General features: G+C 64.1%; 12 protein-coding genes across 23 annotated transcripts; 5 read left to right on the forward strand and 7 right to left on the reverse strand.

The window, feature by feature from the left end:
• The first annotated feature begins 7,363 nt into the window (after positions 1–7,363).
• On the forward strand, positions 7,364–9,336 carry TMUB1 (transmembrane and ubiquitin like domain containing 1). Its single transcript, XM_064162674.1, has 2 exons — positions 7,364–7,913; positions 8,241–9,336. Exons 1-2 carry the CDS (start codon positions 7,495–7,497, stop codon positions 8,593–8,595), a joined length of 774 nt encoding a protein of 257 aa, XP_064018744.1. The 5' UTR covers positions 7,364–7,494; the 3' UTR covers positions 8,596–9,336.
• Positions 9,047–21,211, forward strand: FASTK (Fas activated serine/threonine kinase). Its single transcript, XM_064162282.1, has 11 exons — positions 9,047–9,380; positions 9,463–9,680; positions 10,633–11,245; positions 13,737–14,207; positions 14,946–15,094; positions 15,488–15,704; positions 15,868–16,027; positions 16,824–16,915; positions 17,413–18,064; positions 18,371–18,485; positions 21,084–21,211. Exons 1-11 carry the CDS (start codon positions 9,047–9,049, stop codon positions 21,168–21,170), a joined length of 3,108 nt encoding a protein of 1,035 aa, XP_064018352.1. The 3' UTR covers positions 21,171–21,211.
• Positions 21,212–21,748: 537 nt separating this feature from the next.
• On the reverse strand, positions 21,749–40,498 carry SLC4A2 (solute carrier family 4 member 2). Of its 5 annotated transcripts, XM_064162675.1 has the most exons (24): positions 40,243–40,498; positions 39,482–39,544; positions 34,221–34,371; positions 31,065–31,233; positions 30,760–30,989; positions 30,519–30,634; positions 30,187–30,419; positions 29,397–29,533; positions 28,913–29,093; positions 28,685–28,820; positions 28,390–28,573; positions 28,177–28,291; positions 27,884–28,068; positions 27,568–27,781; positions 26,494–26,712; positions 26,117–26,265; positions 25,217–25,411; positions 24,926–25,135; positions 24,718–24,807; positions 24,316–24,482; positions 23,490–23,743; positions 23,139–23,308; positions 22,697–22,870; positions 21,749–22,334 (listed from the first exon to the last, which is right to left on the reverse strand). In XM_064162675.1, the coding sequence occupies exons 3-24, from the start codon at positions 34,278–34,280 to the stop codon at positions 22,254–22,256; spliced, it is 3,669 nt and encodes a 1,222-aa protein (XP_064018745.1). In that variant the 5' UTR covers positions 34,281–34,371; positions 39,482–39,544; positions 40,243–40,498; the 3' UTR covers positions 21,749–22,253. The 5 variants fall into 5 exon arrangements, with proteins under 5 accessions (XP_064018745.1, XP_064018748.1, XP_064018746.1 ...); XM_064162678.1 differs by lacking the exon at positions 39,482–39,544; XM_064162676.1 differs by lacking the exon at positions 40,243–40,498 and having other exon boundaries at positions 39,482–39,592.
• A 103-nt stretch (positions 40,499–40,601) lies between these two features.
• Positions 40,602–43,794, forward strand: CDK5 (cyclin dependent kinase 5). 2 transcript variants are annotated; one of them, XM_064162699.1, is made up of 12 exons: positions 40,602–40,711; positions 40,809–40,897; positions 40,988–41,055; positions 41,169–41,229; positions 41,326–41,382; positions 41,485–41,580; positions 41,997–42,071; positions 42,165–42,261; positions 42,693–42,762; positions 42,882–42,942; positions 43,044–43,124; positions 43,217–43,794. In XM_064162699.1, the coding sequence occupies exons 1-12, from the start codon at positions 40,675–40,677 to the stop codon at positions 43,301–43,303; spliced, it is 879 nt and encodes a 292-aa protein (XP_064018769.1). In that variant the 5' UTR covers positions 40,602–40,674; the 3' UTR covers positions 43,304–43,794. The 2 variants fall into 2 exon arrangements, with proteins under 2 accessions (XP_064018769.1, XP_064018770.1); XM_064162700.1 differs by lacking the exon at positions 41,485–41,580.
• A 62-nt stretch (positions 43,795–43,856) lies between these two features.
• On the reverse strand, positions 43,857–52,391 carry ASIC3 (acid sensing ion channel subunit 3). Of its 2 annotated transcripts, XM_064162697.1 has the most exons (11): positions 51,463–52,391; positions 48,341–48,491; positions 48,133–48,260; positions 47,249–47,399; positions 47,101–47,157; positions 46,405–46,558; positions 45,456–45,547; positions 45,295–45,374; positions 45,133–45,195; positions 44,928–44,998; positions 43,857–44,287 (listed from the first exon to the last, which is right to left on the reverse strand). In XM_064162697.1, exons 1-11 carry the CDS (start codon positions 52,018–52,020, stop codon positions 44,212–44,214), a joined length of 1,581 nt encoding a protein of 526 aa, XP_064018767.1. In that variant the 5' UTR covers positions 52,021–52,391; the 3' UTR covers positions 43,857–44,211. The 2 variants fall into 2 exon arrangements, with proteins under 2 accessions (XP_064018767.1, XP_064018768.1); XM_064162698.1 differs by lacking the exon at positions 44,928–44,998.
• Positions 52,392–52,889: 498 nt separating this feature from the next.
• On the reverse strand, positions 52,890–57,876 carry ABCB8 (ATP binding cassette subfamily B member 8). The gene is made up of 16 exons (XM_064162689.1): positions 57,757–57,876; positions 57,037–57,325; positions 56,537–56,692; positions 56,372–56,466; positions 56,168–56,273; positions 55,923–56,084; positions 55,722–55,807; positions 55,535–55,632; positions 55,253–55,358; positions 55,135–55,168; positions 54,899–55,035; positions 54,689–54,783; positions 54,332–54,465; positions 53,937–54,084; positions 53,396–53,646; positions 52,890–53,047 (listed from the first exon to the last, which is right to left on the reverse strand). Exons 1-16 carry the CDS (start codon positions 57,852–57,854, stop codon positions 52,967–52,969), a joined length of 2,076 nt encoding a protein of 691 aa, XP_064018759.1. The 5' UTR covers positions 57,855–57,876; the 3' UTR covers positions 52,890–52,966.
• Positions 57,877–57,970: 94 nt separating this feature from the next.
• Positions 57,971–67,240, forward strand: ATG9B (autophagy related 9B). 2 transcript variants are annotated; one of them, XM_064162686.1, is made up of 15 exons: positions 57,971–58,514; positions 60,552–60,677; positions 61,201–61,244; positions 61,362–61,426; positions 61,930–62,091; positions 62,262–62,403; positions 62,854–63,602; positions 64,250–64,403; positions 64,473–64,652; positions 65,124–65,369; positions 65,444–65,649; positions 65,910–65,988; positions 66,364–66,454; positions 66,602–66,735; positions 66,890–67,240. In XM_064162686.1, the coding sequence occupies exons 2-14, from the start codon at positions 60,572–60,574 to the stop codon at positions 66,715–66,717; spliced, it is 2,340 nt and encodes a 779-aa protein (XP_064018756.1). In that variant the 5' UTR covers positions 57,971–58,514; positions 60,552–60,571; the 3' UTR covers positions 66,718–66,735; positions 66,890–67,240. The 2 variants fall into 2 exon arrangements, with proteins under 2 accessions (XP_064018756.1, XP_064018755.1); XM_064162685.1 differs by having other exon boundaries at positions 57,971–58,506.
• A 370-nt stretch (positions 67,241–67,610) lies between these two features.
• Positions 67,611–79,407, reverse strand: NOS3 (nitric oxide synthase 3). Of its 2 annotated transcripts, XM_064162682.1 has the most exons (26): positions 79,280–79,407; positions 78,292–78,397; positions 77,798–77,946; positions 77,182–77,344; positions 76,703–76,794; positions 76,466–76,607; positions 76,251–76,390; positions 75,492–75,666; positions 75,302–75,403; positions 74,835–75,029; positions 74,667–74,740; positions 74,438–74,582; positions 74,068–74,172; positions 73,760–73,827; positions 73,552–73,668; positions 72,966–73,140; positions 72,746–72,875; positions 72,255–72,333; positions 71,532–71,716; positions 70,958–71,127; positions 70,404–70,614; positions 69,720–69,807; positions 69,183–69,304; positions 68,440–68,588; positions 67,933–68,127; positions 67,611–67,850 (listed from the first exon to the last, which is right to left on the reverse strand). In XM_064162682.1, exons 1-26 carry the CDS (start codon positions 79,405–79,407, stop codon positions 67,728–67,730), a joined length of 3,528 nt encoding a protein of 1,175 aa, XP_064018752.1. In that variant the 3' UTR covers positions 67,611–67,727. The 2 variants fall into 2 exon arrangements, with proteins under 2 accessions (XP_064018752.1, XP_064018753.1); XM_064162683.1 differs by lacking the exons at positions 67,611–67,850; positions 67,933–68,127; positions 68,440–68,588; ... (7 more) ...; positions 72,966–73,140; positions 73,760–73,827 and having other exon boundaries at positions 73,546–73,668.
• Positions 79,408–81,735: 2,328 nt separating this feature from the next.
• KCNH2 (potassium voltage-gated channel subfamily H member 2) lies at positions 81,736–107,681 on the forward strand. Its single transcript, XM_064162684.1, has 15 exons — positions 81,736–82,603; positions 83,371–83,601; positions 87,754–87,918; positions 88,374–88,808; positions 89,703–89,917; positions 99,415–99,840; positions 101,336–101,723; positions 102,428–102,627; positions 103,116–103,368; positions 103,465–103,658; positions 104,141–104,243; positions 104,685–104,942; positions 105,341–105,527; positions 105,811–105,982; positions 106,442–107,681. Exons 1-15 carry the CDS (start codon positions 82,528–82,530, stop codon positions 106,655–106,657), a joined length of 3,519 nt encoding a protein of 1,172 aa, XP_064018754.1. The 5' UTR covers positions 81,736–82,527; the 3' UTR covers positions 106,658–107,681.
• Positions 107,682–107,981: 300 nt separating this feature from the next.
• AOC1 (amine oxidase copper containing 1) lies at positions 107,982–112,203 on the reverse strand. Of its 2 annotated transcripts, none has more exons than XM_064162688.1 (5): positions 112,173–112,203; positions 109,557–111,149; positions 109,043–109,331; positions 108,485–108,617; positions 107,982–108,389 (listed from the first exon to the last, which is right to left on the reverse strand). In XM_064162688.1, the coding sequence occupies exons 2-5, from the start codon at positions 111,136–111,138 to the stop codon at positions 108,111–108,113; spliced, it is 2,283 nt and encodes a 760-aa protein (XP_064018758.1). In that variant the 5' UTR covers positions 111,139–111,149; positions 112,173–112,203; the 3' UTR covers positions 107,982–108,110. The 2 variants fall into 2 exon arrangements, with proteins under 2 accessions (XP_064018758.1, XP_064018757.1); XM_064162687.1 differs by lacking the exon at positions 112,173–112,203 and adding an exon at positions 112,029–112,159.
• A 674-nt stretch (positions 112,204–112,877) lies between these two features.
• Positions 112,878–115,972, reverse strand: LOC135185527 (proline-rich protein 2-like). Its single transcript, XM_064162283.1, has 3 exons — positions 115,789–115,972; positions 113,091–113,737; positions 112,878–112,886 (listed from the first exon to the last, which is right to left on the reverse strand). The coding sequence occupies exons 1-3, from the start codon at positions 115,970–115,972 to the stop codon at positions 112,878–112,880; spliced, it is 840 nt and encodes a 279-aa protein (XP_064018353.1).
• A 2,546-nt stretch (positions 115,973–118,518) lies between these two features.
• On the reverse strand, positions 118,519–121,596 carry LOC135185697 (gastrula zinc finger protein XlCGF7.1). Of its 3 annotated transcripts, none has more exons than XM_064162706.1 (3): positions 121,529–121,596; positions 120,048–120,869; positions 118,519–119,428 (listed from the first exon to the last, which is right to left on the reverse strand). In XM_064162706.1, exons 2-3 carry the CDS (start codon positions 120,830–120,832, stop codon positions 119,422–119,424), a joined length of 792 nt encoding a protein of 263 aa, XP_064018776.1. In that variant the 5' UTR covers positions 120,833–120,869; positions 121,529–121,596; the 3' UTR covers positions 118,519–119,421. The 3 variants fall into 3 exon arrangements, with proteins under 3 accessions (XP_064018776.1, XP_064018775.1, XP_064018777.1); XM_064162705.1 differs by having other exon boundaries at positions 121,525–121,579; XM_064162707.1 differs by lacking the exon at positions 121,529–121,596 and adding an exon at positions 121,386–121,453.
• Positions 121,597–123,952: the final 2,356 nt, after the last annotated feature.

Here is a 123,952-nt window from a genome sequence, read left to right on the forward strand (position 1 = left end):
GGCAAGTCACAGGAGCCATTGGTGGGTCCATCTCATGAAGCCACAGGCAGTTGTGGCAATCAGGTTCTCTACAGTTGTGACTGCCATACTGGCAGCCCTGTCACTCTTGTTGGGCAGAGGCCAGTGGAGCTCACCTTGGCTGTGCCCACCCTTGAAACTAGTCTGGGAGGGGTGGCTACAAGAATGGGAGAGCTCCAAGCAGGCACCCCGCTGGCAGCATGAATCCTGGTGGGCACCTCATGGCCTGCCACACCTGAGCTGGCTGCCCAGTCAGGGTATTCCCTGGCAGGCACTCGGGGAATGTCTTCCAAAGAGACGAGAGATGAAGGAATGGGGAAGGGGAGCCCTGGCAGCTGAAATGAAATAGAGAGAGGAGAGGAGCAATGGCTGAGGGAACAAGGTCCTAATGAGCTCCTCCCTCCGTCCTGCTGGGACCCAAGCCTTGTGTGGTGGCAATGGCCTAGTGGCCAGTGGGATTTGGAGGCAGACTGAGGACTGGCTTCTACCTGCTGCCTTTCTTAGAGGCGATGGTGGGAAAGGTTGGAGGAGGAGGAGCAGAGGCAGTGGGCACACAAGTCTCATATCCTGAGCTGCAGCAGCTGTGCCATGCCCAGAGCCTTTATCCTTGGAATCATGGAATCACAGGGTGGGCTGGCCTGGAAGGGACTGTAAAAATCATCTAGTACCAACCCCCCATGCCATAGGCAGAGGCACCTTCCACTAAACCAGGCTGTTCAAGGTCACATCAACCTGGCCTTGAACACCCAAGGGGATGTGACACCCAAAATCTCTCTGGACAACCCGTTCCTGTGTCTCACCACCCACCCTCATGGTGAAGAGCTTCTTCCTTACATCTGATCTGAGTCTCCCCTTGAGCAGTCTAAAGCCATTGTCCTTCATCCTGTCGCCTCCCACCCTGATTCTGAAAGTCCCTTTCCATTTTTGTGTCCCTGTTCCTGAAACCTCTGGCTGTAGTCAACACAGAGAAGTGTGAGGGTGTCAGGTCCAAACCCTTCTGGTCCCTCTGCCTCACAAGCCTGCCCCAGAATGGAGGGTCTGTGCTGTGTCCCTTGTCACCACACTTCAGTCTGAGGTGTTTCCTCAGCTATATTGACCATAGCAAGCATCTCCATGCCCAGTGCCACCAAAGTGGTTTGGTTCACTTCATTTGGTGTCACCTGCAGAGGGTTTGCCAGTTGCACTTCCATGAGAAGAGGCAGAGTGATGTGCCAATGGTGCCCTGGGGGCATCTCCCAGTGTTAGAACATTGATTTCATCATCCCCCAGTGAGGAAACAGCTTTGATGCTTTATCTGCCCAAAACAGCTGTCTTGAGGCCTCCTTCTCGCTCTACTGTCTCCTGGGTGGGCAGGGACAATGCGAAGCTGCAGGTCTGCCACACCTCTGGAACCCAGCTGTGGTTCTGTACTACCACCCGTGGGGGCTCCCGGGCAAACGACTGCACTTTCACTGGGTCAGCAGAGGAGCTATGGCCCCTGGGCAGCTGCCAGAGCTCCATGAGGAGATCTCTGGACTCCTGCAAGGTTTGGGCATGTCCTGCTGCCGGGGTAGCCCCTTTCTGTAGTGGCTGTAGGTGCACATAGATGGACGTGGGGCTGGCTCCATGTTTCCCCTTCCTCTCTGGCAGCAGAAACAATAGAAAGTAAAAAACGACCCCTTGCTGTCTGCTGTCTTTGTCCCCATGCCACAGCAGAGCACTGCCTGAAGCTGGGTGAGAAATGGAACCTGGAAAGCCCTCCCTGAGCAGCCACATTCAGCCTGCAGCCTGCAGACACCAGTGGGACTGTCAAAACCCACAGGACCTGCTCAGCTGATGCTGGCAGAGTTGGATCAGATCCACCACGGCTGAAGATCTCAGCCTGTGCTGGGTACCTGAGGTCAAAACCCTGTGTGAGCCCTCCCGTGGATGCTCTGGGTGGGACAGAAGCTGGTAGGACCCGTGAGTGGCTGGGCCCCCAGTCAGTGATCACAGCCCACACACAGAGGTGGCAGTGGCAGGCCCTGGCATGTTTCTGCAGTGCTTCAGGAAGCTTCACTGAACAAAGTTCAGTAACATTACCAAAAGGGGAAGATTGGGAAAAAAAGTCAGGAGCTGAAATGCACCTCCCATCAGAATTTCCTAGATGACCAAGAAGAGGGGCATGAGAATTGCCTTGAAGGCATCAGGAGCCTGGCCTGGCCTGGCTGCTGGGCTGAGCTGGTCCCAGGCTGCATTCCCTCTGCTCCTGCAGTGTCAACAGGGCTCCTTGGTGGTGGCCAGGAACTCAGCAGAACATCCCTTGTCCATGACACTGTGTCACATGAAATTAGTTTCTTCCAGCTTGACTCCAGCATTTCCCCAGTCAAATCCCAATATCCACGAGAACACCCCCAGCTCCCTCTCTAAGGGTTGGCACACCAACTTGAGGGCTCTGCAGGACCCCCTTCTGGGCTTCCCTGGCAGAGGAACCTCACCACTGACCTGTGGTAGCGCCAGTAACTTCTCACTCAGCACAGATGCTGTTTGGCTACAGCGGGGAGTCCCTGGAGGTGCCTATCTAGGGCATGTGGGCACTAGGAGGCACAAGTGACCATCCCCCTTGCAGGAACACACTGAGATGGTACTTGGGATGCTCTTGGTCAGGTTTTGACCCACAGTAGCCTGCACACAGGCACAATGTCCTTGTGGCTTTGGAATCTCCACAACCTCTCTGGGTAGCCTCACAACAAAGAAGTTTCTCCTCTTGTTCAAATGGAACCTCCTGGGTTCCAGTTTGTGCCTGTTGTCCCTTATCCTGTCCCTGGGCACCACTGACAAGAGTTTGGCCCCATCCTCTTGCCCCTCCACCCTTTAGCTCTTGATGAGCACTGAGAACCCCTCTCAGGCTGTTCTCCAGGCTCAACAGCCCCAAGGCTCTTTCACTTGCATCTAAGCCTCTCCAAGATTCATTCCCTCAGTTCCTGTTGAGTCGTTAATCCCCTACTACTTATCCCAGATCCCAAGGATGGGCAGTGCCAGGACCATGAGCCATGCCCAGCCTGGCACAGCCAGGGTGGTGCTAAGAGTGTGGGAACATTTCCCGTGCAGGCAGTAACATGGTCCCAGGATATCCATTCCCACCTGTACTCAGGCTCTGCTTCCCATGACCACTGGTCAGAGCAGAGCCATGGGACAGGGAGAAACTTTTGGTGCCACAGAATCCACCCCCCTCCTCCAGTTGCCACCTCCTCTCAAGGGGTTGCAGAGGTCTCTCCTCACCCCCTTTCTCCAGGATGCCCTCCCCAGCACCATTGGCATTTCAGCTCTTTTGTCTGTTCCACCCTGCACACCCCCTGGCACTAGCACAGAGCATCCACACCCCGGGCTGGGCAAGGGCAGTGAAATGCATCTGAGCCCAGGGCAGGTGGGAGCCACAGCAAGGACCAGGCTGTTTCACTTGTCCGGACCAGCTCTGACCCGTGATTACAATTGGTGACTCCCCCTGGGGTGTAAAGACACAGCCAGCGGGGATGTGCCACCCACTGGTGACATAGGGCCTTTGCCCTGGATGGGAGCCACCCGGGAAGGACCAGTCACCGATGGGGCAAATCTGCCCTGAGTGGGTCTGGGGCACTGGTGAGGACTCAAAGAGAAGCCTGATGAGGAGGTCTGAGTGCAGATGATGGATCCTTCCTCCAGTCATGGCACCACGGAGACGTACAACCGACCCAGCACCTCCAGCTTTGGTGCAGACGCCGAGGGAGGGAGGGAGGGAGGGAGAAGCTGCACCGAGGCAGAAGCTGCACCCAGGGATCGTCAACATGTGACGGAAGCGATCGGAGCCTGCGCAGCGCATCGGAAAGGCTCCAGAGGTGGCAGCTACAGCAGCCAGACGTGTTCAGGGGGAAGTACTGCGATGTGAGGGCTCCTCCTGCCAGCAGGAGAACCAGAGCTGCTGGCTGCTGCGCAAACCCAGCAGTGAGACCTGTTCCCAGAGGAGGTTTGGGCAGGTTTGCTGTCAGAATATCCTCAGCACGCACAAACCCAGCTGAGAACTGCTGTGGTGGCCAAATAACAACCAGAAACCTTAGTCCAGTGCCAGGATGAACCTGGCTGAACTCTCCAGGCTTCGATGCTCCTCCAACCGTAACCATCTCCCTGCAGCAAACACACTCTGCCCAGGGCTCTGCCTGCCTTCCCTCACCACATCCCTCCTTTTCCTCCTGCCTTGCTGCACTGTGGCATCGCAGGACGAGGTCAAGGGCATGGTCTGTATCACCCAGGACAAGTGGCCTCATCCAGGACCTCTAAGAGGAAAAAAGCTTCAGGACCAGTGCTGCATGGTTGGAGCTGATGATCTCCTGTTCCCCCGACCATGGCCATGGCCCAGGGTGACCCCATGCTGCTCTTCCCTGCTGGCCCACCCGGCAGGGTCAGCAGCTCCTCCTCCCAACCCCCAGGACTCTCACTTGCTGCAGCTCCTGCTGCCAAGCTGCAGCTCCTGACAGTAGCTCAGTGAGGAGGAAGGTGTTTAGGAAAGAGCTGTCACCTCCCAGTCACAGCCACCATGCTTGTCAAGCTGTGGATCAGGCCAGCAGCTTCTCTGCAGCTCTTTAATCCTGTTCTGGAGCTGGGAGGAGGCAGTGTATTAATCCCATCCCTGTCAGGATGGCTGTCAAGAATCTAGGATCCCATCAGGATGCTTTGCTTTCCCTTTTGCTGTCTGCAGCTCACACTTTGGGTAGAAAACATCTCTAAGCTCATGGAGTCCAACTGCTATCCCAGCACTACCAGGTCACCACCAAAACATGGCCCTCAGCACCACAACTCACAGCTTTGAAAGCCCTCCAAGGACGGGGACCCTGCCACTGCCATCAGCTTCCTTTTCTCCAGGATCAACACTCCCAGCTCCCTCAGCTGCACCTCCCCAGCCCTGCTCTCCAGACCCTTCACCATCTTTGTTGCCCTTCTCTGGACCTGCTCCAGTCCCTCGATGTCCTTCTTGAAGCGAGGGTCTCAAAACTGAGCCCAGGATTGGAGGTGTGGCCTCACCAGTGCCCAGTCCAGGGAGACAATCCCTGCTCTGTTCTTGCTGGTCACACTGTTGCTGATCCAAGCCAGGGTGCTGATGGCCTTCTTGGCCACCTGGGCACAGGCTGGCTCATCCATCCAGCCCCTGTTGACCAACACCAACATCCCTGGTGTGTTTTTCTCTGGGCAGTTTCCAGCCACTCTGATCCCAGCCTGTAGCTTTCACAGGACCTAAGGCCTGTACTTGACCTTGCTGAGCCTCATCCTGTTGGCCTGGCCTGGCTGGAGGAGGACACTGCAGACCCAGAGGCTCTGCAGCTCCATGCAACAACACAGAGAGCACAATCTGCTCAGCTTACTCCGGGCTGAGGGGTGACCATCACATTGTGTGAAGGCTTTCAGAGGGAAATATTCAACAGCTCTTGAATTGAGCCAGGAAAGTAAAAAAGACTCAATCTCTAGCAGCTGATGCCAGGCACGTACAGGCTGAACTGAGGCACAGGATTTGGGGGCTGTGGGTGATTAACTGCTGGGTAAAGCACAGCAAAGCCATGCAGGCACAGCTGCCCCCACCATGGCTTCCTCCAGACCAGGCTGATTGTCCATGGCCCAGAAGTTACAAATCCTGATCCTGCTTCCCACACATCCAAGGGATTTAAATCTGCCATGTCTTTGGCATCCCTGACCCAGCACTCTGACATCCCAGGACGTCATCATTCTCTCTTTGCCCACTGCTGCAGAAGTCTCCTCTCCTGCTTCAGGAACTTGCTGTGCCTTTGCTTCCTCTCAGTGGGTCTTCTAAGCTGCCTCCTTTACCTGGGCCTTCAACTGAATCACCATAGATAAAATCCTTCCCCAGCATGTCCACCAAGTTTCAGGGGTATCTTCCCACTTCCAGGTCCCAGAGCCTCTCCCAAACACCCTGTGCCAGGGTTGGGCTCAGACGCATTGCCCTCCCCTCCCCAGATGTCACTCCACTTTGGAATCCAACCTCTTCCCACTGGGTTTGGGGCTAATGAGCAGGCTTTGCTTTGTCACAGAGCTGCATAAGCCTGGGTGCTGTGGGCATCACCTGGTTTCACAGAATTGCAGAATGTCAGGGACTGGAAGAGACCTCAAAAGCTCAATCAGTCCAACCCCCCTGCCAGAGCAGGATGCCCTACACCAGATCACACAGGAATGCGTCCAGGTGGGTTTTGAATATCTTCAGAGAGGGAGACTCCACAACCTGCCCTGGGCAGCCTGCTCCAATCTTCTGTCACCCTCACAGTGAAAAAGTTTCTCCTCATGTTTAAATGAAACTTCCTACGCCTCAGCTTAGGAAGTCTGCCAGGCCCTGGACCATATTGATTGTTTTTTTCCTGCTTTTGAAGGACACTTTGTTAGTTAAAGAAAGATGTATGCGGAGGCTTCAGTGCTAAGGATGCAGAGCCTCTTTGTTAGTTACAGACTACAAGGACGTGGCCAGGTTGCTGAGGTGGCAGAAGCTGCCCAAGCTAATGAACACTGGTAAACATTTTCCAGCACAAAGACTCCACTTGGTTTTCTGCTGCTGGCGTCCCACAGCCAAAGAGTGAGGACAATCTTCACTCCTTGTCCTACAGCACCTATTGTCCTCGGCTGGGCAGGCAAAGCCCCAGTACCACCACCGAGAAACTGGTCACAGAAACCCACCAAGGGGTGACACCAGCCAGAGCCAGCCGCGTCCTGAGCCGATTCCCGGCATCGCGGGCAGCAGGTGGAAGGAGAAGATGCTCTCTCTGCTCCGATCTGCTGAGACCCTCCCCCCGCGGTGCTGGGGCCAGCGCTGGAGTCCTCAGCACAGCGCAGACAGGGACCTGTTGGAGCAGGGCCAGAGGAGGCCGCAGCAGCGAGCAGCGGGCTGGCAGGGCTCTGCCGGGAGGCCAGGCTGGGAGAGTGGCGGATGTGCCCCCGGGCCGGGACTACAGCTCCCGGCGTGCCCGGAGCGGAGCCGGCGTGTGCCCGGCGAGACCGGCAGCCCCGGCGTGCCCCGGGCCGGGACTACAGCTCCCGGCGTGCCCGCAGCGGAGCCGGCGTGTGCCCGGCGAGACCGGCAGCCCCGGCGTGCCCCGGGCCGGGACTACAGCTCCCGGCGTGCCCGCAGCGGAGCCGGCGTGTGCCCGGCGAGACCGGCAGCCCCGGCGTGCCCCGGGCCGGGACTACAGCTCCCGGCGTGCCCGCAGCGGAGCCGGCGTGTGCCCGGCGAGACCGGCAGCCCCGGCGTGCCCCGGGCCGGGACTACAGCTCCCGGCGTGCCTGAGCGGAGCCGGCGTGTGCCCGGCGAGACCGGCAGCCCCGGCGTGCCCCGCGGCCAGGCACGCACCCGGCACTACAGCTCCCGGCGTGCCTGAGCGGAGCCGGAAGCGGCGCGATGGCGGCAGGTGAGGGGCCCGCACCGGCCGGCTCGGGCCCGGCGGGTTGACGGGCCCCGTTCTGCGCCCGCAGGTCGCTATCGCCGCCGCCATGGCGCTGATCGAGGGCGTTGGCGATGAGGTGACTGTGCTCTTCGCTTTGCTGCTGGTCGCCGTGGTGCTGGGGCTGGCCTGGGCCTCCACTCGCGCCCCCGAGCCCGCCGCCACGCCCCGCGACGCCGCTGCGCTGCCCGAGGAGGGACCGAGCACTGCACCGGCACCCGCAGAGCATAAGGCCTCGCCGGCAGCAGCGGCCGCATCTGCAGCCGGAGCAGTCCCCGATGAGGCGAGCGGGTTGGCGGCGGGGCTGCGGTCCCAGGCAGGACCCGCACCGGCGCAGGGCCCCTTCGGGGAAGGGGACGGGGACGGTGACCCCGCCGAGCCCACCATGGTGCTGCGGCTGAAGTTCCTCAACGACACGGAGCGGCTGGCCCGTGTGCGCCCCAGTGACACCGTCGGGGCCCTGAAGAGGTGAGGGGCAGGGCAGCCCGGTTCTGCCGTGACACCGGGCGGGGCTGTCCCGGTTGGAGGCCGTCCCGAGCCCCGACGGTGGCTCCTTCTCGATGTAGCGGCTGGGACCTGCCGGCCCTGCTATGGTGCGAGTGGCTGTGCTGCTGTTACCCGTCCCCGATGGGGCACCGCACAGCCCGTCCCGGCGGGCACCTTCGCACCTGGCAGCGGCCGGTGGAGAGGCGCGCGGGCGGTCCGGATGGGCACACCGGCACTCGCTGGGTAGGGGAAGCGTGGCCGGAGCAGCTGCTGTCCCGGTGACGTTTCCCTCTCCGTCCCCTGCCGCAGGGCTCATTTTCCCGGGCAGGAGCAGCAAGTGCGACTTATCTACCAGGGCCAGCTGCTGCGCGACGACAGTCAGAGCCTGGCCGCGCTTCACCTCGCTCCCAACAGCGTCCTGCACTGCCACATCTCCCCGCACAGCCCAGGCCCCGCGCCCGCCGGCCCCCACGCCTCTGCCGACCCCGTGCACGCCGCCCTCAACGTGGGCAGCCTGATGCTGCCGCTCTTCGTGCTGCTGCTGGCTGTGCTCTGGTACTTCCAGCTCCAATACCGCCATGTCTTCACTGCCACTGCCACCACGTTCCTGGCCGGTCTCACCCTCCTCTTCAGCTTTATGGCCTTCACCATGTACCGCAGATAGCACGGCCCCGCGCCTGCTCCTGGCGGGAGCTGGCCACCGCACTTGAACACGGGAGGGGACCGGCAGCCTGCCCGCACGCCATGTGTCATGCTTCGGGAACGGGCAGTGCTGCCACCGGAGCCAAGGCTGCTGCGGGAGACAGCGCTGTGCTACCTCGTCCCGCTGAGGACGTGTGGGATGTCCCGGTGCCCTCCCAACCCTGCACAGAGCCTCTGTCCAGTCCCCGGGCCCACGCGCTGCGGCGGTGCTCGCTGCCCTGCGGCCGGGAGCTGCTGGCGGGGCCGCGGTGCGGGCGGAGGCGCGTTCTGTTTTGATTAAAGACTGTGAACGGCACCACCGGGTCCTGGCTCACTGCCGGCGGGGCCGCGGTGCGGGCGGAGGCGCGCTCTGTTTCGATTAAAGACTGTGAACGGCACCACCGGGTCCTGGCTCACTGCGGCGCGGGGTCGCGATGCGGGGGGCAGCGCGCTCTGTTTCGATTAAAGACTGTGAACGGCACCACCGGGTCCTGGCTCTCTGCGGCGCGGGGTCGCGATGCGGGGGGCAGCGCGCTCTGTTTCCATTAAACACTGAGCGGCACCACCGGGTCCCGGCTCTCTGCGGCGCGGGGCCGGGGGGCGGGGGGCAGCGCGCTCTGTTTCCATTAAACACTGAGCGGCACCACCGGGTCCCGGCTCTCTGCGGCGCGGGGTCGCGATGCGGGGGGCAGCGCGCTCTGTTTCCATTAAACACTGAGCGGCACCACCGGGTCCCGGCTCTCTGCGGCGCGGGGCCGGGGGGCGGGGGCAGGGGCGGGGCTCCAGCCGCGCCAGGCCTGGGTGTAGCTGTGCGCAGGCGCTGGGGCCGGCCCCGCCCCGCCGCTGCCAGGCACTCGCTCATTGGCGGCGCGCCCGAGACGTCACTGCGTCCGCCGCTGGATCGCCGGCGCCGGGCCCCGCCCCCGGAAGCGTGGCCCTGGCGGAGGGGCGGGGCCGCGGGCTCCCTCGCCCCCCGAGGGCTGTCGGGAAGATGGCGGACCCGGGCTGCGGGCGGCGCTGAGCGGCCGGGGCGGCGGCGGCGGGTCCCAGCGCGGCCGCGAGCGCCATGTAGGGCTGTGCCGGGGGCGGTGGGGAGAGGGGTGGGAATGAGGAACCAGGGGATGGAGGTCTGGATGGGCCAGTTGAGGTGGACTCGGTGCTACCCGGTTCTGGTACCGGGGGAGCAAGCTCAGTGAGGCCCAGGGGTCACGGTACATGGAAAAGGGGAAGATCGAGGTGGTCTGAGGGTCTCGGTGCCGGGAGAGGGGAAGATAGGTCGTGATCAGGGATCCTGGTGCCAGGGGAGGTGCGCCCTGTGTGGTCCCGGGCTCCTGGTACCGGGCGGGGATCCGTGCATGGGAAGATCCCGGGGCGAGGGAGATCGGCGATCCGGGGAACCCCGGAACGTGGGGGAGCTGTGCGGGCAAAGGGGCATCAGGGGGAGGACGCCTCTGTAGGGCGGGGTCCCGGCACTACGGGGCTCGTGTGGGCTGGGCGAGCTGCGCGGGGCGGGGGTCCCGGCGCTGGGGGAGGGAGCGGATCTCGGAACCCGGGGCGGGGGTCCCGGCGCTGGGGGAGGGAGCGGATCTCGGAACCCGGGGCTGAGTGAGGCACTGGGGGAGGGAGCGGATCTCGGAACCCGGGGCTGAGTGAGGCACTGGGGGAGGGAGCGGATCTCGGAACCCGGGGCTGAGTGAGGCACTGGGGGAGGGAGCGGATCTCGGAACCCGGGGCTGAGTGAGGCACTGGGGGAGGGAGCGGATCTCGGAACCCGGGGCTGAGTGAGGCACTGGGGGAGGGAGCGGATCTCGGAACCCGGGGCTGAGTGAGGCACTGGGGGAGGGATCGGATCTCGGAACCCGGGGCTGAGTGAGGCACTGGGGGAGGGAGCGGATCTCGGAACCCGGGGCTGAGGCAGGTAGCCTTGCATCGGGGCGGAGCCCTGCGGGAGAGACCCGGCCTAGGCGTTAGCAGCCCTATAGCCAGGAGCTGAACTCTCTCACCCTTCTGTGTCCTCCAGGGTCTCCCGGTTCTCGGCAGCCTCCCGAGCCGCCCAGCCCTCGCCATGCTGCGCCTGCTGCCATGGCTCCGTGCTCTGACCCGGGAGAGTGCGCGGCCCGGAGTCCCGCCGGGCCTGGCTGCCGGTGAGCGGAGCGGGGCAGGGATGTATCCCGCCTGCTACTGCGCGGGCAAAGGCAAGCAGCGGGCAGTGCTGCTGCCACTGGAACCCTACGGCCATGGGCTGCTGCCCACTTTCCCCCCGGACGGCTGCAGGCCGCGGGGCCACGGCAAGAGGAAGAGCTGGAACTTCATCCACGAGAAGATGAGCTACGACACCTTCTTCACCATGAAGCGGCTGATCGAGCGCTCGCGCAGCGTGGGGGAGGTGCTGCGGTGGGTGACGCAGAACCCGGGCAAGGTGTCCGCCAGCCACTACCCCATCGCCCTGCACAAGCTGGGCCAGCTCCTGCAGCAGCAGCAGGGCCAGGCTGCGCTGAACGGGGAGAGCCGTGGAGCCGGCCCCATGCTGGAGCAGCCTGAGTTCCAAGCTCTGTGCCAGGCCATCATCAGTGGCTGCTCCAAGTTCGATAACTTCAGCATCGTCAACTGCCTGTATGCTGCTGCTGCGCTAGGTGAGTGCTGGGGTCTGTGCTTGCCAGCGGCTGTCAGGAGGGCACAGCCACACACCAGTCCATGTCCTGCTGCCAGGGAAAGGGGCAGCTGCTTACCCTGGAGTGAGGAAGGAGGGGACAGTACAAAAGACAGTGTCTGGGGGTGTGTAGGGATTTACCCTTGGGAGTGGCCTTGGGGCAGAGTGAGGTCTGCCCCAGAGTGAGGATGGGGCTCTGCTTGAGGTACACAGCAGGGAGGGGATCTGACAGGTCCTGAGGACATCTCTGTAAGGAGGAAAGACTGAGAGATCTGAGGGTGCTGATCCTGAAGAGGGGCATCCTGAGAGATCCTCTCGATGCTCAGGAAGAGCTAAAGGGTGGGGGACAAGAAAATAGGGCTAGACTGTTGTCAGTGATGCCCAGAGACAACACAAGGGGTGATGGGCATAAACTGGAACACGGGAGGTTCCATCTGAGCAGGAGAATAAACTTGTTTGGTGTGAGGGTGCTGGAGGTCCAGAGCAGGCTGCCCAGAGAGGTTGTGGAGTCTTTGTCTGGAGAGATTCAAAATCCACCCAGACATTGTGATCCTGGACAAGCTGCTGTGGGTGCCTCTGGTTTAGCAGAGAGGCAGAACTGGGTAATCTCCAGAGGCTCCTTTCCAACTCAGTCATGCTGGAATTGGGAGATTCTGATGCTGAGTTTGTCACTGAAAATCCACAACCATCTGAGTGTTAAAGTATGGGACACAAGATCTTGGCTAAACCCCTGGCAAGCCTCGAGTCTTCTGTTCTCAGGTGTTTGATGCCAAGCAGAAGGGCTTTAGGCCAGGTGAGGGCCATGGCCTTGGGGACTCTCCCTTTGCTTGACTGGAGCATCTCTGTGGGCCTCAAAGCTCCCCCTCCTGCAAGGAAGGTGCTCACGGCTGGCTCTTTGGGCTCTGTCCCTCTGGTTCAGTCTCTCAGCTCCTGTTTGTTGTTAGCACCGGGTTGGGGCTGCCAGGTGCCTGGGCCCTGCTGTTTCCAGCCCGTGGAGGCTTCACCCACACTTTGTGTTCCACAGCTGCTGCTCCCCAGGCTCCACTCATTAGCAACCCTCAACCTGCCTCTGGGGACCTGGCTGCAGCACAGGGCAGCTGCTGGGCACCATCCTCTGCTCCCCACCTTCCACTCACCTCCCATTAGTGCTGAGCTGCTGCCCCCGTGGCTGCCAGGGCCCCGTGGGGCACACACAACGCTTCATCTGCCTCCTGAAGTCATCACTCCTGACACGCCAGGGGTGGCCTTGGCCTCTCTTCACAGTGCTGTGGCCAGGCCTCTTGGCTTTCCATGGCTGAGGAACTCCTCCAGAGCTGGAGCCCTTCCCTGGGAGGGTGGGAGGCCGCAGCTGAGCTAGGGAATGGGAGAAGCAACGTGACAGGATGAATTCCTGGCGCTGGCTTTGGCACTGTGCTGCTCTCTGAGTTGTTTTCCAACCAAAACTTCTCTTCAAGTATTTTTGAGGCCCATTATTTATCTGCAGGAAGTTTGAGGCTTAAGAGCTGAACCTTTTGTGGATGAGCTCCTCTGCTACACTGTTGCAGAATCATTTAGATTGGAAAGACTCTCAAGCTCATGGAGGCCAACCACGAACCCAGCACTGCCAGGTCACCACCAAATTGTGACCCTCTGTGTCCCTCTAGGGATGGGGACTTCAGTGCCTTGGGCAGCCTGAGCCAGACTTGAACAACCCTCAAGGGAAGAAGTTGTTCCTCATGTGCAGCCTAAACCCCTGGGGCCCCTTGAGGCCCTTTCTTCTTTGTCCTGTCACTTGTTACTTGGCATTAGAGAGCAACCCCCATCTGGCCCCAGCCTTATTTCAGGGAGTTGCAGACAGCCAGAAGGTCTCCCCTCAGCCTCCTCCAGGCTCAACAACCCCAGATCCCTCCCCAGCCCTGTTCTCCAGCCCTTTCATCAGTTTTGTTGCCTTTCTCTGGACCTGCCTCAGTCCCTCAATGTCCTTCTTGGAGTGAAGGGCCCAAAACTAACCCCAGGATTGAAGGTATGGCCTCACCAGTGTGAGTGTCCAGGGGGACAATCCCTGCCCTGGTCCTTCTGACCACACTATTACTGATCCAAGTCAGGCTGGTAGTGGCCTTCTTGGCCACCCGGACACAGGCTGGCTCATCCATCCATCCCCTGTTGACCAGCACCCCCAGTGTGTTTTTCTCTGGGCAGTTTCCAACCACTCTGACCCCATCCTGATGGAATCCCATTGCTGGAAGAGGTGGGGACAATCCAGCACACAGATCACCTTTCTTGTGGTGCTGATCTTCTGGTCAGGCTTTGCCATGCTGCTTCTCTTCCCCTCTCCTTGGGTTTGGGCACTCACATGGCACATCTGGCCTGCTCTGGCTGCAAGCTCCTGCCTGAGGGCATCAGGTTCTGTGGGGAGGGTCGTGGTGGTGTGGTGTGGGGAGGCTGTTCCCAGCGAGGAGTGGGTCTGTCTGTCCTTAATCCCCTCCCTGCCACAGGTCTGCCGGGAGAGTCGCCGCTGGTGCGAGTGCTGGAGGAGGAGTCGCGGAGCCGCCTGGGCCGCTTCAACCAGAAGGACGTCTCCATGGTCTTCAGCAGCGTGATGAGGCTGCACCCCTCCAGCCCCCATCCCCTGGTCGAGTCTTGCCTCAGCAGCTTGGAGCGGCACCTGGAGAAGGAGCGGCACCCCCAGACCCTGTTTCTGCTGCTCTCCTACTACCGGCTGCGGGCACAGGCGCTGCAGGGCCACCCAGCCTCCGACCAGCAGCTCATCAACAACCGCAAGATCCTGCGGCTGGTGCGGCACACGCTGGGGCAAGTCAGCGCCATGCGGGAGCACGAGCTTGCCCTTCTGGATGAGATGCTGGCCCTGTGTGCCCAGGAGGCCAACAACAAGGCCCTGGAGGCCATCTTCAGCTCGCAGCTTTTCTACGAGAACAGACAAGAGCGATTCATCCGCAGCATGGCAGGTGAGGGCAGGGGCTGCACACGGCTGAGCCGACTGCTGCCTGCTGCGTTGCTTCCTTGTCCCCAGAGGGCGTTGGGGTTTGGGATGGCACTCCCAAGGCCTTGCTGAGCCACCAGGGCCTGCAGCTGGAGACTGGAGCAGGAAAAGCTCTAAGTTAGACCAGGTCTAAGTAAGAAGTGCTTGACACTGAGGGTGGTGAGACCCTCACCTCCTGAGGTTGCCCAGAGAGGTGGAAGATCCCCCACCCCTGGAGCCATCCTAGCTCACATTGTTTGGGAGTCTCTGAGCACCCTGCTGCAGTTGTAGATGTCCCTGCTGACTGCATGGCAATCGGACTGGATGAGCTTTGAAGGTCCCTTCCCAAACAACCCATTCCATGATTATGACCACCCTGCCCCTGAAGGCCCAGCCCAGCACTTCCAGAGGGTGAACTCACTTTTCCTCGAGACCGGGAGCAGCTTGGGTTTTGTGGGGTTCCTACAGGAAGGCTCCCACTCCCTGCACGTTCCAGCTGTGCTGCAGCTGTGCCATCTGGGTGCATGAGCTGGGAACCTGTCCCAGCCTCTCCACAAGCCCTATGATGTGCTGGCTCCTGGGAGCCTTCTGGTGTTCAGCAGAGGTGACCTCACTGCCCAGGCCCTGTTGTCCTCACCTATCTGTGTGGCCTTCCCTGCCCAGCTGTGGTGGCTTTGAGAGAGCTACAGGTCTGACAGCCCCTGCTCTGTGGTCTGCTCTGCAGAGTGGTTGCCCAGGAAGGCAGAGAACCTCACCCCCTACACCATGGCCCTCATTGCCAAGTATGTGGCCCGGCACCGGCTGCGCGAGCCGCGGCTGCTCGACACCATCGCCAACTTCCTCCTGAAGCGTGGGGAGCAGCTCGACAGCAAGGTGGGTCCTGGGGCAGCCACGTCCCTTCTCTGTCCTCAGGCTGGGGCTTCTCATTGGGGACCAACTGGGACATGCCCTGATCCTTCTGGCCTACAAGAGGTTTTTACCCAGCTCTGGGCAGGCCTGGCCCTGAACTAGCCTGGCCCAACCCCAGGGGAGGTTTAGGTTGGACGTGAAGAACAATTTCTTCCCCTTCAGGGTTGTCCAGGCCTTGCCCAACCTGCCCAGAGCAGTGGTGGAGTTCCTATCCCTGGAGGGGTTTCAGAGCCACAGAGATGTGGTGCTGAGGGCTGTGGTTTGGTGTGGTGCTTTGTTAAGGGTTGGACTCCATGAGCTTGAAGGTCCTTCCCAGCCAGCCCTGTTCCCTGATTCTCTGCCTCTCCTGGCCTGCAGGTGATCCAGAAGCTGGTGTTTCCCTTCAGCCGCATGAATTACCGCCCATCCAACCACAGTGAGCTCTTCCCCAAGCTGGAGGCCATCCTGGAGCAGAAGGCTGGCAGCTCGCCCCTGGCCACCGTCAACATCCTCATGTCCATGTTCCAGCTCAGCCACTTCCCCCAGAGCGTCCTGCACCAGGTCTTCTCCCCGGCCTTCATCACCAACGTCATGAGTACGTGGGGCTGGCACAGCTGCTACGGCTCGGGGCTGGGTGGGGGTCGAAGGTGTTGGGAGAAGACCTCCCACCCGCCCCGGGAGTGCTGGGCAGCCCCGGGCAAGATGGGCACTGCACGGTGTCACCTGCAGCTGCCTGCCCATGCCTGCTGTGCCCGCAGGCAGCCCCTACGCGCTGATCGTGCGCCGCTACCTCTCGCTGCTGGACGCGGCGGTGGAGCTGGAGTTCCGGCAGTACTGCGGCCCCCGCCTCGACCCCCGCTACCGCGTCCTCATGTTCGAGCACGCCCTGACCGCCGACGAGGCCAACAGGAAGTACAGGTGGGCGCCACCGTGCACGGCAGGAGAGCCAAGGGTACAGCTGTGGCTTGGAGAAGAGCAGCATGGGATCACCTGGCTTGGGAAAGACCTTCCAGGTCATGGAGTCCAACTGTGAACCTGGCACTGCCAGGATACCACCAGACCATGGCCCTCAGCACCACACCTTCATGGCTTTGAAACCCCTCCAGGGATGGGGACTCCACCACTGGCCTGTGCCAGACCTTGACAACCCCTTCCCAGAATCCCAGCATGGCTGGGGTTGAAGGGTACCTCTGGAGAGAAAAAGTTGAAGCATAGTCCCTTCTTGCCCAGGAGCAGCAGAACTCAAAGCTCTCATTTCTCGCTCAGGGCCATCATATCACTCTGCAGATGTGCTCAGAAATCAGCAGTGGTGTGGCCAGCAGGACCAGGGCAGGGATTGTCCCCCTGAACTGGGCACTGGTGAGGTCACATCTCAGATCTTGGGGCCCTCACTCCAAGGACCTTGAGGGATTGGAGCAGGTCCAGAGAAGGGCAACAAAGCTGGTGAAGGGTCTGGAGAACAGGGCTGGGGAGGAGCAGCTGAGGGAAATGGGATTTTTGAGCATGGATTTTGAGGGCAGTGGAGGGGTTTCAGTCGTGGAGATGTGCTGAGAGCCATGGTTTGGTGGTGCCCGGGCAGTGCTGGGGTGATGATTGAACTTGGTGGCCTTTCCCAACCCAAACCTCTGATTCTCTGATTCACAGAAGGACACGGTTGGGCCCTCCTCAGGGCTGGGGGGGCCCTCCCTATCCTCCTGACTCTTCTTTTCCCCAGTTACAAGGGGCTGGTGGCAGAGGCGCTGCGGCAGCTGGTGGGGGAGGAGTGCTACCGGCAGGACGAGGTGCTGCCCCCCGGATACTGCACAGGTACAGCCTCCCCCCTGGGGCTGGGCAGGGGTCACCAAGGGCAGCAGAGCCCCTACAGCTGCCAAGGGGCTCGAGGGAGACCTGAGGGTGGGACTTGTTCAGGGCACACACAGATCTGGGCATTTTGTCACCACCTTCCCCTGGTGCTGTGGAGTGAAGCAACCAGAGCTCCCCCAATACAGAAGGGCCCAGCTGGGGGATCCCTTGGTGCTTCTGGCTACTGGGCTGTCTGGCACTTGTGATCCCCAAGCCCGTGTCCCATCAGCAGGGGGGTTTCACTGGGTCCCCCAAGCCCATGTGCCATCAGCAGGGGGGGTCTCATCGGGTCCCCAAGCCCATGTCCTATCAGCGGGGAGGTTTCATGGGGTCCCCGAGCCCATGTCCCATCAGTGCGGGGGGGTCTCACGGGGTTCCCAAGTCCATGTCCCATCAGCAACAGGGCGTCACGGGGTGCCCACCAGCAGGGTCTGTGCCCAGCTGACCCCAGCTCTCCCCAGACTTCCTGCTGTGGGTGAACCGCTCGGGCACCGTCCTGCCACTCTCCCGTGTCCCGGCTGCATCCAAGGCTCCGCCTGCCCTCGGCGCCGCGGCTCCTGCTGCCCTCTCGCTGCGCTCCAGCGTCCTGGCCCTCACCTCGGACTTGCAGGACTTTGCCCCGTTTGCGGCGGAGGGCCCCAGCAGTCCCCCAGCCCCCCGGGAGAGCCTGGCCGGGCGCTTCCTGCCTGCGCTCTGCCCGGCCCCGGGGGGGCCCTGCTACCAGCCCCCCTCGGACTATTTCTGCGGGCTGAGCAAGGAGGCCTCGCTGGAGAGCCAGGGCAGCTCCTCGCTCAGCAGCCCCTCCGAGTGTCTCTCGGCGCAGCCCCCCGGCACCCCCGACTGCTCCCCGGGGGGCACCTCCGCAGCCACCCTCTTCCAGTTCCCCATCGGCAAGATCCTGGAGGAAGAAGAGGAGGAGGAGGAGGTGGTGGCAGCTCCCAGCGGCTGCCCTGGGCACGATCACAGCTGCTTCCCAGGGGAGCAGAACCAGGAGGAAGCGGAGGGACAGAGTCCCCCGCCCAGCGAGGACGTGAGGCACTCGCCCTCGACGCACCGACCCAGCCCCAAGCGAGCACCGGGCGAGGGGGTGCAGGGAGCCGAGGAGATCCAGAGGTACCCGGGGAGCCCTCCCTGTCCCCACACAGCAGGGTGCACCCTGTCCCTCCCCCTCAGCAGGACACTTCCTGCTCTGCCTGTGTCCCCAGACCTCATGGCACATGTCCCCGGGTCCCTGGTCCTTGGGGTCCAGCATGGGATTTTCACTGCCCCCAGTCCATCCAACCCAGGCTCAGCTCCCCTGGCAGCGTCTGGACGCAGGCAGGGCACTGCCCTTCATCTGCTGCTACTCTGGGGCCTGGGTGCTGCTGCTGCCGCGCAGGCGGTGGCAGGGGGTGACACTGCCTGTGCTGTCGCCCGCAGGGTGGTGCTGTCGGTCAATGACAAGTGGCACTACTGCCAGAACTCGGACATCCTGGTGGGCTCGAGGGCCATGAGAGACAGGCACCTGAGGCTGCTGGGCTACTGCTTGGTGCAGGTGAGCGGGGGCTTGCCCCTTCCCTCCCACCCCTGCAGCAGAGCTGCCTGGGGCTGTGGTGAGATGGGTGAGGGACTGGGCTGGAGAGCAGCATCCCCACTGGAATGGGCTTGGGGATTTCTGGAGATGATCCAGTCCAGCCCCCTGCTAAAGCAGGGGCACCCACAGCAGCTTGCCCAGGAGCACAGTGGCCACCTGGGTTTGGAAGCTCTCCAGAGAAGGAGGCTCCACAGCCTCTCTGGGCAGCCTGCTCCAGGCTTCTCCTCCTCTTCATTCAGATGGAACAGTCCTCTTGTCCCCCACCCTTCAGCTCTTGCTGTGCACTGATCAGATCCCCTCTGGGGCTGCTCTTCTCCAGGCTCTCAGCCCCAGGGCTCTCAGCCTTTGCTCCTCACGGAGACATTCCCAGCCCCTCAGCAGCTTCCCAGCTTTCCCTGGACTCCAGAAGTTCCCTGTATCTTGCACTGGGAGCCCAGAACTGGACCCAGAGCTCCAGATGTGGCCTCATCAGAGCAAGGAGGGGGACAAGAACCTCCCTTGACCTGTTGGCCACCTCCTTGCACCCCAGGAGACCATTTGTTTTCTTGGTCACAAGGGTACATTGCTGGCTCATGGACCCTGTTGTCCCCCAGCACTCCCAGCTCCTTTTCCATGTGGCTTCTTTTTGACCTTCCCCACCTCAGACTTTTCAGTTGAGGGTCATCTGTGATGAAGTGCCCAGGCGAGGGGGTGGGTGATGAGACAGTCCCTCCTGGTACTGGTCCTGCAGGAATCTTGTCCTGCAGGTCTGAAGCTGAGACCTGGCCATGCTGCGCAGGGAGGGGAGAAGGAGTGGCTGTGGGGCTGCAAGGCCTTGGGCTGACGATAAGCTAGGGGCAGAGCTGGGCCTGACACCCCACACCAGTGTCCTGCCTGTGACTGTGGACAAGGTGAAGTGAAGCCCCCAGAGTGCTGGTTTGGAGTCCTGACCTCCTCAGCTGCAGCCTCGGGCTGGTCCATCTTGAGAGCTGCAGGTGGAGGAGCCACAAAGACCTCACCAACCCTTCACAGTTGTCCTGGGGGACTGGAGATGCTTGTTGAATCTCTGCAGCTGCTCCAGGGCACTTGGTGGAATGATGTTTAGTTTGAGGCTGGATCTTTGACACCACCTCCAAAACGCCAGCCTCTTGGCCCTGCTTCCCCTCTGACACTGCCCCATGTCAGCACCCAGCTCCTCCTTGTGTCTCCTGTTTGTGCACAGCTCTGGTGGTCCTCTGACCAAGCCTGGTGGCCATGGAGCTGTGTCCCTGGGCAACAGTGGGACCCAGCAGCTTTGGCACATGGAGAAAGGTACCCAGTGCCACAGACTCTGCCTGTGTGCTCTGGGGTGTCCTCGGCTGAGGAGGACACTTGGCATAGCCACTTGGCTGTGGCTTTGTGCCACCATGTCATAGAGCTGAGGTTGCCTGCCCTGGGCACAGCCCTGTGGTCTGGTCCCCATCTTCAGTGAACTGTGGTGCCCATCACTGCTCTGGGCTGTGCCCTGCTGTGGTTCAGGGCTGCTCTGGGGAGCTGAAGCAACTGGGCAGTAGGGTCTCTGGAGCAGGGCCATGGTCAGGTCCCTTTGGGTGAGAAGAATAAAGGAATCTCAGACTCTCCATGGCTTTGAATGCTCTCCAGCAGCAGCAGCAGCAGCAGCAGCTTCTCTCCTTTCTGGGCCTGTCCTTTCTGCCAGCCCTGCAGCACCCAGTGCCAGCAGGTGCCAGGCAACGCTGCTCTGTTTGTTCTGGCCCTGCTGCCAGTGCTGGCACCGCCAGGGAGCCAAGTGCAGCCCTGCAGGCTCCACCCGTGCCTGTGAGTCCAGAGCTGCTGCCTCTCAGGTGCTGGGCTCGGTCTCATCCCTGGAGGGGCTTCAAAGCCATGGAGATGTGATGCTGAGTGTCATGGTTTGGTGCTGACTTGGCAGTGCTGGGCTAAGGCTTGAACTCCATGATCCCAGAGGGCTCTTGCAATTCAAATGACTCTGCGAGTTCTCATTCCAAGCCTGAAGGAGCTTTTCTTGTCCTTCCTCATTCCCAGGAGGGCTTGGTCGGGACTCCCCTTGTGCCTGAGCTCCAAAACGTGCTTGGGGCTGGGCCGTAGTCGGCTCACTGCGAGGTCCTGCAGGGCAGGGTGGAGCTGAAGCCTCCTGCCTCACCCCTGCGGATCCCATCCCAGCTCCCCTCCTAGCCTGGAGCGGTGCTGGGGCTGTCACTGAGGAACAGCTTAGGGTCAGGAGGGCCTAGAACTATGGATGAATGTTGTTGGAGATGAGGTGGCCTTAAGAAGCACCTGCTGGGTTGTGCCCAGACAGGGGCTGTCAGCAAGGAGCAGTACAGGATGTGGGAACATCTCTGCTCTGGCCCGTGTAGGTGCTCTGTCTTGTGTTTGGGGCAGCTGGGGGCAGTCAGTGGGATACCAAGCTGGGGCTTGTCTACTCCTCCTGAGCCAACCCTGAGAAGGCTCCTGAGTTCTGGTTCATCTGCATCACTACCATGAGTGTACAGCCTTGGGCTGCTGGTGGAGCTGGTGGTGAAGGTGATGCTGGTAGAGCTCCCTGAAGGCTTGTCTTGCTTCCAGCTGCCCTACACGGAGCTGGAGAAGGTGAGCGGCATCGAGGAGGCCAAGCACTACCTGCGGCAGAAGCTGAGGGAGCTGCGCTTCTGAGGGGAGGATGGACACCCTGAGGGGCGGGCAGGGAGGGGGCACAGTGGGGTGGGCTCAGGCGGGTGTTGCCAGCCCCTTTCCTCTGGGCGGGGGGGACGCAGGGAGCTGCCCCTCCCAATCCTGGGGGGCAATGGGGATGTGGGGCTGGGCGGTGGGCACCTGCTCCGTGACGCAGGGCCGGGGAGCGAGGTTATTTATTGATGTTAGTTGGGGGGGGGGATGGGGTACGACTCGAGGGGGCAGAGGGGGAGATTTGGGTGCTGGGAGAAAGGGAAGTGGGGTGGGGGGTGGGAAGGCCCCTCACTGCCACCCCCTGCTCTAGCCCTGCCTCCTCAGCATTGTCAGCATGGGGCCTGTCAGCCTGGTGGCACTGGGGGGACATCCCTGTGCCCCGAGCCCAGCTGCGGGGAGGGATGGGGCCGAGCCTGGCCGCACGCGCAGGGGCCGGGGGGGGAAGGGGGTGGGGAGGGCGAGGGGGAAGAGGGGAGGCTGTTTGCGCCGCCGGGGGCTGCTCCCCGTGCTGGGACAAGGGGGTGCTGGGGCGGGGGTGACCTTTACAATAAAAGCGGTGAAAAGTGTGCAAAGTCCAGTCTCTTTATTGGGACAAGGCAGCGGCTGGGCCCGCCACAGGGGGACCCTCCCCTAGTGCCCCGACCCTGCCCAGGAGCAGGGGGCAGGGTTCCCCCAGCCCAGGGCGCTGGTTCTGAAGCTGATTATTGCCACTGGAATTGCTCCGTTAAATAAAGGACCCGACCGATGGCTGGAGGGGTGCTCGGGTGGCTCCTGCGCCGGGGGGTGCAGAGGAGCTGGGGCAGGACCCGCAGTTCTGCTGGCAGGTGGTCGGGGGAGGGCTTCTGCCCCGTGGCGTGGGCACGACGTGCCCTGGGCGGGGGTCCAAAGGCTCGGCCGGACCCTGTGCGGCTGGAGGGGTGCAGGGAGGTCCCCGGCGGGGCAAGGCTGCAGCCGACGACTCTTTGGCAGATGTGACCCCTCCGCAAAAGGCACAGGGGGCACGGGGGAGCCCGTCCCCATCTGGGCGGCAGCACGGGGGCTCGGCCCGGGATGCAGGGCGCTGGCAGCTGCTCACACCGGCATTGGCATCTCGTTGTACTCGTCCACCCCTTCCCGCTCGTCCAGGATGGGCTCAGCCTCGGCCGCGTCCAGCTGTGGGGGAAAGGGTGGGCAGCAAGGGACCTCCAGCACCAACCCACCCACCCAGGGAAGCTGGCACCCGTTGGGACAGCAGGGGATCGACTGGGATGGGGGACACAGAGCAAGGGTCCTGCAGGCCAAGGGACCCACAGGAATGAAGGGCACACAATGCTGAGTGATCCACTGGGACAAGGGACCCACACGGATGAGGGATCAACAGGATGAAGGATCCAGTGGGACAAGGGACCCATGAGGACGAGTGATCCACCAGGACAAGGGACCACCAGGACAAGGCACCGTTGGGATGAGAGACCCACAGGACCAGGGACAGAGCAGGATGGGCACAGAGGGCCCCTCGGGGCGCTGGCACTTACACACTTCATCTCGCGGTCGGTGAAGATGCGGCTGAGCAGGCACATACGGAGCGGCACCGTGAGGATGAGGATGAAGGGGAAGGCCAGCGAGGCCACGGTGGACATGACGGCCCAGAGCACGGCCAGGCAGCCCAGCTGCAGCCCGGTGAAGAGGTGCATGCGCAGTGTGCGGACCTGCATAGGCATGCTGTCAGTGCCAGGGGCACAGGTGTGCCAGTGCCCTGCGTCCCCTCCCAGAGCGATGCCTCCCCTGGGGACATGGCTGCCCATGGCCAGGGTCTGGCTGCCCCAGGGCAACTGCCCTGTGTCCCTGCGACCCCGTAAAGGCTCTGAAAGAGTTTGTCCTGCAGATGAACCAGTGCCCAAGACCCCAGGCTGCTCCAGGCTAACAGCTGCCCGAGATGAGAGTCCCTCAGCCCTCCCCCAGGAACCCCTTTCTGACCTTTTTGACGTAGGAGACATCGGGGTGGTGCTTGGGGGGCATCAGCAGCAGCTGCAGGCGCTCGTAGAACTGGATGCCGTTGAGGGAGGTGACGCCCATGTAGAGAAAGATGCCGAAGAGCACAGCCAGGGGGATCTGCCGCAGCAGGTCCCCGATGACGATAGACAGCCCTGGGTACAGTACAGTCAGCAACAGTGCCTGGGGAGGGCGCAGCCTCCTGGCCCCGCTCTTCTCTGCCCAGTCAGTCCCCACATCCAGGCACACTGGTGCCCACGGGAGACAGGCTGCTCATGGCAGTTTGTTCAGAGCACCCCAGATGCCACCACTGCAGCTCACCAGGGTTAGACTTACCGACCAGCACGGCCACCAGCAGCCCGGTGACTCGCTGCTCCTTCACCTCCTGGATCTTGGGCTTGTCCCCAGGTGCCACAGCCTTGCTCATGACAGTGAGGGCATTGGCATGGGTGACGGAGCGCACCGTGGCTGCTGCCAGCCATGGCAGCCCAAAGAGTGCAAAGAAACCACCCATGGCCACGATGAGCAGCAGGTCCAGGTGGAAGCCAGAGCCCTTCTGCAGCATCCGCTCCTTCTTGCTGATGATCAGCCTGGGCACAAGGGCAGACTGTCAGCTTGGCACAGCTCAGTATGGCACGGTAAAGCATGGCATGGCTCAGCCTGGCATGACAAAGTTTGGCACAGGACAGCGTGACATAGAGAAGCACAGAATGGTAGGAGTTGGGAGTGACTTCTGGAGATCATTGAGTCCAATCCCTATGCCAAGGCAGAATCACCTAAGGTAGGTCATGCAGGAATGCATGGCACAGCTTGGCAGAACATGGCTCAGCACAGCATAGCTCAACATGGCACAGCACAGCTTGGCACTGCTTGACATGATGCAGCATTACTTGGCACAGTATGGCATGGCTCAGTCCAGCACAGTTCAGCATGGAACAGACGCATGGTATGGCTCAGCCTGACATAGTATGTCACAGCATGACATGGCATGGCTCGGCATGACATGGCATGGCTCGGCACAGTTCAGCATGACACAGTTTAGCATGTTAAAGCATGGTACAGCTCAGCCTGGCACAGTCTGTCACTACACAGCCTGCAATGGCTCAGTATGACACGGCATGACACAACTTGGCACAGACCCTCTGCCCCCCACCATACGCACGTGGTGATCTGTGTCTCCATGAAGATGAGGATGAAGACGAGGACAGCCGGGAGCCCACTGGCCACCATCATCCAGACGGGGAAGGGGCTCTGCTCACCCAGAGGGTTGATGACCCAGCCCCGCTTCTCCGGGGCCGTCACCGAGAACCCGCTGGGCACACTCAGCTTCTGCAGGACAGGGACAGAAATGCTGGAGGCGGCACCAGCTCTGCCCCGCCATGGGGCAAAGTGGGTGCCAGGACCCACCACAGCTGGGCTCAAAGGCAAAGTGGGGTGAAAGACCAGGAGCTGGAGGTGGCCAACGTGGTGGAACCCATGGCTGGCATAGATGGTGCCAAAGCAGCAGGAGGGTGCAGAGTTGGGGGGGTCCTGGCAGTAGCAAGGGTGGTTGGGTGCTACCCACCTGTGTGTAGGTGTCCTGGATGCCATAGTCCACCAGCACCATGACCAGGATGGCAATGGGCACTCCGAAGTCACCAATCAGACGCCGGATCTGGGAGGATGAGCAGGTTCAGCCCAGCCTCAGCCCCAGCACCAGCCAAACCCCTCCACCCCACACTGGGCTCACCCCGGGCCCCTCGCTGCCGTCCCGTCCCTCCTGCCCCACGCACCCGTCCGGGGAAGAAGCGGCTGTTCTTGAACTTGCGCAGGAAGAAGGCGATGAAGAAGGTGCCAGCCATGAGCACCAGCGACAGCAGCGCCGTGTTGGGCTGCCCGGTCACCTTGGCCGCGCTGCCATCCGCCACGCTGCCATTGCGCCACGCCACGGGCCCCGTGCTGTTGTCCCGCAGGCAGCCATGCAGGGGGTGCTCCTGAAAGATCTGAGCAGCACCAGCCTCAGCTGGGTCCCACCTCTGCCCTCCCACCCCACTGACACCATGCACCCAACCCTGCCCACTCACCTTGGCCAGCTTGGAGAATGTCTCGTAGATGAAGATGAGGGAGATGAGGAAGGCAAAGATCTCCTGGGTGAAGCGGGAGACAAAGCGCACCAGGAAGCTGCCCTCAAAGGCCACCATGACCAGCACGATGAGGATGAGCCAGAAGCCGATCCAGACGCGCCCCACCAGGTACTCCAACTCATTGGACGTGCAGAACTGTCAGGGCCATACAGACAGATGGAGGGAGACAGACAGGGGTCAGCAGTGGGGGTGACTGCAGGGCTGAGGCTCAGCCCTGGGAGATCATGGAATCATGGAATCATTTGGGTTGGAAGAGACTTCTAAGCTCAGGGAGTCCAACCATAAACACAGCACTGCCAGGGCACCACCAAACCACTGCCCTCAGCACCACATTTCCACAGCTTGGAAACCTCTCCAGGGATGGGGACTACACTACTGCCCTGGGCCAGGCCTGGACAACCCTCAAGGGGCAGAAATTGTTCCTCACGTCCAAGCTAAACCTCCCCTTGGGCAACTTGAGGTCATTTCCTCTTGTCCTGCCACTGACCCAACCAGGCTCCAACCTCCTGTCAGGGAGTTGCAGAAAGCCAGGAGTTCTCCCCTCAGCCTGCTCTTCTCCAGGCTCAACACACCCAGCTGCTCCTCCCCAGCCCTGTTCTCCAGACCCTTCACCAGCTTCCATGCCCTTCTCCAGACCCTCAATGTCCTTCTTTGAGTGAGGGGCGCAAAACTGACCACCGGATTGGTTATGTGGCCTCACCAGTGCCCAGTCCTGGGGGACAATCACCTCTCTACTGCTGGTCACACCAGTGTGATCCAAGCCAGGATGCTGGTGGCCTTCTCAGCCTCCTGGGCACACACTAGCTCACCCACGTGCCCTACAGCCCCCCAGGCTCTCACCGTGAAGAAGGCCTCCTCAAAGACCAGCAGCGGCCCTGAGAAGCCAATGACGAGCAGGGGCTGGGCACCCAGCAGACAGAAGATGACGCCCTGCAGCGAGGTGGAGATGATCAGCTCCGACACCCCGATCAGGTCCTGCGTCTTCTCCCCTGCAGGCAGGACAGGCTCAGGCACAGCCGGCGGCATTGTCCTTAGCATCAGCACTGATGGCACCGCATGCTGACACCTCCCAACCACTCCTGCTGGGGTGCAGGCATAGGACAGTGCCCAGCACCCACGTTTGCTGTACCCCTCGGCAATGCCTGGCTCTGGCAGTGCCTCTGTGCCCCCTTGCAATGCCCAGCCCTGGCAATAGCCCTTAGCTCCCCAGCACTCACCCAGCAGCCCTCCGAAGGTGATGGCTGGTGAGAGGGCAGCGAAGTAGATGAAGATGACGGCAGCGATGCACTGGGGGTTCAGCGCGTCCCTGAAGTCGCTCAGGTAGTGGGGGTAGCGCCGGCGCACGTCGCGGATCAGCCCCCCGAAGGGGCGCCCCGTGCGACGCAGAGGGTCGTCAGCGTCCTCCTCGCCCTCCACCACCTTCAGCTTCAGCAGCGCTGTGACCGGCACACAACAGCCGGTGAGGTGACAGCAGCACATGCGGCACATGCCAGGACAAGGGGTGATGGCTGAAACTTGAAGCGGGGAGACTCAGAGTGGAGAGAGGGGAGAAATGTTTGACACTGAGGGTGGTGAGAGCCTGGCCCAGGTTGCCCAGGGAGGTGGGAGATGCTCCAACCCTAGAACCATCCCAGCTCAGGTTATTTGGGGTTCTCAGCAGCCTGCCCTAGTTGCAGATGTCCCTGCTGACTGCAGGGGGTTGGACTGGAGGAGCTCTGAAGGTCACCCAAACCAGTCTGTGACTCTAGGATTTATTTCCAGTTGATGATCAGACTGAAGGACTTCACCTGATGGAGCACAACGAGTTGACCACCTCGCTCTGGATGCCCTGGGTAACCCTGAGAAGATGCTGTCCTCCAGCTCCTGAGTCCTTACAGAACTTCACCCAGCCCAGCCAAATTTACAGGGAGAGTGGTGAGACACTGGCACAGGTTGCTCAGGGAGGCTGTGGATGTCCCCTCCCTGGAGGTGTTCAAGGCCAGGCTGGATGAGGCTTTGAGCAACCTGGTCTGGTGGGAGGTGTTCCTGTCCATGGCAGAGGGATTTGGAACTGGATGATCTTTAAGGTCCCTTCCAAGCCATACTATGAATCTACAAACTGCTCCCAGCCCAGCACAGTCAGGGGGCAACCTGAGCTCAGGCCACTGTCCTGGCATGGCTGGGGCATCAGACTCCCATGCTCCAGAAGATGCCACACCCATCATGGCAACCCCATGGGGAATCCCCACAGGAGGGGGTGAGGCTCAGCACAGCAAGACCCCATCACCAGCCAGCCCCTGCCCCACCAGCACCTTTCTCTTCAGGGGACTTGGGCTCCAGCAGCAGCCTCCGCTCCTGCTCCTCCCTCTTCTTCAGCATCTCGCGCTGGAAGTGGGCGACGCTGCGCAGCAGCTCCTCGCCCTGCACCTCGGAGGGCGGCAGGACCACGCTGCAGTCCAGGAACTCGTTGATGGCCGTCAGGAGGTCCTGGCGGTCATCAGCCAAGTACGCAGCCTCGTGGAATTGCTGGTGGGGTGACGGTGGGGTCAGAGTATGCGGCCAGGGGCACTCAGCCTGGCTGCAGTGGGGACATGGGCACAGCAGGGGCATGGCAGCGGCAGAGCTGACCTTGTCAGACATGAGAGTGGAGATGGAGCGCCCGATCTCATGGTAGTCCATGTGGGTGCTGCTGGGGCCCAGAAGCACAAAGAGGAACCGCACTGGCACCGGTACCTCCAGCACCGACTCCAGCTCCACCGCCTCCCGCAGCCGCACGAAGGCCATGGTGGGCTGGTCCAGGAACTCCACGCAGCCTGGAGGGGGTATAGCGGGGCACAGGGGTCACCATGGTGTGCAAGGGGACGCTGTGGGAGCCTGGCATGTGGTGCCCAATCCACTCACTCCCTGCCACCCCTCCGTACCCACAAGCACCACAGTGGCCTCGGCATTGTCCGGGATCTTCTCCAGCAGCTTCAGCTCATGCTTGGACTTGGAGCGGGTGATGCCAGCTGGGGGTGTGGGGGTGAGGACCTCCTTCTGTGGGCAAAGAGGCTCTGCCAGGTCCCCTCCCAAGGACAAGGAGGGTGCCAGGCTGCAAAGAAGGCAGGGACAGGGGACAGGGACATTGAGCTCACCTCTCGCTCCATGTCCACCCGTGTCTCATGCTCAGCGGCTTGGCCGGCAATGAGGGGCTCGGTGACGGCTGGCTCACTGGCCTCGCCCACGTGGTTGGTGCTGTGGTGGTGGCCCAGGAGGGAGCCCAGGCTGCCTGCGGAGATGTTGCGGGGGAAGGAGAAGTCCTTCTCGTCGCTTGGGTGGCTGTGGGACAAAGCCAGGATGTCTGTGCTGACCCTGAGGCCCTGCGTGTTGGTGGGCCCCGGGAGCAGGTTCCAGCTGAGGGAGGCTGTGGCTACTGCCCCCCGTGCTGACCTGTGCTTGAGCAGCAGTGCCCGCAGCACATTGGCACGGTCCTCAGCCCGGATCTGGTCGGTAATGACCATCTGCTCCACCACTTGATGGGCCACCCCTGGCAGCGTCTTCTGGTCCAGATCGAGGAGCACAGCCCCTGTGTGAGGGATGGGGGTGGGGGTGAGGTGAGAGGGGACAAGGACCCTCCATGCTGACCTGCACCCCACGATGCCAGCTCTGCCTCTCTACCGTGTGCCAGGGTCTTGCGCAACTCCAGGAGGCTGCGGAAAGACAAGGAGGCCACGTGTGGCTTCCCCCACCGGTCTGTCTCCTCCTCCACATCCTCCTCGAACTTGATCCAGCGTGCAGTCTCCTTCCACTGCAGCTCCTGGTTCTTGTCCACCACCAGCTCGTTCAGCTCCACAAACACCTGTGATGTGGAATGGCAGCGTTGGCACTGACATGACTGGCATGGTCAATGCTGGCATGGCATGGTCCCCCCTGCCACTGCCATGACAGGAACTCCCCTACAGTGATGGGGCCACACAGAGGCAGCCACCCCCCTTAGTGCCCACCCAGCCACTCACCCTGGCCCTGTGCCACACTCCAGCTCCTCTGGTACACCAGGACCCCCAGCTGTACCACCCAAACTGTGCCAGGACATCCAGTCCTGCCCCACTCCTGCCTGGCACCAGAACTCCAAGCCCTGCCTCCCCAGTGCCAATCTCCCCACCTCATGAGGCTGCCGGTCCTGCTTGCGCTGCCGGGTGCTGGGCTCCTTGTGGTCCTTGCTGACGTGCACCACCTGTGCCTTGGCACTCTTCCGGACCAGGTGCCGGCGCACCCCTGGCACGTCCTCGAAGCGGTGACCTGACAGCAATGGAGGTGACAGCAATGGAGGTGTGTGTGACCACCAAGCCCTAGCACTGGGCAGCCTCGAGCTGGCAGCCTGCCCATGGCACCTGGGAGATTAGAGATTCAAGCTGGGGCTTGGCAAAGACCATCGCAGCCCTGGGGCCCATAAGCATGGCATAGTGGTACTCTGCAGAGATGGGATCTCTGCCACCAGGGGTTGCCCAGTTGCAGCTTTTCTATTGCCAATAGTGATGAACAGGAGCTCAGGTGACTCCTTAGGGTGGTGGCTCCTTGCACCGGGGCCATCTGAGTGCCCAGTGCCAGAGCTGTGTGTGCCCATTGGCCCCCAGGCTCTGGTGTGTGGGCAGCTCCCTGAGAAGCCAGGAGGCAAAACCTTCCCCCACTGCTCTGAGAGTCCCTGAGCTGCCAATTGCCAGCACCTAAGGGAGGCACAACTGCCTGCTCCTGTCACTCTGGCATCTCTTCCTGGCTGTGCTCCATGTGGGCACAGCTCATCCCTGGCACCCCAGTAGCAGGTTCCGGCCTGCAGCAGGGCTGGACCCTGCACCCACCCCATTGGGGTGACCCACCACCACCAGGCCCAGGTCCTGCCACACAGCTCAGCTGCTGACCAAGTGGCAGCCAGGCACAGGGTGCCCCCTACTCACTCTTCATGTAGTCTAGGTCTGCCGATGCCAGTGTCTGCGCCTCTGACTCGTCCGTTGGCATCTTCTGGTAGCGCTCCTGCTCTGCGCCCGTCATGCTGCCGATGCGCCGCCGCTCGTGCAGGTTGTAGCTGCGGTGCCCTGGCTGCGACACCTTGGGCACAGCACGACCAGGGGACCCAGCATCGCCAGCAGCGCCCGCTCGCCCCGACGAGGACCCCTCCTCTGCGTCGGGGCTGGGGGACAAAATCCCTTCTCAGAGCCGAGCCCCCCTGGAGGGAGTCCCAGCCCCCCAGGCCCATGCCGGCCCCAGCTGAGCTCTGATCCCCACTCACCTGCCTGCCCGGGGGGATGTGGACACCTGGGGATCTGCGGGGCAGACGGGCAGTGCCAGGGGTGTCACCGGCTCCTCTGGCCGCTGCTCAGGCACCTCGTCCTCCTGCAGAAAAAACTGCGGCAGGGAACGGTTGGCACTGGCTGCTGCAGAGCTCTGTAGCCCCACCAAGGTGCCACTGGCCACGGCACTCCAGACATGCCCAGAGCAGGGGGCACAGGCACACCTGGCCCTGCCCTCACCTGCACGGCCTCAGGCGGACACAGCTCCTCAGCCGAGGGCTCAGGCTCAGTGTCACCAGCCTCATCCTCGTCCTCTTCAGCCTCCTCAATGGTGGGGGTCTCACCGGGCACCGAGGCACGGCGTGGCTTCTTCTTGCCCTTCTTTGGCACTCCCCCCTTCTTGCGTCGGGCATCAGGGGGCAGGTGAGTAGACAGTGGGTGGTGGATGTGGTGGGATGACTGTCGATGGTCTGTGGGCAACAAGGCAGGTTGGCATCCTAGTGGCACCTGCCTGGTGCCCACCCGGTGCCCGGTGCCCAGCTCACACTCGAAGTCCTCCTCGCCGTAGCTGCGCCCAGCCTCCTCAGCGTTGCGGGGGTGAGTGTCGCTCAGGATCTCCTCGAAGCGCTCCACGCCCAGAGCCTTGTTCAGGTCCTTCTCCTCCTCTTCCTCCCCGAATACAGGCGAGACAGCGCCTGGCGCCTCCTGCTCGGGCTGTGGGACGGCAGCGGGGCTGAGTGGGCACCTGGCACCACTGGCATAACGAGCACCACCATGCCACCGGCCCCCAGCACATAGCCCCATATGATGAGTGCCCAGAATGGTGGCTCTCTGGGGTCAACAATGGCCCCGTACGTACGGGATGTGCCCATTTCACTGTACCCCAGGATGGTGCCCATCCAGAGTGCCCCATGCCCTCAACTCCTCCCTCATGGTCATGGGCACCTCTGTGTCCACTCCCAAGGCAGCCCCAACTTGGAATCTGCAGTGCCATGCTCTGGTACCATGCTCACCCTGTGTACGCTCAGCAGCCCAATACCAGGCACTGGTGCTGTGCCCTGCTGTGTACCCTCAGTGTACCCAATGCCTCGATGCTGTGCCCTCCTGTGTTCCCCTAGCAGTCCCAGTGCCGTGCTCCCGTATACCCCTAGCATCCCCGAGCTCTTCTCCCCAGCCAGCCCAGACCCAGTACTCCCAGCGCCATGCCCTGGCACTGTGACCCTACCACACGCCCCCAACCCTGCCCCCGTCCCAGTGCTGCTGGTGGGTACGGGGCGGGGGGGGTGCTGGGATAGACAGAGGTGAGGAGGGGGTGCTGCGGGTGCGGGGGGGGCTACGGGGGTGCGGGGATCCGAGGGGTCCAGGGGAGGTTAAAGGTGAGGGGGGGCTGAGGGGGTCCGGGGGGTGCCGGGGGTCGGGGGGTGCGGGGTGCGCGTCCCCGCCCCGGCCCTACCTGAGTCATGGCGGAGCCGCGCTCCCGCCGCAGCTCCCGCAGCGCTTTATCGGCCCGGCCGGGCTGGGGGGGCTGGGGGGAGCGGGGGGCGGCGGCTCATTCCCGGCCTCGCCAAATATTGACGGAGCCGCCCCGCGCCCGCCTCAAGGTGACAGCGGCCGCAGAGGGCACCGGCTGCGGGCACCGGCTGCGGGCACCGAGATGTGCTACTTCCCCCCAACCCCCAACCCCGCCGAGCCCTGAACCCCCGAGAACGGAACGGACCGACTCGCAGGTAACGCACGGCCCCCGGGAATGCACCGACCCCCTCCCAGCTATGCACGCCCCCCGCCCCCCACCTCCCCGGTAACGCACCGCCCCCGGGAATGCACCGGACCCTCCCCCACCACGGACAACCCCCATGCCCCCCAGCAATGCATGGACGCCCCCCGCCCCCCGGGCATCGCACCGACTCCAGGAATGCACCGACCTCCGCAGGAATGCACCGACCCCGGTAACGCACCGACCCGCTGGCAGTGCACCGAATCCCCAGGAATGCACCGACCTCTCCCCGCCGAGCTCCAGCCCTCCCTGGCAGTGCACGGACCCCGTCGTGCAGCAGAGCCCCCCAGCAAACACCTCCCCCCTGCCCCGGGGCTTGACGATGCACCGGGAATGCACCGGAATGCACCGGGAATGCACCGATAGCCCCTCCTCCCCCGGCGCTGCACGGGTCAGATCGGGTCAACCTCCCCCCTCACCCCCGTAATGTTCCAACCTGCCCGGTAACGTGCGGCTCCCCCCTGGTAAGGTGCCCCCCCACTCCGGTAAGGGGAAATCTCTGTCCGCCCCCACCAGAGCCCCCCCCCCGAGCCCCTCGAAGTGCTCAGCGCTGAGGGGCACAGGTCCTGCCCTGCCCCAGACTCCACCACTCACCCCCCTGGACTAAGCAGGTCGAGGAGCCCTGGCGTGGGGGCACTGGAATGATGGTGCCAGATGTGGCTGGGGGAACTTGGCGGAGGCGGGGGGGGGGGGGGGAAGGGCACCCTGGACACAGGGCTGGCATGCTCTGCCTGCCAGGACACCCCCAGGCAGTGGTGACAGGGGCTGCCATTCCACTGGGGACAGCCTGGCACTCCAAGTTAGTGCTCAACCAGGGTTGTGCCAGAGTGCCAGAACTACAGCCCTCCTAGTCTGACACATCCCAGCCTGGCTGGCATGTCCTGGGCAGAGCCATGGTCCCTTGTCCCAGTCCTGGTGACTTCAAAGCCCCTGGGCTTTGAGTGGTACAAGGGACAGCAGACTGTACCTTACTGTGCCATCGTGCCCACCACACCCACCTCCATGGCATCAAAGCCACAATGGCAGCATCATGCCACAGCCTCTGCCCACACTCCTTTGCCAGGGCCCCTCCATGGGCTCGAGACCCCCATCAGGCATCCCATGCCCCCCTCCAGAGTCCCCATAGCTCTGTAAACCCACAAGGCTACATTCAGCCCTGGTAGTGCCCAATGAGGCAGCACCCAGTGGATGCCAACATCCCTGTCCTCAGCCCAGAATCCTGCCAGCCCCAAAATGACCTTGGACCCCACATTTGCTGTTCACATCATTCCTGTGCCACATGTCCCTGCCATAGTCCTCTGGTGCCCACACACTGACTCTGCTTGCAGTGATGTCCAGGATCTCCTCCCTGAACTCTCATCCCCAGACCAGTGTAACCAAGTGCCCACATCCCCACGTGTGCCAGGGCCTGCAGCACCCTGCCAGAGGTCAGCAGGGCTGAGCTGTTCCCAGCACCATCCCTGAGTGACATCCCCATGTCCTGACGTGCCCTGGCACATTCCTGTGGCACCACTGGGCACAGCTATGGCTCCAGTGGGCACTGTATCCTTGGCACAAAGGACTTGCCACCCGAGGGAGGCCACAGCTCACCCAACTGCCCACGAGGAAATCCATGGGTGGCAAAGTTGCCAGGAAGGGGCTGCACGCCCTGGTCACGTGTCGCGGCAGCTTGCCCAACGGCACCGGGCAACCGCACAGCACAAAGGGTTAATCATTAACTGCCTCTGGGACCCACCGCGGGCTGGCACCGCTGGCACCCACCACGAGTGGCACTGGCAGAGCTGGCAGCCCCAGCCCAACATGCCCCAGTGCAGCATGGCAAGACAGCCATACCACAGCACCTCTCACCCAGGTGAGTGGTCCTGGCAGTCCCACCATGTCCCTCTGGCTGCCATGGGGCCATGCCCACTGCTGTTGTGGCACTTACGCTCTGGAAGGCCGAGGAGACGATGTGGTGGATCTCAGAGGACACCGGGCAGCGGGCCATGGTGCTGGCACTGGCACGGTGTGCGGGCACGGCCGGCTTAGCCCTTCTCCTTCTCACGGGGGCTCAGGGGACGCTCTCGAGGCTGCATAACCTGCGGGGGAAGAGAGGGGTGGGGGGCTTAGGGGGCACGCCTGGGGCTCCCTGTTGCCACCGGCTGTCCCTGTCCTCAGGGTGCCACCACGTCTGCCCCTCCTTGGCCGGCTCCGGGCTGGTTTGTCTTGGCAGCTGGAGCACGCGGGGGAGCCATGGCCAAGACAAACGCCAGGAGGGGAGTGGAGCCGGGATGGCGGGAGGGGGGCCAGACCCCCCACCGGGACCCCGGGCACGGTGCCCAACCTCATAGCCAGGAGCCAAACCCTGCAGTGCTGTGGCACTGAGTAACCCCTAGATGCAGCCCCCAGTGACCAATGGCACCAAACCTCTGTCCCGATGCCCCAAACTTGCCCACTTGCTATTTCCACTTCGCACTTGCCCCCGGGCAGCTCCGCAGGCACCCAGCTGACCCCCTCCAGCACCGGTGTGCTGCGTTTATTGCCACAGGATGTGGCTCCACGTGACGGTGGGGACCGAGGGGAGGGTGGTGACGGATGACTGCGTCTCACATGCGTGCCACTCCACCACCAGCATCATCACCATCACCCACCGTGGACTGCAGTGGGGCATGAGGAGACACAGCCCTAGAAGATGCCAAAGCTGTGGCTTCTCGTGCCCCACCTCAGCCACCGGATTGACCCTTGGCACTACCCAACTCCAGCTGCTCCCTAATCCCTGCTGCCATCCGACACATCTACATTCCAGCCACGGATTAGCCAGCTCTCCTGCAGTGCCCACCAAGCCAAACCTGCCCCTGTAACTCATGATGGGACCTCCTCAACCTATGGCACCCCATAGTGCCATGAGAAGTGGGCTGGCACAGCTCCAATCTTACCAGTGTGGGACACTGGGGTGGGAACTGGGGGAGGGGGAACAAGTTGGTCACTCTACTACCATACTGCAAATGGTGCCAGCAACCTCCATATGGGTCTAAGACCCCCAGATGGAGCTGGGACTTCCAAACTGGGTGACAAGCTGGATGCTGAGGGGTCCCCATGGCTGCCTCTCCCTCAACCCTGAAAACTGGAACCAGTAAGTGAGGTGTGGGGAGTCCCCAGTGCCAGTCAGAGCTGCTCCTAGGAGTGGGGGGCACTGGGCAGAATCTACTGGGATGGTGTTGAGTGACCAACTGGGCATAAGCCAGCATCCTGGTGCCTGCTCATGTCACACAGGATGGTGTCCCAGTCCCACCCGTGGCAGGGACGTGGTGCTGGGCCACAACAGCTGTGGGTGCCAGGGCTCCAGCGTGGGATGGCGCCCGCTGCTCCGGGCACTAAGCAGCTTTTGGGGTTTAATCCCAGGATTAGAGCCCAGAACACATCAGGGATTGTTCTCAAGAAGCGCCAGGCTCTCACCAGCTCTCCTTGAGAGACCACGGGGACCTGGCAGCATGATGCCAGGGTGGGTGAGCCAACAGCACCAGGTCTAGCCATGCAGGGCACAGGCAGTGCCTGGGTGCCAGTGGCCTGACCCCGTGGAAAGGGTGACATGCAGGCGGCGGGGGGGGACACTTCTGCTTTCCGTGGTGGTGGCTGAGTCAGCAGGCAGGCGTGACCGGGAACGGCTCAGTGGCTCGTGCCAGCCCTGCAGAGACGCCCAGAGCCAGCCCATGCCAGGAGCTGGGCACCACACTAGGCCTGCCTGGCCCCATGGCTGATGCCACTTCCCTGGGAAGCTCTGACACTGGAGCCACGAGGGTCAGGGCCACGTGCCCGGGCTGCGCCACGGGGCCCATGCCAGCAGGTGGGCTGGGGTGGTGGCAGTGCCAATGCCAGCCCCGCTGTGCCGGTTGGCCGGTGCAGCACAATGGCCTCTTGTACACGGGAAGAGGCAGCGGCGATAAGCGGGGCAGGGCCGTCGATACGGGCACGGGCTGCCAGCGCCGCGCCGATAATTACCGGCTGGCTCCGATCTGCGCCAGCCGGCTCGGCGGCTGCCCGCTCACATTCCTGGGACGGGTCCCGGCCTGCCCGCCTGATCTGCGAGGGGATTAGTGAGCCCGTGCCCACGCCTCATGCCATCAGGCTGCCCAGAGGGCCCTGTGCCCCCAGAACCACTACCAGAACCCACGGATACCACACGGCTAGACGAGGGGGGAAGCAAGACAATGCCCAGCCTGAGCAGCCTGCCCACACCGAGGTGTCCCTATCCACAGCAGTGTGTCCCCACTGGGGTACCCCTGCCTACAGCACAGAACCAGGACCCTACAACAGGGACAAGATGGGCAGCCTTGGGGCTACCCAGAGCCACCCTGCTGCCCTGTGCCAGTGGCAGCATTGTGCCTCCTCACACCGTGTCGCCCAGGATGGGAACAGTGCTGGGAGCAGGTCTCTGTGTGTGTGGCATCACCACACACACACACGGGCCATGTCTGTGCCCACAGCATCGACAGTGACCACTGTGCCACAAGTGCACAGGTGCTGGAGCCACATCTGCAGCCCTGGTGCCTCGCTGACACGGCAGAGATGGAAAAGGCACCATGTCCCTCACCATTCCACCGGCAACCCCTTCTGCCAGATGAAAACAGGGCAGGGTGAGCCTGTCACAGGTCAGGCTGTGACCGTCGCTCTCGGCAGGATGGGCTCCCCCACTTGCCGCTAGCCATTATCAGGAGCCCAGCCTCAGATGCTGCCCAGACTCACCACCTCCTCACCCGGCTCCCCCAGACCCATAGCACCAGGGCAGGGAAGAGCAGAGCCTTGTCCCTGTGTGCCACACGGGCCTCGCTGTAGCAGGGAATGCCTAGAACCACAGGATGGCTTCCGTGGGCACTGCCCAGCCAGTGGTGACATAGCCTGGGCACCACGAATCACGGAGAGCATCGGCACTGGTGATGGGGAGCATCGTGCATGGGAGACATGAACCGGCCCCGGGCAGAGCCGCCTTGGTCCCGGCAGTGCCCCGGGGCTGCCCTGACACCGCTCCCGCCCCTCTGTGCCCGGGATATGCCGCAACACCGCGCAGCTCGGGAACGCACCGGGAGCCTCCCGCGCCCCCAAACCAAGACAGTGCCAAGGGGCAGTCGTGCTCCCGCGTCCTGCCCACCCTCGCAGCCCCCCGGCCCGGCTCACCTGGTTCCTCCAGGACCCCCCTGGAAACTGCGGCCGCTCCAAGCCCCCCCTGGCAGAAAGGGTCCCGCAGCGCCCCCATGGCCGCCGGCGGACAAGGTCCCCCCACCTCAGCAGAACTTTTCCCGACGCTGCAACTTGAGAAGCCACTGAAAATATGTGTCGCCCCCGCTGCCTCGGAACCGCCGGATCCGGGCATGAATCACCCGCCCCCGTGCCCTTGCCCGTGCCAGCGCCACCACTGCCTCCAGGGACCTGCCTTGGGGCAGGGGGCAGTGGGCAGGGGCTGCCCAGCATGTGAACCGGCCGTGTGATCCCTCCTGCCACGGCGGCCAGGTCACTGCCACTCAGTGTTACACTCCCATCACCCACTGCCATACCTGCCAGGTCCATGAGACCCACTGCCACAGCCACCTCAGCCCAGCTTTAGAGGGGCCAGCACCCTCTGAGCAGCACCAGACCTAGCGTGGCACTAGACGCCCCATACAGCATTGGGAACCCCTAGTGGCACGGGACCCCCACTTCAGCTGGCATTCCCTGCTGCTCTCCCCAGCCTAGCACGGGCACAGCTGCCTCCTCCAGTAACCCACTGCCCCAGTGCCATCATGCCGGGCACCACGTGCCACGCCAGGGACATGCACCAGCACTGACACCTGGCAGCTGCCATGGGGGCTCCTGGTTGTGGGCATAGCGACCCATACACACACTCACTCATAGCAGTGCTGGGGGCCAGCCACCCCACCACCCACCCACAGCAAGGAGGTGTGAACCCAGCAGTGCCATTCCCTATGCCCAGCACACAGCTCTGCCCCACTCACCCCATCACCCACCGACCCAGTGAAGCTGCAGCTTTCCACGGAGGCTGCCGGGCACCCGATGGCTGGCACGTGTCCTCTGGGTGGCACCTTGCCCTGGTGGGCAACGACACAGGGCCAAAGCGTAGCCAGGGGCGGTAGGCAGCTGCTGTCTGCCCCTCTGTGCCACGCGCTGCTGCTGGCTGGGCGCCGGGCAGAGCTTTTATAGTGGCGCGGAAGGAAAAATCTCGGCAGCGGCAGCGCAAGGCTTTGTTTGGGTGAGCCGGCACCGGGCACTTCATCCAAACACAGCCACGGTGCCAAGTCCTGGAGCGACTCTGCGGGCAGCCCCACCTCTGCCCCGTGGCTCCTGCTGGGCACGGGGGCAGCCAGGGATTGCCAAATGCCAACAAAGACACCTCATGAAGCCAAGGGGCAACACGGCAGAGAGGCAGAGGCACATTTTCTGGGGTACTGTGGGATAGGGAACAGGGAGGAACTCCCCCACTGATAGCCTTGGCACCACTGGCAAGCCCCAGGGCACTCATCCCAGTCTCTGCGGCCACTGAGTCCCCTCTAATAACAGGGTTGAGTTTGTGGGGGATGTGCTGGGGATGGCAGCCAGAGTCCCCCACCCCACAGGACATTGCAGGGAATGGGGGGGCAGGAGAATCTGAGAGGGATGGGGGCCTCCTCCTTGTCCCCTGCAACGCCCCTGCCCGCGGGACGGAAGCAGTGCCCACGGGGAGCCACAGCTGCTGGTGCCAGGAAGGTTGTTAGGCCGATCAATCTGGCGCTCGTGGCAGCCCTTGAAGCGGTGCAGTGACCCTGAAGGGTCCTGCAGCCCATGCCCGCAGCTGCCACACAGAGAAGGGGGGCACGGATCCCTTCCCAGGGATCCACCCCTAGGGCCGTGGGAGCCCACACCGGCGGGTGAGTGGGAGAGCAGCAGGGGCTGGATCCGTGCCCGGGGTTGCTCAACCCCTTGGCAGCGTTTCGCAAGCGGGCAGAGCCGCTTGCCACCCAGCACGGCACATGGCGGCTGTTGGTAGGCATACGATGCCAGGCGAGCACCAACCACAAGGCACCATCGGGGACACGCTAGGACAGGGCAGAGCCCCACGACGTTTCCTCTGCCCTGGCCACTGAGCCGGTGGGAATGGAGTGGTTGTGCACACTGACTTGGTGGCACACAGCAGCGCTCTGCCCCAGTACCAGTGCTGCGCCCCAGTGTCCCATTTCTCACCTGCCGAGGGTCGCGGGTGGGCTCAGGAGCCGGGTGGGCAGCGCATGGATCGGCCTCGAGTTGCTGGGAGACAAAACCACACCGAGGGGTGAAGCGCACAGGCAACAACCGGCATCCCCGGAGCCGGGAACGGTGCCAGCGCCGCCCGGGGCACCCTCACACTGATCCGGCCCTGGGAGACGCTGAGATGTCAAGTCCCGGTGGGCACAGTCGGGGATGGGTGGGCGGGAGAGGAGTACGGCGGGGTGCTAGCAGCCAGCAGCCGGGTGTGCTGCGCCCACTGCAGCCAGAGCCCCATGGATCCCTGCCCAGGACTGCTGGGACCAAGTCCGAGCTCCTCTCGTCCCATGGCCGGACTTCGAGGTGGCAGAGAGGGGGAGCGGGGAAGCGGGGCCGGTCCAGGAGCCGCTGCCCCGGGGGTAGCCTCAGGGCCGGTGCAGCGCCCCGGGGCGCGGGGGGGGCATCCCGGAGAGGGTGTGGTGTGGGACCGTGATCGGCGCTGCCGTGCACGGACGGGACGAGACCGGAGCAACGGGATCGGTGGCAGGGAGCTCGAGGTGGGCACCGGGATCGGCGAGCAGGGCACCGCGGGTAGAGAAGGCAGACAGCAGGGGGGCAACGGGGGAACAGCAGGGAGGGAACGGGGGGACAGCGGGGAGGGAACGGGGGGACAGCGCCGGAACCGGACCGGATAGGATCGGCACCGTCCGAGCCCTGCCACGCCCCGCCAGCCATGCCAGCGGAGAGTCCCGACTGCTTACCGGAGAGTCCCGCCGAGCCGGGCGGGTCTGCGCGGTCCCGCGGGGCGGAGCGGTGGTGGCAGCGGGAGCGCGCCGGGGCGGAGCGGGGTGGGGCGACACCAGGAGGATCCAGACCGCTCCCGGCAGTTCCCGGGCAGCCTTGGTCACTCTCTTCTCGCTGCCCCCTCAGGGGACCCTGTAGTGCCCGATCCCTGCGCTGCCAAGCCACAGGGCGGAGCCAGCAGGCCCGGGACTCGAACCCGGAACCTGGCGGGCGGGGAGGGAGGGGCCGCGGGCGTGGCCAGCGTCGGGGGCGTGACGAGCAAAGGCCGTGCGGGGGTTGCCGGGAGGTGTGGCAGGGGCAGGGCCGCGGGGGCTGCCGGGAGGTGTGGCGGCGGCGGGGCCGGGGCCGGTACCGGGGCCGGGGCTGGGGCCGGAGCGGATCGCGGCGCGATGCAGAAATACGAGAAGCTGGAGAAGATCGGGGAAGGTGCGGGGGAGGCCGGGCTAGGCCGGGACCGGGCGGGGGGCACCGAGGGCGGGGGCGGTGCCGGTGCACGGTGCGGCGGTGACCCGGCTGCCCGCAGGCACCTACGGGACCGTGTTCAAGGCCAAGAACCGGGAGACGCACGAGATCGTGGCGCTGAAGCGGGTGCGGCTGGACGATGATGATGAGGTGAGGGGAGGAGGGGCCGGGCTGGGTTAGGGGCTGGGGGCCGGTGCCGGTGCCGGTGTCGGTGCTCCCGAGCGTGCCCGTCTCTTGCAGGGCGTGCCCAGCTCGGCGCTGCGGGAGATCTGCCTCCTGAAGGAGCTGAAGCACAAGAACATTGTCAGGCAAGGCGGGCGAGGGGCTACTCCAGGCTGCTCCCTCCCCGGGGTGTCCCCGGTACCGGAGGGAGTCCCGTCGCCCTCTTCAGGGCGCCTCAGGGTACCCCTTCCCTTCGCAGGCTCCACGACGTCCTGCACAGCGACAAGAAGCTGACGCTGGTCTTCGAGTTCTGCGACCAGGTGAGTGCTGGCACAGGGGTGGTGCCAGTACCGGGGCAGCACCGGGGCCGGGTTCACTGCCACCACCCCCTGACCCGGCCTCGCTCTTCCCGCTAGGACCTGAAGAAGTACTTTGACAGCTGCAACGGGGACCTGGACCCCGAGATTGTCAAGGTAAGTTTTGGGGGCTGCAACAGCTACAGCCCCGTCCCGACTGTGGAAGCAGCCGGTGGCACCGGGGGCTGACAGTGCGGCCCGTGCCCACTCCCCCCGCAGTCCTTCATGTACCAGCTGCTGAAGGGCCTGGCCTTCTGCCACAGCCGCAACGTCCTGCACCGCGACCTCAAGCCCCAGAACCTGCTCATCAACCGGGTGAGGCGCGGGCACCGCCGGAAGGGATGCTGCAGGGGTGATGCCGGGCAGTGGGGCACAGCCAGGGCCATGTGACAGTGTGAGGGGCACTGCAGGGGTGCCACTGGGCAACAGGTCGTGGCTGGGATTGGACAATGGGATTAGGGGACGTGGAGGAGTGACACCATGGATGGGATGATGCAGAGTGAGGGGACATGGAGTGGGTGACACTGGGCAGCAAGTTCACAGGTGGGGACTGGGTCACAGCTATCCCCAGCTGTGGCTCAGTCTTCCTGTCACCTTCCTGGTCAATTTGCCCAGGGGATGGTGGCTGATGGTCCCATGGTGCGGGCTGGGCAGCAGGGCAGAGTGTCCCCTGCTGTGCCCCCTGCCACGTGCCATGTACTCTGCCAGTGATGCTGCCACTTTCCCTGCAGAATGGGGAGCTCAAGCTGGCTGACTTCGGCCTTGCCCGTGCCTTCGGCATCCCTGTGCGCTGCTACTCGGCCGAGGTGAGCAGGGGCAGTTGCCCTAGTTCCTGCCCAGGGCCTCTGCCTAGCATGGTCCCAGTCACCTGCGTGGGTCCCTTCCTGTGCCCTTCACAGGTGGTGACACTGTGGTACCGGCCCCCAGATGTGCTCTTTGGTGCCAAGCTCTACTCCACCTCCATCGACATGTGGTCGGCTGGGTGCATCTTTGCAGGTAGGGACGCGTGGGAGGCGTAAGATGGAGGATGGGGACAAGAGAGTGGGGCCAGGCTCTTGTCAGTGGTGCCCAGGGACAGGACAAGGGGCAATGGGCACAAACTGCATCCAAGGAGGCTCCATCTGAAGATGAGGATAAACTTGTTTGGTGTGAGGGTGCTGCAGCCCTGGAGCAGGCTGCCCAGAGAGGCTGTGGAGTCTTTTTCTCTGGAGAGCTTCCAACCCTCCCTGGCCATTGTGCTCCTGGGCAAGCTGCTGTGGGTGCCCCTGCTTTAGCAGGGGGTTGGGCTGGATGGTCCCCAGCCGTCTCTTTCAATCCCTCTGTGCTGAGATTGGAGGATCCTGCAGTGCCTGGGGGGGTCTTTGGGCAGGGGGGACCGTGGGCACCACAGTCCCAGGGCCTCTGTCCCACCCGCTGTCCCCTTGCAGAGCTGGCCAACGCGGGCCGGCCGCTGTTCCCGGGGAACGACGTGGACGACCAGCTCAAGAGGATCTTCCGATATCCTTTGGGTGCTGCGGTGTGGGTGCCCTGCCCTGTGCTGCTGACAGCTGCTGGGGGGGTAGGTGGGTGGCCGGGTGCTGGCTGCAGTGGTGGCCCTTGACCACTGCTGTCCCTACGCTGCTGGGAACCCCCACAGAGGAGCAGTGGCCGGCCATGGCCAAGCTGCCGGATTACAAGGTGAGGTGAGGGGGCAAGCTGGGCAACTCCCGGCCGGGTTTGAGCCTGTCTGGGGTGAGTCTGGGGGGTGTGGTGGTCAGGGCTGACCCCTCTGTCCCCAGCCCTACCCTATGTACCCGGCCACCACCTCCCTGGTCAACGTGGTGCCCAAGCTGAACGCCACCGGCCGGGACCTGCTGCAGGTGAGTGCTGCCCCCACGCTGAGAGCCCTTTCTGGGGGGCTGTGGGGTGGGTGGGGGCTGTGTGTCACTCTCGGCTCCCCCTGCTCCCCCAGAACCTGCTGAAGTGCAACCCGGTGCAGCGGATCTCTGCAGAGGAAGCCCTGCAGCACCCCTATTTCACGGACTTCTGCCCACCATAGGCACTCCCACCACTGGGCACCTCCTGGGGTGGCTCCTGGCACACTCCTGGCAGCATGGGGGGACACAGCCTCACCATGGCATCACGGGAGGTGGGCGGAGGTGAGATGCCAGCACCCCAAATCCGCAGCCAGCCCCCGCCCCCCTATTTATTAGGTTTTTAACCCATTGCCACCTTGGCTGCGGGGTGCTGGTGCGACTCCACCTGACCCCCTCAGATCCTTGGGGCTGGTAGGGGATGTGCCAGGAGCCCCCTAGCCCCCCACCTGGGGCCACGACGCTGGTGGAGGGGCAGGATCCTCTGGGACCAGATGTGGGGTGGGTGAGACCTTCCTTCAGTGGGACACCCCCCTCCCTCTCCAATCCTCCCTGGCCCCTTCTGCGGGGGGGCTCCTGGGTGCCCGATCCCTGGGGAGGGGGACACCCCCTTTTGTACCACTCTGCTGTACGTGAGCCCTGTTTGTTACCTCCATAAAGCGCTTCCCACCCCGCAGCGCCGACCTCCTCCTTCCTGGGACCCCCCCGGACGTCCCCAGCAGCACAGGAGCCCACAGCCCGGGGCAGACTTTTAATGGGGAGGTGGGGGGGGACACGGACACACACAGGGCGCAGCTTGGGGGGGTCTTGGGCACAAGCAGCACATGCAGGGACACGGAACAGAGCCGGGGAGGGTCCAGCCACCCCCAGCGCCCCACCCCCCGCCACGTCTCGGGGGGAGGACCCCCGGAGCAGAGCATTTCCTTGGCGGGGTGGGCAAGACCGGGGCACCTCGGGGCTCGGTGCCAGCCCCACAGCCGCAGTTTGGGTGCCCCGGGGCAAAGCGGGGCGGGGGCTGCACCAGCGCCTCCCCCGCATCGCGGTGCTCCTTCCCGGCCCGGCCGGGGGTCGCGGGCCCCTCAGCAGGAGGTGCCTAGAGGCGGGTGACGAGGTAGCAGGTTCGGGGGGAGGCCGAGACCGTCCGGGCAGCGCAGGGAGGGCCGGGGGCTCTGCGGGGACGTGTGGCGTCGGAAGTGGGGCACCGGCGCTCTCCCCGCTCCGGCCGGCCTGCAGCCTCTGCGCCTGACCGTGCCGGGGAAGGGCGTCTGCCCTGTGCCACTCGGGCCGCCCCGGGAGCCCTCCGATCCCCCTCATCATCCTCTGACCCCCTTTATCATCCCATGGCCCCTCCACCCCGTATCGTCTTCCTTTAACTCCCCCTTTCTGCCCTCCAGTCTGCAAGCAGCCCTCCCAGCACCGGGGTCGTGGCCCCCGCTTCACAGCGTGCCTGGTGTGGGGGGGAGGTTGGGGTGCGCCCCCAGCCGGGCGAGGCCAGGGGGTGTATGTGGAGGGATGTGGGGCCGGGGGGTCCCTGGGGTAGGGGTGCAGGGGGAGCGATGCATGAGGATGGGAGCGGAGCTGGCGGTGGGGGGGATGATGCTGACAGAAGCCTGGCATGGAGAGGGGCGGTGGTCCCTGCCCTTGGCTGGGGGGTTCGCCTTTTCCTTGCCCCTCGCCGTGCCCTGGTCGGGGATCTCTTGTCCCTGCTCTTGGCTGGGGGCACAGCAGAGTTTCCCTCCCCCGCCCCGGCCTCCTGTGCCACTCTGGGGTTGGGATCTGAGGGCGCTGTTCCCGCCCTGGGGTTTCTACCTGGGCCCCGGCGGGAGTGGCCCCGGCGGAGTGCCCGGGGGGGTGCCCGGGGGAGTGCCCGCGGGATGCTCCTGGCGCGGCGGCGAGCAACGGAGATGAGCCGGTACCGGCGACAGCAGATGGGGGTGGGATGAGGTGCGGCCCCCCCCCGCGCCGGCTGCGCCAGGGGAGGGGGTCTGGAGGTGAGAGGGTCTGGGAGGGTTACCAGGGCGCTGCCGTCGTTCCTCTTCCTCTCCCTGTAGAAGCTCAGGAGCTTGTCCCGGAACACCTGGGGAGGGCACCCGGGGCACTGTCGTCTCAGAGTGCCCGCCTGGCATCCCTCCCGGCAGTGGGGCAGCACTGGGAGTGGGCTGTCAGGGGGCCTCACCTCGTACAGGTAATCGAAGATCTCCAGGATGGTGAGCAGGCTGGCACCGATGAAGAGCCCCATTTGCCCCCCGATGTCACCTGAGCAGGAGGGCAGTGTCACAAGGGGACTGTGCCTCCAAGACCCCCCAAGAACCCCCTGAGCCTCCCCAGGAGCCTCACCCAGCAGCCCTGCCACCTCATAGGCCTTCTTCTGCTCGATCATCTCGTAGTTGAGCGCCTCAAAGAATATGTCCAGGACCAGCACGTTCTCCCTGTGGGCACAGGCGGGCAGGGGCAGGGGGACCGTGTCAGATGGCATCTGCATCTGGAGGGGGGCCATGCCAGGCTGTGCCACGGACAGGGGAATGGGGTGGAGGGGTCTGCCCTGGTCTGTGCAGCACAAGGAGGTGCTGTGCCAGGTAATGCTGTGCCGCACCAGGCTGTGCTGTGCCATACCATGCCATACCATGCCGTGCCAGGCTGCAGAGGACAAGGCACAGTGGTCTGTCGGGGGCCGGGCACAAGGAGGTGCTGTGCCATACTATGCTGTGCCATGCCATCCTGTGCCACTGACATACTATGCTATCCCATGCTGTGTTGTGCCATGCTTTGCCATGCCATCCTGTGCCGTGCCATCCCACATGCTGTGCTATGCCACATCACATGGTTTATCCTGTCCTGGTGCAGATTTGTACACAGGAGGCTGTGCCATGCCATACTGTGCTAGTTCCTGTATGCTGAGAGATGCCACGTGGAGGTACCATGCCATGTCACAAAACGGTGTGCCATGCCAGTTCATGTATGTTGGTGCCATGCTGTGCCAGTTCCTGTATGCTGGGGTATAGCACGTGGCTGTGCTGTGCCATATCTGCCTGTCACACTGTTCCATGTCAGACAGCAGATCACATCTGACTGTGCTGTGCCCTGTCATGCCATGCTGCGTTCTGCTCCTATATGCTGATGCCAATGCCATGCCAGTTCCTTTATGCTGGAGGGACTTTCGTGGCTGTGCCACAACACCATCACACCGTGCCATGCTAGGAGAAGCAGTGCGGCTGTGCCAGGCTGTGCAGCACTGCAGCCGTGGGTTGGAATTGGTGGTGGTGTTGGCACTGGCGTTGGCACTCACGCGATGTACTGCTCGGTCTTGTTGAACTTCTTGGCCAGGTACCTGGCGGAGGCCTTGCTGGGGATCTTCACCATGGAGAGCTCTTTGCCATAGCGCACCATGGCGCAGGGCGTGCGGCACGCACAGTACTCGCTGTCCTTCTGCACCAGGAAGTCTGTGGGCACGGGGGTGGCACTGGGCACACCGGCACCCTGTGGCCAGGACCTGGGACACTGTGGCCAGGACTCCTGGGACACCACACTGGGACCACTGGGACACCACGTCTGAGACAACCAGAACACCATGGCCAGGACTTCTAGGACACTGTGACCAGGACCTGGGACACTGTGGACAGGACCACTGGGATCCTGTGGCTGGGGCCTGGCACACCATGGCCAGAACCCCCAGGACATCGTGGCCAGGACTCTTGTCCATGTCTGGCACTGGGCTGCTGCTAGGATGGAGCCATGGCCTTGGTCCAGAGTCCAGGTGCTGGTGGTGGCATGGAACAAGTGTGCCATGAGCACTGCCAGTGACACATGGTGGGCAGCCCAGAGCTGCATGTCTGGGGTCTTGGCAGACAGTGACAGCAGTGACCACCTTCCCAGTGAGGACATTGGTGCCATATCAGGGCATGCAAGACTCCCAGGGGGTATCCAGGGATGGCAAGAACCCCGTGGCAAGCTCCATGATGGGCACAGTACCAGCAGTACATACCCAGCGCAGGGTCAGCACACTCCTTGTACTGCTCCGGAGTGCAGACGTTGGCATTGCCTATGATGGGGATGGCGGTGGCAGGGTCACAGGGGTCTTACCACACCCCCAGCAGTGTAGGGGTCAGCCCCAGTGCCCGTGCCAGGCTCACCTGGCATGTGGACCATGCGGCAGTTGCAGTTCTCCTGCAGGTAGCGTGTCTCGCAGTCCAGGCGGCAGGCGGTCAGGCTGTAGGCGCTGAAGAAGTCAGACTCGATGGGGGTGGCCTTGCAGTCCCCCCACGGTGGGGGCAGGTACACCAGCTGCCGCCCGCGGCTAAGGATAGTGCCATCTGCCCGTTGTACCCGCTGTGTGACCTGCTGCCCAGCCCGCCACGGCACCCTGTCCTTGGAACGCACAGTCCCGACCAGCCCTCATGGTGTCACCGACACCTGGCATGGCAACAGGCAGGAACGGCATGGGTAAGGGCTAGCACATGGCAGCATCCAAAGCCAGGTGTGCAAGAGGGCTGGCATGGACCTCCGTGGTGGCCGGTGGAGCTGTGCAACGGCTGGTGCAAGTGTGCTTGGTGAGACAGTTCGGCAGGGCACTGAGTGCCATGCTCCTGCTGCCGCCGTGCTCTGTGCCACCCACACTGCCAGTGCCAGCACACATGGAGACACCCACTCGAGGCACCTAATTTTAGGTGTCTGGCTGTGGGGGCGCAGCCGCCCCTGCCGCGGGCTGCTCGGCAGGAGCTTCAGGGCACTGCCAGGAGATGGTGCCCACGACGGGACCGAGACATCCTGCTATGGGGCTGCCCCACAGCGCAGCTGTTACAGTGGTTGGAAGTGGTGTGGCACACTGCGGGGTCACTGCTGGGAGCTGGTGCTTATGGTGGGACCAAGATACCTTGGCACGGGGCTGCCCCACACTGTTTCATGGTGGCAGAGCTGCAGCACTCGCAGTGTGCTAGCCGCCACAGCTCGACATGGCTTGGCACATGGGGCTGCCCAAGCTGTGGGGCGGGCCGTGCCCCCTGGCATGGCTGGATACCCGCTGCTGCTGGCAGGAGACAAAGGTCTGGAAGCCGGGGGCGACGCCGAAGCCGAGCTGGTCGATGAAAGGTGGCTCGTCCTGGCTGTGGATCTGCACCTTCACCCCCGCCTCGAACGAGGTCTCATCTGCGGGGAGGGGGGATCAGAGCGGGGCCAAGAAGGTCTGGGTGGGACAGGGTGGGGCCGGGTGGGCTGGGGGTCCTCACCCGTGTCCCCCCAGACGGGCAGGTACTCCTCCTGCTGCACGTTCAGCATCAGCTCCAGCCCATTGCCCGCTCCACCCCGCAGCGTGGTCAGCACCTCCCGGCCCGGGCCCCCGCCGTTGAACGTGTAGCACTTGCCCAGGCGGGTAAAGATCTGTGGGCACAGCACGATCAGAACCCCCCTCCCAGTGCTCCCAGTGCTGCATCCCAGTGCTCTCAGCAGAGGATCCCAGCGTTCGCCTATGCAAGTGAAGATCCGCAGGGACAGGTTGGATCATCATCCCCACACTGTCCCCAGCGTAGGATGCCAGTGCCCCTAGCACAGGATCTCTGTGTCCCACGGGAACCAGTGCAGGATTCCAGTGCCCCCTCCCAGGGCAGGATCTCAGTTTAGGGGGCACGGTGCCCTGATCCCATCACTTCCCCACAGTCTGCACAACACCACAGCTACTCCCACCCAACACCGCCTCCCGCCCCGCCCCCGCCCGTCTGCGCACCCCCACGGCCCCAGAACCTGCTCAACCCGGGGAGGCTCCAGTCAGATTGCTGCCCGGGGCAGAGCCAGCCGTAGCCGTGGTGACGGTGGCACTCAGAGTGGCAGCCTCGCAGCATGCCGGGGATGGGGTGCCCGGCTCTGCGGCGGCTCTGCAGGGGGATTGGGTTTCCGCAGGCTGTGGGGGGACGCGGGGACAGAGGGAGGGCACCAGCCAGGATGGCGACGGGCGTCGGGTCTTAGCTCAGTCACGTTGTCAGAGGCCACCAGAAGCCGGCAGCCGTCGAGACCAGCACCCACAACCAGGACCCCAATGTTCCCAGAACCACCTGGGACCTGCACTTGCATCCAGGGACCCACATGTCCCCAGAGCCCCTCAGAACGAGGCCATGATTTCCCCCAGTCCCGTCACTGAGCCATGACTCCGGGGGGTGTCTCAGTGGGACCATAACTGCCCCATGGGGTCAACTTCCCCCTGGTTATGGGACATGTCCCACTCCCGTCCTGCCCCACTGCAGGGTGTGGGGGGGGCGCTGCCATGGCAACGACTGCTCCCAAAGAGGGGACCCATCACCATGGCAACGTGCTGCCCAAGGAGGAAGGGGGGGTGGCTGCCATGGCAACGGCTGCCCGGCATTGGGATGTGCTGGGGCCCGGGACTGGGGAGGACTGGGACAAAGACACGGAAAGGAAGGGGACATGGCCCCCCGTGCTGCCAGCACTCTGAGTCCCCAAATTCGGGGTCACACAAAGTCAGGACAGCGTCAGGACACACACACCACACCCCCCCCCCGCACCTTGGGGACCTGCTATCCCTGCTCCTTGTGGAACCCCTGTCCCCACAACCAGGACCCTCCTGTTCCCCACTAGCTCACATCTCTGCACCCCTACATTGCCTCACCCTTGCCCACCCCAGGGGTGGCAACTGGGGGTGCACAGCCTCAGCCCAAATGGGTCTCACTTGCTTCAGCCCCTTGCCATGGGGACCTCAGAGACCTTGGGGACAAGGCTGGACACCTCCCCAGCCCAGGCACAGGATGGAAGCCCTGGAGGCCACCCTGGCACCTGGAGCTACCAGCCTAGTGCCCAGACCAGGTGCTTAGGATGGTGACCCACAGCTAAGCCCTGGCATTAGCTGGGTATTTTTAGCAGGTAAAGCTGTGGTGGGTGCAGCTGGTGCCAGGGCTGCCAGTACCAGGGCGGTGGTGGAACTTTCTCGCTGCTCACAACGGATGAGGCAGCAGAGGGGCTGCTCACAGGCACACGGTTGTGTGGCACACATGGGCACATGTGGGCACACGCTGACACTCCTGGTGGCACCTGTGGGCATGGAGGGCGGTGGGACAATCTCAGACCATGCATCCCAAGACCCTTGGAAAGGGACCAGAGATGGTGACTTCCAGAGCAGACACCTGCCCCATATGTCAATGGCTCCCTGAGGTCAAGGTAGATCATCCACAGTCCCACAGTCCTGTCTTGGGGACTCTCAGCCCTACAGCCACATATCCCTGCCCTTGCCCCGGAAGGTGCCACCCGACCTGGGACAGGGACCCCAGCATCTGCTTTGGCAAAGGACACAGGAGCTAGGGAGCTGCTGAGGGGACGATTTCCCTCTGAGCTCCTCAGGAACGTTCATGCCACACACTGAGGGTCCTCATCTGTAGTGACATAGTGCCCAAGCCATTGGTGGCAGAGAAGGACACTGAGCAGAGCTACATGCATTGGGCATAGGCTGCCCAGCTCCCACAGCACACAGCTCCCTAGTGCTGCCGCAGCATGAGGAATGTGCCCATCCTACCCATGCCACCAGCCTTGCTCATACCTCTGGTCCTGCCTGCATCACCACCTCCGCCCATGTCCTGCTCCTTACCACCAGCCCTGCCTGTGCCACTCTCCCTCCCCATACCACTGCCCCTGCCCATCCCACCCACGCCAGCAGCCCAGCAACAAAGCTCAGCCCCACGCAGTCCCACTGGCACACTACTGGGCCATGGCAGGTCTGGTGGGTGCACCTGGGTCATGAGCAAAGTGGGCACAACCCCAAAGGTTGGCTGGAAGTAGCACTAGGGCCAGGTGCCTATGGGCTGTGGGGGTACAGCTTCAGCACAGGGAGCACAGGGAGCCTTGTGCCCACGCTGGAGCTGGCTGCATGGGGGGAGCTGCGGGCGTGGGAGCCTGTATGCAAACACAGCCCAGGGGAAGCGGTGGCTGCTGCTGGTGCCCGGGTGGCATCTGGGGCTGGTGCAGAAGGCGCAGCACTATGGGCTGTACCGACGAGCATCCTATAGCCACCAGCATCCTGTGGCTGAGCAGGCACAGCATGGCTTCAGCCTGGGCACTGTTCCCACCTGCCTGGCATCCCTGTGGCGCAGGCTAGGGCCACCCTAGGCTGACAGTTGTGGTCAACTGTGGGGTGTGGGATGCGGTGGTGGGACAGGAGAAGGGGCTCACCCATGGGTGCCCCGGCAGTCCCAGTGTACTGGTGGCAGGACATGCCTGTCCACGGTTCCTGCGCATTCTTGGTCACCCCATTCCCCGGCAGAGCCCTGGTGCCAGGCCACTTGTACCTATTCACAGTGCTGGGGCCTGGCATCCCCACGTTGGGCGGCATCTCCGCAGCGCGGGCACTCACCACGGTGAAGTTGCGGGCAGTGCAGCCGGCACCACGGAAGGAGCACTGGAGCAGCATCTCGGCCAGGTCGTGGCCCGTGCGGTTGTAGAACTCGGCCATGCTGAAGGGCTTGGCCTTGAAGTTCCTGAAGTTGGCCTTGTCCCGCAGCGCTGCCAGGACGTGGGGCTCTGCCAGCTGCGGGCGGCTGATCTCGAAGCGGTGGTCGAGCAGCGCCAGCAGCTCCCCTACGTGGTACAGGTCATTGCGGGTGATCTTGGAGAAACGGAACTCGTTGAGGTTGCAGATGGTGATGGCAGGGAAGGTCAGGTTGGCAGCTGCCACCTCGTCCAGCTTGGTGACGTGGGGGTAGGTGAGAAAGTAGGCGACACGCTCGGCGCAGACCAGCAGCAGCAGCCCCAGTGAGCCCAGGAAAAAGCCCCCCCAGAGCCCCCGCCGCAGCGACGCAGCCCCGTAGGCAAAGACGTGGCTGATGCCATGCAGCGAGGAGCTGTGGGCGAAGGCCCGCAGGCTGGACCGGGCAGAGCCCCCCCCGCTGCCCCCCGAACCCCCCCCCCTCATCCTGACACCCCCGGTACCACCCTCTCAGGAGCGCTGCCCACCGCCCTCAGCCCCCCCCCCCAGCCCCCGGCCCATCGCCGCGTCCGGGGGCTGCGGGTGGGCAGCGAGGGCACCGTGAGCAGGGTGAGCAAGGGCAGGACTGGTTGCACCCCCTCCGCCGCCGGTGCCGTCCGCCCTCTGCCAGCAGTCCCGGACTCAGCCCCAACGCTGGAGCCGGTCGCGGCTCCGCTCCCGGTGCCGGCTGCAGCCTTAACCCCACGGTCGCCGCCCCGCTCTTGGTGTTGGTCGCAGTCCCGGTGCTGGTCCCGCTCTCGATCGCGGTGTCGGTGTCGCGGCGCAGCCGCTGCCGGTCCCGCCCCCGCCCCTCTCGCCGCGGCTCCACCCGCCTCCGCCCCCCGGGCGAACGACCGGAGATGATGAGGGGTGGGGGGAGGCGAGGGGCCGGGCAGGACTGTGGGTGGTGTCTACCGCTGTCCCTCGGCTGCCCGCACCTCCCCTGGCACCGGCGGCTGCAGACCCAGGGCCACCCCAGAGCCCCGCTTGAGGCAGCGCAGGACCAGGGTGCGCAGAGAAACTCGGAGGGTCGCACAGGAGGTCCCCCTGCCCCGAGACCGGCACAGGAGCGCCCCACCTCAGGGGGCTGCACCCCTGTGTGACCACCCCCATCCCAGAGGAAGATGCAGAGGAGCTACTGACACAGAGGGTGACACAGAGGTCATAGGGGTCCTCACCCCGGGGGATGATGCAGAGTCTCCCCCTCCACGCAGGACACTGCCACTCCCGTGGGATGCAAGCAGGGAGAGGCAGGGCCAGCCCCCCGAAACCCGCTGTCCTCCCCCCCGTGCCAGTACACAGCAGAGCCTCCCCAGTCACCTTCCAGCCCTGGTTTATTGGGGGAGCAGCAGGAGGGCACCCTGGGGCAAGAGTGTCCCCCCCTCTGCCACACTCAGGACCCATCCTTGGTCTGGCGCCGGATGAGCTCAGCGTAGAGACCCCCTCGGCGCAGCAGCTCCTCATGGGTCCCAGCCTGCAGAGAGGTGGCACCACGGAGGTGGCAGAGACCACGTCACCCATGGGTGTGGTGGAGAGATGGAGACACTATGGGGATGGTGGTGACAGTGACACTTGAGGACGGTGGCATCACAGGGATGCAGAGGTGGTGACACTATAGGGGTGGTGGAGGTCATCCATGCCAAAGACAGAGATGGTGGCACTCATGGGAACGATGGAGATGGTGGCACCATGGCAGTGGCAGAGACCATGCATGGAAATGGTGGCAATAGTGGCACCCACGGAGGGTGGTGGAGGTGGTGTCACTCATGCTGCTGCCCAGCCCTCCCCCCACCACACGTGACCCCTCCCTGGTGCTGCTCACCTCAGCCACCCGTCCCTGTGCCAGCACCACAATGAGGTCTGCGCCGCGGATGGTGCTGAGGCGGTGTGCGATGAGCAGCACGGTGCGGCCGGCAGCGGCGCGGTCCAGGGCCTCCTGCACCACCTGCTCTGACTGGGCATCAAGAGCACTGGTGGCCTCGTCCAGGATCAGCACCGGAGGGTCCTTCAGCAGTGCCCGGGCGATGGCAATGCGCTGCTTCTGCCCCCCCGAGAGAGCCATGCCACGTTCGCCTGCCCAAAACCACCACGAGGTGCTGGTGACACTACAGCTTGGGGACAACCCCTTGTTGCCACACCAGAGCACCCAGGAACACCAGCACCCAGCCACCTCTAGCCCCCACTGCTCCTCCTGGCACAGCTCCATGCTGGAGAAGACCATTGGACAGTGTCCCCTGAGGCACTTGAGCCACCTTGGCCAGGCTTTGGCACTCATCTGTCCATTCCATGAGGCCATTTTGGTAGTGCCCAGTTGTCTCCCACCTGCACTGTGCCCACGCTGCAGCACACAGCCTGGCACGTACCCACCACGGTTTGGTAGCCATCAGGGAAGCTGCGGATGAAGCCATCGGCGTTGGCGAGCTGGGCTGCAGCGTAGACCTCAGCGTCGGAGGCTCCTGGCTTGCCAAAGCGGATGTTCTCCAGGATGGTTGTGCCAAACAGCACTGGCTCCTGCCACAGCACCCAGGCATTCAGCACCGAGCCCTGGGTGGGTTCTTGGTGCAGCACCCAGGGCAAGTGCTCCACAGCAGCCCTATGGCATTGTCCTGCCCCATGCCAGCCCAGTGGTACACCCTGCCCTATGCCATCCATATGGCATTCCCCTGTCCCATGGCACCCCCTGCCCTGTGCCAGACCCATGGCAGCCTCATGGCATCCCCCTGCCCCATGGCACCCCTTTCCCCATGACAGCCCCCACCTGGCTGATGAAGCCGATGACATGGCCCCGCAGCCAGGAAGGGTCCAGGGTGGCAATGTCATGCCCATCCAGGGTGATGGTGCCCTGGGTGGGCTCATAGAATCGCTCCAGAAGTGCTGCCACTGTCGACTTCCCTACCAAGGAGTAATCTCAGTGCACTCGCACTGCCCAGCCCTGTGCCCCCTGGCATCACGGAAGGGTGGGGGTCCAGTTCCCAGTCCCTGCTGCCCACTGGGCAGAGAACTGGGGCACAAGAAGTTGCATTTACTAGTAAGGGTAACCCCAGTCCCCTGCCCTTGTGGTGTGGGGAAGGCTGGGGGTCTGTGGGGGGAGCTGAGGGAGTCTGGGGTGGGGTACCTCCTCCAGAGGGCCCCACAATGGCCACGGTGTGGCAAGGGGGCAGTGTGAGGCTGAAGTCCTGCAGGACAGGGTAGCCAGGGCGTGTGGGGTAGCTGTGGAGAGAGGAGTGGGGGGGCTGTGGGGAGAGGAACAAGGGGGCTGCAGGAGCACAGTGCCAGCTCCCAGCCCACTGAGTGAGGTCTGGGGGGGGGGTCCTGGGGGTCTCACCTGAAGCAGACACGGTGGAACCGGATACGTCCAAGCAGAGAGTGGGAGGGGATTGTGTCCCCTCCCCGCAGCCCCACGTTGGGCTCCAGTGCCAGCAGCTCGAAGACACGGGCACCAGCACTCAGACCTCGCACCACCTGTGTGGAGGATCATGCTGGGAGCACCCTCAGACCTCTCCCTAGACCCCCAATCCCTGCCCCACAGCCCCAGAGGGCTGGCAAGGGCCATCACCTTACCTGCCCCAGCAGGATGGAGATGTTGGCCAAGGACCTGGGTGCACAAGGGGGAGGCTGAGCTCAGGGCTGTGCCTGGGCAGGCTGTGGCACACAGGGGGATGCCAAGGGATGCCCTGACCTTTGCACTGTCTGCGAGGCCACCAGGAAGGACATGAGGTCACCTGGAGACAGCTCATCCCCGGCCATCAAGGAGCCACCAACGAAGATGGTGCCCAGGACGATGCCTGCAGGAATGGGAAGGACATGGGACCTCGGTGGGGGTCATGTCCCATGGCACTGCCAAATCTTGCCCCAAGGTAGCACCAGGTTCTATCCCACAGCCCTGCCAGGTCCCTGGCCCATGGCACCACCAAATCCTACCCCATAGCACTGCCAGATGCTGCCCCAAGGCCTCACTCACCATTGAGAGCCAGGTTGGAGAGCCCCTGGAAGGCCGCGATGCCCAGCCCCAGGCGCTGGCTCAGCTGGCTGGCACTCTCCACCTCGGTGCAGTACAGCCTGTGGGCAGCAATGAGGTAACCCCCAGGACACTCCCCGGCCCCTCTGCCCCTGCCAGACCCCTCCAGACAGTGCCCTTCACTCCTCACCCTGCCTGCTGCTCCTCCATGGCAAAGGCACGCACTGTCCGGACGTTGCCCAGCACCTCGTCAGCCACACCAGTGGCTTTGGCCACCTGCGGGGGTGGGCACAGACAGGAGGCATATGTGAGACCCCCTGGTCCAGTCCCTGTGGGATCTAGGATCCCCTGGGGGGTGTCAGGGCTGGCTGAGGGTCAAGGGACGTCTTACCTGCTCCTGTGCCTGTCGAGAGAGGCTGCGGAGGGCAGCCCCAATGAGTGCCCCAGTGCCCACCAGCACAGGCAGTGCCACGAGCAGCAACGTTGTGAGCTTGGGTGAAAGCAGGTAGAGCGAGACGAAGCAGCCAGCTGTCTGCGTGCCACTGCGCAGGCCCTGGGGGCAACAGGCACCAGTGGGTGGGGGAGTGCCGGAGGGGTGCCAGGGGGGTGCCCAGTGCTGCTGGGCGAGGGTCTCACCTGGGAGATTGCCAGCTTAAAGGAGGACTTGAACTCCTGGATGTCGGCTGTCAGCCGGCTCACCAGCTGCCCTGTGCGGTTGGCATCAAAAAACACCACATCCTGGCTGCCGAGGGAGCAGAGTGAACAGGGGTGAAAGCCTGAGGGGGTGCCCCCTGTGCAGCCCAACCACCCCATGCCATGCCAACCCCCTGAGGGTTTTACCGGAGCAGGGATGTGAAGAGCTCCTTGCGCATGCTTCCAGCCACCTGCTCCCCAACACGTGACAGCAGTGCCAGGTACCCGAAGGTCAGCAGCCCCTGAACACAGCGAGTCAGACCTGGGGGCAGTCCCAGGAAACCCCCAGCCCCCCAGGGTGCCAGTACCCACCTGCAGGCAGTAGACGGCAAGCAGGCGCAGGGCTGGCTGCTGTACCTCCCGCAAGTAGCCACTGACCTGGCTGCGGGCACAGCGGGCAACAACATTCACCAGCTGGCCCAGCAGCACCGGGATGCGGACGTTGAGCAGGGCAGCACCCAGTGCCAGCTGCGGGGACAGCAGGGGTCATGCCATGGGAATGGTACCCACCGTGGCACAGGGATGGCAGGTGTCGTGCCATGGCATAGGGATGGCACAGAGACAAGTGACACAACACAGTACGGGCACAACATCCACCACAGCACAGAAACAGCAAAGGATGGCAGGTGCCACTGCTGTGGCATAGGGGCAGTGAGCATCATGCCACTGCTCAGGGATGATGGGTGTCACCATCATTCAGGGATGATAGGTGTCACCATCATGGCGCAGGAATGGCAGGTGGGGACAGCATCTACCACTCCATGGCACCCGGACAGCAAGGTGCCTCCAGCCACCCGCCTATGCCCGCTCACCATGACGGCAGCCGACAGTGCCAGCAGCTGCGGGCGCAGGAAGGTCCAGAACCTTGGCCAGTCGAAGGCGGGTTCCTGCCGGGGCTGTGCAATCTCAGGGGGCTCAGGGGGCACAGCAGAGATGGTGGCAGTATCCTCCTGGCAGCGTGCAGCTGTGCCCAGCAAGCCCAGTGCCGCACAGCCCACAGCTGGGCCCACCAGGAGCAGGCAGCAGCGGGCTGGTAGTGGGGGCCTGGGGCACGGTGGGGGGGCCCTGGCCAGCCACGGATGCCCCCCCCCATACCTGAAACTGGGGAGAGGAAGAGCACGGGGCAGTGAACCCCGGGACACTCCTGGGGACACGGTGGGAACACAGGCACGTGCCCCGTGCCCGTGCCACCCGGGCTGTCCCAGGGCAGGGGGCACTCTGCCCCCCTGGCTCCAGTGCTCCCCGTATCCCCATTCATGGACTCCACCCCAGCACCAGCACCCAGCCCCTCCGCTGCCCCCCGCAGGCCCCCTGCCCTGGGGTGTCCCAAAGCCCCTGCAGCCCCCGATCCCCCCATATCCGCCTCTGGGTCCCCCTAGCCCAGCTGCCCCGAGGTGCCCCCGGACCCCTGCGTCCCACCGCTCCCCTCTGCCCCCCCGCACCTAGCCCCTGCCCCCCCGGGGACCCCGGGCTCGCTGAACGACCCTCGATTTCGGCTCTCGCCCCCAGCCCCGTCTCGGGGCTCCCGGTACCTTCTCCCCGGGGCTGGGGGCGGCCGGAGCGCAGCGGGGACCGAACGGAGCCCGCACCGGACACCGGCCGCCCGCAGGAGGAGCAATGGCAGCGGCATGGCGGCCCCGGCACCGGGGACACCGGGCGGGAAGGGGCGGAACCCGGGGAGGTGCCAGGGGAGGCACCGGGGCGGGACCGGAGGAGGCTTTGGGGGCAGTACCGGGGCGGGACCGGGGGAGGTACCGGGGCGGGCGGAGCCCTAGCACTGCGGCCCGGGCCCTGCGCCGTTCCCGACCCCTAACCGGCCCCGAACCGACCCCACTCCGGGATCCGCACCCCGACGACCCCCACCCCCGATTCCGCATCCCGGACCCTCCCTGGAACCTCCTCTTGGCTCACCAGAGCCCTCACTTCCCCCGGGACCCTGTCCGGGAGCCCGGGCCCCACACCGGGACCCCCCCAGACCCCGCACCTCCGGACTCCCAGACCCGCACCGGGAACCCCTTAGAACCCCACACTTGCGGACCCGCGGACTCGCACCAGGACCCCCCCGGACCCACACCTCCAACCCAAGCCGGACTCCGCACCGGTACCCGGGGCCTCGCAGCCGGACCCCTCTCCCCACGGCGGGGACTCCCTCCCGCGCTCCCCGGTGCCGGTGCGGCCATGGCCGGTGGTGGGACGAGGTCCCGGAGCTGGTGCGGGGGCAGCTGAGATCCCAGTACCGGGGACACCGGCCCCGGGGAGACTGAGCCGCGCCGAGCCTCGAGGTGAGCAGGTACAGGTGGGCCGGGAAGGGTGCCGGGGAGGGGACCCCGGAGGCCGGGGACAGGAGTTACCGGGAGAGGCGGATGCTGTGGCAGTGCCCCGGAACCCCCGCTGCGGGGTCACCCCGTTCTTTCCCGGAGTCCTGCTGCAGGGACGGTGCACCTGGGACCCCACACGCCAGGGGGCAGGGGGACAGTGCAGACGTGTCCCCGCGCGGTCACGGGGGTGTCCTTGACCCCTGGCGAGGGCCCGGGGGGGTCTCGGTGACTCTGTGGGGCCGGTGTTTCGCCGTGTGTGGTGTCACTCCGTGTCCCCGCGGAACGTTCCCACGGAGCGTGTGTCACCGTAGGGTTGTCACGCCCCCCGTGTCCCCACCGAGTGTCTCTGTGGGGTGGCAGAGGTGCCGGTGTGCCACACGTGCCACCGCAGGGCCACCGGGGCACACGTGTCCTCCGCGGGGTCACTGGGGCCGTTGCCAGATCTGCGTGCCCTTGAGTGGCTGCTCTGTGCCCAGGAGTCCCCGTGGGTGCCGTGCTGTGCCACCTCTGTGTCGAGGCTGCCCGTGCCCGTTCCGGGGGTCCCCTGTCCCCCGCGGCTGTTTACGGGGCTATTTTGGGGCCTCACAAGTATTTTTGGCCACCCAGGGCGGGGCACGTGGGGCAGGGCCGTGCCGGTGTCACCCGCCGGGACACCCGATCCCGGGGGACGTGGTGGCTCTGTCCCCAACGGGTTGTTGCACAAGGCCGGGGGGTCAGCGCGGGGACCGGGTGCCCGGTGGTGCCAGGGCTGCCCTGGCTGGGTCGGCAGCTGCCTCGTGCCCGCGCCCCACCGCAGCAGCCCCGGTGCCGTTGAGTCACAGCTCGGCCGTGGGGTGGGGCTGGGCAGTGTCACCTGCGGCCACCGGCCTGGCTGGGCACTGCCACTGGACACTGGGTGACGTGCGGGGCCGTGGCAGTACCAGGCAGCGGCGGTAAGGGGAGGGCAGTGCGGCTGGACTGAGGGGGTCCCGTGTTGCCCCAGGGTGTGGGGGGTCCCATCCTGTTCCAGGCAAGGGAGGGGAGTCCTTCTCTGCTCTGAGAGTCCAGGGGTCCCATCCTGCCCCGAGGATCCTGGGGTCCCCTCTTTCCCAAGGGGCTGGGGATGCTGCCCTTTCTCAGGAGGGGTGGGGGGTCCCAAACCACCCCAAGGGACCTGGGGTCACATCCTGCCCTGTGGAGCTGAGAGTCCCCGTCCTGCTTTGATGGTCCCTAGAGTTTGGTCCTGCCCCAGGCTGGGGGTCCCCAGGACATAGGGAGGCTGCTCACTGCCCTCTGGAGGGGCTCTGTGGGGTGGAGGTCTGTAGGGGTGAGAATCCATGGGGTGGGGTCTGTGGGGACAGGGGGACCTTAGCTTTAGGGTCCATGGGTTCAGTGTCCATAGGGTGGTGGTCTGCAGGTTGGGGGGCCATGAGGGTGAGAGTTGGTAGGGTTGGGGTGTGTGGGTTGGGGGTCCACGAGGAAGAGGTCCTCTGCCCTCAGACTGAGGGAGTCTGTCACAGCGTGGGCCTGGGGTGACTTGGGGAGTCTTTGCCAGGCCAGGCAGGGATCCAGCCCGCGGGGCCGGGGGGGTCACAGGTGGGTGCTGTCGGTGGCCCAGCTAATGGGGACAAGATGCGACAGGGTGGGACAGCACAGGAGGGATCGCACGGCCATACCCGGGGCCATGCCCGGGGCAGGGGCTGTGGCCACGGAGGTGATGGCAGTGCCGGGGGCGGCGGCAGTGCCGGTGGCCAGCTCAGGCCACCTCAATTCACGGCACGCAGGTGGCTCTGCGTGGCCTCGGTGGCATTTCCGGTGGCAGGGCGATGGCTCAGCCCGGGTCGCCGCAGGTCACCCCGCATCGCTGCGGCTCACCCAGCAAGCCCCAGCTCGCCCCAGCTCGCCCTGCACCCCACAGCAGGGCTCTGGTTGCCCCACGGCCCATGGGGCTGGGTGGGGGGTTTTGGGCAGCCTGAATAGGAGTCGTGGGTGATGGCAGAGGTGGCGGTGCCAAGGTGTGTTGCTGGCAGGTGGCACGGTGGGCACGGCGATGGCAGCCCAGGGCGAGTACCAGCGGCTGGATGACGTGGAGCAGGATTTGCCCCCTGGCGAGGAGGAAGAGGAGGAGCTGCTGCATGTCACCGAGGGGCTGCAAGGTGGGGGGTCCTGCCAGGGAAGGGGGGGAGCAGGTCCTGCTGGGATGGTCCAGATGCTGCTTGAAGGGATTCAGGTTCTGCCAGAGGAGTCCAGCTCTTGCCACGGAGAGTTTTGGGCTGTTGGGGGTGGGTGACACACTGCTGGGGAGGTCCAAACCCTGCTGGAGGAGGTCCAGGTCCTGCCAGGGAGGTTCAGGCTGCTTGGTGGGGTCCGGACGCTACTGTGGTTGGGTCTAAACGCTGACAAAGAGGGAGAATCAAACTCTGCCGGGGAGGTTCTGACTCTTCTGGGAGGGTTCCAGACCCTGCCGGCAGTAGTGTTCAGGCTACTCGGGGGAGTAAATGCTGCCCTGGGCAGTCACACGGGTCTGGTGGTTGTGGGCTCCCATATTGGACACTCCAGCTTGCCCCTGGTGGTGTTCAGTGGGTGCCAGGCTGAAGTGCCCCCCCAGATGTTTGGCACAGGGAAGTCTGTGCATAGCTCTGCTCAGCACTCCCCCCACTGTTTTTCTCTCCTCTCCAGACTCTTGGCACCACATCAAGAACCTGGATCATTTCTTCACCAAGATATCCTTGGCATTTGCCCAGTCCTGCCTGTGGTGGGAGGGCACAGGGGCACACTGGGGTGGGGGGTTGGGGACACGGGGGTCCAGCAGGGATACCACTGCTCCTTAACCCCCTCACATCTACCAGTTCCACCAACGCAATGGCTTCGCCTGCATGATGCTGGCCGACCTCTTTGAGCTGGGGTGAGGGACCTGTGGTGCCACACAGTGTGGTGCCATGTGGTGTTGTGCCACACAGTGCCATGCCATATGGCATTGTGTGGTGCCATGCAGCGTTGTTCCATGTGGTGCTGCACCATGTTGTGTCACACGGTCCTATGCTACATGATGCTGCATGGTGCCATGTGGTGCTGTGCAATGCAGTGCTGTGCCATGTATTTTTACCCAGGAGGGTTGGGGGTCTCATTCTGCCCCAAGGGGTGGGGGTCCTGTCCTTCTCCAAGGGGCTGAGGATGTCATCCTGCCCTGTAGAGCTGAGAGGCCTCATCCTGCCCCAAGGAGTTCTGTTCTGCCCCAGGGTCTGGGGGTGCTTCCTTTCCCCAGGTGAGGTGGGAGCCTCATCATGCTCCAGAGGATCTGGGGTCCTGTGTCACCTGAGGGTCCTGCCCTGAGGGTTTGGGGTCCCATCCTGCCCCGACACCCTAACTGCGGTGAGAGTTTGGGTGCTGAGCCCTCTGTCCCTCCAGGCAGTTCCTCTTCGTGGTCATCTTCACCACCTTCCTGCTCTGCTGTGTGGACTACGATGTCCTCTTCGCCAACCGCCCGCTCAACCACAGCCAGGCGGGCACAGACCGTGCCAAGGTGACGCTGCCTGATGCTGTCCTGCCCGGCCCACAGTGTGCCCAACGGTGAGCAGGGGACTGAGTGGCACAGCTGTGGTGGGGTGTCAACAGCCTGACCATGATGAGGGTCACAGAGGAGCAGGGCTGAGGGGGCCACTGGCATGACCATGATGGGCTCTCAGAGGAGTGGGGCTGGGAGGGCACTGGCACAGTGGCAGCCCTCTGTGCCCTGGCAGGATCCGTGCCAGCGGCTGGATCATCTTCATGCTGGTGATGGCAGCAGTCTTCTGGCTGTACCGGCTGGTGAAGGTCCTCTGCAGCGTGCTGGGCTACTGGGAGATCCGCAGCTTCTACATCAAGGCCCTCAACATCCCCTCGGTGAGTGGGCACACGGGGAGGGGGCTGTGCCACACAGTGTGGCATTGACAGGCGCGTGGCTGGCACGGGATGGGCTCTGTAACTGCAGCTGCTGGAACTGCATGACACCATGTTGGTGTGTGTGGTTGGCAAGGATGGGCTCTGCAGGCGCAGCTGTTGGTGCTGGTGGTGCCATGCAGTACCGTGGCTGTGCTGACAGGCTCTGCAGGCGCAGCCGTTGGTGCTGGTGGTGCCATGCAGTACCGTGGCTGTGCTGACAGGCTCTGCAGGCGCAGCCGTTGGTGCTGGTGGTGCCATGCAGTACCGTGGCTGTGCTGACAGGCTCTGCAGGCACAGCCCTTGGTGCTGGTGGTGCCGTGCAGTACCGTGCCTGTGCTGACAGGCTCTGCAGGCACAGCCGTTGGTGCTGGCAGAGTCCTGCCAGCGCTGACGGGCCCCTGGTTGTCGCAGGAGGCGCTGTGTAACCACAGCTGGCAGGAGGTGCAGGCGAGGCTGATGGCCCTGCAGCGCCGGCAGCAGCTGTGCGTGCACAAGAAGGAGCTGACGGAGCTGGACATCCACCACCGCATCCTGCGCTTCCAGAACTACACCGTGGCCATGGTCAACAAGTCCCTGCTGCCGATCCGCTTCCGCCTGCCGCTGCTGGGCACCGTGGTCTTCCTCACCCAGGGCCTGCAGTACAACCTGGAGCTGCTGCTGTTCCGCGGCCCCGGCGCGCTCTTCCAGAACGCCTGGAGCCTGCGTCCACAGTGCAAGCGGGCGGGTGCCCGGCGAGAGCTGGCGCAGCAGTTGGCACGGGCCATGGTGCTGCTGGGGGTGGCCAACCTGCTGCTGTGCCCCTGCGTGCTGCTCTGGCAGCTGCTCTACGCCTTCTTCAGCTACGCCGAGGGCATCAAGCGGGAGCCGGGCAGCCTGGGCGCACGCCGCTGGTCGCTCTACGGCCGCCACTACCTGCGGCACTTCAACGAACTCAGCCACGAGCTGCGGGCGCGGCTGAGCCGTGGCTACAAGCCAGCCACCAACTACATGAACTCCTTCAGCAGCCCGCTGCTGGCCGTGCTGGCCAAGAACGTTGGCTTCTTCGCCGGCTCCATCCTGGCCGTCCTCATCGCCCTCACCGTCTACGACGAGGATGTGCTGACAGTGCAGCACATCCTGACCGCTCTCACCCTGCTGGGGCTGGTGGTCACCATGGCCAGGTGAGTCTGCCAAGGTGGGCTAGGCGTGGCTGTGCCAGGATCATTGAGTCACAGAATCACCTCCTGGGTTGGAAGAGACAGTCAAGATCGTCCAGTCCATGCTTTGACCCAGCACTGCCAGGATGGGCCAGTTGTGCCTGTAGCGGGTGATGGGAGGGTCAGATTCCTCCTGCTTCAGAAGGAGCAACTTTTGGATGCTGAGAGTGCTGAGACCTTGGCCCAGGTTGCCCAGGTAGGTGGGAGTTGCCCCATCCTGGGGCACGAGGTCAATCTGGATGAGGTTTTGAGTTGGGGATTGGTTTCTTCTCACAAGGAACAGGTGACAGGACAAGAAGAAACAGCCTCAGGTTGCCCCACGGAAGATTCAGGTTGGACATGAGGAGCAATTTCTGCTTCTCGGAGGTTGTCAGGGCCTGGCCCAGGCTGCCCAGGGCAGTGGTAGAGTCCCCATCCCTGGAAAGGTTTCAAAGCCATGGAGATGTGGTGACCTGGCAGAGCTGGGTTCATGGTTGGACTCTGTGATCTTGAAGGTCTCTTCCACCCAAACCATGCCACACTGACTCCATGCTGTGCCATGATGGCAGTGGCCATGGCAGGAGGCAGGGTGACCAAAGAGAGGTAAGATACCTGCCCCCTACCTCTTGCAGGTCCTTCATCCCTGATGAGCACACAGTATGGTGCCCAGAGCAGCTCCTACAGCGGGTCCTGGCCCATGTCCACTACATGCCCGACCACTGGCAGGGCAATGCCAGCCGGGCAGAGACACGCAGCGAGATGGCCCAGCTCTTCCAGTACAAGGCGGTGAGCACTGGGTGATGGGGGACCCACCCACACACAGCAGACACCCCCTGACCAACTCATCCCCCACAGGTCTTCATCCTGGAGGAGCTGCTGAGCCCCATCATCACCCCCCTCATCCTCATCTTCGCGCTGCCCCCCCGCGCCCTCGACATCATCGACTTCTTCCGCAACTTCACGGTGGAGGTGGTGGGGGTGGGGGACATCTGCTCCTTCGCCCAGCTCGATGTCCGCAGCCACGGCAACCCCCAGGTTGGGGGGTGCCAGGGGTTGGGGAGGGGGATCTGCTCAGCTCCCTGCTGTGGGCTGTCAGGGCACAAAGTGGATAGTGTGGTGGGGAAAGGGGGAGTTGTGGTGGGATGGGGATGTGGAGTCACAAAGTGGGTGTCATGGTGGGCAGGATGTGTTGTGACATAGAGGGGTGTCCTGGTGGGGATGGGATACTGTGATGTGTAGGTGCTGCGGTGTCACGGCAGGGCTTGGGGTGTTCTGTCATGACGGGGGCGTGGTGGCATAGGAGGAGTCTCATGGTGGGCTGGGGATGTCACGACACAGAGGAGGTATCACAGTGAGATTGGGATATCATGGCACAAAGGGGGTGTCATGGCAGGACTGGGGTGTCATGGCACAAAGGCAGTGTTGTGGCAGGACTGGGGAGTCGTGGCACATAGTGGGTGCTGTGGTGTGCCCACCACACAGTGGGTGCTGACGCTGTGCCCACAGTGGCTGTCGGCGGGGCACACGGAGGCCTCGGCATACCGGCAGGCGGAGGACGGCAAGACGGAGCTGTCGCTGATGCGCTTCGCCATCGCCCACCCGCGCTGGCAGCCGCCGCGGCCCAGTGAGCTCTTCCTCAGCCACCTGAAGGAGCAGGTCCAGCGGGACGCTGCCACCGCTCCGCCCTCCCGCCACGTCCTGCCCGAGGGCACTTTGGCCACCTCGCTGCTCTCCGATGACTCAGCTGCCGCAGTAAGGGTGGCACGCAACGGGGCTGGGGGTGCCAATGGGGTGTTTGTACCCATCCTGACTTTCTGTCCCTGCAGCCGGACGGGCTGGTGGCCAGTGTCCTGGCACGGCCCATCCTCTCTGCCAGCGGACTGGTGGCACGGGAACGACGTTTGTCCCAGCCCTGCAGCACTGCCAGCGCCGCCGCCAGCGTCCTGCTGTCCCTGGCATCCCCCATGCCCGGCTGGGTGAGGGGCAACGTTGGTGACAGCCCCACTGGCAACCCGCTGCACCCCGAGGAGAGGTCTTTGCAGGGACGGGTGTGGTGGAGGGGCGCGGGGAGGGGTGTGGCATGGCACACCTGGCAGGGGAGGCGGGATGGTGGCATGGGACGTTGTGGCACGAAGGGGGTGTCATGAAAGGAGAGGGGTCGATGTAGTGGGGAGGGGATGTTGTGGCAGGAGGGGGATGTTGTGCTGGGCAGGAGGTGTTGTGGGTAGGGGGTACTATGGTGGGCACAGGGTGTCGTGGTGCCTCGTCGGGTGCTGACGGCTGTGCCCGCAGCCTGCTCCTGAGTCGCTCGGCACTGCTCTCTGAGGTGGCCTCGGCTGAGATGAGTCTCCATGCCATCTACCTGCACGAGGTGTGTGTGTGTCCTGGCCACGTGTCCCCTGATGTCCCCTTGCTCCAGCCCCAGTGTGCACTCCTCTCCCCCTGCTTTTACCTGAGGACCCCATGGCTGCTGCCGTCCCGGCTGTGGGAGGTGTCACAGCCATGTCCCCACTTTGGCCACCCCCTCAAGGTCAAGGTTGGGAGGGGGTTGTCCTGCACTAGGAGCCCCCCACCCCCATGCCTCGTGTGGGGGCAGCTCACCATTGTGGGGGACTCTGGTCAATGTGGCAGGGGGACCTCTGCTGGGATGGGGGGCCAGGCCACCATAGTGGGAGGGCTGTGCTGGGAGGGGGACTCTGACCCACCGTTGTGGGGCTCTGACCCTGACCCCCTCCTGCCCCTCCAGCTCCACCAGCAGCAGCAGCAGGGCCCTGGCCCCCAGGCCGTCGGGGTCTGGGTGTCTTCAGGGGCACCCAAACCCCCCTCCATGACAGCAGGTAGGCACCGCACTGGGGCTCTGGGCACACATTTGGCCCCAGACTCACCCCAGAGATGGGGTGGCTGGGGGGATCCTGAGTGCTGGGACCCCCCGGCAGAGGCTGCGGGTCAGGGGCAGCTCTGATCCATCCCATTCTCCATGCCAGGCTCAGCTGCCCGGGCCTCACAGGCTCAGCTCCGAGAGATGCCCCTGGGTGGCTGGGCAGAGGAGGAGGAGGAAGAGGAGGAGGAAGAGGAGAAGGAAGAGCAAAGGACAGGCTAGCGGCCTTGGCTGCCATGGGTGAGGGCAGGGCATGGCATGGCTAGGTGCCCACTGTCTGGGAATTTCGGTGACCACCAGTGCCAGGGTCTGGCAATGTCTGACTGGCACATGTGCCAGAGTGCCTGCTGCTGGTGGCACTGGTACTGCACTGACAGACTCCTTTTCCCTGCAGGGTCCTGGACATGCCAAGAGCTCCTGGTCACAGTTCTGGGAGAGTTGCTGGAAGGTGCTGGCCCACACTGGGCACTGCCAGGGGGGACTTGCCGGTGTCCGGAGTCATGATGTGGGGTGGTCCATCTGGCTGTGCCTTTCTGGGCACCCTGCTTGGCACAAGGCCTTGCTGGTGGCCCCGCCTTGGTGCGGGCCTAGGGGTGCTTCTGGGGGCAGCCAGCCCCCCTAAGGTGCTGTACTTATGGGGGGCATGGGGCTGCTGCCTTCCCTGTGCCCACCACAGTGCCTGACACTGGGCATTGGCCACACTGAGCTGCTGAGGTGGGGAATAAAGGTTTACAGAGGGGCTGTGCCAAGTGGTGACTGTGTGCCAGGGCTGCCGAGGGGTGAAGGGCTGTGCTGTGGCAAGGCGCTGGGGCTTACAGGCACCCTGCCAGCATGTAGGAGGATGCCATGGTGCTGTACCAAGGGATGCTCTGGGCATTTGGGGGTGCAATGCCATGGGTCTGTGCCAGGCAATGCCAAGGAGGTTTGAATGTGACACTGGTACACAGCAGTGGTGGTGCCACTCTTAGTCGGGAGCTGTAGGGGTCATAGCCATGTATCCCTCCGTCCTACCCCCCCACCATCTGCCATCCCTGGCCACGTGACTCCACCCATGCCTACCAGTGCCTACCTTGCTGTTCCTGGCAGTGCTGCCCTGGAGAAGTACCAGGCTGGGGTTATCAAAACTAAAGCTTTACTGGGGAGGCGGCAGCAGTGCCAGCAGTGGGGCAGGGGGCACGACTGCGGGGGCCCCTCTGTCCATGGGCATCCTTCCAGCTCTGGCAGTGCCAGGCTCAGGGCGCAGGCTCCAGCTGCGGGCGTGGCTGGGCAGAGAAGGACTGGCTGCGGATGCGGAAGGCCACCTCCTGCGTGCGGAAGGTGAGCCCGAAGATGTCCTCGTGGTAGCGGTTCTTGTCCTGCGCAGCGAGAGCGGTCGTCAGGGCGCGGCGCCAGGCGTGCTGCCAGTGTCACCGCCTGTCCCCGTGCCCTGTCTCTCACCCGCAGCTCGCTGATGAAGTCGCCAGCCTGGCCCAGCGTCATGCCAGCCTCTTGTGCCAGGATGTGCTGCACAGTCTGCAGCACCTCGGTGGCCATGGTGACGTCCCCGCAGACGTACATGTGCCCCCCGCTCTGGCACAGCACCCGGTGCACCTCTGCTGCCAGCTGTGTCCGCAGTACATCCTGCACGTACGTCTGGGGACACCACGGTGGTCAGGGGATTGACATCTGGCATGTGGCACCATGGCCCCGTGTCCCTAGCCCTGCGCTGCCCCTTTGAACCCTGGCCCCAGCCCACCCCTGCCACCGTCCCTGTCCCCACCAGGTCCCTGTTCCCATCCCCATCCCTGTCTGTTCCTGTCCCCATCCCTGCTTGGTCCCTGTCCCCACAGCCATCCCTGCCTTTGTCCCCGTCCCCATCCTCATCACTGCCCCCATCCCATCCTGGCTTCTATTTCCATCTCTGTCCCCATCCTTATCCCCATCCCTGTCCTGGTCCCATCCCACCTTGGGTGTCCCGGGCTGGCGTGAGAAGGCAGTGAAGACCTGGCTGAGGGCCCCCTGCTCCTGGGCCTCCTCCATCTCCTCCCGGTAGATGTGGTCCAGCGCGGCTGCGCGGCACCCGAACACCAGCACCATGCTGCCCAGCGGGCCACCTGCAGGCACAGCACCACACCTGGCTCCGTGTGTCCCCAGGGACTACCTCCCCACTCCCCCACATCCTGCAGCCCTCCATGGCTCCCCAGTGCCACCTCCCCGCACTCCCATGCCACAGATCCCCATGCACCTCTGTCCCCATGCCACCCTCTCCCTGTGTCCCTGTGTCACTCAGCCTCCAACCCCTCCCAAGCCCCCATCCCCATGCCCCACATCCCTAAAGCTCCATGCCCTGTGTCCCTGTGCCACTCAGCTCCAACCTCCTGCCTCCAGGCTGCCATATCCCTCTGCCCCATGTCCCTTGTCCCACATCCCAGTGCCATCATGTCCCTGTGACCCTCTTACCAACCCCATATCCCTCTGTCTCACATCCTCCTGTCCCTCAATGTTCACCTGTCCCCTTTTGTCCCTTGTCCTCCAACTTCTGTCTCTGGGCCATGTCCCTGCACTTCGGCCCCTGTCCTATGTCCCCTCTTTCCCCCCAGTGTTCCCTCCTCCCTGTCTCCTCCTGTGCCTCCACCTCCATCTCTGTTCCAAGCCCAGTGTCCCCCCACATCGTACCCCGACATCCTCCCGGTGTCCCCTGTGCCCACCTCCGGCGCGCAGCTGATGCAGCCGGTGCTGCCAGAAGCTCCGGAAGGGGGCGACACCGGTGCCGGGACCCACCAGGATGCAGGGGGCTTCAGGCGCGGCTGGCAGCCGGAACGACGGGGCCCTACAGGCACCGACGCCGGGTCACCGTCACTGGAGGGGAGCCGGGACCGGCAGAGAACGGGGACACGGGCACCAGGACACCGGAACGGGCAGGGACACGGGACCGAGAGCACCAGGCGCCTGGTCACAGGGACCAGCGAGGACACGGGCACAAGGACAGGGGGACACACGAGGTCGGCAGAGCACTGGGGTGGGCGGAGTGGGTGCCCTGGGACAGGGGTGGTGACGGGAATCATCGGGACACCGGGGCAGGTGGGCACCCATGAGGGGTGGGTGCACGGAACAGGATGGGGTGAGCCCCAGCACGGGGTGGGGAGGGGGACGCTGGGCACTAGGACCAGCACGGGGGCGGGCTGGGGGGACACAGTCGCTGTGGGGTTCAGGCAGGCCCCGGGGAGGGTCTCAGGGTCCCTTACCCTCGGATGAAGGCGGGCACGGTGTCCCCGGGCTGTAGCCTCGCCAGCCAGGTGGAGCAGACGCCGTAGTGCAGCGGCCCCTGCCCGTCTGCGGGGAGCGAGGCAGGGGTGCTGCGGCAGGAGAAGCCCTCAGCAGCAACCCCCCCCGCTCCACGGGCAGCTCCCAGGCAGGGGCTGAGGATCGCCATTCCTAAGCAGGGCTGAGGAGAGGGGACCTGGGAGGGTGCATGGGGAACCTGGGCAAGGGATCACTGGTGCCGAGGGCGGGGGGGTCCTCACGTCTCTGAGGGGCTTCACCATGTCCAACGGCATCGGCCGGGCATGGCGTGATGAGGCTGGGAAGAGACACTGGAGGGGCCCAGGGACTTAGAGATGGCCTGGGAGACACTGCGGAGATGCTCTGGGGATATCCTGGTGACGCCCTGGGGGATCCCAGAGACGGCCCTGAGGGAGATGGATGTGCTATGGGGACACCTTGGACATGCTTTGGGGACTTGGGAGATGATTCTGGGGAACCCTGGAGACACCCTTGGGGAATCTGGGAGATGCTTTAAAGATGCTCTGGGGACCCAGAGGTGGCCTTAGGGACGCTGGGGATGCTCCAGGGAACCTGGAGATTCCCTGGGGATGCCCTGGAGACACCCTGCCCACGGCTCTGATGTTCCTGTTCCTGTCCCCACTCACTCTCGCTGCGGTACGTGACCACGGCCACGGTGAGGTGGATCTGGCCGGGGCTGGGGCCCGGCGCGGAGCTGATGGAGTAGTATCGGGGCTGGAGCAGCGGCAGCTGCGTGAGGAGCAGAGCCGGGGGCAGCCGCACCGATGGGAACTCCTCCAGCACCTCCAGCAGCGTGGGGCAGCGGAACCACTTCCACTCCTCGTACAGCCGCGCGTCCTGCAAGAGACCTGCTGGGCAGGGCCATCGAAGGGGGCAGCACTCCAGTGTCCCAGTGCCCTGATGGCCCAATGCCCCAGTGTCCCAGCACCCAGTATCCCAGCATTTCTGTCAGGGTGGGAGCCAACATCCCAGTGTCCCAGTAACCCAATATCCACGCCAGGGGAGGAGACCAGTATTCCAGCACCTCAGCATCCCTGGGGCCAGGGAGGGTCCCAACATCCCTGGCCCTGTGCCAGGGAGGAGTCCAGCAGCCCAGTATCCCGGCATGCCAACCAGCAGGCACACAACATTCCAGTGCCAGGGCCCCCACCAGCTCCTCTCCCATTCCATGCTCTCGCACCTGTCCCAGTCTCTCCAGTTGCTGCCTCTGCTGAGGCTCGGTGGCCAGCGTGGCCAGGAGCTGCAGGAACTGCGGGCTCGGGGGTGCTGCCACGTCCAGGAAGAAGGTGAGGGCCTGGGCCAGGCTGCAGGGGGGCAGGCGGCTCTGCGGCTGCCCGGGGGCGTCCGCGTCTGCAGGCAGGGCACAGAGACTCAGGCCCTTGTCTTTTCTATTCCCCTTTCCCCTTCCCCAGCCTCTTCCCCACATCCAGCCCCTTCCCTTTTCCCATCCGTTTTCCCTTCCCCTTTCCCCTCGGAAACTCTTCCCCTTGACCCCTTCACCTTTATTTCCCCCCATGCTCTCGCCCTGCTCTTTCCCTTTCCCACTCCAGTCCACAGATCCTGTTCCTTCCATTTTCCTTTGCCTTTTCTCCATTCTCCTTTTCCCCTTTCCCCAGACCCTTCCCCGAGTTCCAGTCCCAGTCTCTTCCCCTTCTTCTTTCCTTTCCCCTTCCTCTTTTCCCTTTTCCCTTCCCCATTTCCCCTTCCCCCTGGCCCCTGTCCCTTCCCGGTGTCCTCCCCCTCCCCACTGGTACCGGAGTCCCGTTGGGCGCTGAGGGCCAGCACGGGCTGCTCGGGGTCGGGAGGTCCCTGCACCCTCTGCAGCAGTTCCCCCACCAGCTCGGGGCTGTTCTCCGGGAACACCCCGAGGTGGTCCCCGGGCTGGTACCTCAGCTCCGGCCGCCCATCCGTGTCCAGCCGCACCAGCAGCGTCGATCGGCTGGGGAAGGGCAGCAGGAGACGGCGTCAGCGGCAGGTCCCAGAGCTGAGGAGCGCGCTCAGGGGTGCGGGGGTCTCGGGAATGTGCAGGATGAGGGGTCCGAGGAATAGGGAGAGTCTTGGGGGGCTGGATGTTGTCCCGAGGCTGGGGAGTGTCCCGGGGCTCCCAGCAACGTGCACGCCCAGGGATTGGGGTGGGGAGGAAGCTCAGGAGTAGAGGGTCCCAGATGTGCTCAGGAGTATCAGAGCTGGGAGGCCCCAGGAATGTGAGATGTCCCGGGGATCTAGCGGGGTTCCCGGGGCTGGGGGTGTCCTACTGGCCCTGGGAGCTTGGAAGGTCCCAGGGGTGGGTAGTCCCGAGGCAAGGGGGTTTCGGGGATGGGCAGAAGTGGAGGTCCCGGGGGTTCCCAGAGGTGTGGAGGGGTCCCAGGAGTGGATGGTCACAGGGGTCCTGAGGATATGGGGTGCCAGGGGCTGTGGCATCTCAGGACTGGGGGGGGACTCGGAGTGGGGGGATTCTGGGACAGCAAGGGTCTCACCTGGACTCGGGGCTCTGCAGATTCTCCACGGAAATCAGCGTGCAAGGGAACACACGGCGCTTGTGCAGCTGCGACAGGCCTGGGGAGCAAGGGGGGAGGTCATGGAGGGGCTGAGGCAGTCAAGGGGGGGTCACAGAGGGACTGGAAAGAGATGGAGAGGTGACAGTGGGTCCTTGGGATGTCATGGGAGGGGGTCTCTGGGTGATTCCTAGGGGACTGAGAGGGATGTAGCACGCCTGGGTGGGAATGAGAGTGTGACAGAGTATTTGGGGGGGCGTGTCGCAGAGAGGATAATGCTTGGACTGGAAGTGTCGGGGGGGAGGGGGGGCTGTCAGGAGTGGGTGTCCCGCGGTGCGGGGGACACGGTGTGGGTGTCCTGAGGGAGCATGGGCAGATGCTGGTCATGGGGTGGAGGGTAACACAGAGGGGCAGGAGGCTCCTCAGGGTCGAGGGGTTCTGGGAAGGTTGCTGATGGGGGGGTTAGTCCTTACCGGATAGGGTGTCAGTGGCCTGGGGCTGTGGCACCAGCTGGTGCTTCTGGTGCTTCCAGTCTTGGGGTGGCGCAAAGAGCTCCTCAGCCCCTCCCGCAGCATCTCCCACGCAGAAGGTCTCGCAGGCAGCCTGGGGACACAGCAGGAAGGAGGGGAGGGGTGGGTGCTGGGCTTCAGGGGCGTGCCAGGGGTGTCGGGGATGCCCGTGTTTCCCCCGTACCTGGAACACGAGGCGTGCCCAGGTGCGGAAGGTCTCCTCCTGGGCACAGAGCTCGTCACCCTCCCCCATGGGAAGCAGCCGCTCCCCGCCCAGCTCCTCCAGCCGAGTGTCCACGGCCCGGGCGAAGGCGCAGAAGTGGGGGTATGCCCGGGACCCCAGCCCGAACACCGCGAACCTGTAGGAGGGGGGTGTCAAGGACTCCTTCTGGCACCTGTCGACCTGGCCTGAAAGCAGGAACCCCTCCCAGCATCCCCTGACCCCAGATGAGAGCAAGAACCCTCCCAAAAAACCCTGACCCAGGCTGAGGGCAAGAACCCCCCCACCATGGCATTGCTTGACCCAGAGAGGGCACCCAGGGGTGCGGGACAGGGCAGGGGCTGTGACTGGGAGCTGTCAGGATCCTACAAGGGGAATAAGGGCTGGAGACCCCCCTAGGGCAGCTCCTGCCAGCTCCCCATGGCCCTGGGACAGCATGAGGGTAGCGTGGGGATGGGTATGGCCACAAGGATGGCCATGGTGGTGGCCATAGTCATGGCCATGGTGGTGGCAGTGGGGGTGGCCACGGTGTTGGTGACTGTGGTGGTACCGCAGTGCTCCCAGGGCTCCAGCACTGTCAGTGTTGCTCAGCTGCCGCCGCTTCTTCTTCCAGGAGGCCACGAGCTGGTCAGACTGGGAGACGCTGTTGAACCTTAGCTTGTAGCTCCTGGCGGGGGCAAGACAAGGTGTGAAGGCATGGTGGGGGCAGGCTAGGACCTCCTCCAGCCCAGATGGGCACCCCTGGACCCACTGCTCACATGGGTGGCTCAGCCTGGGATGTGCTGGTGTAGGGAGAGGTCATCTCCATCAGCGCCTTGGAGAAACTCTGTGGGGGACAGCACAGCACATCTCCATCCCATCCTCTTCCCCATCCTATTCCATTGTCTTCACCCCATCATTGTTACTACCCCTGTCCCATCCCATCTCCATCCCCATCCTCATCATTCTCATCTCATCTCCAGCCCATCCTCCGTCCCATCTTCATCCTCACTATCCTCATTCCATCATCTCCATCATCTTCATCCCACCTCCAACCCATCTCCATTATCCCACCCCCTCCTCTCACCTCTGCACATTCAGGGGGGTCCCCATTGCCAAAGGTGCTGGTCACCACCAGCACCAAGGTCTCATGCTCCAGGGACACCACATCATATTCATCCATGCAGAGCACCTACAAGGAGTTGAGACATGGGGAGGGGGCTTCAACTGGCATTTCTACCTGCCCACCCCACCCCTAACAGGGCCTTTTGACCAACCCAGCACCAATTCAATACCAACTCAACATCAACCCAACCCTATGCCAACCAAACGTCAACCCAGCACCCACCCAATGTCAACCCAACATCAATCCAACATTTACAGGAGGCCAGGACATGAGGAAGGGGCAACAACCAGTGACTACCCCAACCCCTCCCTGTGCATTTTCTGCTGCCCACCTTGGGGTCAAAGGCACGCTGGAAGAGCTGGCAGAGGTTCCAGGCATAGGTTTGAGATTTGCCAGTCTCAGTGGCATACAGGATGGTGGCCTTGACCCGCCGGGCCATCATGTGTCCCATCAACTTGGCTGAGATCTTCACTGCACTGGAAGAGATGGAAAGAACATGAAGTGAGGTCTCCATAGTCCGCACCACATTTTGGGGGCTTCACCCAAAGGCATGCACCTACTTGGCCACTTCCTTGAAGGTCTTTCGCCTGGTGATGGTGGTGCCCTTGGAGACGTAGACCTTCCAGGCATCAGGCTATGGTGATGGCAAGGGGTCAGCTGGAGGTAGTGGGATCAAGGCCCACACCAATCCAACATCAGCCTAACACCAACTCAAGGACCAAACCCACCTGGTAGCGGAAGGTGGGGTAGAGCTGGTAGTTGACCATCTCCTGGTGGAAGACAGGGGTGAGACTGCCCGAGATGGGGGGCACAATCCAGACCCAGTCGGCTGGGCACCCTCCCCGTGTCCGCAGCTCATTCTCCATGTGCTTTATGAAGGACTCAGTGGCTGCATGGTGATCCACGATTGTCACTTTGGCCAGCTGTGGGGACAACAGGCTTGAGGGGGAGACTTGGTGGGTCCCATGATGGTATTTGGGTCCTCATGGCGGTGCTGGGGTCACCAGAATGGTGTTGAGGTCCCCATTGTGATATTGGGGTTCCCACAGTGGTGTCAGGGTGCTGATGTTGGTGTCCCCAGGGCAGTGTTGGGGTCTCCATAGAGGTATCAAAGTCATTGTGGTGGTTTTAGGGTTCCCCTGGCAGTGTTGGGATGCCCATGTCTGTGTCCCCATGGAAGAGTTGAGGGTCTCACCTGGAAGCTGTGGAGCACAGCCACGTTCACCTCCATAGCTGCCTTGTCCTTCCAGAGTGATGAGCTTGTCCCTGTGTCCAGCCCCATGCGCTCAGCCACCTCCTGCAGGCAGTTGGGGGAGTTACAGCCAGCTCCTAGGGCACGGAGGTGCCCAGGGAGGGGGAGTCGGGACCCCCTAGCAGGTGCTGACCGGCAGCAGGTTGTAGCGGTGACGGTCACAGAGGTTCCTGGTGCCAATCTCAGTGCCCATGTACCAGCCATTGAAGGGGGCAGCGGGGAACTGCAGCCCCCCAATCTCCAGCAGCATGTTGGACACAGCAGGCAGTGCGTACCAGCGGAGCCCCATCTCCTCAAACCATGGCAGGCTGTAGAGCAGGGGCCCACAGGGACTCACACTGACTCATAGTGATCCACAGCAACCCAGCATCAACCCAACACCAACTCAACACAGACCCAGCATCAACCCAACATCAGCAGCCCAACAGCAACCCATCAGCCTAGCACTGAACAGCATCCACTCAACATAGACCCAAGACCAGCCCAACATCAACCCAACTCCAACTCAACACAAAACCAACACCAAACCACCACTAACCCAACATCAACCCAACACTAACCAGCATCAATCCAACACTAATTAGCATCAACTCAACATCAACTCAACACAGACCAAACACAAACCCAACACTAACCAGCATCAATCAAACACCAACTCAACACAGACCGCACACCAACCCAACACTAACCAGCATCAACCCAACCCCAACTCAAGACAAACCCCACACCAACATCAACCCAACATCACCAGCCCAACATCAACTGAACATCAACCCAACACCTACAAGAGGTTGGGACACAAGGAGGGGGCTGCAACTGGTGCCTTCCCCCACCCATCTTTGGGTGGAAAGAGGCACTCATGAGTCATTCTCCCCATCTTTTCCCCACTCACGTTGGGTGCTGGAGGGGCACCTCAAGAACTAGCTCAGGTGGCAGTGGGAAGAGCTCGGGGGGTTCATCAGGAACCTGCAGCATCAGTGGGAGGACATCAAAGCGACCCCCACCAGGGGTCCAACCATGCTGGATGCAGAGCTATGGGGTGGGAGGAACAGTGTCAGGATGGTGAGGGTCTGGAGGTGGAATGGGAGGGTTTGGGGGTGCCCCCACCTCAGTGATGTCCACATTGGCTGGATCACCTTGTATGGAGCCATCAGGTTGCCGGTAGCCAGCATAACGGATTAGCTGTGCGTTCCAAATGCGGAAATCACCCCGACCTGGTGCCCGTGGTGGGAAGATGGTGATGGCAGAGCTGGGGTGGGCATTAATGGGGTGTCACTCATCCCTCTCCAACCAGCCATGGGATTAGAAGGAAGTAGGGAGATTCTGCCCTTGGTGGGGTCTCACCGAATGTTGCCACGGTTGGTAGCATATTGGATGTGGGAGCAGAGGAAGCTGAACATCTGCGCTGCGTTGGCACAGTCCCGGGCATCAAACACCTGAAGGGTATGTGGGAGCTGGACAAGGGTGTCTATGTGTGGCAGAGAGGGCGCTATGGTGTGTCTGTGTGGGGCAAGAATGGGGCTGTGGAACAGGAATGGGGCTGTGAGGTGTCTATGTGGGGCAGGAATGGGGCTGTGTGGTGTCCGTGTAGGGCAAGGATGGGGCTGAGGAGTGCCTGTGGAGCTGCCACTGCCATCCCTCTCCCCCGTGAAATATTCACCTCAGGGCAACTTGCTGGCCACGGGGCAAACGTGAGGCAGAGCTGTTGGCTTGCGAGTGCTGCAGGTCAGCGTGGGGCAGCTGTGAGTCAGAGCCATTGACTCAGGGGCTGTGGGTGAACGGAGGGGCAGTGTGGGGCAGCCATGGGACAGGTCCCCCCTCACCTGCAGCTTGTTCCACTGGATGCGCCCCACACAACGGGCAGCGTTGCGCCAAGCCTGCTTGGCACCGAACACCAGCTCAGGCTCCAGCAGCTGGTAGGTGCCAGTGGCAGCAATCGAGGCTTCAACCTCCCGCAGCCTCTGGGTGTGCGCTGGGGAATTCTCCCTGCAGAATACTAGACTCAGAGAGCCCCAGAGAGAGCCCCCCGAGAGCTGCTGGTATGGCTCTGGGGTGCCCTGAGCGGGGCTTGGGACGGGGGGTGTGCTGGGTTGGAGGTGGGGCTGTAGGGTGTGCTGGGGCACAGCTGGGGCTGGGAGGTTGCTGTGGCGTGGAGCTGGGGTTGTAGGATGCCGTGGTGGATGGCTGGGTAGCTAAAGGGCAGGGCTGGGGATGTGGGGTAGGGTTGGGGATGTAGGGTGCCCCACGACAGGTTCGGGTTCTGGGATGTCCCAAAATGAGGTTGGGGGTGCTGCCTGGGGGTAGGGCTGGGGCCGTGGGTGCTGAGGGGCAGAGTCGGGGTGCAGTGGGGAAGGGCTGGGAGCCGTGGGGCAGAACTGGGGTGCAGTGGGGTTCGGTGGAGCAGGGTTGGGGTGCGTGAGGCAGCCCCCCAGCGCTCACCGCCGCAGGGACCCGTAGTACTGGGTGACGAAGTCCCGAGCCAGCGCCAGCAGCTCGGCGGGGGTCCGTTCGCCCTCCGGTACCGGCGCCGGCAGCGTCCGCGGCAACACTAAGGAGCCCAGGCAGCGGCGGCCCGAGCACGGCACCTCCTGGGGGGCACTGGGGATCATCGGGAGCTGCCACCCACCCTTGGCCCCACGGCGTCCCAAGCGCTGTGCGTCCCCAGCCCAGTGCCCCCAGCCCTGTAGCCTCCAGTCAGTGGCCCCCAATCCAGTAGCTCCCGGTCTAGTGCCTCCTAGTCCCGTGGCCCCCAGCCCCATAGCCCTATATCTGCACCCCAAACTTCATACCCTCTAACCTTGTGATCCCCCCGGTTACACTCCCCCTCCCTATCCCCCCGCCCCTGAACCCCTGAGCTCCACGTAGCCCTCAGCCCCACGTACCCCTCAGCCCTGCACCCCCATTCCAGTGCTCGCCGAGCCTGCCGTGCCCACCTGCAGTCCCTGGGCACACAGGGTGTCGTAGCCGATGGTCCCAGTCTCCCAGTTCTTCAGCCGGGCGAAGCGGGGGGGCTCCAGAGGAGGGTGACTGGGCATCGAGCTGGGGGAAGATGCACGGCCCCGAGCCCCACCCGGCACCGCGGTTTGGGGGAGTGGGTCCCCATTCTGTCCTACGCCTGGAACCCCCCCATCGCGCCCTGACTCTGCCGCACCCCATGGGGTCTGAGACCTGCCGGGGAGGGCACGGGGGGCATTGGGGATATAGGGTCAGTGCGGGAGGGGCATGGGGACACGGGCGTGAGAGGGGACATCCCTGATCCCCAGCTCTCGGCTCGGCTTCACGGGGCCGGGGTGAGGGTGGCAGAGGACGTGGGTGCTGGGCTGGGGGGGCTGCGCTGGGGGGCGTGGGGCGTTGCTGGCTGTTGAACAATGGCCATGAGTCACAGCGGGCTCCAGGCCACCGGGTGGGGGGGCACCGACCTCCGGTCCGATCCTGGTCCCTACACTGCTACCCCGCCACCTCCCCCCCCCATAACCTGACACGGCCCTAACCACCCCCCAGCCCGGTGCCCCCTCCCCAGATGGCCTGGCACACCCTAGTACGGCCCAGAACACCCCACTATGTCCCAGATGTCCCATGGCTGTTGGGTGGGTAGGGACACTGCTGTGGGAATGCCTGGGGCATGCCATAGGGCAGGGGACACCAGTGTGATGCCAGGGGGCCCCATGAGCATGGAGCTCTGCTGCCAAAGGATGCCCACGGCTGCAGTGCGTCCTATCGCAGTGGGACACATCTCTGGTGGGAACATGTCTCTAGAGGCTCTGGCCATGCCTCATTGTCCCTCAGAACCTAGTGGTGCCAGGCAGGACGTGCCAAGCAGAAGGTCCCCAATGGGACACAGAGACTGGCAGCCTCAGCGTGCCATGGCACGAGGTGTGCCAGTGCCACATCAATCCCACCCCTTTGTCCCCAGAGACCCACCTGCGGCACTCAGTGGCACTGGTGTTGGTGGTAGTGGCCTCATCGGTGGCGGTGCCAAGCTGTCGGGAGCAGAGGCCCAGACCGCAGGAACGGGCAGTGGCCGGCAGCACGGCCGGCAGGTTGCCCATCGCGCCGACACTGAGCCGCCGGTGCCGGGAGAGGCTGTTTCCTCCAGCCGCGGCAGGGAAGTGGTGACCTCGGCCACCGCCTCCACCCGATGGAGACAATGCCGGCTTCTGAGGCACAGCCGCGCTGGGCACAATGGTGGGTCCTGTGGCACTGCTGCCACACCAGGCACTATGGTGGGCCCTGTGGCACTGCTGCCATGATAATGCCAACCAACTGATGCCAACTGACAGCATGTGGCTGTGCTAGTGAAGATGCCATGAGGCTGCCAAGGGGCTTTGGCACCATGAGGCAAAACACACGGCTGGGAGGGGAACAGAGCCTGGGTGGCCCTAGGGGGTGGCACAGGCAAGACCTGGCATGGGCATGGGACCTTCAACAAGGGGGTCTTGGGGCCCTGGCACAGCCATAGGGCACTGGCATGACCACAGGGCTCTCAGCATGGCTGTGAGACTCCCAAGGGTGTCATAGCACCCCTGGCACAGCCATGGGGCACTGGCAAAGCCATGGGGCGCTTGCGTGGCCACAGGACCTCCGGGGTGGCTCATGGGATGCCCCCACCAGGCTGGAGCAGGAAGATGGCTAGGGGCTGTGGATTGAGGTCTGCCTCCCTTCCCTGCCACCCCCAAGCAAGGTGTGGGACCCTAAGCAGTCTCTGGGGCACTTGTGTCCCTCCAGGGGTGTTGCATGTCTGTGCCAGGGTGTTGAGTGCCACATGAGGGTCTCAGGGCTCCCCCTCCCCTGACCACTTCCCCAAAATCCTGCCATTGCCGTGCCAGGGACCCCCCGCTTGGACACCTCGGGGTAGGGGGCTGCACCCAGGGGCTCTTTTGGGAAGAATCTGGCTGGTTACGAGGTCAGACGGGAGGGCGGCACTCGAGCTACTGGCGGGGCCGGAGATGGTCCCACGGTGCCTCCTAGATGGAAGAGGTGTCCCAGGGGAGGTGGGTGCGGGCCTCCCCAGCCCTGCTCTGGGGACCAGGGCGGGGGAGCCCGGGGGGGATCCCTGCCCGTGCTCTCCCCCGCCGTCAACGGGAAACCGCGCCCGGGGCCGGCCCCGGCGGTTCCTTCCTGCGGGGGAAGCGGGGGGGGAAACCGGAGGGGGCGGGCCCGAGTGGGGGACCGGACCGGACACAGCAGAGACTCTTGGAGGCACTGGGGGGGGAGCGGCTGCTGCTCCACGATCCCCAGCCCTTGGGGGTCCAGGTGGCTCCGGAGCGGGGTCTCGGTCACCGGCGGGGGCCTGGATTGCTCCCGCCCCGTGGTTCCCCAACCCTCTGGAGCCGGAGTTTAGCGCTGGGCTGCAGATCTCGGCTCGGCCCGGTTCGGCTCGGCCCGGTCCAATTCAGTCCGATTCGGTTTTGTTCGGTCCGGTTCGTCCCGGCTGGACTGAGCCGAGCTAACCTGGGCTGAACTGGTTTGGTCTGGCTGGGCTGGGTTCGAACTGGGCGGAACTGGGCCGAACTGGGCCGGGCTCAGCAGGTCCACTCCGCAGCGGGTCCGGCGCCAGCTTCAGCACCTGGGACAGAGCCCGGCCGGGACTGGGACTGGACTAAACTGGACTTGGTTTGGATTGGGACTGGACTAAGACTGGGACTGGGATGAAATTGGAACTGGACTGGGACAGAAACTGGACTGGGACTGAAACAGAGACGCTGCTCTGGAACTGAAATTGGACTGAACTGGCACTGGAAAAGAGACTGGAAGGAGATTGAAACGAGGCAGGGATAGAGATTGGGCTGGACTGGGAGTGAGCCTGGACCGAGACAGAGACTGAACTCGGGTTCTTCTGGATTTGGACTGAGACTGAACTGGGACAGGCAGACTGGACCGGAACGGAAACTGGGATTGGATTTGGACTGGTATTGAACCAAAGCTGGGATAGAGACTGGGCTGAACTGGGCTGAGATAGAGACTAAACTGAGACTGGACAGGCACAGAGACTAAAGAGATTGGAACTGCGCTGGCATAGAAACTGGACTGGGAGAGAGACTGAAGTAGCCTGGGACTGGACTGGGACCAGGGACTTAACCGGGACTGAACTGGAATTGGAACTAAGACTGAACTGGGACTGGGAGTGCACCGGGACCGAAACTGGGACCAGGCCTAGCACCTGCACCTGCACTGGGAGTGACACTGGGTCGCACTGGGGTGGCGGTACCGCCGGGGGGGGGGGGGGAGGAGGCGAGTTGAGGGGCGGTGCCTGTGTTCTCAGGGGTGGGGCGCAGGGCGGGACCATCGGAGCCTCCCCCAATCGGCGCCCCCGGGCCGGGCGTGGCGCCCGCCCCCTCATGCCCTGCGGCCATTGGCTGCGGCAGCGCTGGCCCCGCCCCCCGGCCCCGGCTGTCAACACGCAGCGGCCGCCGCCTGCCGAGCCGAGCCGGGCCGGGCCGAGCCAAGCCAAGCCGAGCCCAGCCCAGCCCAGCCTAGCCTAGCCGACTCCCTCCGAGTCCCGCCGGGCCGAGCCCCTCCGAGCCCCACCGGGCTCAGCTGAGCCCCTCCGCGGCCCTCCGCATTGAACCGAACCGAACCGAACCGAACCGAGCCGAGCTAAGCCCCAACAGGCCGAGCCGAACCGGGCCAAACCGAGCCCTTTCCCGCTAGGCTGAGTCGAGCTGGGCTGGGCCGGGCCGGGCCGAACGGGGCGGGGGCTGCATCCCCCAGGGCCGCTCCGTGCCTAAATAAGGCCGATGCTGCGGCAGGCACCGGGCGGGTAGAGCGGGAGGCACACCGGCACAGGTACCCGCACTGGTACCCAAACCGCGCCCGCACCGCAGCGGGCGGCAGCCGGGGCAAGCACCTGCGGCCACCGGGCAGGCAGCGGGCGGGGGAGGGCCCAGCCTTAACCCTTGCGCGCCCGCTCCGCATCCCGCCCTCCTTTCCCTCTCGGGGCCGAGCAGGACCGAAGCGGGGCTGAGCCACTCCCCGCCCCCCCCCGCCACCGCCCCGCCGGCGCCGTCCTTGGCTCAAGGGCAGCGGGACCCCCCGCGGCGCGAGGCCGCCTTCCCCCTCCGCCTTTGCTCCCCCCCGCGTCGCTCCCTGCTCCCCCTGCCGTTCCCGCCTCCCTCCTCTGTTTCCCGGTGCCGGCGGCGCGGGGGGCGCTGCCCCATGGGCCCGGCAGGATGCCGGTGCGGCGGGGGCACGTCGCCCCCCAAAACACATTTCTGGACACCATCATTCGCAAGTTCGAGGGACAGAGTGAGTGGAGGCGGGGGGGCACCGGGGGGGACACGGGGACCGGGGGGACTGAGAGGGGGTACGGGGCGTGGCGTAACTGGGGGCACACGGGGTGCTGGGCTAGGCTTGGGACAAGGGCTTGGGGCTTGGTGGGGCTCAGGGTCGCTGCAGTAATGGTGGTGGGGTGGCCCCTGGCAGTGGAGTCCTTGGGGTGGTGCTGTGGTCCCTGTGGTGATGGTGTTGGGGTGCTCACAGTGGTGGTCACAGAATCTCTAGTGGTGGGGTCACCGGGGTGGTGCTAGTGAGGTCCTCATGGTTATGGGATCCCTGTGGCCACGATGGTAAAGTTCCTGAGGTGATGCTGGTGGTTCTCGCGCCTTAAGGGGATTCCCTGGGGAGTAAAGTGGGTGGCTTGTGGGGAATGGCTGGTCCCTGGGAGCCCAGAGCAACGTGGGACAAAGGGGTGGAGGGACCAAAGGATCGGTGGATGGAGGGAGGGATGGAGGGGGAGTGATGGGTGGGTGAGAGATGGATGGAGAGATGGATAGATGGTTGGGTGATGGAGGGGCAGATAGATGGGTGATGAAGGGATGAATGGAGGAGTGGATGATTGGAGGAATGGAGGGGTGGATGTTTGGGTGATGGAGGGGTTGGGGGACGGGTGGGTGATGGAGCGGTGGATGGAGGGGTTGGATGGATGGGTGGTGGAGGAATGGAACCGAGGGAGGGAGGGAGGGAGGGATGGATGGGTGCTGGCCATGTGTGTGACCCTGCCACATGTCCTGCAGGCCGCAAGTTCATCATTGGCAACGCAAGGGCGGCCAACTGCGCGGTGATTTACTGCAACGACGGCTTCTGCCGGCTCTGCGGCTACTCGCGGGCAGAGGTGATGCAGCAGCCCAGCACCTGCGACTTCCTGCACGGGCCCCGCACCCAGCGCCGTGCCGCCGCCCAGATTGCCCAGGCACTGCTGGGCGCCGAGGAGCGCAAGGTGGAGATCTGCTTCTACCGCAAGGATGGTATGAACCGTGCCCACCGCCGTGCCCGCCACCGTGCTCGTCACCGCTGCTGCACCACAGGGGTGTTTGTGTGGGGTGGTGGCTGCCAGCCCTCACCGCTGGCATTGCTTGTGTCTTGCTGGCATCATACATCACCTGTGCCATGGCTTGCTGTGCTGTGGGTGGCACATGGTGCTGGTGTGGGCACTGTCAGTGTGGCCCTAAGTGGGACTCCAAGCGTGGGAGTTTGTTCTGCCCTTCCAGAATAGACATTGCCAAGGGTGCATGGCTCTCCCCAGCCTGGCCGGATACCACTGCTGGGAGCCATGTGCCATGGAGCTGGGGCCATGAGGCAGGGGCACTGCAGCGAGGCTGATGTGGGGGCAGGGGCACTGCACTGCCAGGGGCATGGGGTGGGGACTTTTCTGGCCCAGGCTGCCCCACAGCTCCCCCATGGTTGTGCAGGGTGTGGGCACTGTGCTGGCACCAGCTCTAGAACAAGCCAGTGGGGCCAGGGGGCTGGAACCAGCATTGGGTTTTGTGGTGCCACCAACCTGGTAGGGTGCATGGGAAGTCATTGGCCAGCCTGGTCACTCTGTGGCAGTGCCAGCAGGTGGGTACTGGTGCCTGTGGTGCCTGGCCTGGTGTGAGCAGCCCTGCGGTGATGTTGACAGTGCTGGTGACAGGTGTCCCACTTCTCACTGCAGCTGTGCCTGGTTCTCAGCACCCAGTAAACAAAGCTGATCCCCAGCTGCTGACAGTGCCACCACCATTTCAGCCCCTGGTGCCACCCAGTCACTGGGGCAGGGGGTAACGGGGGCATGGCTGCGACTGAGAGTGCTCCAGGGACTGAGCTGGGATGGGGTAAGACCCCAGTGCCTGCCAGGGTGGTGGCAGCACAATGGCACCACGGACACAGACAGTGCCTTTGGACCTGTGCTGTGTGCTAGGGTCTGACACGTGGCAGGTCCCTCCTGGCATTGCCCAACGGGTCCTCATTAGTGCCATGCTAATCATGTTGGGTTCTGGGGAGGGGGGTTATATCCTGGACTCCTCCTCCACTGCCGTGCTTCCTGGCAGCATCTGCGGCTCTGGCATCAGCCCATGCCCCACCAAAGCCCCCAGCACCGAGCCAGGGCGCAGCTCAGCAATTAGGGCAGGGGCACACCTCAGCTCCCCACCCTGAGCAGTGCCAGAGGGTTCCAGCACCTTGCAGCCCTCTCCACAGCCTGGGAGGTCTCCAGCTCAGGGCAGTCCTGTGGGGAGGTGGAGTGGGGGTGCAGGGGGTCCTGGGGTGATGCAGGTGGCGCCCAGCCTGGAGGGACCCCAGCCAGGGGGTCTGCTGCAGGTGAGCGGGTGCTGGCAGGGTCAGTGCAGGGCATGCAGCAGCGGGTGACAGCAGGTGCCCTGGCGGTGCCTGTCCCTGGGGAGCCTGGCATTTCCGATGGGATATTTATAGGTACTGGCAGCAGTGGCGGGTGCCAGCAGTGGGTGCCTGGGAGCTGTTCCATGATCACCCTGCTGCAGCAGGGGACTGACAGTGCCCAGTGGGTCCTGCTTGGGGGTGGCATGTGCCTGGCAGTGCTGTGTCCTGGCACCCATCTGTGCCTGGCCACAGACGTTGGTTCTCAGCACTGTTGTTTACCAAGCCTGGCACTGGTGCTTGAAGGTCGTGGCAGCTGCCAGCCTCCTCATGCCCGCATCGATGGCCTTGGGCTCACTGGGGCAGCCGCACGTCATGTGTGTGAGGGATGAGGTCACGGAGGGGGCACAGACCCCCCCACACTGCTGGTGGTAGTGTATGCCTGGGCTTTGGCACAAGGCTGGCACAGGGCCGAGGGTGTAAAGGAGTCAAATCAGGGCCCCGATCACTGTCTGCCCAGCATGAGCTGGCACATGGTAGTGCAGGCGCTCCCCTTGTGTTGGCACAGCTTCCCTGGCATGGCCAGGACCTGCCTCAAGCACTGCACTGGCACCACACTGGCATCTTGGCACCATGAGGCAGGAGGGGCTGGTGAGGGTTGTTGGGGGATGTCAGCTGTTACTGATGCCTGTGGGTCAGTGGGCAGGGTGCCCACACCAGGGAGGTATCCCAGGGGGTGTCCTGGCGGCGTGGGGCAGTGGTGAGATTCCCAGGGTGCCCCTGCCTGGCTGGGTACCAGCTCTGGAGTCAAGAGGTTTGGTGCCTGGTGTCAGGGTGCTGGGGCAGTGTAGTGCCTGGCACTGCGGTGGGTCCCGGGGCATCGTGGGGTGCCAGGATAGGGTGGACTTGGGGGGGAAGTGGGGATTTGGGGGGCAGGGGCTGCTCCCCAGTGCTGCCTAGCCAGGACAGGATGAGGAGGTTTGGGGGTGAGGGGCAGGGTTGCATTTGGGGTGGGGGCACAACAAGGGGAATACTGGGTGATGATTGGGGGGGGGATGCTGGAGATGGGGGACAAGAGGGATACTGGGGGGGGAGCTTGAGGGAGGACAGGGAGGTGCTGGAGGCTGCTTGGGGGCTGCTGGGAGGGGTCTGGGGGCCACTGACTGCGGCAGGGCGCTGAGCGTATCCCCCCCACCGCTACTCCATCCCAACCCAAGGCCCCCCGGGGCTGTCGCCAGCCGCCCCCCGCCCCCGGAACACTGCTGGCCCCGTTGCCTTTGGCGTTGCCGGTTGGCGGGAGGGGTCCCGGTGGCGGGGAGGGGGGGCCGGGCCGTGGCCTGGTGGCGGGGCCGTGGCCGTTCCGCGCCGAAGCCGCTGCCCGCGGCCATATTTAGGCATAAAACCGGCGAGTGACGAGGGGGGGAGAGGGGGGGAGGCTCTGCGCACCGGGGGGGTCCCCTCCGTCAGCACCGCGCAGCCCGAGCCCCCCACACCCCCACAGGACTCCCCACCCATGTGGCTCCCCGTTCTTGTGGCCGCCGGGGCAGGGGCGGGGGGGTCTGGGGTGGCACCTTGACCCCCCCGCTCCGACCCCTCCAGCCTCCTCCTGACACCACTCCCCCCCCACTACCCCCAAACCCACCCGGACCCGGCTGGAAGCGAGGTGAGGGATGAGCACCGTGGGGGGTGGCATCCCGGAGGGTAGCGGGATGGGGATGCTGGGAGGCCCTGCCGGGGGGATGCGGAGGGTACCAGCCCGGTGCCAGCCCGTTTCCCGAGCGGGGGATGAGCGGGATTAGGGATTCCCGCGGGTGGGTGAGGATGAGGCGAAGCTGCCGCCGGCACCATGTGGCGGTGCCACTAATCTCTGGCACAGCCGAGACCCGGCTGCGGCCCGGACCGTGCCAGGCTGTGCCATACCAAGCCGCCAAGCCATGCCACACGGCCCCGGCCCCCCTATACGGGCAGGGATTCCCCACATTGGTACCGGTGCCAGTGCTGGTGCCAGCTGGCGGCTGCCATCGTGTGTTGGGCCCGCTGCCAATCTCGGGGGGGACACGACACGGTGCGGGGGAGCCGGGGGGGAATCCAGCACCCGGCGTCACGCGCTCCTGTCCACCCTCTCCCCAGCACATACCCATTGGGGAGGGGCTGGAGGTGCCCACATCAGAGGGAGGCTGCGGCGACCCCTTCTGCCCAGCACCCACTGCGGCAGATGGGGATGCCCCCCAAGGAAAGGGGTAGGGTTTTGGGGGAGGGGGGGGACAGGGTGCTGGAGGGTGCCAGGTGCTGAGGGGGCTTCAGGGTGCTGGGAGGTGCAGGATTCTGAAGGGCAGATGCTTGGCGGGGACACAGGACACAGGGAGTTGCCGCACCCCCGCACAGCAGAGGTTACCCTGGGTTGCCCACCCCGCCTCGGAGCTGTGCCCTCCCCAGCCCCCGCGGGATTAACGCCGCAGCTGTGAACGGTCCTGAGCCGCTTAAACCCCGCGGGCACCGCGCTGCCCCCGCTCTGGGCCCTGTAAGCACCCCCTGCAACCCAGCCCCGCCCTGGGGGGGCGGAATGCCTCCCCCAGCCTTCCCTTCCACCTAGGAGGCAGCTGCCAGTTGGTGTTGCCCAGGGATGGGGGGCAGCAGGGGGTGACAGGGGGCGGGAGTGGGGGTGCCAGCGAGCAATGGTGGCCAGGATGGAGGAGCGAGGCAGGAACGGGGGTCAGATGGGGGTTCGCAGAAGGTTCTGAGGGTCAGGAGGAGGGTGGCAGGCTGTGCCAGGGGCTGAGCCGACAAGGTACTGAGTGCTGCCCCCGCAGGCAGCAGCTTCCTCTGCCTGGTGGACGTGGTGCCCGTGAAGAGTGAGGATGGCACCGTCATCATGTTCATCCTGAACTTCGAGCTGGTGCTGGAGAAGGAGCACCCAGGGTCCCCCGACCAGGACACCAACCACTGGGTCACCCCGCCAAACTGGTTCCCTGCAGGTAGGGCTGGCACCTGGACACACGGCATGGCTTGGTGGGAGGGGTTTGTGCCAGCTTTGCCATAATTAGTCCCACAATATCCCATCCTGATGCTTCTCCTGCAGACCCCATGTCCTAGGTGCCAGGCTGTGCCATGTGGTGAGGGCACTGGGTGTCTGTTGGCCAGTTTAGTGGGTTCTCCTGGTCCTGCTCCTGCAAACTGGGTGCCAAGCTGTGCCTTTTGGCACACGGCAAGGGCAGTGGGTGCCCAGAGGTTTGGTGGGTGCCTTTGACCTTTAGTGCCAGATAGTAAGGGTAGTGAGTGCCCATGGGTAGGTTTGGAGGGGGCCTTTATCCCCATTCCTGGAGACTCTAGGTGCCAGGCTGTGCCATACAGCAAATAGTGAGAGCAGCAAGTGCTGATGGGTGGTTTTGGTGGGTGCTCCTGATGCCGACCATGCCCCTTGCTTGTGCAGGACGCAGCCGGTCATTGCGACTGAAACTGCCAGCACTGCTGGCACTGGCAGGCAGCAAGCAGTCACTGCCAGCCACGGAGGCTCCGGACGCCGTGGTCGTGGACTGTGCCAAGCAGAGCAGCGAGTCCGGCACTGAGGATGCCACATCCTGGCCAGAGCCTGGCTGCCCGGGAAGTGCCCAGCCCGAGGACCAGGCAGCCCTAATGGGTGGTGAAGCCCCTGTCACCCACTCCTCACCGTGGGCTGACCGCCTGGCACCACATGCTGCCTTCTCAGATGGCAGCCTGGCACGGTGCCGCTCCGGTGACAGCCTCCGCAGCCTGCGCCGGGCATCGTCCCTCGACGACATGGAGGCCATGAAGGGCGACGGGGACAAGCGCTGCCACCAGCGCCACGCCAGCACCGGCACCGGCGTGCACCGCGGCTCCAGCACCGGTATGCCTGTGCCCGCCGGTGCCAGTGTGGGCAGGATGAGGCCACAGAGGCTGCTGGCTCGTTAGGGCCTTTCCACAGTTGCTGGCAGCCGCTGGCCAGGGCACCCACCGGTGCCTTGGCCACGGTGCAGCACGTGGTGCCTGCGGCACTCATCACTGTCAGGCCCCTCATTGTGCTAATGAGCTGTGCTGCCAGCAGCTTCGGTGCCTGCTGGCAACCTCCTTGACACCCACAGCCACCCACATGGCACCAAGTCCCCCACATGCCACTGTGCTCCCTGGCACAGCACCAAGCCCCCCTTCATGGCACAGAGCCCGCTAAAATGGCACCAAGCATTACCCAGCACTGAGCCCTTCCACATGGCACTGAGCTCTTTGGCACAGCACTGAAACCCTGATGTCACACTGAGCCCCTCAGCGGGCTCTGAAACCCCACAATGGCACCAAGCACGCCCCCAGCACTGACACCCACCCCCCGGCTCCAAATGGCATGGAGCCACTCATCTGGTACCCAATGCCCGACACCAGTACAAACCTCCTCCCCCACTCCAGCATCCCCAGCTGCCCTGTGCCAGCAGCAGTTAACGGCCTTACAGCGCCGATAAGCTCATTAACGGCTGGCAATTAATTAACGTTAATTACATTAACGTAAGCGACACCAAGCCAGGGCATGCACGGCTGGCAGTGCCCGGCTGAGAAAGGGAGGGTGTCGCCCCATCCCTCCCCTTACCCACTGTGGCACAGCCCCTCCCCACCCAGGGTACCCCCCTTCCCTCACCCAGTCCAGGGCTCCCTTGGGAGCTCCTCAACCCACCCTGGGGCTGCTCTCTCCCACAATGGGCCCCTCGCAGGCACCCAGGTGCTTCTGCACCCCCACTGATGGTGCCCCCCGCAGGGGCCGTGGGCAGCCTGCGCAATGCCCTGCTGAACTCGACGTCGGAGCCGGAGCTGGCGCGGTACAGAGCCATCGGCAGGATCCCCCACATCACCCTCAGCTTCATCGACTTCAAGGGAGATGCCTTCCTGGCTGCCCCCCCCGGTGAGAAGGAGATCATCGCCCCCACCAAGCTGAAGGACCGCACTCACAACGTCACCGAGAAGGTCACCCAGGTGAGACCGTGGGCAGCACGTGGTACACGGCGGTGGTCAGGGGGTGGTGAGGGTGGCCAGGAAGTGCTGGAGGTGGTCAGGAGGTGCTGGAGGTGGTCAGGAAGTGCTGGAGGTGGCCAGGAGGTGATGGAGGTAATCAAGACGTGGTGGAGGCGGCCAGGAGATGGTGGAGGTGGTCAAGTGGTGCTTCACGTGGTCAGGAGGTGCTGGAGGTGGCCAGGAGGTGGCCATGTGTTGCTAGAGGTGGCCAGGAGGTGATGATGGTGGTCAAGAGGCACTGGAGGAAGTGGCCAGAAGGTGTTAGAGGTGAGCAGGTAGTGCCAGAGGTGGCCAAGTGGTGTTGGAGGTGAGCAAGTGGCTCTGGAGGTGGCAAGGTGGTGCTCAGGGCACGGCCAGAGCCCAGGGGATGCTCTGACCTCCTGAGGTGATGGTGGAGCCCATGGGATGATTCTGGAGGCCATTGCAAGGTGCTGCAGGAGAGTGCTGAAGCCCAGCTGTGTGCCAGGGATGCCCCTGACTGAGGTGGTGCCCTCGCCCAGGGCGTGCCAGCAGGGATAGAGTGACGCGGAGCTGTCACCAGTTGTGCCTCATGTGCCTTGTTGTGCCCCTAGCCCCACAGGACCAGGAGCATCCCTGTCAGCCCCCCAAGGGGGATCAGTCCTGGTGCTAGGGTGATGGGCATCATGGCATAGTGGCATATGGCTGGCACATGGCTGGCACAGATGGCATGTGGGGTCCCTAAGAGATTCCCAGCAAGGAGCATGGGGCAGGGCCCCCCCCCCAGCCTGGGCTGTTTCTTGTGCCCAGCATAGGTGTCAGCCCCAGTGTCATGCCAGGCTGCCCCATGTCGTGCCAGGGTGCTGGGGGCTGTGCTAATCCTTGGCACCAGGTTGTGTAATCACCATCTGTCTGTGCCTGCTTAATTACAGCTCAGCGGCCCCTCTAATGAACTCGTGGCTGCTGAGGGGGCTGCAGCTCCTGGGACCCCCAGGCCAGCCCAGAATGGGGGCTGAGGGCATGGCTGAGGGCACCAAGAGAGGGAAGTCCCTGTTCCCAGGGTCCTCATGCGCTCCATACCAGCCTCGTGCCAGCCTTTCCCCACAGAGACTCCAGCAGCTGGCAGGGGATGAAGCTGCCGGGGTGCACTGCCAGCATCCCCCACCCCCCCAGCCCCTGGCTGCTTCCACTTACTGGGGGGGTAGGAGGGGACACAGGAGGGGGCACAGGTGGGACCACCCAACTCCCATAGATGCTCTCAGCCTGGCTGTGGAGCTCCCATCCTGAGGTGGGTACCCAGCTCCGTGCCCTTTGCCAGGTGCCACAGCAGCCACAGAACCCTCTGCAGGGCAGGGACCCTCTGTGGGTGCTGAGCCCTCCAGGCCCCATGGGGGTACTGACTCTCCCCAAGCCTCCTCCCACACCTCTTGCCATGCCCACTGCTCCACCTTGGCAGCTGCCAGCCAGGCACCCTGGATGTCATTGCCAGTGATCAATCAAGGTGCCTCTGTTGTGCCCAGACAGACACTTGCACCCAGATCAGCTTGCCCCCCTTCCCACCACTGCCATTGCCACACGGTGCCCAGTAGCCGGGGCATATGGCTGCTATTGCAAATGGTTGGCACTGACACGTGGCACTGGGACAGGGTACACAGTCATGTCCTAGCCATGCTGGGCACCTCAGGGTGGGAGAACCCATCAGGTGCCTGGCACAGGATGGGATCCCTATAGCTCACTATGTCCAGTGTGGTAGGCTGTGTGCCAGCACGGTGTGACCAGCCAATGTGTCACAGAGAACAGGCAGGTGTGGGAGGGCTGGCAGTGCTTAGGACCCTGCGGGGACTGTGAGGTGACCCTGGCTGTGGTGCGGTGACGCCATGGGGCCCGTGATGCCGTGGGGCTGAAGGCTGCCAGGCCCTGGTACTGTGAATCACCAGCGGTGACGGCAGCCAAGGCTCCCGCGCCGCAGCCCCGCCAAGGTCACCGCGCTCTTGGGCCTCCCACTGCAGCCAACTGCACTGGCTTGGATGGACATGGGCACCTGGCATGGCCAGGCTGCTGGCTGGCACTGACTGGCCTCAGTGCTACATCAGAATGGGTGCTGTGGCGTCCATTGCATCATGGCAGTGCCAGGGACCCTTGAATTGCTTCACCAGAGCCCCCCCGGCTGTGGTGAAGCTCTGGCTCGGCTCTGCTGGCACCACACTGGTGATGGTTGCCCTGGCCAAGAGCTGGGCTCTGGCATAGCCTAGCAACGGGGCACCTACTGATGCCCACCCCGAGTGCAGTGGAAGGTGGGGGACTGAGCTGGCCTGATCTGTGGGGACCACCAAACCCATCTCAGACCGGTGGGTTCCCCCCAGTGCCACCGGCTGGGACACAGTGCCACCGGGGGCTGCCGGTGGGTGGCAGTATGAGTGGAGTGCACGGGAACCCCCCGTCCGTGGCACATCGGGTCCCCTCCCGAGCCTTGGCAGCTGTGGGGTGAGGATGTTCCACCCCAGGGCCCCCGCAGGTGGGCTGAGGGGCAGGGGCAGGCGCTGGGCGGCTGCAGCGGGGTCCCAGTGCCAGGGCTGGGTGGCAGCCAGGGACAGCAAGAGCTGGCAGTGCCAGCAAGCAGCCATGGGGGGCAGGGGGGTCACGGAGGCCCCGTGGCGTCCTCTTCATCTCTGTGTCCTTCCCGATCCCTGTCTCTGGTCGTCGGGGTACCGTACTCGGGGAGTCTCGGGGATCCCTGGGGGTACTCGAGGGTCCCTGGGGGGCCAGGGAGGACGTGGGGGCCGTGGGTCTCCAGGCAGCAGCTGCCAGACTCGGGGCGGGACAGGGGGTGTGGCGTGCTGGCAGCCGGGACCCCCGGGAGTTGTGTGTCCTCCTCCTCCCCGTGCCTCAGTGTCCCCCGAGGGGGTTCCCGGTCCCTCCCCGCGGCGTGACGGGAGCGGCAGGGGCCGGAGGGGGCTGGACGGGGGCGGCGGCGGAGCAAGGGGGGGCCCGGGGCGGGGGGGGGCGGCCCCGTTCCATCTGCTGCCAGCTCGGGGCAGCGCCGGCTTCGCTCGGCTCCGCTCGGCTCGGCTCAGCCTGGCCCTGCCGGGATGGGAGGCGGCGTGGGGTTGTCGCGGGACTGCCCCCGCTGATCACGATCATGGTCTCCGTGCGTCGCGACAGCGGCGACCGCCCCGACGGGGACCGCAAGAGCGGCCGGGTCCGTCGCGCCGTGCGTGTCTCCAGCCTGGTGGCACAGGAGGTACTGAGGGGCACTGAGGGGAGCGGGTGGGGGGGAGGTGTCTCTTGCGCCGCGCCCGTCCCGAGCCGCCCCCAACTCCGACGGCACCGCCTGCCCCGAAGCCCGTCCCGATCCCCGGAGACCCCCCCAAATCCCTGACCCCCGGAGCCCCAAGACCGCAGGAGTCCCGGTGTCCCCGGACCCCAACCCCCAAAGACCTCCCAGGCACCCGAGCACCGGAGGCCCTGATTCCCAGAGACCCCCGACCCCCGGTGCCCGCCCCGAGCTGCCCTCCCCCCGACGGCATCCCCTGTCCCGGAGACTCCCGAGTGGCGAGAAGAGAGGGTCCAGCCGTGAGCCCCGCGCAGCCATGGAGGCTCCCGGGGCTCGTCCCGCAGGACCACGGAGGGGATCCTGGGAAGTTCCCACGCTGGAGCCCCGTGGGGCGGCCGGGAGGGGGGCACTGCGTGGTGGGGGCGGGCACCGGGGGGGCTGAGACTCCCAAAGGTCCGTGAGCAATGGGGCCGGGAGCCACGAGAGCCACCCAAACACCGTGGGTGCCGTGGGTGCCACGGGTGCCATGTGTCAGGGTGGCATCACCCACCCATGGGCGTTCTGCCATCCTCCAGCTGTGCCACAGTGGCTGTTGTGCGGTTGTGGCCATGGGTGCTGCCATGAACCAAGGTGCTACCAGAACCACGCCAGCATGTAGTGGTGGATGCCATGTCCCCAGGTGGTCTCCATGGCCGTCCTCTTGACGGTGGTGTATGGCACCGTGGTGTGGCACAGCCTGGCACAACGTGGGCCAGCGCACAGTGCCTGCGTCAGTGGGTGTGGGTCGGGTCCTGTGGCAAGTGCACCGCCCCACGGGGACGTCACCATGTCATGGGCACATCACCCACCCTGCCACCAGTGCCACAGGCTGTGGGTGCTGCCACCGTGCTGCCGGCAGCAGGGTAGGTACCAGCGTTGCCTCCTGGACAGGGTGGCTGCCCAACATCGGTGCCCATGTCGGGGGGTGCTGAGGGAGCCCCACCACTGCCACAGCTCAACACGGTGAGTACCAGCCACCCTGGCCACCACAGCCACCGAGGTGGGCACAGCTGGGTGTCGTGGTGTTGCCAGTGCCATGCACACAGCCCTGGGGCTGTGCTGATGCCCCACCAATGGTCAGTGCCTGCCACAGTGAAGAGCATGTTGGGTGACACCTGCACTGGTGATGGTGGCAGGGGTGCTACTACGGGTGTTGGGCACCCCTGGCACCTGTGGGCTTTGGCTGTCAGCAGGTGCCCTGTTTTGGGTGCCCCCAGGGTGTTCTGTCACCTGCTGGAACCAATTTGTGTGCTGCTGGTGATGGGCAGCACTGCAGGGTTTGGTGCCACGGGTGCCGGGATTGGCATATGGCGGGTATCGGTGTCCTGGGGTTGGGCAACCTAACAGTGCCCGAAACCTGCTGGTGAGGGTTGCCCAGGGGTGCATCAAGTGTTTACTGGTGCCTGTGTTTGATGGTGGTGCCAGTGCTGGGTGCTCATGTTGGATGCCAGTGTTTGTTACTGGTGACAGTGCCAGTGCTGGGTGCTCCTGTAGGGTGCCTGTGTTGGGTGCCAGTGCCGATACTGGGTGCTTGTGTTGGGTGCTGGTGAGGGGTACTTGGACTGCTGTTGCATAGGTGCCAGTGAGAGCATTTGGTACTTGTCGGTGCCAGTGTTGGGTGGCTGTGGCTGTTGGATACCTTTTGATGTAGTGATTTGGTACTGGTGCTGGCACTGGTACTGGTATGTGGGTGCTGGTGGTTGGTGCCAGTGCTGGATGCCAGTGTCGGTTCTGGTGTGGCATCCCTGGGCACATGTTGGGTGGGTGTTGGTGCCAATGTTGGGTATCTGCAGCTGTTTGGTGCAATCATTGGTGTTGGTGTTCTGGTGCAATCACTGGTGTTGGTGACAGTGTCAGGACTGGATGCTGGTGCCAGTATCAGTGCTGGGTGGCAGTGCTGGAATTGGTGCTTGGATGCGAGTGTGGGTGCTGGTTCATGGGTGCCCAGTTTGTAGCGTCCACCAGCGTGGGTGCTGCGGGGTGCCAGTGCAGGGGTCAGGAATGTCAGGGTGCCGGTGAAGTGTGGGCACAGCCAGGTACGGGTGGCCGGGGGTGCTGTGGGGCTGTGCCCAGGGTATTTGCGGCAGTGAGGGCAGCGCGGGCCGTGGGCGCGGGTGTCTGGGGCGCGGCAGGTGCCGGGTGCGGAAGGCACAGGAGGTGCCAGCGAAGGTGTTGCGGCGAGGCGCCGCGTGCGGGGCGGTGTTGGTGCCACCACGTGTCACCGTGTGCCACCCGGATCTGTGTCATGCTGACTGATGGGTGTCGTGTCACCGGGGGGTGGCACCGTGCTCTGCCCGCGTCGCGTTGGCACCGGACATCGGCTCCACTTCTGGGCGCACAGTCTGGGGTGGGGAGGGTGGTCGGGGGTCTGTGCCAGCCACGGGGTTGGGATGCCGGGCTGTGCCCGCTGGAGAGGGAGGCACCGCGGGCGGGGGGGCGCGGAAGCTGTCTCCATGGTTGGGGATCATAGAGGGGGTTGTGGGGGCATGTCCCCACGGCGCAGGGCACAGTGGGAGGGTGGGCAGTGCCCTGCAGTGGTGCCGCAGTTGAGGGGTGTCCCGAGTGCCGCCCCCAGCCCAGACACAGCTGCGGAGTCCCCCCCGGGCACTGACAGCAGGGAACAGGGGCGGGGAGGGGCTGGTAGGGGGGAGCCCCTCGTGGTCTCGCTGCCCGCCTGGGGATGCCCGGGAGCGCTGGGGAGGGGGCAGCGGCCGCCTGCGCCGTGGGCAGGGCTCTGTCCTAGTTTGCCGGAGCCGCCCCCATCCCGCCCCCCCCCCCCCCCCCCGCCGCTCGCTTCCCCCCGGCTCCGTCCCTGCCCCCCCGCCGCGGTTCCATTGGAGCTGCGTTGGCGGAGCCGCAGAGGGACATCCCCAGCCTCTGCCGCGGGGCTGCTGCTGCTGGGTAGGGGGGGTTCAGCCGGGGCCCCCAGGGGACACCCCCAACGCTGTGTGGGGTGATGGATTCCCGGGGGGGCTCTACCCGCGGTGTCTGTCGTGTCCCGTCTCGTCCCCCCGTTCTGCGGCATTCTCGCCCCCTGTGCCCACCCCTGACTCCTACCCCATGTGTCCCCAGGGCACCCTTGGTCCCCTGTGCCCCCCTCCCCCCGGTACCTGTGACCCCCCTGACCCCGTCGTGCCTAGTCCCTGTGCCCCTCCATGGCAACCTCGCCCCTTGTGACCCCGCAGGAGCTTGCCCCCGTGTGCCTCCGTGACACTTGTCCACTCCTGCCCGCCGGTGGCACCTTCGGCGCACGGAGAGGGGGTTGGTTCTTGGGGTGTGCCACCACCGGGACCATCCCCGGCGGGTGTCACAAGGGGCGGGGGGCCGCGGGTGCCAGCGGGGAACCCCTGCCGTGGGTGGCAGCGGGTGAGTCAGGGATGGTGACAGACCCGCGGCGTGCCCCTGGCATTGGCGCGGCTGTTCCACCACCGCCTGGCCACGACACGCCCCCCACGAGGGCACCGAGTGGTGAAACCTCGGTACAGGGGTGACAAGGGCCATGAGTGTCCACCGGGGTGTGCCCTGGTGCCCCGTGTGCCAAAGGAGGTGTTGACAGCAGAGGGACGCTTTGGCACCACGCTGGTGTATGACTGGTTGTGGCATGTCCCTGGCGTGTTTGTGGCATGTTTATGGCATGTTTGTGGCATGCTACACCATGCCCACACTGTGCCCACACTGCTTACACCCCACGATGTCTTGCCCACTCACTGCTGGGCATAAATATTGGCAGCAGCATGGTGCCCAGGTGGCTAGAGGGGTGCTGAGGGAGTCAGAATATGTCCCACTTTGTGACACACCAGGACAGGTGCCACCTGCCCCGCTGCCCTCCCCCCCTGCTCCCACCCACTCTAATGCCCACCCTAATGCCCACAGGCACCAGCAGCTGCACTTATGTCTCCACCGCAGGTACCCCCAAACCACACTGTGGCACTAAGCTCAAGCCAAACCCTTCATTATGCCACCGCGTGCCACGCTGTGTGCCACGCTGTGTGCCACGCTGTGCCGTGCCAGGGCTCCCGGAGCACGGGAGGGGCTGGGGGCGGGCAGGGGGGCACAGGCGGGCACTGGCAGCAGGGCAGGCTGGGAAAAATTTCCGCCCCAATAATTTCCCTGTCGCTGCCGCCGCCGCCACAGCCAGGGGTGCCCGGTCACTGCGCCCGGCCAGGCCCGGGGTGCCAGGGAGGGGGCAGCGGCATGGGCACTGGCGGGGGGCCACGTCCTCGGTGCCCACGGGGCAGGTGGCAGGCAGGTGATGGCGGGTGCCACCGGTGAGCCCCAGGCAGGGTCTGGCACAGCAGGCGGCCGGGAGGATGCTGGCATCGCTCCTGCAGCTGCTGCAGGGCCCTCCCGCTGCCCACCCCAGGGTCGGAGCCCGCCCCGCGCCTGGCATCTCCCCACTCTGTGGCACCTGCCTGGGCCTCGACGGCCACGCTGACCGTGCCAGGGGGCACAGCCACCAGGAAAAGGTACTGGGCACGCTGCGTTCTTGTCATGCCCAGGCCTGGCACCTGCCACTGGGCACCTCTCAGGATGGGGGGAGGGTTCAGCCGGGGGGTGTCCGTGGGGGTGCACTGGGGAGGGTGGTGAGTACTGCTCTGGGCACTGTGCCTGCCCCGGGGTACCTGTGTCCTGGTACCAGCTCCTGGTCCATGCCCCTTGCTCTCGGTAGGGGTGGTTACCCCCCTCTGCCCCTTGCTCTGCTGCCAACTGGCACCTGCCCACAGCTCCTCTGAGTAGCACGGCCCTGGGACCCCTCCCCAGCCCCGTGCCAGCCCTGCACCCCCAGGATGGTGCCCAGGGGTGGCTGTGCCACATCACCTGCTCCTGCTCTCCTGGTGCAGCTGCACCTGTGCCAGTGCTGGGCACAGGCAGAGTGGGGAGGGACCCTCCAGGACCGCCCACAGGGATCCCTTACCCCAGCTCCCGTCTCTGCCTTTGGGTACTGTGTGGGCATGGTGGGACGGGTCCTGTGCCTGGGCTGGTTCCTCTCTGGGGGGCTGCCCCTGGGCCCCTCTGCCCCCCACTGCCTGCTTGCCTGCTCACTATTTATAGTCAGTGCCCACATCCCGCAGCCAGGACATTTAATCCTGGTGCCAGGCAGCCAGGACAGGCAGGCACAGCTGCCAGGGCCCAGCTTTGTTCCACTCCAGACCCCTGGCTTAGGTTCTGTGTGCCTGTCACATGTGTGCCCATCATATGTGTGCCCACATGTGTATTCAGGACTGGGGGCAGTGGCTCTGTGGGTGCAGGAGGATGGGGCAGGAGGTGGTGTTGCTGGGGGAAGGGAGGTGTCAAGGCACCTGTGCCCCCTGTGTGTCTGTGCTCCCCAGCCCCATTTCCCTGGGCACTGCCAGGGGAGAGGGATCTTAGAAGAGAGTTCAGCAGGTAGAGCCCTGCTGGGACTGGTGGAAGCTCCTGGCACCCCACTGTGCCCACTGTTCCTCTTGTGCCCTCTTCAATTCCTGTCCCCACTACACCCACCACACCCACTGAACCCTACTGTGCCAGCACCACCTGCTGTACTCGCTGTGCCCCCTGTGTCTGCTGCCCCACTCCAGCTTGTCCCACCCCCTGTGTAGGGCAGGGACCCCACTGGGGGCACCCCCAATTCCCCAGCCCATCCCCACAGCTCCGGGGCATATGGGAGAGACTCTGGCTTCTCTTCCTGGCACAGGGACAATGCAGGGCACTGGTACCAGCCAATAGGTGCGTCACTGCCCACCTTGGTGGGGGTGGGGATTGGCCTGGGCAGAGTCATGCTGGGAAGGGTATTCTGGGGCACAGGGACAACCTAGAGCACCAGTGCCAGCTTGCAGCTACACCACTGCCCACCTTGGTGTGTGGTGCTGATTGGTGAGGTGGTGGTTGCTTTGGTGGGGTGGAGCTTTGGTGAGATTGTGGTTGCAGGGCAAGGGTTGGGGCATGCTCTGAGCAAGGTGGTGCTGGGACTATGGGCTCCGGGGCGAGTGGGAGAGACTCTGGCTTCTCTCCTTGGCACAGAGACAATGAAGGGCACCGGTGCCAGCTCACTGCTGCATATCACTGCCCACCTTGGTGTGGCGTCCTGCAGCTCTCAGCACTTTGGAAGGGTGGCCCAGGCCGGGCCAGTGCTGGGTTCGGAGGGGTGGCATCACCCCCGTGGCAGGTTGGCGCCGGCTCTGAGGCCGTGCCCGTCGCTCTGCCCCAGGTGCTGTCGCTGGGCGCCGACGTGCTGCCCGAGTACAAGCTGCAGGCGCCGCGCATTCACCGATGGACCATCCTGCACTACAGCCCCTTCAAGGCGGTGTGGGACTGGCTGATCCTGCTGCTGGTCATCTACACTGCCATCTTCACCCCCTACTCCGCCGCCTTCCTGCTCAACGACCAGGAGGAGGCGCGGCGGCACCACTGCGGCTACTCCTGCAGCCCCCTCAACGTGGTGGACCTGATCGTGGACATCATGTTCATCATCGACATCCTCATCAACTTCCGCACCACCTACGTCAACTCCAACGAGGAGGTGGTCAGCCACCCCGCCAAGATCGCCATCCACTACTTCAAGGGCTGGTTCCTCATCGACATGGTGGCCGCCATCCCATTCGACCTCCTCATCTTCGGCTCCGGCTCTGAGGAGGTACCTGTGTGCTGCTCCGCTCCCCCCTGTCCTGCCTTGCCGTGTCCTGCCCTGAGCTGTCCTGCTATGCCCTGCCGTGCGCTGTCCTGCCAGCCCTTGCCCTGCACTGTCCTGCCATGCCCTGCCCTGCGCTGTCCTGCCATCCTCTGCCCTGCGCTGTCCTGCCATCCCCTGCCCTGCCCTGCCCGGGTGGAGCTCAAGGCTGGGGCTTACCGCGGGGTGATGCACGAGGGTCTTGGGATGAGTGTTAGGTGCCTGTGGTGAGTGTCAGGGTGGGCAGAGTTGTTCCCCAGGTGCCAGGTGTTCCTGTGGGGTGTGATGCTTTAGAGTTTTGCATAGGGTGATGCCCAGGAGTTTCCTCATATGTGCCCTCAGGGCAGGGATAGGTTTCCACAGTGCTGTGTCGGTGGGTGTCAGGGCAGTGGGGGTTCCCTAGGTGTCAGGTTCTTTCCTGGGGTGATGCCCAGGAACCTCCTTACATGTGCTCCCAGGCTGTGGACAGGTGCCCACATTGCTGGGGCCATAGGCGCCAGGATGTTGGGTACCAGGGCAGTGAGTGCCAAGATGATGGGTGCCAGGGCAATGGGTTCCAGGTGAGCGGATGTCAGGGCAGGCGCGGGCAGCACGTGGTGCTGGGCTCAGGTGTGGGTGAATCTGGGTCTGGCCCTGGGGGACCCCGCTCCTAGCAGTAATGGAGTGATACCACACTGAGGGGGGGCAACCACTGCCCTGCTGCATGCCTCTGCAGGGCCCCCTGGCACTAGGGAGAGGATGGCTTTACCTGAGGGCGGGCACCTCAGCCTGCAGTGGGGCAGGGGGCCTCTGAGGGGGGCTGCCCCTGCTTTTGGGGAGGACGTGGCTCCTGAGCAGGGTCGGGGAGCTCTGCTGTGCCATCCTGCTGTGGGCACTCCAGGTTTCCGCAGTCCTGGGGAGCATTTGGGGGTCCCTGGAGGAGGTTGGAGCTGCCTTTTTCTGCAGGGAGGCCTCAGCTCCACTGTACCTGGAAGTCTGGGGTGGGGTCAGATCCTTCAGGGAGGACTCAGCTCCCCGGTTCCTGGGGGTCTCAGGAGGTCTCAGAGGGTCACTGAGGGGGGTCTCAGAAGAAGTCAGAGCTGCCCTTTCCTGAAGGAAGGACTCAGTTCCCCAGTTCCTGGGGGTCTCAGGGTGTCTCTGAGGGGGTCTCAGAAGGAGTCAGAGCTGCCCTTTCCTGAAGAGAGGACTCAGTTCCCCAGTTCCTGGGAACCTGAGTAGGAGTCTCTGGGGGTTTCTACAAGGGCAGGGGGTCTCAGGGGTGGTCAGATCCTGCAGTGAGGACTCAGCTGCCCAGTTCCCAAGTAGCTCTGGTTGAGGTTCTCCATCACCACCACTACCACGTTCCCCGGTTGACCCCTGCCCAGACCTCCACACCCCCTACCTTGCGGGTTGGCCAAGGTGCCCTTTGGGTGTCCCTCAGATGCCCTCTGTGCAGCTGTGAACCTCGCTGCCCCCTCCCCAGACCACCACCCTGATAGGGCTGCTGAAGACGGCGCGGCTGCTGCGGCTGGTGCGGGTGGCACGGAAGCTGGACCGGTACTCAGAGTACGGGGCGGCCGTGCTCTTCCTCCTCATGTGCACCTTCGCCCTCATCGCCCACTGGTTGGCATGCATCTGGTACGCCATCGGCAACGTGGAGGGCCAGCGCATCGGCTGGCTGCATGCCCTGGGCGAGCAGCTGGGCAAGCCCCTCAATGCCAGCGACCCGCGCCGAGGGCCCACCATCAAGGACAAGTACGTCACCGCCCTCTACTTCACCTTCAGCAGCCTCACCAGCGTTGGCTTTGGCAATGTCTCACCCAACACCAACTCTGAGAAGATCTTCTCCATCTGCGTCATGCTCATCGGCTGTGAGTGGCACCATGGTGGCGTGGGTGGGGGCATGGCATGGGGATGGGGTGGGGACAGCGAGGAGATAGGATGGAGGTGGCACAATGACAGCAAGGGGCTAGCAAGGTGCTGCCAAGGGTGGTCACTGTGTGTGCCCTGTCAGTGTGTGGGTGCCCAGTTGCTGTGGGGTGCCCAGTTGCTGTGGTGTGCCCAGTCTGTGTCTGGGTGCCCATTCTGTGTGTGTGCCCAGTCTGTGTGCAGGTGCCCAGTCACTGTGTGTGTGCCTGGTTGCTTGTGCACATGCCCAGTCTGTGTACCCAGACTTTGTGTGGATGCCCAGTCACTGTGCGTGTGCACCCAATCTGTGTGTGTGCCCAGCCTGTGTGTGGGTGACCAGTCTGTGTGTGTACCAAATCAGTGTGTGTGTGCCCAGCCTGTGTGTGGGTGACCAGTCTGTATGTGTACCCAATCTGTGTGTGCCCCCAGTCACTGTGTGTGCCCCCAGTCACTGTGTGTGCCTAGTTGCTGTGCACATACCCAGTCTGTGTACCCAGTCTTTGTGTTGCTGCCCAGTTGCTGTGCATGTGCCCAGTCTGTGTGGGTGCCCAGTCTGTGTGCCCAGCTGATCACTGCGTATGGGCCTGGTCTGTGTTTGGGTGCCTGGTCTGTGTGCATGTGCCCAGCCAAGTGCCCGTCAGTGACGCGGGCGCTGGCCCTGGCACAGCGCTGATGTACGCCAGCATCTTCGGGAACGTCTCTGCCATCATCCAGCGGCTGTACTCGGGCACTGCCCGCTACCACACGCAGATGCTGCGGGTGCGGGAGTTCATTCGCTTCCACCAGATCCCCAACCCCCTGCGCCAGCGCCTGGAGGAGTACTTCCAGCATGCCTGGTCCTACACCAACGGCATCGACATGAACGCGGTGAGCCACTGGGCATGCCACTGACACCCAGCCCCTGGCATGGACCCTGTTGTGGTCACCCAACCCATGGCATGGCCACCACTGCAGCTCCTGGTTCACTCAGCTTATGGCATGGCCACCGTCATGGCCTCTTGGCCACCCAGCCTATGGCATTGCCACCACTGCATCCACCCAGACAGTGACACAGCCACCATCATGGCCACCCAACAACTCTGCCAGTAGTGCAGCTGCTGCCGTGACTCCGCGACCACCCATGTAGTGGTATGGCAACTGCCACTGCCACCCAGCTGGTGGCAATGGCCTCCAGCATGACTGCCCAGATAATGGCATAGCCAACAGGCTGGTGGCATGGATTCTCACTGTGGCTGCCCATCCAATGGCACAGCCAACTATCTGGTGTCCTGGGCACCACGATGGCTACTTGGCCACCCAACCAGCATCACAGCCACCACCATGGCCACCATGGTGACCCTCACTGTGTCCTACAGGTGCTGAAGGGCTTCCCTGAGTGCCTGCAGGCTGACATCTGCCTGCACCTCAACCGCAGCCTACTCCAGAACTGCAAACCCTTCAAGGGAGCCACCAAGGGCTGTCTCCGTGCCCTGGCCATGAAGTTCAAGACCACCCACGCCCCGCCTGGGGACACCTTGGTCCATGCTGGCGATGTCCTCACTGCTCTCTACTTCATCTCCCGCGGCTCCATTGAGATCCTGCGCGGTGACGTGGTGGTGGCCATCCTAGGTAAGCTGCTGTGGCTGCCCATGGGGCACTTGGCACGGTGGTCTGGGAATGTCCCCGTGGGGTTGACTCCCACCCCGCTTCCCCCCCTCCCTCAAGGGAAAAACGACATCTTTGGGGAGCCCCTGAACCTCTACGCACGGCCGGGGAAGTCCAACGGGGACGTGCGGGCCTTGACCTACTGTGACCTGCACAAGATCCACCGCGAAGACCTGCTGGAGGTGCTGGACATGTACCCAGAGTTCTCCGACCACTTCTGGTCCAGCCTGGAGATCACCTTCAACCTACGTGATGTGAGTGGCGTGGCACAGCAAGCTGGGGGTGGGAGATGTCCCAGTGTGGGAGATCCTCAGAGGTGGAGACAGCCACTCTCAGATGGCACCAAGGTGGTGGTGGAGGCACCACAGCCAAAGCATCCACTCAGTGCCACCCCCCAACAGTGTCAGCCCCTGCTTCCTTCTTCCTCTGACAATCCTGCCAGTGACCCTCCTGAGCCTGACCTTTTCTGTGGTCCTCCCCAGTCCCTTCAAACCCAAGCTGGGGGTCCAGTACCCCCCTAGTTTGACTCTCCCAGTGCTCCAAGTCCCTTCCAGCCCAGGCTGTGGGTCCATCTCCCCCCTAGTTTGACTCTCCCAGTGCTCCAAGTCCTTTCCAGCCCAAGTTGGGGTGGCCCAGCCACTCACTGATTTGACTCCCCAGTGCTCCCAGTCCCTGCCAGCCTGGTACGGGCGCTTTGGAAGCCCCCCAGGTCTGACCCCTTGCCCCCCCACCCCAGACCAACATGATCCCCGGCTCCCCGGGCAGCGATGAGCTTGATGTGGGAGGCTTCAACCGGCTCCGCAAGCGCAAACTCTCCTTCCGCCGCCGCACCGAGAAGGGTAGGTCCGATGTGGTCCAGGGGCGGGGGGGAAAGGTCTTGAGGGGTCTGCGGGGAGGTGCGAGAGGTGGTTTGGGGGTGTCACGGGGAGATCTGGAGGAGCTCTGGGAGGTACAGGAGGGTCTTGGAAGCTCGAGGGTTCCCGGGGTGGGGTCCTGGAGGTTGTCCTGGGGGATGTGGGTCCAGGGAGTCCTGGCAGTGTCTGGTGGGATTCTGGGGGGTGTAAGCAGGGGGTGCTGAAGGGGTCCGAGGGAGCTCTGGGGGGATGTCCTGTGGAGGTTCTGTGGGGGTCCTGGGACAGAGTCCTGCGGGTCGGTCCAGCAGAGTTCTAGTGACGTTCAGGAGGGTTCAGGGGCTCCTGAATAGGTTCTGGGGAGGTCTTGGGGGCTGTCCTAGGGCAGTCAGGGGCTTGTCAGTGGTGATCCCGCTCGTGTCCCTGCAGATACCACCCCCACGGATCTGCGGAGCGGTCCAAAGGCGCTACGAGGGGGCAAGAAGGGACAGCCCCCAGGGGCACCGTCCGAGTGGGACTCGTGTCCCCCGTGTCAGCCCAGTGACCCCTCCAGCGACCCTTCCAGTGACGAGGACGAGACTCCTGCCCCCGGCCCCCCTGGGGCCACGGCACTGTCCCCGTTCCGCAGTGAGGGGACCGAGGAAGGCGAGAGCAAAGGCAGCGGCGACATCTGCAACCCGCTGTCAGGTGGGGCTGGCGGCTATCGGGTCCTGGGAGGGTCCTGGAGGGGACACGAGTCCTGCCCTCCCTGCACAGGAGGATGGAGAACCCCTCCAGACCTTCCCTCCAGACTCCCATCTATCAGTCCCTGCTCCACAGCTCTGACCCCGCTTCCTGGGATCTGGCATGCTGGGATCCATCCCTGCTCCATCCTGGCTCAGATCCATCCCTGCCCCATGGCCAGCCCTTGCTGAGATCTATTGCTGCTCTATCCCTTTTGGGATCCATCCCTGCTCCCACCCTTTTCCTACTGGCATCTGTCCTTGCTCCCTGCCCTGTTGTCTCTGGGTTCCATCCCTGTTCCTCCTGGGATCCCTCCCTTCCCAACCCTTATGGACACCCCCATCCACCCCAACTCTTTTCAGGAGCCTTCTCTGGGGTCTCCAACATCTTCAGTTTTTGGGGGGACAACCGGGGCCGCCAGTACCAGGAGCTTCCCCGTTGCACCATCCCGGCCCACGCTGCTCTCAGCCTCCCTCTGCCACCCATGAGCCGGCGCCAGCGCTCCGAGGTGGAAACTCGGCTTGACCTTCTCCAGAAGCAACTCAACAGGTATCTCGAGATGCTTTTGGGAGCCATCACAACCTTGGGATGCTTTTGGGGTCCATCAAGACCTTGGGATGCTTTGGGGAGCCATTAGAACATTGGTATGCTTTTGGGAGCCATCATAACCTTGGGATGCTTTGGGGAGCCATCAAGACCTTGGGATGCTTTGGGGAGCCATCAGAACTTTGAGATGCTTTTGAGAGTTGTCAAGATCTTGGGATGCTTTCGATGGGCAAGACCTGCCCCCCAAGCTGTGGTACCCACCATATATGTGCCCTGTCTTCCTCAGGCTGGAGACGCGCATGGCCTCCGACATCAGCTCCATCATGCAGCTCCTCCAACGCCAACCCACCCTGGTGCCCCCTGCCTACAGCACGGTGTCATCCCCACATCAGCCCCATGGACCCCCATGTCCTCTCCAACCCATCCTCCCCATCACCCCCATCCAACCACTCACTCAGGTGAGTAAAGACCCCCCCTACACCCCGCCATGTGCACCCCCAGACCCAGAAGCGTGAGCCAGAGACCTTCTGGACCACATCATCTCATGTTTTGGTCCTGCTGGCGGGGGTTGGAGTCACCCCTGGGGCCCCTACAACATTTGGCATCCCCTCTCCATGCCCTCCAGCCCCATTTTGGGGTCACTCCCGAGACTCCCAACCTTGGGCAGCCTCTCACCATGTCCTCCATCCCCACTTTGGAGCCACCCCTCAACACCTTTGGTTTGGGAGGCACTCTCCCTCTCCCATACCCCATTGTCCCAGCCCTAGTGCAGTCTGGGGTCACCACTCAGCTCCCCAGCCTTGGCCCAGCCTCTCGTGTGCCCCACTGCCTGTCCCCAGCCACCCTGGTGCAGCCCTGAGTCTGGCACACATGCACCAGGTGGCACTGGTTGCCATCATCTGCCCTCTCTCTGGCAGGTTCCAAGCTACCCAGTCCCGCTGGAGCTGGCACCTGCCCCAGACCCCCACACTGAGCCGCCACCGCTGCCGCCGCTGCCACCAATGCCACCGGACGTGGTGCTGCTGGTGGGCCCAGCGGGCACCACACCTCGACGCCTGTCCCTGCCCGGACAGCTGCCCCCTGCCCCGGGCACGCAGCCCCTCCAGAGACACTGCTCCGACCCTGGCAGTTAATGGGACATGATGGGGCCGGGACCCCCCCACCAGTGCCACGGGACGCCCCCTCCCGGTGCCATCCTGGCACCATGGCACGTGGGACCCCCCGGCACAATGGGACACGGGACCCTGTCCCCAGGACGCTGGCAGGGCCGGTGGGGAGTCCTCCATGGACAATCCCCCTGCAGTGGGGCTTTTGAGACCCCTGTGCCCCACGTTAGCTGGACTAACCGGGGGGGCGGGTGCCAGGCCCCCAGCCCTGCCGCTGTGCCCATGACTCAGCTGGCAGGGCTGGCAGGGGCTGCTAGGTACTGCTGCTCTTCGCCTCCTCTTCCTCCTCCTAGTGCTGCAGCCCCCTCCCCAGCCAGACTGCACCCACCCTCGGGGCTGGCAGTGTAGTCTGAGGGGGTCCATGCGTGTGCCAGGTGTGTGCCAAGTGTGTGTCAGGCGTGTTTCCCGTGCTTGCCCCGTCCGTGTGCTTGCGTCGGCGCCCCGGGACAACGCAGAGGTCTCGGGATGGGGAGGGTCTCGCTGAGCCAGGAGGTCCCTTCTCCCCCCACCAAAATTTGCTGCTGTGGGGACAGCCAGGCGCAGTGCCCGTGTCCCCTTGTCCCCGTGCCCCTGTGTTCGTGCCCAGGGCATGCGTGTGCATGCGTGTGCCTGTGTCTGCATGTGCCCCCGCCGCTGCGCCCCGGTCCATGTCCCTGCTGGGGGCGGTTCAGGGGGCATTTTGTGTCTGGGGGAGGGTGCCCCTCAGTTCCTCCAGTTCCCCCCTAGCTGGGAGCTCCCCTCGTGGGGCCACCCCATGCACAGGTTTGGGGGGATTTTGGGTGTTGGGGGACGCTGCCCAACCGCCCCCCCGCCACCAGCCACTCGCTGGCCCCAGTAGCGTGTGCTGTGTTTGTGCCGTCATCCCGTAGCCGGGCACTGCATGTGCCCGCCCCGCCGTGTGCCCCCCCTGCATGTCGCCTTCCGCCGTAGGTGCCCCCCAGGCTTGGGGCGGACACCCCTCCCCCTCCCCAATAAACCGAACAGCCCCGCCCCCCGCCTCTGTGTGCGGCTGCGCTGCGGGATGGGGCCGTGGCTGGCCCACGCCACCGCGGTGGCACCGTGACCATGGGAAGGGGTCAGGGGCACCTATGGGGTGATGCCAGCCCCTGTCCCATGTGGGTCATGGCCCTCGGGGAGGCTGGGGCAAAAGCCAGGGGGAGGGTGCAGAAATTGGGGGGTGACCTTGAGCAATGACGTCAGTAAATATTGCGACAAATGCTTGGTGGGATGTGGCACTACCTGCTGCAAGCTGCGGTGCCCGCGGCGCTGCCAGGCAAAGATGGGGCGGGAGGAAGTGGCATCGCCTTTACTGGGCCTGGCACGTGACACAGCACAGCATGGCCCACACCTCAGTATCCCTATGGCCACCCAGCATGGCACAGGGTGGCGATGCCAGCGCCAGTGCCCGTGCTAGGGCAGGTCAGTCCTGGCGGTAGGTGCCGTTGTAGGTGAAGGGGGGTGGGGCGCTGCAGGGCCTGGGGCTGGCGGGGGTCCAGCGCTGGATCTGCAGGCGGGTGAAGGCCGGGGGGTCCAGCGGGCGCACGATGACTGGGCTGCGCGATGCCACCGATGGGTCCTCATCAAAGAAGTTGAAGGGGCGCAGGAAGAATCCGACGGCGTTGCCCGGTGTGGCCGTGTTGGGGATGTCCTCAGCATGGGGCACGTGCAGAAATCCCACGGTCACCCAGGCCACCAGGTCCTGTGCCAGTGGACATCGTGGCCATCAGCGGGTTGTGCTGCCAGCCTCCGCCATGGTGTGGCGGTGGCCCCCGTGTCCCTTGCCCGTGGTGTTACCTTGTCCTCGATGGTCTCGTTGTCGCGCAGGAAGCTCTCGAAGTGCACCAGTGGCTCCCAGGGCTCATTCTGGGCGTAGATGCTGCTGCTGCTGTGCTCGTTCTCGTGGTGCCGTGTCACAGCCAGGTGATACCTGCCAGGAGGCACAGGGCAGTGGCTGTTGGGTGGGGTGGGCACCCAGCTCCCAGTCTTGCCTGGGTTCTCCTGGATGTGCAACCTGCTGCCTTGTCACACAGTGTGGGATGTGAGGCTGATGAGGGGTCCTGGTGGGCTCAGTATGGCACTGGTGAGACCACCAGCATGAGCCAGGCTGGGGAGACCCAGGACCCCACAGCTGGGATGGTCACAGTTCAGACCCTGGTGCCCTTTGGGCAATGCCACCCCCTGCTCCAGGGTGCCAATGCAGGACTGAAGGGCTTAGCCAGAACCCTAGCTCAGCCAAGGGTGCCAGGGTGAGGACAAGGAACTGAGGCTATGAGGTACCACTGGGAAAGTGCCTTGCACCATGCCCATGCCAGAGCCCACCATGGCCAAAGTTTTGGTGTCACAGGCACCCACCTGCTCCAGGAGATGCCCTTCTCCTCTTGCCAGCCCCGCGGCAGCACGCGGTTGGCATGGGAGTTGAGCTGGATGCGGTAGCCGCGCCGGTGGCCCCAGCGGTTGTGCTGGCGAGGATTGGTGACGAGGAGGTAGCGTGGCAGGGGTCTGCCGAAGGGGAAGGCAGCCTGGCGCTCACTGTGGCACGGCTGCCGATGCAGCCAGGGCTGCACCACACGGGCACCAGGGCTCCAGGGGTTGGAGATGTTCTCGAAGTGAATGTCCATGGTCTCAAAGCTGTTGCCAGTGCCTGCAAGCAGAAAGGCCATCAGTGGTGGTCTGCTGGTGGCACCTCACTTGGGGCACCCCATTGGGGGCACTTCAAGGAGATGCCACCCCAGATGTTGGCATCATCTTCAGAGGGGCCTAGTGGTGCCTGGCCAGCATTGCTGCCCCTGGTGCAGCGTGTGAGGGCCTGGTGCCACCTCCCATCTACACCCTCCCTGTAGCTGGGGAGTGACCCAGGTGACCACACCTGCGACATCCAGGTCCACCTTGTAGTGCACCAGGTGGGTGTGGAGGTTGCCCAGGAGGTGTGTGTGGACGCGGCTGCCGTAGCGCTGGCCCTGCGGCAGGTAGAAGGTGGCATGGATGAAGCCGGTGGCATGGACTTTGGCCTCTGCCACGCCGTTGGGGTAGAGCAGGAAGTCCCAGATGTAGTCATAGTTGTAGACGGTGGAGGTGGTGCGCAGGACCAGTGCCTGCCCCTCCAACCCGGCGTAAAAGTTGAAGCCACCTTGGAAGTCGCTGTCGAAGTGGCGGCGCAGGGGCACACCGGTGGGCAGCTCGAAGATGCAGACGGCGCGGGTGAAGCGCACGGGGCCGTCGGCATCGTACAGGTGGTGAGCATCCACGAAGGTGGCTGTGGATGGGCAGTCAATGCCCGGTGCCAGCTCGTAGGTGACGGAGCCCATGCCCCAGCCAGCGTCCATGTACTTGGTCTGCATGGCTGCAGGCGAGTGGCCACCGTAGAAGGCCACGGCCTCCTGCACACTCACCTCGTAGGCCACGCGCTCGCCGTTGAAGCGCAGATCGAAGAGCTGTAGCCCGGCGGAGGAGCGCAGCCGGAACGCCAGGCTCCAGCCCCCGTACTCCAGCAGGTTACCTTGCAGCCGGTAGCGCTGGCGCTGTGGCTCGCACACCCTGGCACCGTGCACTTTGGTAGAGGTGCCAGTGGTGAAGTGCCCACGGGGTTCATAGCTGGAGAAGAGCTGGCGGGAAGGTGGCAGAGGCAGCCGTGCTACCTCCAGCGTGCCCTGCTCGTAGCTCTCTGCCAGCTGGTGTGGGCTGGAGAAGTAGTGGCCATTGTACCAGAGCTGCCGCACCGCCCAGCGACGCGGGTCCAGGTCCCGGTGATCCACCAGCACCTCCAGGCCCACCGGGTGCAGGAAGAAGCCCTCCACGAAGCGCTGCAGGATCAGCCAGCTCCGGCGCTCGCCGGACGCCAGCCCCCGCGGTGCCACATCGGAGAAGGTCAGGCAGCGCTGCCCGAGGCCATCGCCCTCACCGGCACGGGGGTGATGGCAGCTGCCATTGTGGTACCAGAAGCCGGTGGCATCACGGAGCAGCCGGTTGAGTGGGGCCATGGCAGTGGCCAGCACGCGGTGCAGCTCCTCGTACTCCCGCATCGTCATCGGACGCGCTGTGAAGGGGACACTGCGGCCACCCTTGAACGACAGTGGCCGGTACCAGCTGGGGCGCGGCAGGGGTCCAACGGCGAATTCGGTGACGTTGGGCTCTGCTTGCCCCCCGAAGAAGACGACGGCACAGGCCTGGCGCTGCGGTCGGGGGCCACCCTGGTCCAGGTAGCGCAGGGCCAGGCGCTTCTTGGGGGGCAGCAGCTCCACCAGGAAGAGGCTGTTCTTTGCCAGAGGGCCACCGTGGCTTGGGGACAGCCCCAGCTCGGGACGGCTCAGCAGGAAGCTCCGCACTGCGCCCAGCTCCGCTGCCGACAGGTCAGCAAAGATGGAGGCCGTGCCTGGCGGTGGCACTGCAGGGCCAGAGCCAACCATGGTGGCCAGCATGGACAGAACCCCGGAGAGTCCCAGCAGCCACATCTTTAAGGGACCTGAGGGGGGAAAGGGGACGTGGGGGACATCAACCATGGGGATATGACACTGGGGGACATGAGCCATGGGGATAGGAAGCTGAGGCGATATCAGATAGGGGGACATCAGCCATGGGGACATGGGCCTGCCTGCCGCCAACCAGCACCAGGAGTGGCTGATCCCTGCCCTCTGCAGCCACTGTTGGTGCAGCCCCCGTGCCCTTTCCCACCAGCAGTAGCTGACAGCGCCAGCATCTGGTGAAAAGTGGCATGGGCATAATGTAGGGTGACAATGGCACGTGTGAGTGGCTGTCATGGCAAAGGCCACCCTGTTCTGCCATACAACAATGTGCCAGTGAGGCAGGGATTATGCTGTGCCACATTATGCTCTGTCATGCTATGCTGTGTCACTGCATGCCATACTGCACCATGCCATGCCATGCCAGTCCCCCATCCTGCAGCACCACGAACCCAATCGGGTGCCAAGCACCACCCCATGGGCACATCCAAGCCCCAGGAAGGACCCACTGGGGGATGCTGGGGACACCCTCCTCCCACACTTTAGGTGTCCCACATTGTCTCTGCTGGGGCCTGCCACAGCGGGTGCCCAGGGAACCTCACACTGGTGGTTAAATGGGAGGGGAACTGTGGGTCTGGGGAGATGCTCAGCCTGGGGGACGCCTTGTAGCACAGGGGTGCTGCCATGGTGCTCCCCCCCACCCTAGAATCCTCCAAATTTCCCTGGCACCTCTAAGCCCCTGCCATGTACAGGATGCGAGGGTAGCAAGGAAGTGGGGGGCAGTTGCTCTGTACCCACCCCAGGCTTTCTTCTGCCCACCCCCCCTTCTCCCCCATTTCATGCAACCACTCCCAACCCCCTTCCCATGCCCCTCCACTCACCTGGCTGGGGGCACTGCCCACCTCCTCCTTCCTCCCGACACTACCCAGGGCGAGTCTTGTTCCCAGCAGTCTCCTCCCCAGTTTCCCAGCCCCCCAATATTCCTCACACACATCCCCATTTTACCCCCCTAAAAAGCTTCTCACCTGCACCACTGCTGCTCGCTCCCAAACTCCGGTCCCTTGCCCCTGCCCCCCCCCCCCCCCCCCCCCCCCGTGGCCGCTCGGTCGTTGCCCCCCGCGGTGATCAAATTCCAGGGATGAGGCAAGATAAGAGCCGGGAGAAACCCACGCGAGACCGTGGACAACACCAAAAAATCTGCGGGGGGAGGGGGGCGAGGGGTGCAGGAGAGAGGTGGTGCACACTCCCCTGCCCCTTCCCAACCCCGCAGCCCCCCCACTCCCCCCCCAAAAAGCAGAAAAGGCCCAAATGCTTCCCTCCCTGCCCATCAATGCCCCAGCATAATGTTTCTGTCCTGAGTGGGGAGTGGGGCGGTTGAACATCCCCCCTCACTTGGAGCCACAGGAGGGGTATCCCCCGATGGGAGGGCTTTGGGCAGGGGTGGGGATCCTGTCTCTATCCTGGGGGGTGGTGGAGCCTGATCCCAGAAGGATCCAGCTTGGGGATATGAGGAGGTGGGAGGGGTTGGAATGGACAGTGGGGGTGGGGAGTTGGTGCATGTGGGGGGGGTCATGGTGGTGGAACTGGTGTCAACACAATCCAGACTTCCTGCTGGGATAACCCATCCCATCGTGTCAGGGTAACCCATCCTATCATGCTCGGATACTCCGTCCCGCCGGGATAATTCATCCATCCCGTCGGGATAATCCATCCCACTGGGATAGCGATGCTCACTCCGACTGTTAGGACACAGGACTCAACTGCTGCCCCCCACAGGCAGGCTGAAGCACAGTTTGGGGCCGTTTGGGCACATCTGGGCCTAATTGGGTTGGTTTGGCTCTCTTTTTGATCCATTTGGGACCATTTGCCACGGTTGTCCCCCACGCTGGGGACGGGGTGGGGGTGTCCCATCCGCATGGCAACGCGTCCCTGCCCCTAGTCACCATAGCAACCACCCCCGGCCCGCTAGGGGGCGCCAGGCTGTGTCTCTCTGTGGTCGAGCAGAGCGGCTCCTGGCGCGGAGGCAGCGCGGCCTGCGCCGGTGGGGCTGTGCCGGTGGGGCTGTGCCGGTGGGGCTGTGCCGGTGGGAGTGTGCCGGTGGGGCTGTGCCGGTGGGAGTGCGCCGGTGGGAGTGCGCCGGTGGGGCTGTGCCGGTGGGGCTGTGCCGGTGGGAGTGCGCCGGTGGGGCTGTGCCGGTGGGGCTGTGCCGGTGGGAGTGTGCCGGTGGGGCTGTGCCGGTGGGAGTGCGCCGGTGGGGCTGTGCCGGTGGGGCTGTGCCGGTGGGGCTGTGCCGGTGGGGCTGTGCCGGCCTGGCCGCAGTTGGTCTCGGCATTGACCTGGCCCTCGCTGGCCGCTTCACCGGGTCCTTCCCGATCCGGTACCCCACGTCCCAGCAGCTCCTCCCGGGCCCTCCCTCGGCCGGAGCGCGGCCAGGAGCGGATAAAGCAAGGACGAGATTCAGCAGGGCCCGACGCAGGAGCGGTCTGGGGGCTCCCCAGTCGCTGCCTGGCAGCCGCGGGGTGTCCGCAGGGTGTAGAGACAGCGCTCAGGGCAAGGGGAGGGTACCAGGAGTTATGTTGGTGTTGGGATCCTGGAAACACAGCATGGTTTGGTTGGGAAGGGGTCTTCAGAGCTCCTCCAGTCCAACCTCCTGCTGTCAGCAGGGGCGTCTGCGACTAGAGCAGGTTGCTCAGAGTCCCAAGCAACCTGAGCTGCAGCTGGTCCAGGGATGGGCATCTCCCATCTCTCTGGACAACCTGGCACAGGGTCTCACCACCCTCAGCATAATAAATTTCTCCCTTCTCTTCCAGTGTGACTCAGTTCAAACCATCACCCCATATCCTGTCACAACAGTCCCTGCTCAGAAGTCTGGCCCCACTCTGACAGGTCTCTGTCTGTTCTGAGGACTGCAGAGCTGGACACAGTTGTCCAGGCAGCAGAACCCACCACAGGTCCCACCAAGCCTTGGAAGGCACCATTCTGAACCTGCCTGTGCTGTCTCCAACCCCACACCCTCAGCAGGCTGTGCGGCCATCCGTGGTGAGGTCACTGCAACTGGAGGGAGAGGGCAGGGCTGGCTCTCAGGTGACCTTGGTGCAAGCTCAGTGAAGCCCACGGGTTTGGGCAGCCAGAGCGCCGCCTCCAAAGGCAGACCTCAGAGGATATGAAGGGTGGTGGTGGGTGGGCATATGCCATTGCAGTTGGCACAGAGAGCACAGGGGTCTTTTGGAGGCAGAAAGTTTCCTGGGTGTGGGGAATCATAGAATTGTTTGGGTTGGAAAAGCCCTCTAAGATCGAGTCCAGCTGTCAACCCAGCACCACCATGGCCATCAAGCCATGTCTCCAACTGCCACGTCCAGACCTTCCTTGAACACCACCAGGGCTAGTGAGTCCACCACCTCCCTGGGCAGCCTGTTCCAATGCCTGGCCAGGCTTTCAGGGAAGAAATTTCTCTGAATATCCAACCTAAACCTCTCCTGGTACAATTTCAGGCCATTCCCTGCTGGCACCGAGCAGGCGATCCCTGGTCTTGTCCCAGCATGCTTCTGGAGTGCTGACTGCTGCAGCCTCTGCAGAGCCAGCAGCTCCTCACCCTCCCCGAGGATCTGGAGAACTGCTCCAGTTCTACAGGGACAATTCCTCTTTCTCCATAAAAGGAAACCAGGAGAGAGTCTAGGGAATCATGGAGTTTTTGGAGCCAGCCCTTGAGTGGCCAGGAGCTTGGCAGCAGGATCAGGCCATGGGGCTGGACACAAGTAGCCATGGGGCAGCAGTGCTGGGCTCCTTCTTGTCCCGTCACTTGTTCCTTGGAAGAAGAGACCCACTCTCACCAGGCTCCATCCTGCTTTCATGGAACTGCAGAGAGCCAGAAGGTCTCCCCTCAGCCTCCTTTTCCCCTGGCTCAACACCCCCAGGTCCCTCAGCTGCTCCTCATCAGCCCTGTTCTCCAGACCCTTCGCCAGCTTCCCTGCTCTTCTCTGGACTTGCTCCAGCCCCTCAAGGCCCTTCTTGGAGTGAGTGGCCCAAAACTCACCCCAGGATTCCAGGTGTGGCCTTGCTGGTGTCCAGGCCCAGGAGGCAATTCCTGCCCTGCTCCTTCTGGCCACATCATTGCTGATCCGGGCCAGGGTGCTGGTGGGCAAATGTCCACTGCAGGTCAGTGCACCAGACAGGCTGTGCCCAGCCTTTGCCCTCTCTCCGTACTTGGTCCCCAGTAAAGTCCTTGCAGACGTTTTTAGCTTTAAGAAATCAGCGTCCTTCAGGGTGCTAAGAGGAGGGAGATGGACACCCCTCGGTGCCTGACCCCTCCCCCAGCTCTTCCAGCTCTGCTCCCAATCCAGAAATAACCGGGAGGGGAAAAAAGGAGAAGAAAGGAAGCAGCCGTTTGAGCCCTTTCATGCTTTTTGAGTCCTGCAGCACTGCCGAGCACCCCTGGCCCCTCCACGTTCCCTGCCCCCCCGCACCGTGGCACCGGCTCCTGGCCCGGTTACCGGCGGCCCAACCACGTGCACTGCCGGCACGTTGTGGGGTGGTGGCACAACTAGGACACGCCAAAAAAAGCCACCCGAGACCGCGGCACCAGCGCCTGTCACACCCGGAGGTGTCACCAGCAGCAGCAAGAGGGGAGCTGGCTCCCAACACCAGCCTGGCACCGCTCCCGCCGTGGTGCCGGGCGCCGGCTCCGCCCGCTTCGGCTGCCCCCGTTCCTCCGAGGGGTTCTGGCCCCGGCCAGCAGCCCCGGGACCACCGGCAGATGGGGAGCAGGCGGCACCGGGGTGGCTCCGCTCCCTCTTGCTGCCGTCACGCCAGTGTCAACGGCTGCCATATGTCTCCCTGTGCTTGCTGCAGCGCTGCTGGCTGCTGCGTCGCCCACCCCCCTTACTCGAGAGAACAACCCCCAACACAAGTGCCACCTCCGGGACACCTTCACCCCCCCGGGGAGCTCCTAGGCACCCTGCGGGCTGCTGGGTGAAGTAGGGCAGCAGATGGAGCCGGGGGGCATGGGAGGGGGGGCTCCTGCTTCGCCTTCCTGCTCAGGCTGTTCCTCAGCAACCCCGGTCCTGGCAGGCTCTGGGGGAGGGGAGGGTCTCCCTTGGGGGAGGAGAGGTTGAGTTGGAGAGCATTTGGGCAAGGCAGACACCCCCAGATCCATGGGGCCCTGCTGAGATGCATCCAGAAGTGCTGAGGGAGCTGTCTGGGGTCATGGCCGAGCTTCAGCATCTCAGGAAGGTCCTGGAGGAGAGGGGTTTGAGGCTGGGGAAAAGCCAGTGGCAGCTCCTGGCCAAAATGGTCAGGAAGAGGATCCACAAACTTCCAGGCCTCTCAGCCTCAGCTCCAGGCATGAACTGCTCCTATAGACTCATCTCCAATTGTATGGAGGAGAAAAATGTTTCTGGAGACCCAGAGCTCCCAGTGCAAGAGACAGGGAGCTACTGGAGAGTCCAGGGGAGGCTGGGAAGCTGCTGAGGGGCCTGGAGCAGCTCTGTAAGGAGCAAAGGCTGAGAGCCCTGGGGCTGAGAGCCTGCAGAAGAGCAGCCCCAGAGGGGATCTGATCAGTGCTCAGCAAGGGCTAAAGGGTGGGGGGCAAGAGGATGGAGCCAGACTCTTGTCAGTGGTGCCCAGGGACAGGACAAAGGGCAACAGGCACAAACTGGAGCCCAGGAGGTTCCATCTGAAGGAGGAACTTGTTTGGTTGGAAGCTCTCCAGAGAAAGAGACTCCACAGCCCCTCTGGGCAGCCTGCTCCAGGGTTCCAGCACCCTCACACCAAACAATTCCTTGCCCACTGCAGCTTTATCAACCTGGCTTTCCCAGCGTTTCCTTCCCAAACCCTGGCACAGGCTCGCAGCTCTTTGCAACGCCACGGTCAGACACAGTGGGGTTTGATCTCGGATTTTGGATTCCCGTGCTTGCTGTGTGCGCCTCCGTGTGTCGGCGGCTGGCCACACACGGGGCACGTTAGCCCCGCTGCACATCCTGCCCCGGCCCGCTCGGGGCTAGCCGCGGCCGGCCCACGTCTGCCCGTGACACGCTGGCTGGTGGCATGGCCCGAGCAGCCCCGTCCCACGCCCGGCTCAGGCTCTGCCAGCGAGAGGTCGCGGTGCCAAGCCGTGGGCACGGCACAGGAGAGCTCCGCGACCGCCCGGTGTGGACATGGTGACCGAGGCTGCCAAAGGGTCCGGGCTGAGATAGTGCAGAGCTGAAACCTCGACTGCGAGCAGCTCCCGAGGGAGAAGGACACAGCCTGCGGCCGCCTCTCTTCGCGACACTTCTAACGGACCCACGGTCCCCCCACGGCTGACCCGGGAGTCCCGGGCGCCAACACACCCCCCGTTATGTGAGCCCCGATGCCGAAGTCCCCCAGCCCGGCTGGCCGCAGCCCGCATTCAGGCTGCCGTCCACACTGCCCTCCTGCCGCCCCGGGCATTCGGCGGCCCCGCCGGACCCGGGCTCCCCGAACCTCCCCCTCCAGCCGTGAGCAGCGCCGGAACCGCCACCCCGCAGCGCCGGACGCGGCCGGAAGTGCCTATGAGGCACCGGTACAGGTCCGCCCGGGTCCGCCCCCGAGCCGCTTCTGATGGCGCTGTCCTTAGCGCCCCCCGGGAAACCCGGAGCGGAGCGCCAGTTCCTGCCGAGGGTGCCCAAGTCGCCCCGCCTGTGTCGCTGACGCGGATGTTAACCGGCACCGGTCCCGGTGCGGACCGCTGAGCGGCACCGCTTGGCACCATCTCCATCTGAGCATCGAGTCATTGGCCAGCTGTGGCCAGCCAGCCAGTTTCTTGCCCACCAAGCAGCCCACCCAGCAGCACCAGCTCTCTCCAACACCAGTGGAGTGCTCTCCACTCCAGACAGCATTTATCTCGTGTCCCGCTCACGCTGGAGCTCTCCCAGCTCCTGGCCTCTGCTGGTCACGGTCCCATCCCTCCCTCACGACACACTCCAGTGACCCACGGTGAGGCTCGGGCTGAGACCCACCACCGAGCCGGGCTGAGCAGCAGTGGATGTGAGGTGGGGTCCTGCTCTGCCACCATCCCACGGTGACAGGAAGCCTTTGCCAGCCTGGAGAGTGCAGCAAAGGCAGGGAAGGAGAAACACAACCAAAACCATGGTGGAGTGGCAGGACCCAGAGGGCGATGGTGCTTTGCCAAGCATCCCATAGAGTGGCACAGAGCCACGCATGCTGTTGTCACCGCTCTGAATGTAGCCCCAGTCCTGGCCTGACTGCACCTTGAGAGCCACGGACACAGAACCAAACTGAGGGACTTTGGTGAACACCTTCCCCAGTTTTGTGGTGGCTCTGCATGCCCACCCCGGTGCCAAGCTGCCGCAAGCACCTGGCCAAGCTCCCCCAGCTCGTGGTGAGACACAGACGTAGGACTGTGCAGACTTTAATGGAGTCAGTGAGAACATGGAGAGCACTGGTAGCGTCTGCAGGTGGCAGCAGCAAAGGGGAAGCTCACAGGCAGCATGGCACCAGCAGGCAACTGCAGCCATCGGCACCGAGCCCGGCTGGCGCCACGACACTGGGGAAGGACCCACCCCCGGGTTGGGAAACCGCTGCTCCGGCTCCTTGGGCCAACATGGAGCGTCCCACCCAGCCATGGCAGTGCTGCTGGTGCCATCGTGGGGTGAAGACTGGGGTGTCACCAAGGGCCACGTGGTACCCCCAGACATTTGTCCTTGAGCCCAGGAGGGTCTGTGGGAAATAGTTTTGGCCCAATTCCCTCAGGATTTTGGCCCAGGAGCCAGGCCTAGGACATTGCTGTCACAGGGAGCAGGGGCCATGCCATGCACTCCACCCCCTGAGCCTGGCATGTCAGAGCAGCCAAATTTTCCCACCGCAACCCAGTTCACCTCTCTCCATCTCCCTGCTACAGTTTGGTGTTGGAACGGCCCCAGCATAGAGGCTCCCCACCCCAGCAGGCATTCAGGGTCCTCCCGACGCCCCAACCCCAGCACCTTCTTGGTCGGGTGCTCCTGAGTCATCCTTTAGCTCCTTGCTGCCAGCACCGTGCCAGGACCTCCGCTGGTTTCTGCCTTGCCACGGTGCCTTCTGCATGCTGCAGTGGCTGCTGGTGGGAAGCAGTTTCCACCCTCGAGCTTTGGGGTTGGATTTTAACTTTATTTCCTGTGCGTTTGGTGCTGGGGGGGGCTCTTGGTGAAGCTGGGGTGAGTCACTGCCCCTTCCTCTTCGACCCTTCTCCCTGGCAACTTGGTGCTTCGGCTCCTTCCTGGTGAAACATGGTGGCCGGCTCCACTCTGGCAGCTGCTGCCATCATTCCCTGGGCAAGGAAAACAGCACAGCAGAGGTCACCCTGCACCAGCACCTGGTACCTCGGCAGTGGCACATGGTCAGCAGCTTCACCACCCCCAGCTGCAGCCATCCCAGGGCAGGGGCATACATGGAGATGCACTGGGGAAACCTCTCCCCTCCTCCTCCTCCTCCTCATGGTTTCTCACTCTGGCACAGCAGGCTGAAGTTGAGGCACGAGGCTATGCCACTGTGGTGCTGGGCAAAGGGCTGCCAGGGAACCACGCTGGCTATGTGACACTCCTCCTGGCAAAGGGCATGGTAAGAGCCAAGGCTCCTGAAGGGGGTGGCACCAGCCTTGGCACTATGAGGACAAAAGCCCCAGAAGAAGGATGAGGGCTGGGTGAGGAGCTTGGCTGGAAGGTGGTCCCAGGTCAAGCTGGGGCTGTGGCCACGCTGTTTGGTGGCTCCCTGTGCCAAGCCCCAAAACCCTGGGGACAGACCCCAGCTCCCCTGGGACTCAATTCCAGTGTGCTATGTTCTCCCCTAGCACCTGATGGGGAACCATCATAGGCGCAGCACTGGGCCCCACGTTTGGAAAGCAAGCAGGGGGTGCTGAGGTGGCTTTGGGGGGCTGGAGGGTGTCTCACGTGAGGGTGTCCCCATCCCCACGCGCGGTGCGGGCGACCTCTGGGGTGAAGCTGTCACTGCAGGGCGGGCAGGCGAAGGGGGTGCTGGCGGCATGGCTGCGCCGATGCAGTTTCAGATAGCCTTTCCGGCTGAAGGTCTTGCGGCAGTCAGGGCAGGCGAAGGGCCTGGCACTGCCGTGGCTGCGCCGGTGCGTGGCCAGGCTGCTCTTCCCACAGCTATTCCCACAGCTCTTCCCACAGCGCGGGCAGGCAAAGGGGCCGCTGCTGGCTTCATGCGGCGGCAATGGCGGAGAGCGGCTGCCACCAGGCTGCACCTGGTCAGCGTGGGCAGGCTGGTCAGCGTGGGTGCGCTGGTGGTTGAGGAGGAAGCGGTGCTCACGGAAGCGGCGGCCACAGCGCTGGCAGCCAAAGGGCTTCTCACCGCTGTGGATGCGCTGGTGGGTGAGGAGGTTCTGCTTGAGGCTGAAGCTCTTCTGGCAGACGCCGCACTGATAGGGCCGCTCCCCGGTGTGGATGCGCTGGTGGATGATGAGGTTGTGCTTGAGGCTGAAGGCTTTGCCACACTCGGCGCAGATGAAGGTGCGTTCGCCAGCGTGGTGCTTCTGGTGGCGGGCCAGGCTGAGCTGCTGGCCGAAGCACTCGCCACAGAGGATGCACTTGAACTCCTTCTCCTCCTTCTCCTCGGCCTGGCTGTGGATCACCAGAACCTTCTCCTCGCCCAGCCCCTCCTCACCGCTGCTGAAGGCAAGCGGGCTCTCACCCGTGGATGATGCCAGGTCCGTCATGGGCACCCGCTTTGCCAGGCCCTTGGTGCCCACGTCCCTGTGGGGCACAGAAAGGTTGGAGCTGCAGCTGCTGACACTGGAAACTGGTTGGACTGGGCTGTGTTGAGGCTGCCAGCACCTTTGGGTGCTCCCACCTGCCGTGCCCACACCTTGCTGGGTGCCAGGCCGTGGCCTCACTGGCACGTGTTGGGTGGCACCTTGTGCCTGGGACTGGGTGCAGGCAGCACCTGGAGCTCGGGGGCCTGGGACAGGCCTGGGCAGAGGCCAGGGACCCCAAAATGGCTCCTGGAGCAAGCTGGGCCAAGCAGAGTCGAACCCAGCCGAGGGGAGCCGAGAGGAGCTGAGCTGGGCCGGGCTGGGCCGAGCTGAGCTGAACACAGCCCAGCCGGAGCCGAGTAGGCGAGAGCTAGGCTGGGCCGGGCCGAACCCAGCCGAGCGGAGCAGCGAGGAGCCGAACCCAGCTCAGACTGAGCTGAGTCCAGCCGAATCCAGCCGAGCCCCAGCCAGACCTGAGCCTGAGCCTCAGCCTGAGCCTCAGCCGAGCCTCCCCTACCTGCACCGCGCCCGGCAGGTTCGGGCCCGGTCTCAGCCTCGGTCTCCGCGGGTCAGGCTGGGCAGAGTCCTGCGGATCCCGATCCCGATCCCCGTCCCCACTGCCCACTTCCCCGTCCCTCCCCGGTCCCGCCGCTGACCTGCCTGAGCTGCCGCCGCTGCCGCGTCCCGCCGGCCCCGCCCGCCTGACGCACCGGGACCCGCCCGCGCCCGTCACCGCGGCCCCGGGGCGGCTCCGCCCGGACCCGGCATCAGCCCCCAGCGCCGGGCACCGGCCCCCAGCCCTGGCATCACGCCTCGGGCACCCTGACCCCCGCCAAAAGGCGATGTCCCCTGCTCCCCGCCACCCCCACCCCGGAACTGCCCCGAATTGCCCCAAACCGGCAGAACCGGCCCGGCTGCCCCGACCGGCAGCGGCGGCTCCGACGAGACCGGGAGGAGAGGGAACTCCCGACCCCATCCGCTGGGTCCCGGACCCCGCAGCCCCTCGTGGCCCCGCTACCGTCTCCCCTGTGCCTGGTTGGCAGCACCCTGTGCCAGAGGCTCTGAGCCCACAGGGGCTCCTGGGGTGCTCCCGGTGCTGCCGCCGTGGCCATCGGCGGTGACACCAGGAACAGGACACCATGGCAGTGCTGAGTCACCCCGGGCCGTGTGAGCCGCGGCTTTGCCCACGCCGGGACGGGCTCGTGTGTGCTGGGCATGGCCGCTCTGGTGGCACTGGGGCGGGAGACACGGGCTGTGATGGTGACCCAAAGACGCGGGTGGCACTGTGATGGTGACCCTGGCACAGTGCAGCCGTGCTACCAGTCCCTGAGCCGCCACTTCCAAGCCACGGGCTGACCATGGCCACAGCCTGTGGTGTGGCCCAGACCTCACCCAGCAGAGCCTGGCACTGCTGGGGCTGCCCTTCAGTGCCCGCGGTGGGAACTGCTCTGAGCTGTGGAATGGTTTTGCTTGGGAAAGACTCTTAGGGTCATGGAGTCCAACCACGAACCCAGCACTGCCAGGGTGCCACCACGAACCCAGCACTGCCAGGGTGCCACCAGACCACGGCCCCAGCACACCTCCATGGTTTGGAATCTCCCCCAGGGATGGGGACTGCACCACTGCCCTGGGCAGCCTGGGCCAGGCCTGGACAAGCCTTAAGGGGCAGAAATTGTTCCTCGTGTCCAACCTAAACCTCCCCTGAGGGAGTGACCTGAGGCCGCTTACTCCTGTCCTGTCACTTGTTCCTTGGGAGAAGAGACCAACTCCCGCCTGGCCTCAGGGAGCTGCAGAGAGCCAGAAGGTCTCCCCTCAGGCTCCTTTTCTGCAGGCTCAACACCCCCGGGGCCCTCAGCCGCTCCTCCCCAGCCCTCTTCTCCAGGCTCTTCCCCATCCTCCCTGTCCTTCTCTGGACCTGCTCCAGTCACTCAATGTCCTTGGAGTGAGGGCCCCAAAGATGACCTCAGGATTCCAGCTGTGCTCACCAGTGCTCACTTTAGGGGTACAATTCCTGCCCTGCTCCTGCTGGCCACACCATTGCTGATCCAGGCTGGGATGCTGGTGCCCTTCTTGGCCACCCGGGCACACGCTGGCTCATCTCCAGCCACTGTCATCAGCCGCCCCAAGGTCCTTCTCCACCAGGTGGTGTCCATCCACTCTCCCCCCAGTCTGGAGCTGGGGTTGATGTGACCCTATGGCAATATCCACCCCCTGGTCTTGCTGAACCTCACGCCAATTGCTTCACCCCTCCATCCAGCCTCTCCAGGGCCTCCTGTGGATTCCCTCCTGACCCTGCAGCAGACCCACACCTGCACACAGCCTGGTGTCATTTCCAGACCGAGGAAGCCTTGATCCCCTCATCCAGATGAGTACAGAGGTTCAAGAGAACTGGCCCCAGCGCTGAGCTCTGGGGACACCACTGCCCACTGCTCTGTGCCCAGCCAGTGAAGCCTCGACCCACCCCAGCCCATTTCTCCACGAGCATCTGGAGGAAGTGTCACCAGAAGCTTTACCAAGGCATTTGATGCACCAGCCAAGGCCATGGGCAGTCACCATGGCCTGCCAGGAGGAGAGAAACCAGGCCTGGCACCAACCTGGTCTCCACACCAGTGGTCCCAGTGAGCTGGTGGCTGGCACAACCAAGCTGTGCCCCCTATTGTGATGACCCTGGGGGTTACCACAGCCCGGGGAACATCCAAGTGAGCAGAGCCAGGAGCCAGCTGGGAAAAGCTTTTATTTAAATAACCTCCAAAAATAGCCTGGCAGGGACCTGAATGGCTGCTGGGGGGCAGGGGAGGGGGCAGGAGGGGTGACAGGGGTGGGCACCCACTCCCTGCCACATTTTGGGTGCCAGGAGCCCTCTGCCAGCTGCTTGTTGGGCTTGGGGTGAAGCTCCAGGTGTGTGTCCCCTCAGCAGGTGACAGAGCCCCAAAGCATGGGTGCTGGCAGTGAGTGGCACCAGGATGGGTTCAAATGGCACCATCCCAAGGTCCTGGCAAACAGGTGGCAAGGCTGGCACACCAGAGTGTAGCTCCTGTGCCACAGGGAGTGATGAGACCTCGGCTTTCCCCTGAGGTGGCTTAA

This window comes from Pogoniulus pusillus, chromosome 23, assembly GCF_015220805.1.
Source record: "Pogoniulus pusillus isolate bPogPus1 chromosome 23, bPogPus1.pri, whole genome shotgun sequence".
Taxonomy (NCBI): domain Eukaryota; kingdom Metazoa; phylum Chordata; class Aves; order Piciformes; family Lybiidae; genus Pogoniulus; species Pogoniulus pusillus.

What these genes read in the sequence shown, in the direction of transcription:
- AOC1 (XM_064162688.1), bottom strand. Translation starts at nt 111,138, where the DNA reads ATGTGGCTGCTGGGACTCTCCGGGGTTCTGTCCATGCTGGCCACCATG. An exon ending in GGTGGACCTGGATGTCGCAG is followed by an intron (nt 109,332 to 109,556) that starts GTGTGGTCACCT and finishes TTCTGCTTGCAG; the next exon opens with GCACTGGCAACAGCTTTGAG. An exon ending in AAGGGCATCTCCTGGAGCAG is followed by an intron (nt 108,618 to 109,042) that starts GTGGGTGCCTGT and finishes GCCTCCTGGCAG; the next exon opens with GTATCACCTGGCTGTGACAC.
- ABCB8 (XM_064162689.1), bottom strand. Translation starts at nt 57,854, where the DNA reads ATGCCGCTGCCATTGCTCCTCCTGCGGGCGGCCGGTGTCCGGTGCGGG. An exon ending in CCCCCAGCCCCGGGGAGAAG is followed by an intron (nt 57,326 to 57,756) that starts GTACCGGGAGCC and finishes TCCTCTCCCCAG; the next exon opens with TTTCAGGTATGGGGGGGGGC. An exon ending in CACAGGGACGGGTGGCTGAG is followed by an intron (nt 53,048 to 53,395) that starts GTGAGCAGCACC and finishes ACCTCTCTGCAG; the next exon opens with GCTGGGACCCATGAGGAGCT.
- SLC4A2 (XM_064162678.1), bottom strand. Translation starts at nt 34,280, where the DNA reads ATGGCCCGCTGCCCGGTGTCCTCTGAGATCCACCACATCGTCTCCTCG. An exon ending in TCCAGGACACCTACACACAG is followed by an intron (nt 24,483 to 24,717) that starts GTGGGTAGCACC and finishes CCTGTCCTGCAG; the next exon opens with AAGCTGAGTGTGCCCAGCGG. An exon ending in ATGTCTCCTACGTCAAAAAG is followed by an intron (nt 22,871 to 23,138) that starts GTCAGAAAGGGG and finishes ATGCCTATGCAG; the next exon opens with GTCCGCACACTGCGCATGCA.
- ASIC3 (XM_064162697.1), bottom strand. Translation starts at nt 52,020, where the DNA reads ATGAGGGGGGGGGGTTCGGGGGGCAGCGGGGGGGGCTCTGCCCGGTCC. An exon ending in CTGCCCGCAACTTCACCGTG is followed by an intron (nt 48,492 to 51,462) that starts GTGAGTGCCCGC and finishes CTGTGCCCACAG; the next exon opens with ATCTTTACCCGCCTGGGCAA. An exon ending in CCGCATGGTCCACATGCCAG is followed by an intron (nt 47,158 to 47,248) that starts GTGAGCCTGGCA and finishes TCCCCATCATAG; the next exon opens with GCAATGCCAACGTCTGCACT.
- CDK5 (XM_064162699.1), top strand. Translation starts at nt 40,675, where the DNA reads ATGCAGAAATACGAGAAGCTGGAGAAGATCGGGGAAG. An exon ending in AGAACCTGCTCATCAACCGG is followed by an intron (nt 41,581 to 41,996) that starts GTGAGGCGCGGG and finishes CTTTCCCTGCAG; the next exon opens with AATGGGGAGCTCAAGCTGGC. An exon ending in CCGGCCGGGACCTGCTGCAG is followed by an intron (nt 43,125 to 43,216) that starts GTGAGTGCTGCC and finishes CTGCTCCCCCAG; the next exon opens with AACCTGCTGAAGTGCAACCC.
- KCNH2 (XM_064162684.1), top strand. Translation starts at nt 82,528, where the DNA reads ATGCCGGTGCGGCGGGGGCACGTCGCCCCCCAAAACACATTTCTGGAC. An exon ending in CATCTGCAACCCGCTGTCAG is followed by an intron (nt 104,943 to 105,340) that starts GTGGGGCTGGCG and finishes AACTCTTTTCAG; the next exon opens with GAGCCTTCTCTGGGGTCTCC. An exon ending in CTCCAGAAGCAACTCAACAG is followed by an intron (nt 105,528 to 105,810) that starts GTATCTCGAGAT and finishes TGTCTTCCTCAG; the next exon opens with GCTGGAGACGCGCATGGCCT.
- TMUB1 (XM_064162674.1), top strand. Translation starts at nt 7,495, where the DNA reads ATGGCGCTGATCGAGGGCGTTGGCGATGAGGTGACTGTGCTCTTCGCT. An exon ending in ACCGTCGGGGCCCTGAAGAG is followed by an intron (nt 7,914 to 8,240) that starts GTGAGGGGCAGG and finishes CCCCTGCCGCAG; the next exon opens with GGCTCATTTTCCCGGGCAGG.
- FASTK (XM_064162282.1), top strand. Translation starts at nt 9,047, where the DNA reads ATGCGGGGGGCAGCGCGCTCTGTTTCGATTAAAGACTGTGAACGGCAC. An exon ending in GGGAGCAGCTCGACAGCAAG is followed by an intron (nt 15,095 to 15,487) that starts GTGGGTCCTGGG and finishes CCTGGCCTGCAG; the next exon opens with GTGATCCAGAAGCTGGTGTT. An exon ending in GGAGCCGAGGAGATCCAGAG is followed by an intron (nt 18,065 to 18,370) that starts GTACCCGGGGAG and finishes TGTCGCCCGCAG; the next exon opens with GGTGGTGCTGTCGGTCAATG.
- NOS3 (XM_064162682.1), bottom strand. Translation starts at nt 79,407, where the DNA reads ATGGGCAACCTGCCGGCCGTGCTGCCGGCCACTGCCCGTTCCTGCGGT. An exon ending in CTGCAGAGCCCCGAGTCCAG is followed by an intron (nt 71,717 to 72,254) that starts GTGAGACCCTTG and finishes GCCCTTCCCCAG; the next exon opens with CCGATCGACGCTGCTGGTGC. An exon ending in ACTTCATCAGCGAGCTGCGG is followed by an intron (nt 67,851 to 67,932) that starts GTGAGAGACAGG and finishes CTCGCTGCGCAG; the next exon opens with GACAAGAACCGCTACCACGA.
- ATG9B (XM_064162686.1), top strand. Translation starts at nt 60,572, where the DNA reads ATGGCAGCCCAGGGCGAGTACCAGCGGCTGGATGACGTGGAGCAGGAT. An exon ending in TGTCACCGAGGGGCTGCAAG is followed by an intron (nt 60,678 to 61,200) that starts GTGGGGGGTCCT and finishes TCTCCTCTCCAG; the next exon opens with ACTCTTGGCACCACATCAAG. An exon ending in CCGATGACTCAGCTGCCGCA is followed by an intron (nt 65,370 to 65,443) that starts GTAAGGGTGGCA and finishes CTGTCCCTGCAG; the next exon opens with CCGGACGGGCTGGTGGCCAG.
- LOC135185527 (XM_064162283.1), bottom strand. Translation starts at nt 115,972, where the DNA reads ATGGCAGCCGTTGACACTGGCGTGACGGCAGCAAGAGGGAGCGGAGCC. An exon ending in GCGGGAGCGGTGCCAGGCTG is followed by an intron (nt 113,738 to 115,788) that starts GTGTTGGGAGCC and finishes CTGTGTTTCCAG; the next exon opens with GATCCCAACACCAACATAAC.
- LOC135185697 (XM_064162706.1), bottom strand. Translation starts at nt 120,832, where the DNA reads ATGACGGACCTGGCATCATCCACGGGTGAGAGCCCGCTTGCCTTCAGC.